Source organism: Battus philenor, unplaced genomic scaffold (genome assembly GCF_028537555.1).
Source record: "Battus philenor isolate CCGP_79_NKW_IND1 unplaced genomic scaffold, ilBatPhil1.0.hap1 SCAF_17, whole genome shotgun sequence".
In the NCBI taxonomy this organism is placed as follows: domain Eukaryota; kingdom Metazoa; phylum Arthropoda; class Insecta; order Lepidoptera; family Papilionidae; genus Battus; species Battus philenor.
Window position 1 is genome coordinate 12,922,794 of NW_027181679.1, and position 144,179 is coordinate 13,066,972.

General features: G+C 33.7%; 1 protein-coding gene across 1 annotated transcript; it reads left to right on the top strand.

The window, feature by feature from the left end:
- The first annotated feature begins 18,596 nt into the window (after positions 1 to 18,596).
- On the top strand, positions 18,597 to 84,566 carry LOC137920069 (hemicentin-2-like). The gene is made up of 16 exons (XM_068763301.1): positions 18,597 to 18,942; positions 55,332 to 55,455; positions 64,121 to 64,329; positions 65,458 to 65,571; positions 67,057 to 67,242; positions 68,036 to 68,184; positions 69,376 to 69,520; positions 70,800 to 70,936; positions 71,978 to 72,137; positions 75,443 to 75,600; positions 76,056 to 76,212; positions 76,752 to 76,918; positions 78,900 to 79,095; positions 79,402 to 79,582; positions 82,672 to 82,850; positions 84,481 to 84,566. The coding sequence occupies exons 1-16, from the start codon at positions 18,855 to 18,857 to the stop codon at positions 84,564 to 84,566; spliced, it is 2,436 nt and encodes an 811-aa protein (XP_068619402.1). The 5' UTR covers positions 18,597 to 18,854.
- Positions 84,567 to 144,179: the final 59,613 nt, after the last annotated feature.

The following is a 144,179-nucleotide window of genomic DNA, read 5'->3' on the forward strand; positions in this document are numbered from 1 at the left end:
GACCAAGATTCATAAAGTGTTGTAGCGCCAGAGGAAGAAGAAGTCAGGTCTTTAAATTTTCAGTTTGTGTTTTTATTTCGCTTATCTATATCTGATTAATTTACTTCTAATTGATTTAAGGCTTATTTTAAATAAAAATATTTATTAACTTTAAATCTCATATGCTCATTTCTTATCTATTCATGTTATACTGTCTTTTAGTTTCATATTTCTAATATATGAAGTTGTTAAGCGACTCCGTTCGAGTTGGAAGCGACCGGCGCTGCCGTTTCGCCAGGAAACCTGATGCTACCGTTACTGTCCAGTACATCCTTCATTACTTGATCTATGAAATCCAGAAGGGCAGTGTCAGTCTTTAAAAGAGATAAATGTGGCAATGTAGGTTTGAATAAAAAAAACTTACTTTCCCAGTAACATCAAAGTTATTCCAACCAAAAAGCTATAAATGTAACAGTGTTTACACCGTCAAATGTTATGATACATTTTTAATGGTAGTTATTTATTGAAGATGCCCAAGGCGGCGAGGTATGTAAACTTGTAAGCGATTTCAATATTTCGTATCTTTCCTACAATAAATATTTATTCACTGTGGTGTTTCTCGTAAAGTGTTATATGTACTTATACTTTACCGGCTTTGTTTTGACCGTGAGAACATCTAAGCAAATCACACATGTATTCTATACCTAATATCAACTGGTTATATTTTATATATACATATATATTTTTTTTTTCGGGTTATATATATATATATATATATATATATTACTTAGTCGTGAAACCAAATTTAACTTTTAATCATAAAGCATTTATAATATTTTTCCAGACATCTCCATTACTTTTTTAGAAAAACTTTTTAAACAATTTTTCTTCGTAATGTACGTCAACAAAAAAAATCCTAAAAATTTTAAAACGATACTTTAAAATTTGGAAGCGGGATAATTATTTGGAACTTGTTCTTTTGTTTATTGGATTACTACTACTACTACTGCTCATATTGTATTTGGAGATTCAGGTTCTAGGTGGCAGGGGGAAGAGGTTGCCTACCCTAAAACCTTTTTTAAGGTAGTAAGCTCGAAGGCTACCGGAGGACCCTCGGCTTTGACCACTACATACTTCTACCACGAATCATGGTTTTTCATTTATTTTAAAATTTTCATATTTATCACGTAAATGAATGAAATAACCGACGTAGCTTGGCTCTTTGGTGTGTTAAAGAAGCGGTTTTTGCATTTGATTTGTTTGAAGTTTTGCTGCTAGTCGATTTAGGCTTTGTAGAATTTCATCAAAATTGAATCTGCGGAAACGGGAGGTCCGCGGTCTGAAAATTGACGATTGGTGATCGTACCACAGTTACAACAAAGACGCACACACGTACTATAACCGTGTAGATGTATTGTGTATTGAATGAGGTGTACAGTAAGTTGTGCAAAGCGAGGACTACTCTGCGAATGGGAGTGACACCTTATCCAGATCGCACTCGCTTGAACGCGGGCTAGGCGGGCGCGGCCGCCGAGTCATGTGTATAAGAGTGATGGCTGTTTTCTACATCGAAACCGACGGGGCTCAATAAGAAGCGCATGTCCTGGACTCGAAACTGGGGCGGAGATTAGATTAGATAGAGATTAGATTTAAATTCCGCTTTAAGGGCGACGAGAAGCGCCGAATTTTCTGCGGTCCAGAGAATGCGTTCCGAAGGACCGGAGGCTTTGCAGAGTTCCGCGGCAAGTATGCAGACCTCATCGAGGTCTACATTGGCGAGGTTATGGGCGAAGGCTTTGAAGAGGCAGTGAGTACGGCAAATTGCACAGAATTGACGACCTTAAACCTTAAAGTTCTTAAGTTAAAATTACTTACGGGCGAAATTAGCGCAGGATGTCCACCCACAAGATGGATAAGTGACATTATTTTGGTCATCGGAAAAGACTGTTTGCAGGCAGTATGGTTGGAGGTTCTATAGTATTTTTAATCTTTTATATATAAAGAATTTGAAATCTGTCTTGCTTGATGTTACGCAATGACGAGGTCTACAATGATATATGCTTAAACTTAGGTATCTTTTATGAAGATTAAACACATTCAATTTAAGTTATGGTTGGCTGAAAAGGGATGGTTGTAACTCCATTATTTTTTATGAAACCACTATCGTTTCTTATATAAAGATTGTAGAATTTCAAAACTGAATCATACAAAGGATAATCATTCGCTAATTTTATACTTTGACCTGTAAATAAATTCTCTTTCAGTTCAACTTTAATAACAAATTACTGCGTCTAACATATACGTCTTAAAGTTAAAACGCCTTTACGTTTATTTCACAAACATGTACAAACATCTCATTAGGGATGAGATTTAAAAGTGAATACACGGTTGTCATCAACTCGGAATGAGACAAAATAAATCCTACGTCGTGAGTACCGTCTTCTTGTAGATGCAAACGAAAATGAACCTAATTACCTTGTGAATAAAATTAGAAATGATTAAGTTGTTTTGTCAATTATTACATTGCCGTTTGAAGTGATGTCCTTTGATCTAAGTGACATACTGTAGTTCAGGTGTGATCAACGCAAAAAATTTTGCGGGTCGCTTTGAAAACGATTGTTTTTTTATACTATAATGTTTATTAAGCTTATCTTTATTTCTAACGCTAATTTTATGTACGTCGCCGTATTTCTTATATATTTTTACTAGTAGAGTCTAAGTAAGAAAAGGACCAATATTTAGCAACTTCCGCACATGCAGTGGTAGTCGTGCAACAAATAAACCGCCCGCCAGCCCGCTGATATATGCGTATGCGGCAAACAATGCGAACTACACAACGGCCACCGCCAAATTACTCAACATGTGTTTCACCCCTCCACGGGGCATCTTCAGGAGTTATGTTACACCGATTAGTGCCAAACACAGAGTCTCCAAAATAATTTTTACTTTCCATATTTTAGTTTAAAAACCTAAGAAAGCAGGCCGCGTGAAAAAGCGGACCGTAAGCTAGCCAGCCCTGTCTATAATCCGTGTTGGTTAGTAATGACACCGATAGACGATGATATAGCACTCATTGTAGGGTTGGCTAATTATGGAATCGATTTTAGTAGCTAAGGTTAACGAAGTGTGGAAAGACGAGGGTTGTTATTTAAGAACATTTATTTGGGGGAGTGTGACAAATATTCGAATATGATAAATTGCCTTTTCTATTTAAAAATTATGATTTTGTAATAGAATTGCCGTGTCTATTTACTTACTGTGTATATATACTAAAACAATTTTTTAAACTTTTTGTTTGTCTGTCTATTTGTCCAGGAAAATCTTTGTAATGTCTGGACCGATTTTAACAGGACATATACTGGTAGACAGCTGATGTAATAAGCAATAACTTAGGTTAACTTATTTTAGAAAAATATTTCACCAAAAAAAAATATATTAACCTAAAAAGTTTTTTTCTTGAATTCCACGCGGACAAAGTTAACAGTGAGTAGGGAATATATTTAGAAATACAAAAATACAGTCTACAGCCCACAATTACAGCGTAGGGTAAATAAAGTTTGGTCTCGTAGGACAGTTCCTGCCCTTTGACAATGACACATGATTGATAAGCTAATAAATAAAACAAAATTTAATAGCCATTTATAGTTGAAACTGAATTTCAGTAATAATATACACACTTGCTCAAAAAATTACACACTTAAAACAAATACAAACAAAATTCTCACACATAAACACACCCACACATACATTAACATATAAATATTGTAAATGTAAAATGTGATCGGAATATTAATAATATTTTTATCTTTTTTTATTTATTACCTTAATACTTGTAAATATCCATTTAAATGTATCATTTAATTATATTTCATTGCATAAGAAGGACGATAAGGGTGCTAGATTCGACGTCAATAGCACACTGGCAGTAAATAAATATTAAGTTGTAAATAAACATGATCAAAGTGAAACAACGCGTATAATATTGTAGCTCAAATATAACCACACAGCATGTAGCAAAACGTCTACAAAAGCGCGGCGAACTCAATTCGTATGAAGTTAGACATCTTCGTTAATAACTAGATAATTTTTTTTATTTATTTTCCACATATATATCTAACTAAAACCTACGCCGCGTCTACTGGCACGTGGTCGCAAATCAAAAACCTTTTCTCTGTCTTTCACCGCTGAATGAGAGAAAATTTAATAAATATATATATATATATGTGTGTGTGTGTGTGTTTGCCGCATACGCATTTATCAGCGGGCTGGCGGGCGGTGCACTTTGTTGCACGACTGCCACTGCATGTGCGGAAGTGGCTAAATATTGGTCCTTTTTATACTTAAGATGGACTTCCGCAAGGTAACGCCTGATTTCATTATATATATATATATATATAATCTGTTAAATTTAACTTCTATAATTTTGTTTCTTTTTCTTTCTTGTCGATCAGAATGCATTTGAAATAAAAAAAATTTATTTAATTTTAAGGTTTGATTGTGCTATTCTAGAACTATTTTCAAATACTCTCTTTAGTAGATAATAATATGAATACATATATTAATATGTTTTCCGTGAATCGAATTGTTGACTTTTGTACAAACCGGATACCGACGCGGGAAATAGTTAATCGATTCAAATAGAACTAATCGTAAAAGCATGATTTATTCTTCCGACGAAGATCGTATATAATAAAATACTTTTGCATCCGAACGTAAATAGATAAACATTTTTAAGTATAATTTAAAATATTATGAAATTTGTACTTTTATTTATAACTCTGCTTCGCAAGGTTTTATAGTTGTGGGGTAGAAGCGGGAATAAACTCTCACTATATATATATATATAAAGTAATGTCGTTTCTATCGACGTATGTTACAGAAAAACCGATTGATTTGTACCGCTCTGGCATTGATTGTATACTAAATGGCAAGTGAATATATTGTTGATTAGAAATAAAAACTTGTTATAAATGTAGTCGTGTGAATTTAACTTAAGAAACAGAAAACAAATAGAAACAAAAACCTTTGAACATTCATTTTGTTTTCTTGGCTTTATGTATAATTTTGATTAACGCAATTTTATACTTTAATTTATTTTATATATTTATAATAAATATTATAATATAATTGATGTTGTTTACGTAATGTACTGTAAGTTGAAAATAAAATATTAATGTCTACTTAGATAAAGTGATTTGTAGAAGGAAAATTTGATATAGTTAATGGAAAAGTGATAATTAAGTGACTTTTGCCAACGAGTCGAGTTTTGTTTCGCTTATTTAAATAAAAATATTTTATAATTAACTTTTAATATGTATGTAGATATACGATGAAAGATTCAGTTTCGTGAATATCTATCGCATCAGCTACCACATGAACGCAATAAAAGTCACACGTGTCTTTAAACACATCCAAAGCGCCGCCATAATTACACATTTCTCTTGTCCTTCTTTACGATCCCATTTATAATGAGCCACCCATAAAGTTAAACATCTCACGTTTATTTTGAGTCAATGATGCCATCCCTTTTATTTACATAGTCTATTTCCTTTTTAAACGGTTTTATTTAGTTAGACCCGTACGGAATTTATTTGGATCAAAATTAGAAATTGAAATTTAAGCACCTTCCCGTTGTTAGATGATCTGAAATTTGGTACACACATTTAATTTAGATGACAGTACAATATAATAAAATCAATAACATTATAAATCTAAGATGGCCGCCGATACAAAATGGCGGATTAGATATTTTTCCTTAACCCCCTCAATATGGGTATCAAATGAAAGGGCTACACTAGTAAAGCGAGATGATTATGTCAAAATTTAAAATTCAAGATGGACGCCGTTCCAATATGGCGGACTAGGTACATATTTTTCCACAACCACCACAATATGGGTATTCACGATCTATCACGATTCTTAGAATGTCGGGGACGTGTATAAGTATGGCGTGTTCGGCGCCAAAGCAATTAGGATAAGAAATGATGACGAAGCCAAATGCTTCGCCAGTACATGTCACAGGAGTGAAATGGTATCGGTATCGTCGGATCTCAGTCCTTTTGTTGTACCATCTCGCATTAATTGTGCTATTTACTCATCGGAATTTTAATATTTATTTTATTTACACAAGTAAAATCATCGCTAGCATGTGTATGATGTAATAACATACACCCAAATTAAACCATTTGATTGACAATCTATTTAAAAACTCACGAAGACTGGATGACATATTTCGACTTGATGTTGCCAAATAAAACACTATCATTTAGACAAATATCGATTAATTTTAATAATTATATTCGTTTATAAAGAAAAAACTAAACAATTAATAGTTTTTTTTTCTATTAAAATCAAAATTGATCAAAATGAAATTTGAAGCGCAAAAGCGCTGCTTCGCAGTTTTCGAGATTTTTAAAAAAAATATAACTGAATTGTTAAACAATTATAATATCTTGTAAAAATAATTGGGTTAAATTTAAAAATGACATAAATAATTTAATCTCGTATCCCTAATTAAGTTTAAGCAGTTTACTTTGAAGATGGTATCTACCCTACAGAACGAGGAATCGAATAACACTCCCCCATATATCTCGTCAGGGGACTGGTTTCAACTTATCCGGGTGTTAAACTTAAGTTTTTTTGTGTAACTTATATTATTCACTTACGTTTGATAAGTTATTAATAATTGGTTATAATGTGTTATGTATCTGCTCTGATTCCTAGTTTGAGAGGGAGAATATAATAGAAGAATACAACATCGCCTTCTTATGGGTGACAAACATTTCTAGAACTCTAAAAAGAGTAGTATAAAATACTATAAAAAAGAATAAGACTCAGAAATAAGTTAAAGAGAGTCGAGAGTACAAGCTAGTCATGAATAAAGCAATATAGGTTTATTAAATAAGAAAATATAATAAAATAGCTAGAATTAAACGAAAATAAAACTAGAAATAAATGAGTCAAATCTGTGATAATGTAGCGCTCTGTGGTCTAGAAATAAGAAGAGAGAAGTAAGATAATGCACGGGACTCGATTTGAATGTGAAGAACGATAGAGATTGTGTAGAATGAAAGTAGAAAGTGAAATAAAAGAGAATGAAAAAATACTTTACATCAGTTGTAATGTCCTTGGCACATATGGCAGGGGGAACGATATACAGACAGATATATCATACAGATACTTAAAGCAAATATAATGTCAAAGCAGAAAAACCAAGATCAAAGACGCAGCTCGAAGATTTTTTTTTTAATGGCTCCCGCTATTGGAGGCCTCTCGTACCCCCTATCTAGTGTAGGACAGAGACTAGTTTACATTTATTTAATTGTTCACATACTTTTTTATTTTCATTATCTTCGTTCATACATAATATGATCTTTCGTTCTTACCATAATTCTTCTGTCTTTTTCTTTCGCTCTATGACCTTCCATTCCTCCCTCATTACTCATTTACATTTCTTTATTTTCTTTCTGTTTACCTTATTTAACATTAGTATTATTAATTTTATTGAACTTACTTAACTATTGTTTTTGTCAATTGCTTCGCTAATTATTATTCTACAGACTAAGGGGAAGTCTTCCTTTGTTGTTTCTTCTCTAATCAGGGAGGCTATTGATTCCTCCCTGATTTTTACACCAGACCGGCACTCGAAGTCGAACCGGAGTTTTCCGAATGCGGGACACTGGGCTACAAGATGGATCACGGTCTGGTCCACGCCCGGTTCACAGAAGCACGAGGGGACCTCCTTGAGCTTGAACCTGTGGAGGTACTCAGAGAACCCCCCGTGCCCCGTGGACCAAGACCGCGTCCACCTCAGCACGAAGAATTGCTCATCTGAAGTGGGCACATCGCTTGTGCTACCAGTGGCCAGGGGCCGAAAGGTTCTCAAGTGACGACAAGCTGGTAGACGCAGCGTGGGTAGACTCCCACAAAGTGGATGGACTACATAATTAATTCCGCTGGAATTTGCTGAAGGTAGCAGCATAGGATCAGTCATCCTGGATATATTCGGGAGTATATGTTGCAGTTGGCGTTAATAGGATAGATAGAAGAAGACGATATAAGAAACAAAGTAAGAAAAGGACCAATATTTAGCCATTTCCGCACATGCGCATTTCATGGTATTCGTGCAACAAAGTGCACCGCCCGCCAGCCCGCTGATAAATGAGACACAGTCACTAATTGGTCACTTGGCACTAATCGGTGTAACATAACTCCTGAAAATGCCCCGTGGAGGGGTGAAACATGTGTTGAGTGATTTGACAGTGGCAGTTGTGTAATTCGCATTGTTTGCTGCATACGCATTTATCAGCGGGCTGGCGGGCGGTGCACTTTGTTGCACGACTACCACTGCATGTGCAGAAGTGGCTAAATATTGGTCCTTTTCTTACTTAGGATGGACTTCCGCAAGGTAACCCCTGATTCCATTAAAGATATAAGAAACCGCTGAACGCGGGCGGCACAGGATCAGTCATGGTGGCCATCATTGGGGAAAGCTTATGCCTTGCAATGGAAATCCATCGGCTGAAGAGACGGAGAAGAATAATGTAGCGTAATATACTTTGAAATAGCATTTACAAAATTCATGTTTATACATATTAAAATTAATTATTGTTTACTACATCCCGTTGCAGATTGTACTACCAGCTGTTAGTCTATTTCATTTCGTTACATTTTTGCACATGTCGCACACATTGTATACATTCCTTTAAGTGTACCTACGATATCTAGAAATAAAATGAACTAGTTAATTTACACGTGATTATAAACACACAATAATATTTATTATAACAAATTTAAAGATAATTAATTAACAAATCATATTTTTAACACATGAATTGATTCACAAAGGCCGCTGATGAGTTCTGATAAATGCATACATTTTATCGGCCATGTAAATAGTACGTGAAAGCGCACAAAGCGAAATGAGACTAAATATACGTAATTAATTGCACCGGTAACGTTTTCTAGAGTTAATTAAACACAACAAGCCTCACTTCACTCGCATGAGAGCCTCCGAGGAGGGAGAGGAACAAAAATATTCACCAACGAACTAATAGTAGGAAACAGGGGAACTTTCATGCTTGGGCATGCATTTAGTTCTCTATATAATTATCCACTTTGAATTACTTACTTATATCTAAGTGGTCAGAACTATATGAAGAAAGAAGAATCAAATTGAGCTACTCTACCATAACATTGTAGAGTCATCATTTCATCACCGTTAGCGTGGCATCGAAAAAGGGAATTCCACAGAAATAAAATTGTTTATTTACGTCGGTATAAATATGGGAGAAGTTCGAATGCACACTCATTGATTATGATACTCTTTTACTTTGGAATCCGTGTTGTTATTACCTCAAGACATACCGGTACTAAGAAGAATCCTACAACATCATTCACTTCACTGCACGTTGTTATGTAGAGTTCTAAGAGAATTCCAATAGTGTTTTAATCTCGGAAGATCCCACAACGAACTCAGTTGGGTTTTCTATGATCATTTCAACAATCTCCCCTAGAGTCGTAATTCTTCTATAGGTAGCGCTTTCTGGACAAATTGTGGGTTTCCGCATTCTTCTACTATCAACTTCCACTCTCAGGTTTTAAAGACATTTTTTCAACGAGCCCGTTTCTGAGACTTAACATCACTTTTTTAGCAATATAACTTGACATTCTTGCCTCTTTCTTTTATTATTAAGGCTAAGGGAAAAAGGGTGTCAGATCTTACGACAGTCTCGAAGACGGATCGCAAGTCTAAGAATCACGTATGATTGCGTTGATTCGAAGGCCATGTAAGGTACACTTTCCTTCCACTGATGCAAGTAGCTCTGTATAGTACCATATTGGTAGCCGTGGTTGCAAGTCGAGCGGCTATCTCACCTTCCTCCAGACAGGAGAACTCCAAAAATGATCAGATGGGTGAGACAGTCTTGAGTAGCTAGCCGGAACCTCAAGGTGATGGTCTCCAACGTCTACCAGGAATGAGCTAGCTTTATTTTTAGGACCATTAAACTCATCTAGGCTACGATGACATTGAATCATTTTACCGCCAATGATCAGTCTCGCTGTTTCATGGCCTAACTTAGTTTGTCTTTTAACAGCCATTATCCTTTACATCCAGACATAGTATGACATGGTCCTATTAAACTCTTTTTACGACATCTAAAGAAGAGCGGGAATGGTGCTATTCTTAAAGTTGGATAAAATAATCTTTATATGTTTAAGCATTTTTTTACCAGGCCTTATTATCAATTTAAAATCTTTTATACAATCACAGAATGTCATAATGAGTTTTGGTACGAATTTATATAAGTAACTGACCAATCAGATACCAAGAACATAAATTTGTTGAAAGCCCTCATCGCTTGCGGAGAGTTCAGAAAATTTGTTCAAAAACTATCTATAGTCGCATACGGTTACCAGTCCGATTTCGCCTCGTATAACTGAATAGTCGACGTGGCTTGAAGAGTCGCGGGAAATCATGATCTTTGGGGAAGGCATATGCCTTACAGTGGGTATCCATCGGTTGAAAAGTAATAGAAGAATTCCATCAGGTCTCTGTGTTTGGCACTAATCGGTGTAACATAACTCCTGAGGATGCCCCGTGGAGGGGTGAAACACGTGTTGAGTGATTTGATGGTGGCGGTTGCGTGATTCGCATTGTTTGCCGCATACGCATTTATCAGCGGTCTGGCGGGCGGTGCACTTTGTTGCACGACTACCACTGCATGTGCGGACGTGGCTAAATATTGGTCCTTTTCTTACTTAGGATGGACTTCCGCAAGGTAACGCCTGATTCCATTAAACTCCATAACAGTTTTATGAATATTGTAAAGTTGATCACAATATACATGCAATTACGTGACGATCGTTTGTGTAAATTTACTTCATAAGTGACTCGTGTGAATCCTATAGAAGTCTTTGGTATTATATTACAAAAACAGTATTCTGAAATGTATGAAATAGAACGAAACGCATTTCACATAATTAAATAGAATTGAAGTGAAACGTTCTTGCATAATTCAGGCTTTTCAAATTCTAATTCGGGCGTAGATTCCAGTCTGGCGTTTCAGCTCAACAATTGTTTGCAGGATTGCCATCTAGTGACAAAGGACGACATAATTACTACAGTGGACGTGTCGTCGGCCGACGGGAATATGTAATTATGTAGTGGTAGAGTGTTTTGGTGCATGTTTTTAGTTCACCTAGTCTCAAATCCGTATCTCTTTATTATTTTTTATTTCAACACTCATTTGTTTATTAGACTCAAGATCATCCAGATAGCAATTGATAAGGCTAAAAGCCTGCACTATAGGACGGAATTAAGTGTGTGTGTGTGACTGTATATGTATCTTTGTGTCGCTCTCTCTTTCTCTCTCTCGAAGACGTTTAAAAATACGTTTACGTATTATGATATGGCGGTACTCCATATGACGGACTCGATCTAGGTGCCAATACCGACTAAAAACAATCCTTTTTCTTCAGTATCCCTGGCTGATTTCCACGGCATGGCTGCGAGACAGGCTTCCTCCGCTCTTGCACTATTTTCGTAAGAGTGTGCGCGCGCGCTAGTGTGTGTGTGTGTGTGAGTATATGTGTATGCACTTATAGATCACAGATTTCTGCAATCACTACTAGCACCACAACCAAAAATTTAAGGAATCAGAAACAAGGAGATCCGATAAGGAACCAGTTACTGACGTAAATTGAAGAGTTGCTCTTCTAAAGCAGCATTGGATGGGACATATTGCTCATGCAACTGTAGTTGGATCCGAAAGGTTTTAAAATGACGACTACAAGCCGATCATATACCGACTGGGCTATATAGTGGATCTATCTTCACCAAACTGTCTAAATGGTATAATGTTACTAATTTATTTCATTTTACGACATTTAGCCTTATTTATGACATCAAAATTAGACAGATATGAATAGTACTGTCAAAGATATTTTGCTCCAAGCCTATACATAACATTCGCTACCACATTGGATCACTTACAATATACGTTAATATACACCATGAAAATAATTTGAGAAGATCCTTATTTGAAAGTAGAATAAAATAGAGATATACAACAATAGTATCATTCAACTTAAAACACGTATTTAGGTAAAGTTCTAAGAGAGCTACAACAGCGTTTAGATTTGGTAAGAGACAACAACAAATACAAAGGAGTTTTTTTACGATCTTTTCATCAATCTGTAATAGCGTTTTGATCTTTATTAGCGATAGTCGTATTCAACAGACGCTTCCAGGAAGTGTTTTCTAGAGAAATTGTAGGTACTGGCTTTATGTCTTATAGATTGATGCTTTTGGGTAGAGATGCGGAAATTGAAAATATATTTGTTTTGCAAAAGGGAGCTTTCTTAGATCCATGAATCTCCTTGAGAAGTATGTTTAAAGAGATCAATATCCTAATAGTGACCTCACAAAATATTAAAATAATATTTTGTGCTTATACTATAAAAAAGGGACGTCCATAGGGTATTTCCAAAAAACTGACTGTACCAAAGTTTCGACTGCAAAAAGTCTCTAATTCATTTGTAATAAACGGAATGAGAATTTGTAATAATATTCCAAAAAACATTATTGAACTACCCTTTGAATATTCGAAAGGCATATTAAAAGTAAATTAACTGAAAAGGCTTATCATTAAATAAGCGAATATTTTAATGACAAAATCCTTGGTAGTGATGTTGCCTGATTATTTTGATTAGGCTATCTGGTAAAGTGTATATGAATAAATCTGTATTGTTAAACTTTATTAAAGGATATGTTGTTGTGGAGTTTCTTCCTGCTTCTTCTTCACAACTATAACACCATGAGAAGCAGAGTAGAGTCAAAAAAAGATTAAAAAGAAGTTGACGTTTAATAAGAGTTCTGTTAAATTTCCATTGTTGAATATAGAATTAAATCTTTACCTTTTATCTTTAACACGTTCGTTGCGTAATTTTTTTAAATAAAACTATGATCTTGTTGTTTGGAGAAGAATATCTTATAACTAAATTTTTATGAGACCATATAAGTGTCTAATATTTTTTGTTATGCCATAGGATCAAATTTAAGGAGGGAAGCAAATATTTATTTTTGGCTTAATCATACATAAGTAACTTTAAGCACGGCATGAATTTTGTTAGTAGCATAAAAAAAAAGTGAGGGGGTCTTTTAGATCTCGTAACACAATGAACGTGTGAAGTAACCAAAAATTCTATGATTTTTTTACTAAACAACTTGCAAGATTTTTGACAACGTCATGTCCTTAAAGACAATATAAACAAATAGTTTGGAATTTTACGTAAATTTTGATAATTGATGTATGTACATAACACCAATTAGTGGTACATTCCCATTTAAGAACATTAAATGGCCGTGGACAAAATTCATTAAATTTTAATTCGTTCATTAAACAAACTAAGGTTAATTAAATCGTTTGATTAAAATTTTCGAGGCGGAGGAAGCTGTGCATCCGTGGGGGAAGCCGGTTATTATTAGACGAGAGGAAACGTGACGCGCCCGAAATGTACGGGCTCCGGAGATAGGGTGTTTACACATTGGATTGATTAACATTTGAACTTTGGAGATGCTGTTTTTCTTACACAATTTAATATACCTTCATTCATTCATTCGTTCATCCATTCACACTCTAATTTATTTATCCATTAATTTATATACATGTCTGTTTGTTTCTTTATTTGTATATTCGAAGTTAAATAATAATTAATTGCTTTAATTATTGTACATAAAATAATAGATAAATAAAAATGAACCAAAGAAAGAGAGAGAAAGAAATAAAGACATCACGGTGGTACCCTGCAAGAAATTACCAATGAACTATTATCAGAAATACGTGGATATACTTAGCAAGTGAACAGATGACTATAATATTCAATTTAGACTGTTTAAGTATTTTAGTAAATAAACGTTACTTATTTATATATAAATATATAATACAGATATAAATGTATATATATTTATATACTCTCTTTCTATATGTATAGAAAGAGAGAGAGATATGTTATTATGTTCCGAGTTACGTTTGTGGGCATTTAAAAGGTTGATCGGTTTTTTTGGTGGATTTTCTGACAAAAATCGGTTGTTCCGGAAGTAATAAATAAAGTAATAATAATATAGTAAGAAAAAGCATTTCAGAAATTCGGATTATTAATTTAAAATATTGTTTATTATCTGTTTCTGTACACCGTGTATTGTCAGAAGTTATTTCCCTGTCGCATTCAGAAAGCAATATTTTTTATTTTAATATGATCATTTTATATAGAAAGATTGAAAATAAATATAAAAGCTTCAGAGCCTTTAGCTGCCAAATGAGCTATATATTTAACCCTTTAACATTTTTACACCAATTTAAAATCATTGTCTTTTCACCCAATACCATTGTGAGGCGTAGGCGCACCTCAAATATATATGTATATATATATATATATATATATATATATATATATATATCCTCATTATATATATATATATATATATAATATATAATGAGGGATATAGTATGATTACCACGTTTGGCCCATTTAAAACTACGACACTTAGAACTAATTATTCTGTGTAAATTAAAAATGTGGTTACTAGTTTTAAATCAATAACGCATCAATTTTGGTTTAATACAAAATAATATTGCTATTATATATTTAATTAATCTTCTATATGTGGCGTAGTGTGTACACAGCCTTATATGAGAAGTAAAGTAATTCAAATGTTGACAAAGTAACTTGGTTGGATTATGAAGTTAATCCGCTTAATAAATAATTATTTTATAAAGTACAAATATTGATTTTGTCATATTCTCCCCTTTGATGTTTTTCATATATAGGACTTTTTATTTATTTAGTATAGTACATCATCACATAAATCAAAACCACCCACAACTTGGTTGACTGATGTCATAGTTTTTTTTTTTTAATATGTCTCCCGTTATTGGGGCCTCTCGTAGTATCCTCTGTTTTAGGTATGCATGGACAATTTTTTAAATAATTTATTCATTTTCTAATTTTAGTTCGCCCTTCTCAATTTCTATCTCCCGTTTCTCTGTTACCCCTGATATAACCTTTCATTCATTTTCATTCTGTTACTGTTCGTTCATCACCTTTTTCTTTCATCATTTCCTTCTACCAAACTTATTCTCTAAGCTTAAATTGCTACTTAAAACTAGCAGTGTCTCGGTGCGTTGTTTCTTCTTCATCTTTTTCTTGGTGACTTCTTTTTAGTGGGCCCTCTTGCTTGAGCGTGTTCAGTCATTTTGAGGGTGACTTATTTGGGTGCCCTCCCTGGTTTTTCGGCAGGCGTCTTTTGATTCCTTTCGGGATTGGTGCATCATAGTATGACAACACGTGTCATGGCCTACCCCTTTTTACGGTAAGGTTCTTTTTTGGTATGTTATTGGCGCTTAATCCTCCAGGTGATTCGTGTGGTGTACATCCCTCCTCGACTACTATTTAACAATTTTAATTTTATTATTTTTTTTTATTTAATGGAATCAGGCGTTACCTTACGGAAGTCCATCCTAAGTAAGAAATGGACCAATATTTGGCCATTTCTGAACATGCAGTTTTTTTTGGAATACAATCTCTGAATCTATAGATTGTTCCTCCCTTTCTTTTTGTGTTAGATTCGGTGTTATGTTATATTTGGTACCCTTCTCCAGAAATGTTAACTCTTTGTTGGTTAGTTGTGCTGGTCATGTTTTTTACTCGTGGGTAGAAAACATGATCAGACTGCCCGTCACCATCAGCGGCGCTACCACCGTTACATCCCCGCCCTACTTCTCCATGTACACCACCATTTCTGCCACCATATTTACCACTCTGTTGAGCTAATGTTAACCTACGTAACTTTTGTGACTGAACTATGTATGCACTGCCCGTGAAGCGAAATCTCTTGCCTTGTGATCTGCATATGCGGACGTGGCTAAATATTGGTCATGTTCTTAATTATTTTGTTGATCTTAACGTCACAGGTACGGTCGCGGAAAGTCATTGGAAACGGACAGCGCATGCGCCGGTATTCGTGGCGATCTTTAGGGGGCAGACTCGCTCCATATATAGTTATATCTTTCAATGGGCGTGGCCTGATATCATAATGAAGATGATATATATAGTGTGATGATATACTACTTATAATAACAAACGCTATGGGCTTTTACAATTGAATTCCAATTGTTTAGAAACATTCAATAATAGATTTACAAAAATATTACAAAGAAGTTTTGTGTACTAAGGTTAGTAAAGTGTAAAATTCAAGGAAGAGAGCACACCTCGAAAGTACGTGTTAGTTCAGGTCATTAAACGGTTTTATTTAGTTCGACCCGTACGGAATTTATTTGTTTATTAATTTGGGTCAAAATTAGAAATTAAAATTTAAGCACCTTCCCGTTGTCAGATTGATCTGAAATTTGGTACACGCATTTAATTTAAATGACAATACAATATAATAAAATCAATAACATTATAAATTTAAGATGGCTGCCGATACAAAATGGCGGATTACATATTTTTCCTTAACCCCCTCAATATGGGTATCAAATGAAAGGGCTACACTAGTAAAACACGATGATTATGTCAAAATTTAAAATTCAAGATGGACGTCGTTCCAATATGGCGGACTAGGTACATATTTTTCCACAACCACCACAATATGGGTATCAAAAAACCGTTTAACTTAAATTTTTTTAAAGGTATTTATTTTAATATTAAATACATATCTAACTTCAAATACTTTCAAAGAGTATGTAGTGTCGCCGAGATTCCTTTGTCTGTTGTCTTCGATACTCACATATTACTTTTCTTAACATACAAAAGTTATTATGACATAAATAAACATTTTAACCGATCGTATGTCAATCAAAGAATATTTTTATTGAAATGACGTCATCATTGCAAGCTGCAAGGCATAAGCTTCACTTAAATATATCTATAAGTCATATACCATAATCTCTACGCTTGACGGGTGGGTTGAAGATTGCATTGTGGTATTTTTGTATGCAGAGGACGCTACTGTCCATCTTCTGGAAATTTATTTGGGAAGAGTGGCAATCCCATCCCAAAGTGTGAATTATATATAGCACATTATGATGTAGGTACATATCTATGGATAATAACTAGCTTCGTATTTTCTTTTATTCATCATCTTTCGTTCTTCACATTTATTTATTTACTTACACTTTTGTATATCATAGACTAAAAAAAGAAACAGTTTATTTACTGGTGCAAAAAGGCGGTCTTATCGCTCGAGGTGATCTCTACCAGACAACCTTTGGATGGTGATGAAAGACATAAAAGAGAAGGCAGTTAAGTGTGTTAATACATACAAATACTCACATTACTATACACACACATATGAAAAATAATACTTATATATACATTTATACATTTATACCTCTATAAAAGGTATTACATAAATAGATAAGAAACAATAAAAAGTACTACTTTACAATCTTTTTAAATGCTCACAGCGATTAAGCTCATCTTATTCGTTCTGGTAACTTATTCTATTTATTGTTTTCTAGGAATAGAACCTGCGATCTACTATTAAAAGTCGACTTCCGATTTGAATGTTCGCAAATAATGCAATACTGTATAAAGCTTTCTCCTCTCTTTATCTTTTTCCACTGCGTAAAAAGACTCTCTTTATTATAAATGAGATATAAGGTATAGAATAATAAAATTACTTTTTTAAACCTCAGCATTGACTCTAGTAAAAGAATATTATATTGAAATAAGTTTTTCTCGTATTTTAAAATTAAACTAAGAGTTTTCTAGTGTAGTCCTTGCCATTTGTATAGAAAGGCTTTCAATGGAGTTGAACAGTGAAGATATGGATTAATAAAATCAAGATTTGATCTTAATTTAAAATTGTTTATCAAAAAAATGATATTTTAGTAACACGGTAGATTACTTCCGCGTTATACGAAGACGCGTTATGAGAGCAATTGTGTATTAATGTTAAGATATTTACAGTTATCTTTGTATATGATAACGTTGTCAGATCTCAGTTTGATAGAAAATAGTTTGGCGGTTTTACCAGCAATCGAGAATTGATGCGTTTGAAAGAAAAAAAATCTTTAAAATGGTTTATTGAGCCAAATGATGTTCCAACTTTTAACAAGCAAACGCTTGTCAAATGACATAGACAGTCCTACTACACTATCAAAAAGTTCTTGATTCCCTGATGCCCGTAAGTTTTAATGAAAATTTCACTTAATTTTTTGATCACAGTAGTATAGTATGCCTTATAAATTCATCCTATATTTTCTTATTTTTTATATCAGATATATGACAATCTTTGTTGTACATCACCGTGCTCCATAAATATCCAGTAGGACCGGTCATAAGTGGCATGCGTCTAGTTTCTTCCGATGGCCTCAATGAGGTCATCTGCGACATTTGTAAGGGGGGTTGGGCGTTCTTCGCTGCAGCTGTTGGCCCATGGTCTCTTCTCCAAGATCATAATTCTCCAGGTCATTTGTTTTTCGTGCTATGTGGTCTACCTATTATCCATCCGACTTTTGTTTGTGTGTCTGTTTGATACGAATAATGATTTATATAAATCTAAATATATACATATTTACGATAAAATTTCCTCTTTCCAGATGTCCGCAAGTTTTTACTGCATAGAAAAAAAAAAATAAGAGAAGCTGGAGTGATTCCAAAATCGACGACACATTGGAAAGTGTAAATATAGATTCATATTTTCGGCGAGCCCGTGAGGAAATAGCACAAAATACGGCCGGAGTAAATGAGAATAATTCATCTGAAATAGAAGCAGACATCAATGTGTTCCAAATGGAATGAAATAATTCATACGAATGGAATCGATAGGACTGTTTTAACGGAGGCAGTTCGTCTGAACTGCTACAGAGATGGCCAGAGACATATACGTGTGCGTTTTGATAAAACTTATCGTGATCCAGAACCTCATTGGCATCAGCTTGGAGATCATCGAGTCAAGTAAGTAATACATTTTTATTCATTCATTCATTCATTTCAGCCAAAGGCTGCTCTTGTACATTTTGTATCAAGCAATTCTTGCAACCTTGAATTGCATAATCAATGTTGTTCACGACAATTTATGAAATTAATTGTACTAACAGTGGCGCCATCTATCTGAAATTGGTTACACTAATACAGAAACCTTCATAGGTTTATGCAAAACAACTTTGCTAAAGATTATCACATAATCAAACGTATGGTTTACGATTTTATAAGGTACATACAGACATCATTCCAAATTCAAATAATATTATCAAAGTAGTGTGAAACTATTTATCAGAAACAATAGCTCAACAATATTTCTATAACAAATTGTTTACCATTTACATTCCCCGATGCCGCGTCTTTCAACCAATGAACAATGGACGAATGAATCTAAAGCTATTTATAATTTCTTCCCACTCGAACACAATGGTGAAATGTATTTATGATGAATATATATAAAAATATACTATTGAAAACACAATAACATAACATGGTTTATTTAAACAATAAATATATATAAGGAAATTAATATAGAATGTCAGTTAGTTTGAATAAAGGTTTTAATACAATCTCACCGAATATTAAATATAATCTAATATGTAAAATTTCCAAGTCACAATGTTAGTTACCGTACTCCTCCGAAACGGCTTGACCGATTTTTACCAATTTTTATATGCGTATTCAGTAGGTCTGAGAATCGGCTACTATCTATTTTCTATACCCCTAAGTGATAAGGGTGGTCCACCCCTAAATTTTTTATTTTATTTTTTATAAAAATAAATTATTTTTTATTTTTTATGATACAGCATACAAAAATATTTTTTATTTGTTAATAAAAAAGTTTATTTTTTTGCTAAGCAACATTTGCGGGATCAGCTAGTATAGTTATAATATTTATCTTTAAGAAAACTTTATAACATATTTTCGTACAATATACCTCAGTGTTTTAATACGAAACTCTACGATGTGATCTTCTATTCTAAACTTCATCAGGAAGCTCCCAGTTCCTCAACGAGCACGAAGCGCATAGAAAAAGCTTACTCGGTATTTCTTTCACAAGATCAAAACACTTCAGAAAAAGGAAGCATCAAATAGAAAGTAAAAGAAAGACAAGAGTGAAATAGTAACAGAGGCTGTGAGATATTTTGATTTTCAAAAATAAAATGCTGTGATACCTTTGTAATGATAGTAATGGATGATGTCTGAAAGATATACAAAAAATATTAGAATTTGTAAATCAACTAATATGAAGAATAGAAGAAATCGTGTAGCATGGAAGTAGAAAATAAAATTAAAATTAAAAGTATAAACCTGAAAAAATTATCATATCTCTGTAAACCAAGTCCCCATGTTGAGGTGATGAATGACGGTTTTTTTTTCTTTTCTAATTAGACTTCGCAGCGAAACTTCGAGCATAGACCTCTCCGTTGCTCTGTGAGTGATCTAGAGCCTTATGAATATGAATTATGAAGCCCGTCGTAAGTGATCACGTCTCGGATCCGTATGTCATCACCGGCAACACACATTGGTCAAAGACCTTCGTCTTTAGACATTGCGGTATTTTAGACGAGACGGAATTCGGAGCAGCCTTCGGGAACGAAGGCTGCCCATCCGTGTTGAATTCAATGAGTGATATCTTTATCGAAGTTGGACTTAAATAGATGGACGGTTTGTCCGTCATATATATATACCCACACACATACATAACTTTCATGCATATATCTATGTATGAAAGTTTATTGTGTTACCGACAGTTTCCCACGGACAACGTAATTAAATTACCTTGATTATTAATACTCTGTGATCCAACCATAAAGGATCATTACATAAACTCATAAAGGATTATTACTAAAACAATAAATTTAAAACAAAAACTGTTTAAACATTGTTGCCAATTCATTGCACAAACATCGTATACAGGTTGATTGTTTATTGGTGTAATAGTTTTAAAGCGGTGAATTTATAGCTCATTCAATAGCAAAAATCTTTAAAGTTTTTACGCCGATTTGTAATCATCCTGTAGCGAATAGCCACATACTAAAGTAAATATTATTTAATATTTATAGCGGCAACATTAGGTTAAGAAAGGAACCGGGTGTGATAATTGGAAGGAAGGAGAAATTACAGATGGTCATGCAACAATGTCGAATAAATAAAACTATAAAAAGAAAAGAAATACATACCAAATTCATATAGTAAGAAGTTTGTAATATTTCACCAAGAGAGACGCTCACAACAAGTCTTGCACTCTTTTTCGAGTGATCATTGTCATGCACCGGTTGGTTCTATTTACTCAGACACTGCTCCCGATTCGAATCCAAAAGACGTAACCACGTGACCTTTATATACCTCCGTTCAACTTACTGGACCTCCTCTAGAAAAAATTTACGACAACATTTTTGACGAGTTGGCCCGGCACAATGTCCTAAACCTCATAGCATTTAACCATCTGTAGCGCTTGAGCAGCGATTTGAAATAAAATAATGTACCAACTAATATATAATTGAGAAAAACTTCTTAATTGTATTGTTAATATATATAAATTTTAGCTGTATTTACTCACAAGAGAAAACTGTATAAGAAATATTGTAAAAAACGATAAAACTCTGTCGTGCCTCGCAGCTGGGAGAAGAAAGATCCGTATCAAATAGCGGCAACCCTCTCCCAACTATCTGCGTTTAGTAGAAGCGAAAAAAAAAATTGTTAAAAAAATACTCGCGATACAAATTATTAAACTAAATGCCACCGCTGCTTTTACTATTTAGAATTACACTCAAATAATTTAAATATTTATAAAATCTAATTTTTATTACTATATTATCATTACGTAATTTATTATATCTGTGACCATATATTTTTTGACTAGATGTACTAGATTCACCCTTTGAAACTTTGACACCTAAAGCCTGCAAGGCGTGGGCGTCCTCCAAAGATATCTATAGAAAGATGTACTCTAATCGCCACGCTTGGTAGGCGGTTTTTTTTTATGAGGCCTCCGCTTTTGTGACCTCTCCTTCCCTTCCCCTATTTTGTTAGGAACAGGGTTTTTTATTTCTTAACTATTTTTCACATGATTTTTTTTATTTTCGTCCTCGTCATAGTTCAAAATATCTTTTTTTTCTTCCTTCTAACATTTTATAATTCCATCTTCTTTTCTCAATCATTCCATTCCTTTTATCCATTGGTAGGCGGTTTGGTGATCGTAGTGTGTACTTGGCAATCATATATAATTATTTCACAAATTTTGAATTATATGAGATTGGATCACGGGAGTCGTATCTGCGACATATGACCTTAAGTCTGAATCATCAACCTACCAATAGCCTTAAAACGATTATTATTTCTATATCATCATTATATTATTTATTTTAATTATTTTTGATAAGGTGTATGTTTAGTAATTGACAGTAAATGAGCTATAGATTCAAACTTTGAAGCATACATGTGGGAACGGAACGTAAGAGTGAACGAAGTGAGCGATTGATTGATGAATGAATGAAGAGTAGGAATGAATTATGGCATTCTCTGGGAAGATGGCGATGGGCCGGTTTGTATCAACTATGTAAGAAGTGAAAAAATACCTGAAAACATCTATTATTCGTCTGCGTGTTTCACTCCCACATATACGATCATTCTGTATAATTAAAGTTTATATTAAAAACACAATTTGACGAATCCACCTCGACTGTGATGTTCGATTTTTTGTCATCCTGGCTTGGGGCCAAATTGATTGGATTGATGCTAGTCGCTCCCGACACATGAGTCAGTCATACGTTTCATATATGACGGATAGTTTGATCAGAACTCTATGGAATAATGGTTTAGTTTCTGTTGACGAAAAATAGTTTAATAAAAAATAAAAAAACTTTTTTGCTACCTATGAAACGAGGTCAAGTTTGTAATGATTCTACTCGTGGTTTGTTTTTTTAAACCAATAAATTTTTAGATTGCCAGGTTTCTGCGATACTATGACTTTTTTTTTAAGACCCTCGCTATTGGGGGCCTCTCGTACCCCTCCCTATTTATGGTGGGACAGGGACTTTATTAGCATTTAATTTATTCACTTAATTATTTTATTTTCATTCTCTTCTCTTTCATTCTTCACACATAATCTTTCATTGTGTTCTTTTACACCACAATTCTGCTTTTTTTCCCTTTTGCTCGGTTTTACCATTCTTTCATCCTCTTTTCATTTTACATTTTCTTAATTTCTAGTTTTGTTGTATCACATTTTTATCTTTATCTTTATCACAGTTTAATATTATTTTGTTATATTTTTATTTTTACATATCTTTTTTGTTTTTGTTTGTTGATGCCTAACTTTTATTTTTTTCTATTGCATATTGTTTAATTCTTTTGCAATAACTGAGGAATTCTTTCTATGACTTTTGAAAATGTTCCTCCTCCATTAATATCCTTTAAGATTGAATATTTACGACATATCGACCTTGTACCGTACATGTCTACAGGGCCTTATGGACCCGGTGGTCATTTTTTTCTATTCGCTCTGTGCACTGTCACTTCAACGCGACAATTAGCTGTGCTATTTGCTACTTACTTTTTTTTAGGCCCCCGTTATTGGGAACCTCTCGTACCCCCTATCTAGTGTGGGAAAGGGACTTTTGTTTACATTTAATTAAATTTTCACAGTCTTTTTTATTTTCTTACTCTTCATTTATGCATCTTATGATCTTTTATTCGGTGTTCATTCCACATTTCTTCTTCCATTCTCTTTCGCTCTGTGACCTTTCATTCCTCTCTCGTTACACATTAGCGTTTTGTCATTTTATTTCTGTTTATTTACATTCTTGCTATTTACCCATGTACATGTGTTTCCACCTAAAAAAATCCCACAGTCGTATCGATAGCACGTTGTGTACGTCTGCTATATTGTGGTATGTACGAAGAATTTTTAGTCACAGCTCACTGTGTTAAACCAATCTAAAATAGCCAACTTGCAATGGTAACATGTTAAATTAAAAATATTGTGATTCATTGTTTATTAAATTATATGTATGAGAAGGCTGTTTTTTATGTAACCCTTTTTTACTGTTTTAAATTGGAAATTTTTAGGTTTCTCTACTACAACTTGTACTAGATAAGAATGTGAGATAAAGCCTTTTCGTGTGAATTAAAAACAACCTCTACGTATATATGTATTGAGAAATGGTAGCCCAGCGGTAGAACACTGAGACTTGCGAACATAAGTCGCGGGTTCAATTCAGGGGGTACAATCTTGTTTAACTCACACTAGATAAGTTAATTATATAGGACTGCTACTGCTCATAAATAAGATTCCAGAGGATGGGCACAAGTGTTTTCTGCATACCATAATACTATACTGCGACCTCCAACACGTCTGGGCATTTGCTCAGCAGTGGGCGACTATGGGCTTAAACAACCATTTATGTAATGAGAAAGGTGCGCTGATATCTTTTTAAATTAGTTTTTTTTTTTTTTAATAAACTTATTTAAAAAATAACTCGTATATAACTAGACATTAATAATTTTTAATATCTAACACATTTAACTACCAATAGAGATTATAATAATAAGCAATTGCTTAGTATATACAAGAACAATTTAATTTTAAATCCAATGAAATAAATAATGAGAGATATAAATAAGACAATGTTGGTACAATAGTCTTATAGTGGTACAATTACATTTGCGTATATATCACAAACGTAACATCTGGGGTTAATATGTGGCAATTAAACATACCCAGGGCTGCTGCGAAGCATGCATACTTTATTTATCCAGCGCAGGGTTGCCAGTATCATAAAATCTGGAACGCCATTTATCTTGAACATTAAAATACTATACGACTATTGGAAAATCCAGGCTCTGCTTAGCATATTTCAAACGATAAGTCCTAGATTACGGGGATATTTTAAATGATTTAATTGTTATTACGATTCGAATTTCAAATTCAAATATTTTGAAAATCTTATACATTTTCAACGGAACTATTTCATTATATTTTAACTTACCATTTGTAAATCATTAGTATGCTTATTTTAACTTAGATTTAGAATAGGATATAATGATATTAGTTATTTAATGGAATCAGGCGTTACCTCGCGGAAGTCCACCCTAAGTAAGAAAAGGACCAATATTTAGCCACTTCCGCACATGCAGTGGTAGTCGTGCAATGAAATGCACCGCCCGCCAGCCCGCTGATAAATGCGTATGCGGCAAACAATGCGAATCACACAACCGCCACCACCAAATTACTCTCGGCTCGGAGTAATTTGGTGGTGGCGTTCTTACTAATGATATTAGTTATAAATAAATAAGCGAGTTTTGTCGTGTTCGGGGCGAGTCAAACTGGAAGGGCTAAGTACACGTGTACTCAACAACTGACCTAGCAAACGTTATAAATAATCGTCATTTTTTCCCATAGATTCCCACCGCAAAGTATAGGCTTCCCCCAAATATACCAATGGGGGGAGTATACTACAATCATCACGCTTTGCAGCTGGGTTGATCGCAGTGTGGTATTATGGTAACTGATAACGAGGCCGCCCATCCTCAGCAAATTTGTTTGTGATCAGCGGTAATATTAATGCAAAAGTGTGAATTATATAATCGTATCCCGGGAATCAAACCTGCGACCTACAATCATGAGTTTTAGTCAGAATAATAATCAAAGTTTACTGTTACTATTATTATCCTTTCTGCGGTAGGAATCCCAATGCTGGACAAAGGACTCTTCCATATAATTCCAATAGGCACGTTCACATGTTCGACTACCAGTCTGTGGTCTCTACTTCAAATCTGTAATACGTTGTATACAAAAAGGCACTTAATTCTGATGTACCCAAAATCGCATTTTTTTCACACCGTATGTAAAAATCTACTACATCGACTTGATATTTTTAACGTAGAAAATATCTAGTACATCGACTAGATATTTTCAATGTACAAAATATCTACTACATCGACTAGATATTTTCATAGTACAAAATGTCTAATACATTGACTAGTTATTTTCAACGTAGAAAATATCTAGTACATCGACTAGACATTTTCATAGTACAAAATGTCTAGTACATCGACTATATATTTTCAATGTACAAAATATCTAATACATAGACTAGTTATTTTCAACGTAGAAAATATCTAGCACATCGACTAGACATTTTCATAGTACAAAATATCTAGCACATCGACTAGACATTTTCATAGTACGAAATATCTAGCACATCGACTAGACATTTTCATAGTACAAAATGTCTAGTACATCGACTATATATTTTCAATGTACAAAATGTCTACAACATCGACTAGATATTTTCAATGTACAAAATATCTAATACATCGACTAGTTATTTTCAACGTAGAAAATATCTAGTACATCGACTAGATATTTTTAATGTGCAAAATGTCTACAACATTGACTAGACATTTTCATAGTACAAAATGTCTAGTACATCGACTAGATATTTTCAACATACAAAATGTCTACTACATAGACATTTCCAACCTATAAAGTATCTTATATATTGGCTAGATATTTTCATATTCCAATAGCTTGACAAAATTAATTGTATATTAACATTTCTGATTATTTCTGTCTTGTATGATTAATTAAGATTTTGCTGACCACGGTTATACAGTTCATTTTTGTCAACTGATATATCGTAGTTAAAAAACGTATTAAAAAATCGTATAACTACATAATAATATTAATTATAGCTTATTACTGTTCCTTGCAAACTCGATACTGCAAGAAATTATTGGTATGTAACATTTTAACAGAAAAAAAATATTAAAATATTTTTAGTGTAATCACTTGATGCAAGTCGATTGGTGTATAAAATCTAAACACTTTGTGATATTAACTATATGTGCGATCATAATATATCATTGTGTTTATAGTTTATGAGTCATAAAACATAGTTTTGATGAAATTGTTCATATATACAACTGAAAAAATGCCGTTGAACGCCTTCAAAGTTCGACGTATTGAATTGCTAGGAGATGAATTGACGAAATATACAAATTTTACCGGGCGAAATGTGCCTCGTTGTCTACGAAAGCACGTACGGACTGCGGGCTAGGACGTGACCTCCTGTGGATACTGTTGTTTAGAAAATTGCTTCGAGAATTTTTTGCGATCCGACGTCACTGTTGCGTCTTTTTCGTGCTTTTGAAATGGCAAAACTACGATCATTTACCTTCACAAAATTGATAATAACATAGTTGCTTATTATTTTTGACATCATCAGGAAATTTTTTGTTACGTGTTTAGTATGTTGGATTTTTTTGGGTAAAATATTTTTTAGTATTTTGACCCTTTTCGTTCTTTATTTTACTTAGTCAAGCCTCATTATAAAGCGCTGCAAAACATTATTGAACTAACATTAACAACAAAATTCAAAATTGACAGCAAAAGCATATTATTAAATAAAAGAATATATTAAATGATAAAAATCCTTGGTTCTTCCTTGGCTATATCTGATAAAGTGTATATGTATGTATCTGTGTTAAACTTTATTAAAAGATGTATTAGAGCGGAATTTATACTTATTAAGAAAGGGACTAATATATAGCTACTTCCGCTATGCAGCAGTAGTCGTGCAATGAAGTGCACGGGCCGCCCGCTAATAAATGCGCGTGCGGTAAACAATGCGAAACACAAGTACCACCGTTAATCTACTCAACACGCGTTTCACCCCTCCACAGGCATCCTCAGGAGATATTAGACCGTCTAACGACGGTCATTGTTTACCGCACGTGCAATTGTCAGCAGGCTGGCGGGCGGTGCACTTTATTGCACGACTACTGCTGCATAGCGGATGTAGCTATATATTAGTCCCTTTCTTAGTTAGAATGGACTTCCGCGACTTAACGCCTGAATATATTAGAATTTATTCTTGCTTCTTCTCCATAATCACGATACTTTGCGAAGCAAAGAGACAAAAATAATATATATTAAAAAAATAAAGTTGAGATCAATAAGAGTTCTCTTAAAAGTTCCAATGTTGAATAATAGTATTTGCGGATTCACATAAAGCATCCATAATACATCTTTTAAAATTACGTTCTATTTTTAAATTCACTCTACCTTTAAAGATTTCGTGAGTTTGTGATGATCGCTGACATGGATTACGTATATCTCAATTCTTGACATATGTTTGATATATTAATTTGAAATTATGAACTACTTTTAGTACGAATCTGATTTGATTCGACCTATTTAGCAAATGTGAAAGTTTGATATGTTTATAAAGTTCTATTGCATAAAGCATCAATACCAAAATAACTTCACGTTAGTTTTTCTACAGTTTTCTTCCATTTTTCCCTTGGTCCAACTATTTTAGTAAGTCATTTTGGGATGATGGTAAAGTTTTGGTAAATAAACTATAGTTTTTTATATCTTTATTTTACTTTATCCTTTATAGCTATCGTGAGCGATAGCCCAGTGGCATAGGACTAAGACTTACGATCATAGGTCTCGGATTCAATTTGATACAATTTTATATGATTCCTATTTTTCATATTAATTGTAAAGTATTTTCACTATATACGAACAATTATAGCATTGCGATCAACCCGCCTCCCAAGCGTGGTGATTGTAGCATATCCCCCATAGATATCCTTTGGGGGAGGTCTATGCCTTGAGGTGTGCGTACATCGGATAGGATTGCCACTGCTCACAAAGAAATTTCCAGAGGATGAACAGCAGCATCCCCTGAGTACCATAAAACCACACTGCGATCAACCCGTATGCTAATCATGGTGATTATAGTATATCCCCCATAGATATCCTTTGGGGGAGTTCTATGCCTTGAGGTGTGCGTACATCGGATAGGATTGCCACTACTCACAAAGAAATTTCCTGATGAACAGCAGCGTCCTCTGCGTACCATAATACTGTACTGCGATCAACCCGCCTGCTAATCATGGTGATTATGATATATACAACATAGATATCCCTTGGGGGAGGTCTATGCCTTGAGGGGGGCGTTCATCAGATAGGATTGCCACTACTCACAAAGAAATTTCCAGAGAATGAACAGCGTCCTCTGAGTACCAAAATACCGTACTGCGATCAACCCGCCTGCTAACCATGGTGATTATGGTATATACAACATGTATATCCTTTGGGGGAGATCTATGCCTTGAGCAAGGCGTATCTCGGAAAGGATTGCCACAGCTCACAAAGAAATTTCCAGAGAATGAACAGCGTCCTCTGAGTACCAAAATACCGTACTGCGATCAACCCGCCTGCTAACCATGGTGATTATGGTATATACAACATATATATCCTTTCTTCTTCTTGAAGTGCCTCTCCAACTAGTGGAAGTTGGCTATCAGCTTCCTGCTCTCTTCCTTATTTTTGGTTCTGCGTAATAGCTCAGCAGCGCTGGCGATTCCGGTCCACTCTCTAATGTTACGAAGCCACGACTTCTTTCTCCTACCAACCTTTCTTTTACCAGCGACCTTTCCCATCATGATAAGTTGAAGGAGATTGTATCGTTGGTGTCGAACCGCCCGCTAATCATGGTGATTATGGTATATACAACATAGTTATCCTTTGGGCGAGGTCTATGCCTTGAGATGTGCGTACATCGGATAGGATTGCCACTGCTCATAAAGAAATTTCCAGAGGATGAGAAGCAGCGTCCTTTGAGCACCAAAATACCGTACTGCGATCAACCCGCCTGCTAATCATGGTGATTATGGTATATACAACATATATATCCTTTGGGGGAGATCTATGCCATGAGCAAGGCGTATCTCGGATAGGATTGCCACTGCTCACAAAGAAATTTCCAGATGATGAACAGCAGCGTCCTCTGAGTACCATAATACTATACTGCGATCAACCCGCCTGCTAATCGTGGTGATTATGGTATATACAACATAGATATCCTTTAGGCACGGTCTATGCCTTGAGGTGTGCGTACATGGGATAGAATTGCCACTGCTCACAACGAAATTTACAGAGGATGAGAAGCAGCGTCCTCTGAGGACCATCATACCATACTGAAATCATCCCGTTTGCTAATCATGGTGATTATGGTATATACAACATATATCCTTTAGGAGAGGTCTATGCCTTGAGGTGTGCGTACATCGGATAGGATTGCCACTGCTCACAATGAAATTTCCAGATGATGAACAGCAGCGTCCTCTGAGTACCATAATACCGTACTGCGATCAACCCGCCTGCTAATCATGGTGATTTTGGTATATACAACATAAATATCCTTAGGGGGAGGTGAATGCCTTGAGAGGGGCGTACATCGGATAGGATTGCCACTGCTCACAAAGAAATTTCCAGAGAATGAACAGCGTCCTCTGAGTACCAAAATACCGTACTGCGATCAACCCGCCTGCTAACCATGGTGATTATGGTATATACAACATAGTTATCCTTTGGGGGAAGTCTATGCCTTGAGGTGTGCGTACATCGGATGGAATTGCCACTGTTCGTAAAGAAATTTCCAGATGATGAACAACAGTGTCCTCTGAGTACCATAAAACCGTACTGCAATCAAACCGCCTGCTAATCATGGTGATTATGGTATATACAACATAGTTATCCTTAGGGCGAGGTCTATGCCTTGAGAGGGGCGTTCATCAGATAGGATTGCCAATGCTCACAAAGAAATTTCCTGATGAACAGCAGCGTCCTCTGAGTACCATAATACCATACTGCGCCAGTGCTACCCGCCTGCTTACCATGGTGATTATGGTATATACAACATATATATCCTTTGGGGGAGTTCAATGCCTTGCGGTGACCATTTATGGGATAGGGTTGCCACAGCTTACAAGATAGTTTCTCGTAACACCATATTACAACACTGCGATCGCAACCGGCTTGCTAAGAGTGGTGATTACGATATGCCCCCCCTTTAAATATATTTGGGGATAGCTTTTGTCTTGCAGTGTAACATATATGGGCTGAAATGACGGCGACTATCTATGTTTGCTATATTTGTCATCGTGATAACACACGTAGCCTCCTTGGTCGTATCGTCAATCCGGCTCGGCCCGCATACACGGAAAGTTACATATTCACATCATCTCAGACATCAGTATTCATTATGGTCAGAAATCACTTATGTACGTATTTGTTTCATCTTGATGGCGAGGGAAAGAAATAAAGATTTGATTGAGACTGATTGAAATACAAATCATGATTTTGATCCAAATACAAATCATGACTTTGATTCTAATACAAATCATGATTTTAATCCAAAGTCAATGGCAGCGACAATTTATCTGCTAGAGTTGGCATTCTACTCGCAAGGATATTTCAAATATAAATAGTATTCTGTCTGTAGTCGTGATACGACCCGTTCTCTCGTGAACGCTACAGTAGTACAATAATACTGTTACGTACTGTGGATTCTGACTCGAAATGAAACACCACTGTTTCACAAGGAGTCCTTTATTCACAAATCAGATGGTCATCCTACTTTAACACAGTACACTTTCGCATAGTCCAAACTACGCTTCCAAATCGCTTAAGAAATCACTGTGCAAATAACTTGCCAAATAGTCACTTTGTATCACTGATCGTAGATCTTAATCTTATAACTCGAAAAACAACACTAAACTGTCGTCATGGAGAATACACCTATTTATACTACGGATAAAGTTCTAGTAAGTTCGAGATAGTACTCGGTTAGAATTTCCGAGAACCGTACACAAATTATAAATAACTTCAAGGTCACGCGTGTTCTTGATCCTTGAGTCCATTGTTTATTATTTCTGTAACTCGTGCTTTGTAATAATACCTATGTATTCTTGTCTATGGTGAATTTTAGAGAGACATTTTGTTACATCAAGGTCGTCTGGTAAATGATTCAATCAAAATTCCAATGATCGCATGGGGAATTTTCCGGGGCACCGTAGATTTTTATTGTTTCAAAATCGTAGCCTTTTGCGGTATTTGCTTCGCTCCAAATTGGTTTTAGATCCGGCGTGGGCCCTCTAATATTGTAACTTTTTCAGCGAATATAACCCATTGGAAGCAATCTAAACTCTACGATGTCCATAAACCGTATCGTATTCCGTAAAACGGAATGAAGGGTTGACCGCATGATCGGTTTTCAATTTGTTTATTAATAAAATAAACACGCTTGGGTTGGGTGTTCTTAATTGTTTGAATTAGATTTGAATGTTTGGTAAATCTTTCTGTAAATATATGACGTATATATACATAGTATAAGGAGTTATATAAATTCAACTAACTTAGGTTACATAAGAAAAAGTATTTGTTATTTTTATGCAAATACGAGATTGTACAGAAACTAAACATAAAACTTTATAATAATGTTCAAACTATATTTTGTTTAGATAAAATTTAAATTTATAATTTTTTCTGCGATACCAAACAAAATATGTTATATGTTCGCTGTAAGAAACGAAAAGAGATATATGATAAAACAAAATGGCGCGTAAGACAATACATGTATTTATGTATTTACTTTCATTTGGGATTTTCGTTCAGAAATACTATATATTGTTGTATTTATTAAATATTATCAAAATATAAAAACTCTTTTGTCTTTATGAAAACGAAATCAAAGACCGTGCGTTTCTTGCGGTAGACAGTTGACCTAGATATAAAATAATGCCTAGAGCCGAGGCGAGCCAACTTTTGAACGAATACTACATTTATTTTACTCAACCATACTGCATTTTACATTATATGGTGTATATAAACAAAAATATCTCATTTATCATAATTTATATACACTGCTCTTTATAAATAATGAAAAATTGTGTTATTTAACGCATAAAGAATGCAAACGGAAAAACAGCGCATTTAAATTTAAGATTATTATTAGTTTTACACGGACCAGGGCGCGCATGGAATTCTCCTAGATTTACTGGAACTAATCTATTATAGGAGAGTTCACTCTTGACGTCGTTGTTGATAATCCTATGTTGTGTGAAAATCTACGGTTTAACGTGTTTATGTATTATTATTTTTAAACGGTTTTATTTAGTTCGACTCGTACGGAATTTATTTGGGTCAAAATTAGAAATTGAAATTTAAGCACCTTCCCTTTGTCAGATTGATCTGAAATTTTGTACACACATTTAATTTAAATGACAATACAATATAATAAAATCAATAACATTATAAATATAAGATGGCCGCCGATACAAAATGACGGATTACATATTTTTCCTTAACCCCCTCACTTCCCCCCTTAATGAAAGGGCTGCACTAGTAAAACACGATGATTATGTCAAAATTTAAAATTCAAGATGGACGCCGTTCCAATATGGCGGACTAGGTACATATTTTTCCACAACCACCACAATGTGGGTATCAAAAAACCGTTTAACCTAAAAGTTTTTTAAATGTATTTATTTTGCGTAATAACCAATGATATATATATCTGTTACAAACCGTGGTGAGATTTAAAACTAAGGCAGCGCAAAAGTTATGTCATAATGTGAATGTGATTTAACTTTTACAAATGGCGTCATATGTCATTGTAATTTGACATTTATAATGTGAATATATAGAGTATTAGTTTTCAATAACCTATCCAGCGATACATACATGTAGAATGTGGAATTATTGTTACAGCATTTAAAAAATATATCAGTCTGTTGTTTTAACGCAGCTTGTTTTATTCGTCGTCTTGTTCTATTGTTCTTCAAGAATGGACTTCTTTTTTAGCGTTATTTAAAATATAGCGTATACCGTAACAAACCACGCACCTTACTAGCCTTAAAAGCTAATATTGAAGATATCGCAATTATGCATCAACTCAGAAGGTGGCCACTTGTTTTTTAATTTAGTGGGAAAAAAACAGCACATATAATTTATTAAAATACTAAAAAACAAATTTAATTCTAACAAAGGCATATTATAGGTTTCCCTAATTAATTCACACTAAATTATTTACCGCTATAGATGTCGTATGTAACGGTTATCTACGTTCTTGTTGAGTTTTTATATTTCACGGAAATTTGTATGCGAATGCATGTGTACGTGCGTGTGTGGATGTGACTCTGCATGCGTATGTGTATATGCGCATGCGTCTACATGTGTGTGTGTAAATTATTACAAAGAATTCAATACTTAAACGTGAAACTAAAAAAAACAATCCTACCGAAGAGTACTTTATTTTCTGTAGTTAGTATACGAAAACATGTTCTGATAATAAAAAAATAGTTATTTTTTTTGGCCCCCAATAGCGGGGGCCTCTCGTATCTGTTGTGGGACAGGGACTTTTTGTGCAAATTTATTTAATTTTTCACAGATTTTTTTTATTTTCGTTCTCTTCTTTCGCACGTCACATTATCTTTCGGTCGTTTAGTTTAGTTTTTTTTATTACAGACTATTCCATGGAACAGATTTTACATATAATAAAATTTAAAGATATCAAAGCAGTGTAGCGAATTAGAAGTGTCGTAACAGGTGTGATTTCCTATAATAGACACCCTCGTAGGTCGATAGCCTCGATGAGCGAGACGGCAGACGTTGAACATATAACTAATTTGTCATTCTAGTATTTCGAAATGACATACATAAGTTTTATTTCTGTATGCCGATTTAAATACGCTTATCTTATTGAGTTTAAAAAATCATATCGAAGCAGAATCTTCTGTTTTATCAATTGAAATGTGCCTGTTTCTAGAAAGAGGATTTATGGTACTTTTGAAAATTTATAGGACAGGTATGTGTCCAACAATATTAGTGCGATATTAGCGTTATTATACATAAAAGTTAGTTCACAGTGACCACTCGATTGCGTCATAAGAATAATTCCAGAAGAGTACAATTTGAAATAAACCAGAATAAAATCGGACTCTCCTGTAATGGCTTCCGTCACCTTCGAGATATGAAGTTTCCAAAGGAGACCTGAACAAAGATACCATAAAAAACTTAAAACTGTGATCAAAAAATATATTTAATGGAATCAGGCGTTACCTTGCGTTGTTACGTGAGAGGGTCAACTCTGTGTTTGGCACTAATCGGTGTACCATGACTCCTGAAGATGCCCCGTGGAGGGGTGAAACACGTGTTGAGTGATTTGACGGTGGCAGTTGTGTAATTCGCATTGTTTGCCGCATACGCATTTATCAGCGGGCTGGCGGGCGGTGCATTTTGTTGCACGACTACCACTGCGTGTGGCTAAATATTGGTTCTTTTCTTAATCTAAAAGTATGGTTAATTTGTTTATAAAATGTAAATTCTATATTTATTCTTCCTCAAATCAATAGTATCCCATTCAAAGTAATCCTCTTTCAATAAAGCGTACTTTTGCCAACGCTTCTTTCAGTCCTCGAAACAGGCGGAATAGTCCTTTTTCCGTTACAGCCTTCAAGACCTTCGGACAGAGACAAAGAGAGAGAAAAGAGACAAGATTCGGTTTTTATCTCCTCAACCGTGTCAAAACCGCGTTCCCGCAGTAGCCTTTTGAGTTCTCTGAATATCCACAAATCATGTGCCAAATCAGATGAATACGATGGCTGTGGTCGCGAAGAACTAATGCAGTAAGACATTGACCAATCGAGACGAGGCGTTTACGTCACAAAACGTCCTTCAAATTTGTTTAGGGTTAGCCAAATATTCCAAATTTTGACTAAAAGACAATTTACGATTCACTTAAAACAGTTTTAGATAGATTAATTCTGAAGCTCTATTGCGACTAAAAATCCATGCACAAGCTCAGGTAGAAATATTACAAAAATGATACTCTTTTAAAGATCTCTGAGGTTATTAAGAAATGAAAAAAAAAATGCTTTTCGATAGAGAATAAACTAACACATACAAAATTGTAGCTTAAATATTCGTTCGTAAAAACAACCGTATTCCGTACACTCTATAATTAGATTACCAACGACCACTTCCTTTGAAGTATTCAACCTATTCTCGCTTCGGAAATAAGAAAGGAGATATGACGTGCGCGCGTCACTTAGAACTCCTCACGTCGTTTTTATCATTCCTATGTTTGGCAACTGGCATTTCGCCAGATGTTTAGTGAAATGTTTCCTTTTTGGACGTTAGAAATTTCTTAGACGATTGCCTTTTCTCACATACGCTAGGTATTTACCTCTATCGTTATATTACAAAGGTTTATCTTTTTTGTTTTTCACCTATAGCTGTCAACATATTCTTTTTATTAAAAAGAATTATATTCAGCGTGATTGCTAATGGATTTATATAGATAAAAATATGTAATTATATGAAATAATTTAGGACATTTTTTGCTGGTATTGATTTCCATACGCATACGCATTTATCAGCGGGCTGGCGGGCGGTGCACTTTGTTGCACGACTACCACTGCATGTGCGGAAGTGGCTAAATATTGGTCCCTTTCTTACGTTACCTCGTAACATAGCGTAGTTAGTTTGTATTAATTAGTTTTATTTTATGCATAAATCGATATTAAGAAACAAGTGTCTTTGCTGTATCGTCCTGTGAGTTTCTTTTGAGAGCTAATCCCAGGTGTCATGCGACAGTTCACTAAATATCAAAATTTTAGCGCCTATTTGGAATACGGTCGGAGGCAAAAAAATTATGACCATATTTATTATTTCTTAAAGCATTGATTTATTTATACCGCTTCCTTTATATTAAGTAATAGTAAATATGCTATAGATATAGTATTTTAAAGCTTTTACACTTGTATATAATTGACTTATGTGTCGACATAATTTGACATGACTTGAGAAAATCTTTAGGTCATATATAATTGCATTAATAATCCTATTTTGTATATATTATGTATCCAATGCGTCATTCACGTAAAGTTTTAACACTGGCACATAATAGTGTGATAATACTTAAAAAAAAACAGACTAAAAATATTAAAAACAGATCCGTCTAAGTTATAACTATCTACCTTAATGTTAGCTTCAATTCGAAACCACTTCACATCGATAGCACTTGATCGGACGAGAAATCGTTTCTCAGGCGACGATATTAAAAAATTTATTCTCCTTTAAGAATGATTCGTGTCGAAACTTTTATTAAATTCTTCTATTAGTTTTTGTTTTATGAATTTTAATATTAAAATTATTGAAATTTATTAATATACTGCCCCATTTTATTTATCAATAAATCAACTATAATTAATTGCAAATTATTTATATTCCAGCCTATCCATATAATGATAATGTATTATGAAAGAAACACTTGTCTGAACGAAAGGCCTCTAATAGCGGGGGCCTTAAAAAATAGTTTTAGAGGGATAAATAAATAGCGTCTTTTCAATTAATGTGAGACTAACCCAACTAAGTAGACCGAAGATATAAGGCCCGTCAGCGTGGTGATCTTTTGGTAGATCTACTGAATCAGATCTTTTAGTGTCAAAAGTCGTAAGCCAGATGTTTCCATACGTATGTCCACTTTTCATTTCAATATTTTTTTATTCAATGCGGTATCATCTTTCTACAAAATTATTCAATAAAGTGATATAACAGAACCATTATTTATACTGTAAATTTTAATGTAATTTTAATTTATATACACTACCGGTGTACCTAAATAAATAAAAGTCACGAAAAGTGAGCGATATTTATTGTTAAAATCGCGTTGGTGAAATATAAAGACATACAATATTTTTACAAAGCCACGTTTCGTTCATTACGTCATATAGAAAAACGTGCGGATAATAAATGATCGAGATGCTTCCTACGGCCATGTGCTACATTCGAATGTAAAATTATTTCATTATATCCGTTCTTTATCGGAAGGATAAATCATATTTTTACGATTCCTTCTTTTTTTAATATCTATGAAATATTTTCGGCATATGAATCCGAGTTCGTAGTCCAATACGCGGAAGACGAATTAATTTATCTAATCTAATTATTATTGCATATATGAAGCGGCAATGGATAGAGAACATCGCTCGTGTTACCGATAGTTACAACCGGGGTAGACTTACTATTTTCAGTGGTTTTCTATTCACTGACATGGTGATTAATATGGCGTGGGGATGATGAAGTTGTCACTTGAACCATAATTTGTAAAATCTGGACATTGTTAGGATGTCATTAAAAACTATAAAGGCACCTATGATATTAATAAAAAAGTAAGAAAAGGACCAATATTTAGCCACTTACTGATTAGTGCCAAACACAGAGTCGGTGTAACATAACTCCTGAAGATGCCCCGTGGAGGGGTGAAACACGTGTTGAGTGATTTGACGGTGGCGGTTGTGTGATTCGCATTGTTTGCCGCATACGCATTTATCAGCGGGCTGGCGGGCGGTGCATTTTATTGCACGACTACCACAGCATGTGCGAAAGTGGCTAAATATTGGTGCTTTTCTTACTTCGGATGGATTTCCGCGAGTTTATTATATTATTAATTGATTGGTTAATAAAAAAAAATAAAAAATCACAATAATAAGTTGACTTGAACTTAGTTTTAAATAGTTTATGATTCAAGTAAGTAGCATGTGAAAACATGAGCAACTTAAAATTCTTGGAAATATTAAATGTATGTAGAAACAAAGACACGGATGCAAAAGTTTGTAGAGTATAGATCCTAATAAAAAACACAATGACCCATGATGATACCATGAATTCCGCTTTCATATAAATTAGAACAGGACGCCGACGGCGCAAGACAGGTTATCCTGTAGATCCTTGGAGGAGGCCAATCGAGATCAAAGACGTCGTCGAGGATCTCAAGATGGCGGGCATTCCCATTCTAGATGTAATGCGCATGACGTCTTTGGCACTAAGCTCATGCCACTCATCATGGCAACCGTTAAACTTTCCTCTGAGGGAAAGAAAATCTTATTTATTTATTTATTTAACAGTTTATTGTACACAATAAAAACACTAAAGTAACAATACAAATATAACTGACACAACAGGCACTACTTATTTCTAACCAGAAATTTCTTCCAGTAGGCCTACGGAAGGAGATTCATAAAAGTAAGGCAGACACAACGTGCACAATAATTAAATTGAAATATTTACAATAGATACTTCGACCACAAAGAGGTCTGCTTCTTGTCAGTGGTCTTATTCGAGGCCCCTCACCGCAGAAGTATCGTCGGCTAGTGTCACAGCTGCCAGCTGTACGGCTACGCAGCCCGTGATTGCTTCTCCCGCCCCCGGTGCGTCAAGTGCCTAGGGGATCACGGGACTGCAGACTGTCTCCATCTTGCGGTTACAGAAACATCACCCACGTATGTCTTCTGTAAGACCGAAGGCTACCCCGCGAACTACAGGGGCTGTCTTAAGGCGCCTAAAAAACGCTTCGCAGGCCGCCCCTCGACCTCCGACCCCACGACCGCCTTCGCAAAGTCGCTACCCGACCAACCTCCTCCACTCCCGCGGTGAAAGCTTTGAAGACAACTTCGAAACCTCTTTTCTCCCTCCGCCCCCAGCCATTTCAGCCTTTGCGAAGCCACTCTAACCGAGAGGCAATCCCTCCACTCTCTCCTCCGCCCCGTCGGTGTCTCACGAGCAACCGAAACCCACCAAACCTCAAACCAGGTCCCCTTCGCCTGCCGAGGAACTTAAGGCCCTCGCGCTGTACCTTGCCAATGTAGACCTCTTTCTTTTTTTTATGGCCCCCGCTATTGGGGGCGTCTCGTACCCCTATCTTTGGTGGGACAGGGACTTTATTGGCAATTTAATTTTTTCACATAATTTTTTATTTTCTCTCTTCTTTCATACTTTACTTTCTCTTTCGGTCTATTATCTATCTTTCATGCTACATTTCTGCATTCTTTCCCTTTCTCTGTTCATCTATCATTCTTTCCCTTTTTCTTTTTACATTTTCAATTTACATTTTTATTTTACATTATTATTACTTATATCCTATAATTATTTTCTATCACAATTTTATGTATCATTTTGGTTCTATTTTGTCTTTTTTATCTATTTATTTACTGTGTTTGCTTTATTTTTATTTCTATGGCACTTTTTGCGATTTTTTTTTTGCAGAGGGATACGAATGACTGTTTATCTTTTCCGTCTATCAGGGAGGCCATTGACTCCTCTCTGATTTTAACGCCAGACCGGCACTCGAATTCGACCAATGTAGACCTCGACGAGGTCTGCATTCTCGCCGCGAAACTCCGCAAAGCCTCCAGTCCCTCGGAGCGCTTTCTCTGTATTGCAAGGCACTCGGCCATTCTCGCTGCCCTAAAAGCGGAATTTAAATAATATATTCACTCCCCCGTCTCAACGTCAGGATATACGCCTCGCATCGAGCCCTGGCTGTCTCGATGCACATGTCATGCACTACTCACTCACACATGACACGGCGGCCGCGTCCGCCTATCAATTTGTACTATATACTCTACACCTCACTCACTACAGTATACCACACGGGTATAATTCTTCTCGTGTAAAAGCATAAAAAAAGCTCAATTTCGATGAAGCTGCACAAAGCCTAGATCGGCTATCTTCTCGTAGATTCTCAAAGATTTTTATAGAGAAGTTTCCAGAAAGAACTGAAGCTGATACTTTTAAATATTTATTTGTTCTTGACAACAAATACGGATTGAATTTTAACAAGAGATTGTTCCTAGAAATCGAACTCTCTCGACTTTCAATTGTCACAATGTTTAATGAAATTTATTGTCGTATATTGTACAGTAAATTATTCAGTTTATTACAAGGGTTCCGCATAGATACTATTTTTGATATCATGCTCCAACTTTGGTATGGAGGTACTTTAGGTTGACTTTTTTTTTACTAGAGCCGAGGACAAAGTCTAATTTCATCGTGATCTCTGGCTTCTAGCCAGCACATGCCGATCCCTAAATATCTGTCACGTATTGCAGTGCCGTATTTAGGGCAGTTTTGATGGGGGAGATGTGTATATTTAGAATTCGTCTCTGTCAAAGTTGCACAAATAGATGGTTTGGTTTCATTTTAATTATTAATATTAAACGATAATTGTATTAGGGGAACTGGAAAGTAATGTCGTTTTTGTCGACATATTTGACAAAAATACCTATTGATTTTTACCGCTTCGACATTGAAAATTTGAACAGTAAATAGCAAAAGGTTGTTGATAAAGAAGGTGAATATAAAAACTGGTTAAAAATGTTGTAGTGTGAATATAAATTAAGAAAGCGGCAATACATAGTGTTAGTAACTAAACGAACTTCTCCGACTTCTCCGCCGACTGTGTTTTCGTATTGGATCTGAAATTAGTTCGTAAACTGTAAATATATATATATATATTTATATACATATGTATTAATAAATATGTGTATATAACCGGATAGTATATATATATATATATATATATATATATATATATATGCATGTGAGTGTGTGTGTGTATATAGGATTACAGGTAAAACAATTACAAAAACCATTTACAAAAATAAGTGACTACAAATTTTTTCTATTCAAAAATTTCGGAATAAATTATTGTTCACTATCTGTTAGCAAACTTTATACTACCAGAAGTTATTGGCCCTGTTGAATTCTAATAAAAAAGTTTATTATTAGATATTACATATATCAGAGTGATCATTTTATTCAGATTTATTAGAAATACAATCACCCATCTTAACCAATAACACCTGTTATCAATCACTCAAGATACAATTTTAATATTAGAGTTATGTTCAGGTAATTTAGTGCTCCAAAACCCGTCTTTAATCACTTCGATAAAGATTCCTTTGTCTCTGAACCCCTTTTCTATACGACGAATGTTTCAACTAGCAAACTAATGCAGTATTAATAATAACATATTCACTTCTAACGAATCTATCTCAGAATCAAACTGGAATTATAAATGTGATGTCCAGCCATACTTCATTTATACCCAAACTAACTGCTCTACCTCTATTTTGCGTGGCTCACGCAGCGTTTCTTAGGTAAGAAAAGGACCAATATTTAGCCACTTCCGCACATGCAGTGGTAGTAGTGCCAAACACAGAGTGATGCAGTGCACTAATCGGTGTAACATAACTCCTGAAGACGCCCCGTGGAGGGGTGAAACATGTGAGTGATTTAACGGTAGCAGTTGTGTATTTACATTGTTTGCCGCATACGCGTTTATCAGCGGGCTGGCGGGCGGTGCATTTTGTTGCACGACTACCACTGCATGTGCGATAGTGGTTAAATATTAGTCCTTTTCTTACTTAGGATGGACTTCCGCAAGATATTGCCTGATTTCATTAAATGTTTCTAAGATGTTTTTTTAAAAAAAAAACCGTTCTTTATATTTTTTGCATGCCGAAAAGCTTTATTTTTAATAGGTTTAAAACTTGCTTAGTTTTGAATGAACTACTCCTTAACAATTTTTATGGTTTGAATTTTTAAAAAATCGGTCTTAGCTTATATCTGCTTAGCAAAAGAATTTTTTTTACAAAATTTTAAGTCTAAATATTTTATAGTTTTAGAGATATCGTGATGAGTCTCTACATATATAGACAAGCTTTGTATTATCTAATACCTGTCTTATTTCGTGTTTATTTTATTAGCATTTAATTGTTTTATAACTAATTATAAGTCAGTTGGATTGACATCTTTGTAAATAAATAAAACTAAGTTGACCTAATTAGAAAAAAAATTTACTAGTATATCTACTATCAAGTTAAAATTCAGTGTTGTTCTAACGTCTTAACGATGTTTGAAACACAGAAAAAATCTTTAATGCAGATTATGTTGCGCATTTATATAAATTTATGATACAATGAAAATGTGCATGTGATACAAAAAAAATTCCCTTATATTTCTTCCATCAGACAACAAGACGCGATTCACGAAATCCACACACGGTTGAAATTCCTTCCACTCCCACTAAGAATTCGCTAACACTTTTATAGTACGAACAGCCAAGGATTAGAACAACCTACGGTGTTATTCCAGTCAATTATAACTTAGGAGTCTTTAAGACAAGTTTAAGTGTTAAGTAATAAGTTTCTTCTGGGCAAGCATGAGGTATCGTTGACCTCATCTACGCTTAACATCAGGTGAGACAGAGGTCAAATATTTCGCCTATAGAATAAAAAAAATATTTTTCTAGCTTGATGTCGTTAGTTCACAGTAAAACACGTCTATTGGTTATTTTAAAAACAATTCATTTTTGTATATTTCATGTATCATATTGCATATTTTTGTAGATAAAAGCGACGTAACTTCAAACACACTCCTATTACAGAAATTTCGGATAATATCTGAGATCAAAGATCTTCACAGCATCAATGAATATAAACAACTTCGACGCCTCCCAGACGACTTTATATTGACGTAAACATTGGTCAGGTGTAATGCGTCTATGGGAACAAAAAGATTCTAAAAAAGGTTCGTGTTTTAGAGGCTACATCAAAAGGATACGGTTTTGGTAGCGGTCAGTTAGATCCTATCTATTGTAGACGTGTTTATTTATTTATATTGAATGTCAACCAATGGCAGACGATGGCGCAAGATAGAGGAAAGTGGAAGTCTCTCGCTTCGGAGGCCAAGACCCTCTTTGGGTCACTGAGCTAGCGGAGTAGTAGTTATAGTATTATTCACTACGAATCATTTGTAGTGTGAACTTCGTATTTCATGAGTAAAATTCTCCTAATATGTTTTTAACACTTATTCCCATTTTATCACCAACTCGTCTGATGAAAAGCCATGATGTAGTCGAATATGAAGCATAGAGCCTCTGCAGGTACTTCATAGGTAGTATATTATTCTTCTTTTCAGCCAATTGTCGACTGCTGTAAGGTATATGCCTAAAATAAGCGAAATAAGGCAAAACGAAATCATTCGAGTTTTTGATAAAAAATTTCGGCTCATAAAAAAACCAATACAGTATGAAATCGAACATTCGAGAAGACGCGTTTGAGACATAAAAATAATCCTTTATAAATACATTTAAAAAACTTTTAAATTAAACGGTTTTTTGGTACCCATATTGTGGTGGTTGTAGAAAAATATGTACCTAGGCCGCCATATTGGAACGGCGTCCATCTTGAATTTTAAATTTTGACATAACCATCGTGTTTCACTAGTGTAGCCCTTTCATTTGATACCCATATTGAGGGGGTTAAGGAAAAATATGTAATCCGCCATTTATATCGGCGGCCATCTTAGATTTATAATGTTATTGATTCTATTATATTGTATTGTCATCTAAATTAAATGTGTGTACCAAATTTCAGATCAATCTGACAACGGCAATGTGCTTAAATTTCAATTTCTAATTTTGATCCAAATAAATTCCGTACGGGTCGAACTAAATAAAACCGTTTAAAAATCCTTTAAAATGGTTTGAGCTGATCCAAATGATATGCCAACTGTTGACAAATAGACGCTTGGCAAATATTATAAACAGTCTTACCAACTTCAGAAAAAAATACTTGATTTCCTAATGATCGGGAGTTTTAAATGACAATTTTACTAAAGTTTTTGATCATAGTATATGATAACGACTCTTTATATTTATTTCTGTTTTTGAAAACATTCCGATAGCTTTCTCATGTTTATGTTACATTATCCAAGCTCAATGTTTTCCAAAAGTTAAAATAAATACATTAATAAGAAAGTAACTAACATACTCTACCAGTCAAGTCAGAGTGGTACAGAGAAATATTATGAACATGTGTAGATACTCGTAGATATGGGGCAATACAATACTATATTTATTATTTTAGTTTAAAATTGCAAATATTTGAACCTGATAAACCTCTTCCTGCCATTATTTCAGCCCTAGTTCGTATAATGCTGAAAAAAGCTACAAAGGTTTTGACAAACACACTCGCACACGCAGACATACACTCACACACACACACACACACACGCACAAACGCACGCACGCATGCACATCCATACCCGCACATCCGCACATGCATATACGTAACACGTTCCACGCACGCATGCACCCGCACACACGCCCACATATGCTGAGGTAGTATATATATATATATATATATATATATATATATATATATATACTAGAAGAATATTTTAAGGTTTTAATTTTTTATTATGTACACCCTAACTGTCATTTTCATGTCTCATCTCCATCCAAACATTGTCTGGTAGAGATCGCCTCGAACGATAAGACAGCCTTTTGTACCACTATATAAATTGTTTTTTTTGTTACATTTTTTTTATTTATAGAGGTTTGGTGTGATGTAAATGTAAATAAACAAGAAGTGTCATACATTAATTGACATATGTGTTACAAATTCATCGTTTTAGAGCTTCAACAAATGCAACTATGTATATAGAGCATCTGTATGAAGTAATTTAGTATAAAAAACACATAAATGGAACGTATTTTTAGTTATGGGAGGTCGGTGAGATTTAAGTAAGGCGTTATTGGATCATGGAACGCGTGTCCGCCCATGTTTCATGTATGCGGCGTCCATCGAAATACAATCGCTACCCGATATTAGCTGGAGTTTTTTGGGCCCCTCGCAAATAAGAGATACGGTATTTCGACGCTCGCCCCTCTTTTAAAATGGTGAATGTATTTTGAATCACGTCACACGCCTAAGTTCTAACATATCTCCGCAATTGAGTACACACATAATATTATCTATCTCTTTTTTTATTAAAAAAAAATTCTAGGTGCACATGACAATCTTGTGACATTCGAATTAGATTGCTTCTTATTATAGTATACGTACCAGTTTAATCTACATATATCAGTAGCAATGTAAATCATGCCCGAAGAAAAGATCGTAAAATTTATGACAAAATCAGTTTTCAGGTACTAGCTTTTACCAGATATGCAATGAATGTTGTATTTCATGTGTTATTCCAAGAAAGACATGTGTTGTGCAGTTTGGTAGAGTTCGGTTTGCATATTTTATACTTATTTAAATACTTTTTCTTTGAAAAGACTCTGACTGATGCCAAAATGGCATTTGCAGATATCGCGGTTATTATGTGGCACGGCGCAGAGTGTCTAGCCTATGATCTTTTTTACAGTAGCGTAGCTCTAAGAGTCTCGAGGAAGCCTGGGTGCTACATACTACTATTTTACCAGCTTGAGAGGCTGCCGAGGTGTTAGATCGCTTCGGTGAAGCCTCCGTGGAGTGACAAAACTCATGGAACCCGAAGAGAGGACCACGGCTTGTGCTATCAATCGTTTATAATACCTGTTACTCATTACGACACAACCGCGCCCGAAAGGACTAAAATTCAGCTTGGTTGGCTTTTTTTTTGGCCACTGCTATAAAGGCCTCCACCTCTTGTACACTTAACTTATTTATGGGTTAGAGATTTTTATTTATTTTTAATAATTTTATCACTTATATTTTTATATTTGCGCTCTTCTTCTATGCGTCTTAATAACTTTAATTTTTTCCTTTCATTCTACATTTCATCTGTCTTGCACTTTTATTCCATTTTCTCCTCTTTTCCGATGCCTTTCATTCATCACCTCGTTTCTTAGTCTTTTACATTTTTAACATAATTTATTTATTAACAATATCTAATAGATTCAGGCGTTACTTTGCCGCAGTCCATCCTAAACAAGAAAGAGACTAATATATAGCTACTTCCGCTATGCAGCAGTAGTTGTGATGGAAAAGATATTGTGATGGAAATAAGGTAAGAATAAAAGAAATTGAGAAGTATGACAGTGAGTGAAGAATAAAGATGAAAAAGTAGGAAAAGGACCAATATTTAGCCACTTCCGCACATGCAGTGGTAGTCGTGCAATGAAATGCACCGCCCGCCAGCCCGCTGATAAATGCGCATGCGGCAAACAATGCGAATCACACAACCCCCACCGCCAAATTACTCCACACGTGTTTCACCGCTCCACGGGGCATCCTCAGGAGTAATGTTACACCGATTAGTGCCAAACACCAAGTCTTTGCTTACATTCGGCTTGGCTGGTTATTGCCTACATAAATAAAGAAAGCATCATACATAATTTACCAATTGCTCCATACGATTTAAATTGAACTGACAATCCGCAAGTAAAACTATATAAGACGTTTTAATGTCGAGAATGAAGTTTAAAACTTCGTCCCAATTAATTAATATTCTTATTTCTAGAACCTTCGTTCGGTAGTTTCACAAAACGCGCCGCGGTAACAGCTTTAACAAAATACATATCAAGTTTCACTGTTTCGTACGCCATTGTATATGCGAAATTCAACAGAACTCTATTCATTTTCAAGTTACAGAGACAATCCTCGCACTTAAATGCAAAGCAAATGTGTGCATATGTCATGCATGCGCGGATATTATATGCCGGCTGGAATTAGCTCGTTGCATATACGTTGACTACTTCATTCGAATTTCTATTTCTCATATTTTAAAATGTTTGCAGGTGCACTAAAACTCTTTGTACTTATTATAGGCGTGTTTTTAGTTAGGTAACTAAAGAGATTTCTTGTGGATTCATGCGTGTATTTAACAGAACTTGTAGTGCAGTGTTTATATAACGAACAGCTAAAATAACTAAGTCAATTTCATTATATCACATAACGCTTTTTTTAATGATTTACTTGGGAATTATTTCTCTGACAATTATAACGAAAAGAACAAGAAAAGCCTCTTCCTAGATGGATTGACAACATAGGTGGAAAATCAATGTTGATCTATCAGGGAGAGCTATGCCTTCCCGTTGGCGTCTATCAGCTGAAAAAAGTAAAAAAAAATACATGTACATCAACTTAAAGCTGGCAAATAAACACACTGTTATATGTAAGAAAAGGACCAATATTTAGCTACTTCCGCACATGCAGTGGTAGTCGTGCAACAAATGCACCGCCCGCCAGCCCGCTGATAAATGCGTATGCGGCAAACAATGCGAATCACACAACCGCCACCGCTAAATTACTCAACACGTGTTTCACCCCTCCACGGGGCATCTTCAGAAGCCATGTCACACCGATTAGTGCCAAACACAGAGTCAATGTCTGTTATATAACTACAGTTTCTCTGTGGACATCATCATTATTTTATCTGTAAGACTACCGCTGCTGGGCATAGAATTCAGCAGTGATTTCCAATAGTACCCATTTTAAGTACAACGTCTTCAGGACAACCTTTACAAGTAAAAATATATACAAAATTTAAGAAAAAAAATACTCTGAAACTGTGAAGTCCATACACATAGAAAATTAGGCAGAATAAGAGGCCCTCACAAACGGGGGTGGTAAAGACACTTTGGGGAGCATTAATCTTTAAAGCTTGGTATATCAGCAAAAAGTTGCCATTTTATCGGTATTCTACAGACTGCATTTTGGAGAGTGCGCAGAGAAATTACATCAAATAATTTCCCCACCTCCTTTCTTTCATCAGGCAACAAGGTGTACAGATTCTTGATATCCTTACACGTTTGAAAGTCCTTCCACCCGCACCAAATGTTTTGCTAATACTTTTACAGTACGCACAGCTCAGTGAAACAACCTGGTGTCATTGTTTCGTGATAAATATAACTTAAATATTTTATAGAATCATGCGTTATTTTGCGAAAGTCCATCGTAAGTAAGAAAAGGACCAATATTTAGCCAATTCCGCACATGCAGTGGTAGTCGTGCAACAAAGTGCACCACCCGCCAGCCCGCTGATAAATGCGCATGCGGCAAACTATGCGAATTACAGAATTACCACCATTAAATCACTCAACACGTGTTTCACCCATCCATAGGGCATCTTCAGAAGTTATGTTACACCGATTAGTGCCAAACACTGAGCACTTAGCAACTTCATGACAAGAATCATCATATACCTTGTTATCACTTAAAGATCAGGTGACACAGAGGTCTAATAAAAAATGTTACCCAAAGGATAATTGATAAATTGTATCAACTTTAAGAAACAAATACTGTGTAGTTTTGCTTGTGGCCAAAACTTTGCTAATTTTGATCATCATCGTTATTTCAACTATGAAACTTCCATAGTTGGACATGGATATGCTGTTTAGATTTATATCTAGTATAGGTTAACTGTGGTAATATAGCAAACTGTGATCTAGGAACCAAGGTTAGAAGAAGAAGAGAAGGTGATGCATGGGAGACGATTGATATGTGAAGAAAGGTTGAGATTGTAAAAGACCATGAGATCACTCTTGACTTGAATACGCGAGACAAGAGTGAATAGGTTTCTTCTAGGCAAGCATGTTCTATCATAGACTTTGTCATTGCTTAACATCAAGCGAGACAGAGGTTAAATAACAAAAGGACCAATATTTAGCCTCTTCCGCACATGCAGTAGTAGTCGTGCAATGAAATGCACCGCCCGCCAACCCGCTGATAAATGCGTATGTGGCAAACAATGCGAATCACACAACCGCCACCACCAAATTACTCAACACGTGTTTCAACCCACCACGGGGCATCTTCAGAGGTTAAATGTTTAGCCTATAAAAGATAAAAAATTAGTTAAGATTTTTTCGCCTCATTGTTTTTTGGTTAAATTGTAGAATAAATATAAATAATTATAAAAATAACCGTGGAACACACGCTGCTCATTGAGTTCTAGTATTCCAGAAACATAACATAGTTAACCCGGTAATGCCGAAGCGTAAATGTTTTGACAAACGTAATTCTTAGAAGCTATGACCCAGCTATCGTAACATCTGGGCAGCAGGCGCCAACCGGCGCTTTGTAGTCGACGAATATGTGTTTTATTAAATTAAACACATTTAAATTTCGAACATTTGTACGGAATCTATCTCTCTAAGTGCATATGTTAAATGTATCTATTGTTATATTTAGAATTAAATATATTTTGCTTCTGAATTGTAATCTTTAATCATTTTAAATGTATGGAGTTTTCTACTGGACATGGGTTTCTTTCATAGGTATTGTTCCAGATGACTTTAACAAAGTTATCTGACTGCTTATTGTGGGTGTTGAATGCTACGCCTGCCGATCCGTGATCTCCACTTCTTTTTAAACTGTTTTATTTAGTTTGACCCGTACGGAATTTATTTGTTTATTTATTTGGGTCAAAATTAGAAATTGAAATCTAAACACTTTCCCGTTGTCAGATTGATCTGAAATTTGGTACACACATTTAATTTAGATGACAATACAATATAATAGAATCAATAACATTATAAATCTAAGATGGCCGCCGATACAAAATGGCGCATTACGTATTTTTCCTTAACCCCCTCAATATGGGTATCAAATGAAAGGGCTACACTAGTACAACACGATGATTATGTCAAAATTTAAAGTTCAAGATGGACGCCGATCCAATATGGCGGACTAGGTAAAAATTTTTCCACAACCACGATATGGGATGTTGATGTTTTTATTTACACTTCTTTTGTCCGTCTCAATATCTTATTTTTACTTTTTATTACTTTACATTTCATGCATCGTATTCTTTCATTCATTATTTTCTACTAAAATGCTTTTTTGCAATTTTAAAATATGGTATTTTATCTGTATTTTTAACAATTCTTCGTAAAGCTTTTATTCCTATACTACAATATTTTCAACACAGATTTTTGTATCACAGTTACTTTTCATTACATTTCAAAGATTGTTATATTTTATTACCTTACAGATTAGTTTTCAGCAATATGCCAGAATGTTCTGGCGACTTTCTTCTTATTCCAATAATAGACCTATGTTTACCTCCTTTATTTCTCCTTCTAAAATGGGCAGTCGATGCGCCTTGATGCCATGTCTCCACTTCAGTACCTTCAGGATCCCACAGTCATGCTTCGTGGCCTGGCCACCGTCACCTCAACTTGCCAATTTGCAGGTCCAAGGCGGCTAATTTTATTCGTCTACGGATCTCCTGATTTATAACAATCGATTATTCTTCAAATGAAATTTTAATGAAGGAAATTACCTATTGTGCGTATGACAGGTTATTTATTCGTTGATTTATCAAACGGTGAAGCCTTTTAATTAAAGATTTGCTGATATGCTGGCAATCTATGAAGTAGGCTTATGTCTGATAGTAGATATTTTGCGGCTAAAATAACGATTATAATGAAAAGTATAAAAATCAACAATTCAGTCCTGAAAATGTAGATGAAGTATAGGCTAGCTGAAGAGGCATTGGGCAGGTGATAGATTGAATGGAACAGTTGGTTAATGAAGCCTTCAGGTCCTGGAGAACACGTGCTGGTAATTGCAGAGTTAAAATTCCGCCAAAGACGATGGAAGACTCTAGAAGCAGGATCCTTCCATCTGTTCCTAGTAGCAATCCCAGTGGGGAGCCCATGTTCAACCGTGATGATATGACTTTTAGTTGCCGAGTAAGTCCATGACAGCTAAGTTTTGACTCTGTGTTTGGCACTAATCGGTGTAACATAACTCCTGAAGATGCCCCGTGGAGGCGCGAAACACGTGTTGAGTAATTTGGCGGTGGCGGTTGTGTGATTCGCATTGTTTGCCGCTTACGCATTTATCAGCGGGCTGGCGAGCCGTGCACTTTATTGCACGACTACCACTGCATGTGCGGAAGTGGCTAAATATTAGTCCTTTTCTTACTTAGGATGGACTTCCGCGAGGTAACGCCTGATTCCATTAAACAGCTAAGTTTGTCCCACGTCTGGTTTAAATTCTAAAAATAAACGTGTGACAATTTTTTTTTGATTCGTCATCATTCTTTTTAAAGTCAACAAACGAATTTACAAAATTACTTTGTCATCAATTGAACAACTCCGTAGTCATTCTTCTTAGAAACTAGAAGTTTTAATTATTTAATAACTGCGTAAGAATCCTACTGCTAAGTTTTTTTCCTTGTTCAAAGCTAACCTTAGGTGTATTCGTGTTTTTGTTTAGACTAGATGTTCCCCGTGTGTTTTGCGTGTGCATTTGTTTAGTATATTCGAATTTCCATTCTCAAGATAGAATTAACTAAAATACGTTCTTATCTAGTCTTTACTCAAAAATAGAAATAAAGGCTAAAAATTATTATTATGCCTTCGCTTAGATAATGTACGTATAGTAAATAAATACGAGATAATCCTTTAAAAACTTTCTATTGCCTTACAGGAGTTACTATAATAATAGGTTTCGAATTATAGTACCGTCTTAGTCTCCAAGGCTGGAACTTTAATATAGCTGTTGGAAGGTCACATAAAATAAACCAGTTCCAACGATTTGCTCTCGTAACCGCAATGAAATAAAGAAAATAAGTATAACATATAAATAAATTATTTATTTCTTTTATTATTATGATGTAAATAAGAATACATAATTGAAGGTGTATTTTTAAAAAAACAGTTGTACGATTTGTCATGCATATGAAAAACTATTTTTTCTGTGGGATACGAGTGTGGATTGAATCTTGTTTGTATAACTATATCCAATTTTCTTCTTAAAACCAATCGATGCACAGTAGCGAACTGCATAGTTACATTGTGGGGCTCCATGCAACATTCATTTTTCCGCACTTAAGTAGAACATTTCTATGGAATGATGTCGAAACGGTGCATCGAATCGTTTTGTTTGAAACGGCTGTGTTTTGTTTGAAACTGCAGGGTTTTGTTTGAAACGGCAACGTTTTGTTCACGCTTGACGCTTGATGCTCTGCCCTACTATAAAAGAGTTTGAAAAGCCTCTCAATACAATACAAGGTTATTTGTTGTTCAAATAAAAAAGAAATAAGAAAAACTGAGCTCGCGCAAGGAAAGTTATTGACTCTTTTAATTGGAACGTTGTTTAACGTTTGATGGTTTAAATCCTTTGAACGTTTGATTGGAATTCAATTGAATATACATGTTGTTTGTCTATCTGTGTAAAAGGTTTAATGTGGTGAATCTACACCTCATTTAGCAAATAGATTTAAATCTTATATACCTAATTCCGATCACCTGTATAAAGTTAAACTGAAACACATAACAACATAATTTAAACAACACTACAGTGTTTATTTGATGGAATTAGGCGTCGTTTTGCGGAAGTCCGTCGTAAGTAAGAAAAGAACCAATATTTAGCCACTTCCGCAAATGCAGTGGCACTAATCGGTGTAACATAACTCCTGAAGATGCCCCGTGGAGGGGTGAAACACGTGTTGAGTGATTTAACGGTGGTAGTTATGTAATTCTTATTGTTTGTCGCATACGCATTTATCAGCGGGCTGGCGGGCGGTACACTTTGTTGTACGACTACCACTGCATGTGCGGAAGTGGCTAAATATTGGTCCTTTTCTTACTACAGTGTTTGCTTAAGTTTTACAGCCTAGTTTAAAGTTGTTATAATGTATTACAATAATTACAATTTTAACTGACTTTTTTTAGTCTCGAGTGCCGGTAGACGCGGCGTGGGAATGTTCCCACTAGGTGGACTCAAGACATTATTAAGGTCACTGGAAGTGACCATGCGAGCAGCACAGGACCCGTCATAGTTGCGATTTTTCGAGAAGGCATATGCCTTGTAGTCGCCCTATGTTTAAGATAACAAACAACACCTCGCTTTGGGTCGTTTCGTTTTACGTTTTTTTTCGAAGTTGTGTCGCTGCTTAATTAGTATTAATTTTCACAATGCGTCATTAGATTTTCGATTTGGGTTTGGGTTCGAGTCTTTAATTTTTTTTTTAAATTTTCTTTTTTTCCAAAAGATGGCAATACTTTTGTTTCTTATTGCGCCATGACATCAAAACTCGGGAATTCCCTAACTAAAAATCAACGAAATTTTAATACAGTTTTATTTTCACTTTGTTTTGCTAATTTTGGAGTTTAGTTTCAATTACGTAGTGTGTTGTAATGTAGTGTGTTGTGCTTTTTTTTAAAAGAGAATAATAAATTTACATAAATTTTTACGTGTTGTTTCTGGTTACGAAACGCAGAGTTATTTTATTTTTATTTTTTAAATGTTTACTTTGTTAAATTTTATTTTTAAAAAGTTATATTTTCGTAACCCTGGAACCTGTCTTCTCTCTCGGTTTGCTATAGAAAATCTTAATTCACTTTGCGGCGTTTCAATTTGCGTCGTGTTTTTTTGGAACGTAACCACGACGCAAAGTGAGGTATTGGTGTACATTGTCATGTATATTTTAAATATTATAATTGTAATATTATATTTACTGTTCATACGATAGTAATTACAATCAATTGTTTTAAACGTTCTTATTTTACAATTCACAAAAGAGCCCTTCGTATCTGTTTGAATTCGTTCGAGCGTTTTTATAAAATAACCGCGTCGTATGCGCAATGAATACGCATTGCTTTTGATTAAATTTTAATTGGTCATCACCATAATGTCTCTAGACGGTTTTTGTTTACGCACACCAGTTACGTCCGCGAATTAATTTGAGTTTTATAGCACTGTGCGGTTCTCGTGTTGCAATATGGATTATGCTATTAGAGTAATTATGTTCTGTACTTATACTTTATTAATGTGTCACAATGACGTCATGTTTCATCTAAACTTCTCGTTATTCAACAGCATGATTTAGAATGAGAATTTCACATAGACATAAATCAAATAAACAAACTATTTAACATTTCAGATAGCGTCTCGTAGATTTATAAAATATTTTAAGTAACACCTTTTATAAAATACTAGCTGATCCCGTAAACGTTGTTTTGCAAAAAAAAAAAAAATGAAGGGTTAATCGTAGAGGGATGAAAATTTAGGGTTGTAAGTATTTTTTAATGTCACATTATAAAAAAATAAATTTCGTCAAAAATTTAAAAAAAAATTAAGGGTGATCAACCCTTATCACTTAGGAGTATGGAAAATAGATAGTAGCCAATTCTCAGATTTACTGAATACGCATATAAAATTTGGTAAAATTCAGTCAAGCCGTTTCGGAGGAGTACGGTAACTAACATTGTGATATGGAAATTTTATGTATTAGATAAATTCATCATTTATCCTTGTTTTAGTCCACTTTTGCCATCGCTTTTTCAAGTCAGAATAGTCTTTTTACAGAATATCCTTTGAGATCCTAGATTCGATTTTTAAATCCGTACGACTTCTGGCTATTAAACAGTTTCACTTGTTTAATAGCCAGAAATCGCACGGAACTAAATCAGGCGAATACGGTGTTTTCAAAAGGATGTCAGTAGAATTTTTGGCAATGTCGCGAACAACCAATGCAGTATGACTTCGTTCGACTTGATGTGTTTGAGATACAAAACATTCCTCAAAATAGTTTGGGTAGAGCCAAGTGATATTCAATATTAAACTTCAGACAAATAGATGCTTGGAAAATGTTGTGGACAATCCTACTTGCAAAAAATATATTCTTGTCTAATAGTGCCCCGGGAGTATAAATAAAAATTTCACTTTACTTTTTGATCACAGATAATATTCAAAATATATACTGAACATTCAAATCATTCAGAAATTAAATAACCGTTGCTCTGTAAATATAATATTTTAATCATTTTCTTTAAAGCGTTTTTGTTAATGGTTTCACTGATTGAAATTTATAATTATTTTTGTTTGTACAAGTCAAAGTTGAAAGTAAAAAAGATTGGATTTATGTTGATTCTTGCTTCGGGCATTATCGTTTAAGGAAAATACATTTCAGGAGAAAATTTTCTTTTCAGATGTAATACAGGTGTGGTCAGCACCTGGGGGCACCACCCGTCTACCATGCGACCTTGCAGCACCGGCAAGGGACGTCGCTATGATGCTTTGGTTCAAGGACGGCGATCGGATGCCTATATACACGTGAGTTTCATTGTACACGGTCAAGTGTTATACAGGATGCTTGGTTATATATCCTTCAAACCAGAGTTCCCTAAACTTTTTTGTTTCGTAGACCCCTTGCCATGTTTTTCCGTGTTGGGTAGACCCCCTACTTACCTGATATTGATTACCTGTAAATATCTAACTGTAGTGAAGTTTAGTGTTAAAAACTTAAAGTAAAAACACATGTTAATTTATACATTTATTAATTGAATTTAAATTTAAACTACTCAAAATAAAATTTTGTATCTGTTATGTAAAATATACGTAACATATTAATAATTTTTTACTTCATAGGTACTTTTATAAATAATGTAAATGTTTTGATATTATAAGATAGTATGATGTAAGTAAATAGGTACTATCAGTGTATGTGTTGAGATCCACTATCGTGAACCCACATTTTCATTTCATGGCCCCCAAATTTTTTTTCGCTAACGTAGACCCTTTGCAGGTTGTCATAGACCCCTTGGGGTCGATATTGACCACTTTGGGAATCACTTCTTTAAACAGACGAATGTATAGCTCATTTACTGTCATTTTATATATAGTACACCCTAAATAATAATTAAGGGTTTCTGAAATAACAAACAACGTAAAGATAATTTAGAAAAAGCGTTTTCGAAAATCGAATAACTTCATATGTCACTAAATTATTGTTTACAATCTTTCCCTGTAGACTTTTAAATATCAAAAATTATAGAAATATCACAAAAAAATGTAACATGGCTATTGGAAGAGTACGTCAAACTTTTATTTTTTTTGTCACGTGTATTCTTTTTACTTTTTTAACTCGACGAAATAAAATTTTATAGATATAACTTTATTTGATGTTTTCTTATTTATATGACCCTTGTTATTAGGGACCTCTTGTTCGCCTCTGTCTTGGGAGGGACATAGTCTTTTTTACAGTTTAATATTTTTTTTTCAGAAATTTACATTTACCTTTTTCACATATTACATTATTTTCTTCTCTTTTCGTCTATCTTCCGTCATAGTGTCTTTCCCACTTTTATAATTCTTCTCTCCTTCCTTACATCACAACTCTCTCTTTCTCTTTTATTTCATTTTTATCACAGTTACAGCCTTCCCTTATTATATTTTCTTTGGTATTATTATCATATAAATATATTATATAAATTTATTTATCACATTTCTATCGTTTAACATTTTTTGGTATCTTTTAAATTGTTTTGTTCAATTAAAGTTCAGTTAAATATCCAATGTTGAATAAACGGATTTAATCATTTTTATCTTTACCATTTATAGAGTTATTAAAATTTCAAAATAGAATTGAAAACATTTTATCAAATAATAAAACTCGTCTGAAAACAATGGATGTTAATACCAAACGTAAACTTCAGCAATAATATTTTCTGTAATCTGATTGAAAAACAATTTATATTTTCGTGAAGCGATTATTTTAATTTAAGCTATTAATCTGCGCTATTTATAACGTTTTTCGCATTAACGTTAAATGCTAAAGCTGACGTTTAATATGTGAGTTTTATATAACGTGTTTTAATGTACCCAAACCCGTTTCGATCAACAAATAAACTATTGAATGCTATAATTGTTTAATAAAACACTTATTAATTTTACATTGGCTAAAATATGCTGTACACTAAAACACAAGAACATTTGTTAACTTTTTAATGACGAAATTTGTTTCTTTAGATCCTTTATTTTAAACGGATATTTGACCAATGATCGCGAGTAGTATTATAAATAAATACTCTACTGTAAAGAAGTTAAAATTTACCAGAATTGTTTTGATATAAAGGATGTTCTATTCTGAATAGAAATTACTGAACCTACAAATTTATAGGCACAGTGCAGTGTCCACGTATACACGAAGCCTTATCGCAGCTGAAATCAGTTAATAAGCCTATTGTTTCGTAGTAATTATTACGTGACAACGTAGCATGCACGTATATTGATCCGACTTGTCAATAAGGATCGAGTTCACCTGATAATGTCCTGATTAGTTTTAATAATATATACGAGTAATATAATGATTATCTTGTCTCTTTAATTATAGTGAAAGAGTGTATCATAATTCACTTTCGAAATAAAACAGGTGGAACAAAAGTAATTTCATAATACGAAAGCGACTAAAATATACTCTGTTGGTAATAATAAACTAATTCCCTGTAGAGCTGCATTATCAAGATTAAAACACAATAAGATTTATCAACATTTGTAAAAATTAAAGTACATTTACTTTGTGACATTACTTTTGCGTCACCTCACAATAAAAATACATTTTGCATCGACGACTGTATGTAATTTTTTTTTAAAAAAATATCAGATCTACAAAAAAAGTAGATGCCAGATGCCTCATTCTGCATGGTGCATGACTTGGTTTTATTCCTTCTTCATCTTTTCATTCAATAGACGCCAACTGCAACTGAGGCAACCTTTGAATGAAGACCCTTCATTCAAAGGTTGCCTCCATGTCCGGTTTTGCACTACCCGCATTCAGCGATTTCTCTTGATCTTGACGATCTTCGGTCTACTTATTACCGAATTAGTTAAGAGATTTCAACTATGTGTAAGAGCTACAATGCTTCATCATCAGCGGCGCATCAAACAGGGCATCCCCCACCGGAGCGCTTATATTTACGTCGAGCGCTCTACATATGTAGCCATGTGATTAGCTGACGGCTTTTATTGCTTGAATATTGTTTTCAAAATAAGCTTGATCATTATACATCAGAGTTCCCCAAACTTTTTTTGTCGTAGACCCCTTCCCTGATATTGATTTCCTGTAAATTTCTAACTCTATTGAAGTTTAGTGTTAAAAACTTAAAGTAAAAACACATGTTAATTTAAACATTTATTAATTGAATTTAAATTAAAACTACTCAAAATAAAATTTTGTATCTGTTATGTAAAATATATGTAACATTAAATGAACATAAAATAAACTATAAATAAAATAACATAAGCAATAAGTCAATATTTTTAGTGAGAAGAATGAACCTGATGACCTAATAAATTATCAACATTTAGCGTCAATTTTGTAAGGGTTTATCTTAAATCTCCTCGGCTAATGATGTTCATTCTGTTTCTTTTTTTCTTCATAGGTACTTTTATAAATAATGTAAATGTTTTGATATTATAAGATAGTATGATGTAAGTAAATAGGTACTATCAGTGTATGTGTTGAGATCCACTATCGTTTACCTCCATTTCCATTTCATGGACCCCCAAATTTTTTTTTGTTGACGCAGGTTGTCATAGACCCCTAGGGGTCGATATAGACCACTTTGGGAATCACTACTCCAGACCGTCGAGTAGTCCTCGCTTCGCTAACTTATACACCTACACGGTAATAGTCTTATTTGTGCAAACGCCTTCGTTGTAATTGGAATACGCTCTACCAAAATAATTTTTTTAGTTCACGAACCTCTTTTTTCGCGATTTAAATTTCGAAGCGGCTTCACACAGCCAAAATAGCTAGCACGGTACCTTCTTCGCGACTTCATGTTGTCATTACATCGAAGATATATCGGCTCTAAGAAAAATCCACTATAAATGTTCAAATTTTAAGAAGTAAAACTTAGATTGACCTTTTAGTTATAAAGAAACATCAAATAAATATTTTTTCTTATATCAGCCAATGTATTTTCCTTGTTCTGCAATGTCTTTTACATGTTAAAATATGTCCGTTCCTTTTTCAATTTTCGTTTTAAAGAACGCATTAAATTATTTAATTGTTTGGTTTTTAATTACACTTAACGTACAAGGTTATTGGTTTCAGATATAAAATCTTTAAATAGATGAAAATATCTTATTAAATGTCAATTTAAATAGAGTACATCCGAACCAAAAAAGCATGTTTTCAGAGATAATAAATAATGTAGTGATAATATAGTAATAAGAAGTATGTGTGAAAATTCGGAGTACTACATATTAAAATTATTTATTTTTTATCTGTCTCTGTGAATTTGTAATGCATAAAGTTATTACCTGGTCCCATTCTTAAACATAATATAAATTTAATGTAAAATATTTCAGAGTGATCACTTTATATAGGTTGATTAGAAAAATGCCTAAATGCTTCTATAGATGAACTGTGCATTTACATCTTTAATATTTTTAAACATATATACAATTACCCTGTAAGTTTATATTTATCTGAAACACTACGTTTTAGACTTAAACAAATATTTCTCTTTTGATTTACCGCTCGATGCCTGGAGGTCTTCCAAAAAGGATAACGGACGGAATCTTTTAGTGAATTCCTTCCTTCCTTTTACTTAGAGTTGTTTTAAAAATGTGAGAGTCAATTTAACGGAAGCTATTGCTATTTGCAACGACTTCCGGGAGGGAATAGCGATTTTAAACGACTGCGATATATTGTACGTATTTATTTACTGATACATTCGTCTGTTTTTTTAAAAAAATTAATCTGATCATCAAGTTGTATATTATCCTAAACATGACAATATATGCCCTCATCATTCCTATCTTTCGCTCGTGGGGTGGCGAGTGATACGGTTGAAAGAAATAAAACTATATAGAATAAGGAACTTAATAAACTCTGCACAAAATAAATTGTTAACTAATAATAAGAAATAGAAAAAGAAATGTGTATATGTAATGTGATAAAATAAATGTAAGATAAAATTAAAGAATAAAAATAAATAAAATGTATCCAGCCACCTTAGAGTAAAAAGATGATGGAAGAAAGGCGAGGAAAGAAAGAAGATATAAAAGAGCAAAACGAAAGATATCGTGAAGGACAAAAGTAAAGAATGAAAGATATTGTGATGCGTGAAAGAGAGTGATAAATAAAGAAAAGAGTGAAAAAAAATATTGAACAATAAAGTCCCTGATCCCAAAAAGTTAGGGGTACGAGAGGCCCCCAATAGCCCATATGCCCTCTGTGAACCATAGGCCACGCCCACGATACGGTCTTTCGCTTCACGATTGTAGCGGCAATCCCACACCTCGTGTACCAGTTCGTGGTTTTCACTTAAGAACCTTTCACCCCATCAGTTCCACTAACCGTTTGCACTGCCCACTCCCACAGACCAGAAATACTTCGAGCTATGATACATAAACACAACAGTTACAACTATCTGTCTGACAGCGTCATATTTCAAACATAGTAATAAAAATACTTAGCAATAATTTAAACCCGGCAAATTATCATTCATAATTAACGTTAATCTAATTTATAAACAATAGCACTAATTAAATTTATATTTGTTTGTTTAAAATATCATTTGTCTAGTAATGGAAAAAAATAAAAAGTGCGTGCCGTTACATTGTTAACTTGTATATATTTAATTCACATGTATATATTGTAACATATTGTAAGTAATTAGCAAGTAAGTTAAGTATATGTATTGTAAGTTTTAAGCGAGCCTTACAACTTAATCATCAATTTGAAGAGTCTGATAATGCATACGGACACTCAACTTAAAGATTGCTGTTATCTAAGACGGTAGAGACAAAATATACCTTTAATATTTAATGGAATCAGGCGTTACCTCGCGGAAGTCCATCCTAAGTAAGAAAAGGACCAATATTTAGCCACTTCCGCACATGCAGTGGTAGTCGTGCAATGAAATGCACCGCCCGCCAGTCTGCTGATAAATGCGTATGCGGCAAACAATGCGAATCACACAACCGCCACCATCAAATTACTCAACACGTGTGTCACCCCTCCACGAGGCATCTTCAGGAGTGCAGTGCATTTCATTCATCACTGCATGTGCGGAAGTGGCTAAATATTGGTTCTTTTCTTACAAAATATACCATTAATATGTACAGTACTCGGGCAGGGGTACTGTACGCATTGATACAACCTAACTGTTGGGATCTTTGTGGAGGCTATAATTAACAAATTTGGAATAGGAAGACCCAAGAAATAAGATGCGAAGCAACAGGTTCTTTGCCGTTGCTTATTGGCACAAAGGCAGTGGAGAGAGTCCACATATTAACTTACCTCGGTAGCGTAGTATCGGAATCAGGAGGGACCGAAGACGACATCGCTTCGAGAATCTCAAAGGTAAAGGCAGCCTTCACATGGTTCCGTTCTGTATGGGAATCACGAGAACTGACTAGGAGAGTTAAGCTCAAAATATTCTAGTCCAATGTAAAAACCGTGTTGGTATATGGATGCGAGACGTGGAAGGTCACCAAAGATATCTCGCGTCGGCTCCAAGTCTTCGTTAACAACTGTCTTCGACGTATTCTCGGTATTTCCTGGCCTGAGATAGTCTCCAACGTAGATCTCTGGAAACGTTGTGATGAAATGCCGATCAACCAGTAGATCAAACGCCGCAAGTGAAACTGGATAGGCCACACGCCCCGAAGGGATCCTGATCACTTACCGAGGCAAGCCTAAAGCAAACCTGGAGGCTGATCATTACAGAAGTGAAGGCAGTTGGAATGACGTGGAGCGAAGTAAAGCGCGAGGCTCAAGACTGCTCTGGATGGCGATATCGACGCCCTCTACCCTATCTTGGAGACATAGGGAAAAATTAGATGTCTTTTTTTTATTTACATATCTCGTTCAGTTAAAGAATACGATAGTGTATATATACACGTTGAACATTCCAGAAAAGTTGAATCGTGTTTTTAAATTTTACGAGACCTAATAACATTCAAAGTAATACAATACTGGAAACGAATATATAATAAGTGATATCTCACTTAACGTTAATTGAGAGAGCTCAGACAGCGTACGTCGATTCCGGGCGAAAATCATTCATCACGAACGTCAGACGTCTGACACGAACTGTCAAATGCAGCAGGAGGGGGAGCTATTAATAACATATTCGTGACGTTGTTGAATTTCTTAATCTTGTATATGAATATGTTAAATCATTAAAACGAAACGTTGTTTCTTAATTTGAATACGAAATTTACATTACAAATAGCATATGCTGGAAGGTTTCTGCCACATCTTACATGGGTTCTTCTCGACCTATTAATACCCCAGAAACCTTTCAAAATGATGATTAATAATGTTGAACAGCAGACAAGATGAGGCTGTATAACAGAGTCCATCATGCGGCGGTAGAAATGTCACACGAACTCAAAACTTTGAATACGAAATTTACATTGCTAACAAAATAGCATATGCTGGAAGGTTTCTGCCAGATCTTACATGGGTTCTTCTCGACCTATTAATACCCCAGAAACCTTTCAATACGATGATTAATAACGTTGAACAGCAAACAAGATCAGGCTGTGTAACACTGTGCATCATGCGGTGGTGGCAATATTCACACGAACTCATGCGTATATCACACGAGACTCAAGATACGATCGCAAGGTTCATCGATGTGAATACGGCAACAGTACAGACACTGGTGCACAACCTAAGGATGGTAATTTTAAAAACCGAACATTGTTAGGGCGTCGTTAAAATAGTTTAAAAGCCAGTAATTTTTTTAAATATAAAACATAAACATAAAAACGAAGGCACCGACGCTAATGTCTATGGAATATAGATCCTAGTAATCAAAAAGATAACAACCCAAGCCATGATTTCGTGGACCCTATGAGATTCTTTACTTCAAAGAGGTTTAAGCTAGTACTTTTAACACTATGTCACATTAAATACTACCTTTAGATACCATCAAGAAAATAATTTCTGTAATATGATAATAAAACAGTCTTTTAAATCAGAAATCAAAATATCAGTTAAATCCTTATAGACGTGAGTCTTATTTAGTTTATAATATATAAATAAATAGTTCTTTTTTATTATTATTACCATCATAGTTTTTTTTATGAGGCCTCCGCTATTGGGACCTCTCCTTCCACCCCTATTTTGTTGGGAACAGGGTTTTTTATTTCTTAACAATTTTTTCACATGAATTTTTTATTTTCGTCCTCGTTTTCCATAGTTCACAATATCTTTTTTTCTTCCTTCTATCATACCATAATTCCATCTTCCTTCCTCAATCATTCCATTCCTTTCATCCATCCTCAAACACTTCAGTTCTATTTTCTATTGCAGTATCACAGCTTTATGTAGTTTATTTATTTTTCTCATTTACATCAATTTGTTTCACAGATTTTTACATATTTTTTTTTAATTTCAATAAAAATATATAATAAGACTTACAATATTTTATGTTTAATTATGTTTTATTACTATTAATTACGTATTGTGCAACTTTCCTAAAGAATTTGAGGACGGACTCTCTTGCATCCTTTTCCGTTATAACGGAGGCGAGTGTAATAATGTCATCATCTTTATTTCACACTAAGGACATCTACTATTAGATTAATGCCTTCATATGTTTTCAATAAGACTTCCACCTGAGAAGCGACTCGCGGTCAGTTTTTTCCAACTACCTTGACAATATCATTTTTCCACATACGTTCTACGCCGCCCTTGCCAATCCATAGTCTTACTGAAGACTGTTAAGACCACAGTGGAATATTTGTTAAAAAAAGACAAAGGTCCGCTGAGCCAAAAGTACGCTTCCCCGATCCCACTCCACTTGAGATGTACCGTACCCCTTTTATTTGACTACGTGACATTTCTTTCGTTTATATTTTTTTTTGTTAAAATTTCAATATAGACATGGGACGCTAAAATGCATAGATAGATGTCGATTGACAAAAAACATTATGGATTTTGTAACTTAAGTGTTTTTATTTTAAATTCCAGTGTAGACTTCAGAAACGGATCTCCAGTTCACTGGGCAGTGGCTGGTGAGTTTGGTGCGAGAAGTCACTTCGTGCTTAACGAATCTGATCCATCGTCAGCGCATCTTGCCGTGGAGAAGGTGGCTCGGTACGACGAAGGAATATATCGATGCCGGATCGACTACGTTGATTCTCCAACCAGGAATTACAAGGTCAATTTGACCGTGATAGGTACGTCTTTGTAACATTATTTATTTTATAAATTAATTAGTGTTATATATATATATATATATATATATATTTTACAATGTGCAAAACTATAATTCATTAATATTTATATTTCAATGCATAGCTGATTTATAGGCATTTTTCATTTATAGGTATTTCCAAGGTGATCGCTCTGAAATTCTCTATTCTTCTCTCTATTACATTCATTTATTTTTTCTAATAAAACACAAAATAAAACAGATAGTAAACAATATTTTATTTTAATATGTAGTTATTTTTAACGCTTCTTCTTATGGTTTCATCATATTTTTAAATATTTTTTTTTAAAACTCTTAATTTTTTATCAGAGTTAACAATACATTAATAGGTAAGTAATAGGTGTATATATATATATACATGTATTTATGTATATGTATATATACATATATAAATGTAATGATGTATGTACAATAATTTTATCATTGTATTCTCAACCTATATATTATATCGTGAACCCAATTTGGCCTATATATTACATGTTAAATTTGTTTATTCATTGTAATATGGCATAAGATATTTGAATTCTGGGACTATAAAGTTCTTTATATGTATATGGGCATATATTAAAAATATATTTCCCATATAACTACCATGAAGAATTTTAAATATTATTTTAACATAAATAAAAAGTTTTTGTAGAAAAAAATTAAGTATGTACCGTTGAAGTATATTTTTCTATTGCATAAATATAAAATACAATAGATTTTTATATTTCTTTATTAAAATTAATAATTGCTGTGGTTTATCAATGCAAATACAAACTGTAACTCAACTTTTGTTGATATTTATTTAATACAAAATGATATTTTCTAAAATTAATGCCTTTAAAAACTATAAGCAGCATCTCTTGTACATTTGGACAAAAGAAAAAGGATGAAACCGGATTTCCTTTTACTAGTAAGTGATATCATAGTTGCGAATAATATGTTTACTTTGAAATCAAGGAACTTAATATCCTGTGGCGTTTCTTAGAAGCTTTGCACAGAAGTAAATTATCATTTCTCTGTTGTACTATATCAATTTCCTTTCTATATAACTATAGAACATTAACAAAAATTTTATTTTATTTTCTGAATTTTTATTTGTTCACAGTACCTCCGGAGTCGCCTCGTATTTATGACTCTGACGGTCAAGAAATCACAGGCTCAATTGCGGGTCCTTTTCGAGAGGGGTCCAACTTGCTGTTATCATGCCAAGCCGCTGGAGGTAATTGTTACATGACTTTTAATGTCAAAACTTTAAACTTTACTTAGTATTATAAACGTTTCGGTTCTAACGCCCATAAGTTACACGAGCAATATGTTTGATTTACATGGCGTGAAGGCCTCCCACTTTTTTTTGGGAGCCTCTCGTACCCCCTATCTAGTTAGGGACAGGGACTTTATTTACACATAATTTTTTTTAGAGTTTTATCTTTATTCGACACTCACTTTCACACTTCTCAATTTCTTTTATCCTTCACAATATCTTGCGATTTTTGTTCTTTCATTCCTTCTTGCTTTCGTCGCCTTCCTTTCCTCATCTTTTTACTCTTAGGTAGCTAGGTACATTTTTATTTTCCAATCTTTATCTTTATTTTTTTATATAAAAGATTTGTTTGGTTTTGAACTTTTTAATACATTGCTAGACTTGTCTTATATTCTATTATTATTTGATAAGTTCGTTTACACGTGCATTTATTTCGTTTTTGGTATAGTTTTTCTATTTGGTTTTGTTGGGACATAGTTAAGTTCACGGGACGTCGCCAGATGCAAGCAGCGCAAGACTGGTCATGACGATCTTGTGAGCAGTGTACAGTTACACAAAATATTCCCATGTCATTAATTATCAAGTAATATTTATGAATATTAATAGCGTAGATCACGGGTTCGATTGTCGGGATACAATCTTGTATAATTCAAACTTTGTACGTTAATTATATAGGATTGCCTCTGCTCACAAACAAGCTTCCAAAGGAGCTAGGAGAAACAGAAGCGTTTTCTGCATACTATAACACCACAGTGCGATCGTCACCCTGCTTGCCACAATGGTCCTCCCATAGATTTTTAGGGGAGGTCTATGCCTTGCAGTGGTCGACTACGGGCTTATTTAGAATCTAATTTTAGTCAACGCAATATATAAACACGTATATATATATATATATATATATATATCTATATATATGTGTGTGTGTGTGTATGTGTGCGAATATGTACATATATAAAATATAAATATGTGTTTCTAAATGTGTGTCTGTATAGTAATGCATGCATTTATATGTACGTACACCCTGAACTACCCTTTCCTTCATGTCTCTAATCTTCATTCAAAGGTTGTCTGGTAGAGATCCTCGAGCCATAAGACCGCCTCTTGTATTTCTATATTAATTGTTTTTTTTTTGAGTTATTATCTATGGTGTACAATAAAGTGTAAATAATTAAATATTATTTAATACATAAATTAGGATTATAAAATTACAGTATTTACAATATTCCTGTCATTTAAATCGATTATTAAAACACGTTAGCGATTTTTTAACAATATGAAATTCTTGCAACATACAAGTTCACACAACACATAACTTCATCTACACTTACTGCAGGATATAGACCCACATCTACATCACCACGATGACTGTTCATGCGCTGGCTGCATCTACCGATTTCTCGAGTGTTACGTTGTTTTGTTTTCATATACGAATTACATCCGCAGGAAAGCCGCCCCCGGACGTGTCGTGGTACAGAGGACAGGAGCGCTTAGCTCTGACAAAAGAGGGATCGGTGTGTCAGCTTCATCTGCAAAGGATTTCCAGGGAGCTTGCGGGCACAACCTTGCAGTGCAGAGTGGAACCGCCGCTGCTGAAAGCTCGCTACAGAGATGTCACTATAAAATTATTTTGTAAGCTTCTTTTTAACTTTTAATTAAGCTATTATTTATAAAACACCAGTTGAAATTATGTGGTTGTGTCTAACTTGATAATACAGTAAGTTACGTATACCAGACGTTTCTAATAATTAAAATAATAAAAAATACGTCTAAATAATTGTATCTAAATAAAGCACGCAATAAAATTCCCCGCAAAAACACTTTATTTGGCACAAAAGTACACATTTTTACAAAAGGCAAATAAATATGTAGCTGACACTGTGGTAAACTCTATTCTACTATAATTTGAGGTTACATATAGCACTACTTTGGTGATTTGTTACCGTACGAAATTCCAGGCACAGAGTGCCGCAACGCCATCTATAAAAAAAGCGAGAACTTATTCAAGGTCCTAATATAATTTGTTTAAAAACATGTAGTACCATTTTTAAAAGCACGTTAATGATATATAATATATACATATTAATATATACATATCTAGAGTATAGTAATTTAAAATTCATTGATAATTTTAACACATTTTTTAATCTTCGTGGTCTTACACTTCTGTTTGGTGCCTACTTGTTCCTTTTAATGGTGTCTCAAATAAACCTTGTGCAGTACTTTAGAAAGATCTTGTGACTCTCTTCGTTGTCCATAAGTGACGCGAGGTTTATTTCTTAGACCCCTTACTTCGACTGAAACTGGTAATCTGTTTTAGATCGCTAAATAATGTAGGCCTACATACTACAAAAACGTTGTGTATTTGTTTACATATCTTTCCATCTTTCCAAAGAATATTATTTATATTTATTTTTTGTTGTAGTAAAACCTCAATTTGTACGCATCACGGGAGCAGCGGCAACTAGGGCGGGCAAAGAGCGGTCCTTCGTCTGCACAACCAGAGGTTCAAAGCCTGCGCCGAACATAGATTGGTTCATTAATTCGCAACGCATCGATTCGTCTATGACTGAGGTTGGTCTACGGCGTAGCAAAATCCGTAGCACTACTACGCCAATTTAAATACTGTGAAATTTTTTCGTAGCACTACTCACGTCGATTTCAATACTATAAAAATTGTTCATATTTATATTTTTATAAATTGACATACACTATTTTAAAGGTGCTATATATGATTTATCATTTAAGCTTCAATTGACTTTCGAACAACCATATATCTATAATTTTAAACAAGTTTTTCGTTACGAAAATAGATGTTGAAAAGATTGAGGTACCAAACTGTAACAATTCATATTTAACGTAATATATTCAAATTTAATTTATGTTTCAATAAAATAGGAAAAACTATGTTATAATTTGTGCATAAATGGAAATAAAAAAAAAACAAAAAATTATTACGTTACATTAATATGAAGTAGATTTAAAGACTCGACTAAATAATGATACGTGCATCATTCCGGTATAGTTAGTTATACGAAAGAGATTCACCTAATAAACATACAACAATTAAGTTGACTTATGTCAAACCAAATAGGCTTTAAGAATAAGGTTTGACTTAATAATGTATTTGTTTCATTATTAAATTAAGAACTTTATATCGTCGTTGTATCAGCTCCTAGATATTCAAGGCATAAGTTTCCGTCAAAGATGTTTATATGGAGACTAGCTGTTCCCGCAAACGTTGTTTTGAAAAAAAAAATAGGGTTTTAATTAACAAAAAAAATAAGGGTTGGTCGTAGAGGGGTGAAAATTTTAGGTTGTATGTATTTTTGTATGTTGTATCATAATAAAATAAAAACCAAAAAAACTGTCTAAAAAATAAAAAAAATAATTTAGGGGTGGACCACTCTTATCACTAAGGGGTATGAAAAATAGATAGTAGCCGATTCTCAGATCTACTGAATATGCGTATAAAATTTTGTAAAAGTCGGTCAAGCCGTTGAGGAGGAGTTCAAGTTCGAACACCGTGACACGAGAATTTTATATATTAGATATACTATAATTGCTACGTTTAGTAGGCTGGTTGGCGATTGCAGTGTGGTATTATGGTATGCAGAGGGTGCTGCTGCCTATTTTTATGGAAACTTATTTGTATGCACTAAGTGTGATTTAGATAATGTTATAATGTAAATATAATGAAATTAAAAAATGTATAATTATGAAATAAGTACCAAAGTACATTGGCTTATTAAGTTATATATGTAGATGGATGTCGACGGCGAGGTGACCCGGAGTGTCCTGACCTGGAGGATACGAAGAGAAGACAGCGGAAGGCAACTAGTTTGTAGAGTATCCAACCCATGGTTTCCTGCCTACACCTTGGAGGACTCCGTGAACTTAGATGTATACTGTATGTACTCCATCACCTATACTCTATATATTTGCTATATTTTATTAATCTACAGTAATAAAATCGTTATAACATGGAGGTTTTTGGTAGAGAGTAAAAATTAAAAGAAAGTTGATTAAAAAATACCAAACAACTTTCAGTTCAGTTATGGAATTAATTTCAGATCCAATACCAACATTAAAGCCGTTTCGGAGAAGTTCGTTTAGTTACTAACACTATGACACTAGAAAAATATATATGAATATATATATATATATATATATATATATATATATATATATATATATATATATATATATATATGTGAGTGTGTGTGTGTATATATATAAATATATATATAATTCTCTTATTTATTATGTCATGTCGTTGTTGAGTCTTCTTTTTAATGTCACTTACTATATTCGATTGGTTCTGGACGCTGTTAGTCGTTTTGGCTTTTACAGCCTCTTCAGACCTAATAAATTCGAAAAAAAATTTGCATCAGATGCGTCGCTTGAGACATTGTATTGACTAATTGTTATGTTCTCGGTTTTTGTTCATGTTAGTTCTAACGCGCGGTGCCTCTTTCATACGTTTACTTACAACTAGCGCCATCTGTCGAACTCCTGTCGAAATTACAGAGTTCCGATATATATATAAATATATATAACACTGTATGTAATTAAAAATATAATAAGAATAATTGAAATTTCGTCTATCGTCCTTATGCTACGTTGATTTTGTACACTACATATTTGTACACATATTTACATAGATATGTTTTAGACGATCGGATTTTTTAAATTGATAGTGTTTTCTTCGATAAAGACTTTTTATAATTTTTTTCATACTATCTTTCCCTAGCTGTCTCCCATTCGGAAACATAATATACGAAACAGTTTAACAAAGAAAGAGAGCCACGTTTCTCATGCCGACTGGTCCGCGTGGGAACACAAAGACCACGCCCATCTAAACTTAGATCATCTTCATAGATTGGCTACTATCCTGTTAATAAAAGCTGTGTGTGAAATTTAAACCAGTTAAATGTAAATTTATCATCATTATATCAGCTGATAGACACACAGTGCTTCCTCCAAAGATTATTATGATGATCTAACGACGCTCTTTGTCGCTTGAGAACCTGTCAAACCCAACGACCATCGGTTCCACACGACCCCTGCCAATTTATACGAGCAATTCTTCTAGCTACTTCAGTGAACTTGCTTCTTCTGCAGACCTCACTTCTGACTCGATCTCGTAACGAAACTAAAAATTGTAAATAATAAATAATTTATTATAGATCCACCAGTTGCACAAATATCAGTAGTATCACCTAAGGAAAGGCATTTGCTTCGTGAAGATGAAGATGCAATGCTTCTTTGCTCATCAGATGCTTCACCACCGTCTACCAACTTCACCTTCTACAAAGGATTGCAGGTAACGCAGCGTTGTGAATATTTTAAAAATGTCTTTAATATTAAAATTCACTTATAATATCATCTATTAGAATAACAGAAAATATACATAAATGATTAACACTGGAATGCTTTCACACGATGATTTTAACTAATAAATCTTTAAAATATTTAAATTTTAGATATTTAGTATAAATTGTGATAGGTTTTTAACAATATACAGTCACGACGGGGCCTTTTTTGACTGGTAGTTGACTTCAGCCGGGTACAGGGCCGCTTTCACTTCGCTCCCAACGATACTTTCGTCTGTATCTTAAAAGATGTTCCACATCTGTTTAATTTCACAACTTATGTGTCGAACAACACATTAAAATTGAAGATTTTTAAAAATGATAATAAGAAATTTTATAAAGGTGAAATAATATAGTTAATATGAAAGAAATAAGGTAAGGACAAAAAACTGTAAATAAAAATCAACTGAAAAAAAAGTTTGATAGTACGTAAATATTTAAAGTTGAAAATTTTCACCTAAACTGCTTTCAATCGGTTCAATATTTTTGAGAATCGTTGAAGGTCATCTGGATCCAGGCCCTTTGATGTTCAAAACGAAGTTGCGATGAATCTTTGCACCAAGGAACGAATTAAATTTGAACTTGGTCCATTACTAATCTGTTCAATACCGAAGTTTGAACAAAATTGTAGACATAAAGATTAAAACTATTAAAAAATGCCTTGACACGTAATAATCACTATACCATTATAATTTGAAAATCCGCATGGGTAATGTTTCCAACAAAATCATTTTTATTTCACTTAATTTATTATTTTTTAAATAATTATATTTAAAAGCATAAATCTGCCACCAGACACCCTGCATACGACTTGCAGTTTTGATTGAAAATAGTTATTTTAGTGTGTTATAATATAAAGATAAACACACAAATGATTTCATAAATCAAATACTACATTGACAGGACTGTTTTGTAAGATTATAAAGCCTTATTTAAAAAGTAGAAAAGTAGAAAATATAAATGTGCAAGTTTTTATCAATTTGAAATTTCAGGATCACCTTATCCACGATGATCCAGTCGGAGGCATTGCTGTGGAAGGAAACAAACTAATATTAAAAGGTTTGAGGCGACATCACTCGGAGAGATATCGTTGTAGAGCAAGGAACTCAGAAGGCAGTGGATTAAGTGAACCGCTTACTTTAAATGTCCTGTGTAAGTATATTTTATTTATTTATTTAATATTCTTTATCGTACACGATAAGATACATAATATACAGATACAATAATATACAGAAAAGTACAATGTGCGGTCTTATCACACAAGGCAATCTCTTACAGACAACCATAGTAAGGAAAAGATAATAGTACTTATAAAGGGTAGTTCACGTGTATAAAAAAATACATATTCATAAACAAATGAACATAACATAAGTATCTTTTTTTTAATTTTAAATCTAGAAGTAATTTAGTATTTCTTAGATAATTTTTTTAATTCGAATGTCATTGCCTTTTCCTAGGCTAATACATAAATAAAGAATATATAATCTACTTCTGTCTTGCACACTGTAAGACGTATTATTAAATATACTAAAAATACAGAAAATTTATTTATAAAAAAGATCGTATTTTCAATTGTAAGCGTAGAGTTCAAATAAGATCGCTTCGTATTGCAGCCCATTATGGTCACAATTTTTTGTAATTTTTTTTCCAAATTAAAAAAAAAATGTGTGGCCAGTGGCCGGCAATACAAATCATTCTAGAATTTTCTTACGTGAATACATCAAATCATTCATTGTCTATTATAATTATTGTAGGAGTACATTAAATTAAGTTTTTTTTAATTTTATTGGCGTTATATATTTCACGTCGTTAGTAAAGGCTGTTTTGAATATGGCAGGCTTTGCTATTGACCAAACATGTTTGGTCGTGAAAACGTCTCAATTCGAAGGTTACTCCGAGGTATTTGAGTCCTTCTAATGTATAAGATTGTCTTAGAGAGAAAGGGTGTTCATCGCCGCGACGCTTTTGCTAGTGTGCGTGGGTTATCGTGTTGGTTTTGGTAAAAAAGTTCGCTCTTAACACGTTCACTGCGGCTTGAGGCCGATTCAGCCTCATGGTAGACTTTGCACTGGTGCGGCGCGTAAAACTCGTGTTTTTTCTCTAGTGCGGCGGCTGTTTACACTCAACCGAAACATGAGGCAGAAAAGGCCTCAACCGCACTACTAGGAAGTTCAGCTTGAGGCTGATTCGACCTCAGCGCACCAGCTGAAAGTTCTTCAAAATTGGGCCCGCAGTGAACGTGTTAAACCACTTGGACCCTTCCGCTGTCTAAACTTGTTTCAAGCGAAGGTGTAAAAGCCTCCGGGCTGACAGCATTAACATCAACAGAAATAATTTTTCAACAGTTTTAAGTGCGCAGTTATATACGTAGCAGTTTTTTGGCGATACAAATGTAAATGTTGTCAATGTTAAAGCCATAAAAGTGGAGCCTTATTTTCAAAATGATTTCTATACATTTCTCTATTCTTATTTTAAAATGTCACTAATATTTTTTAGCTGAATATAATTAATACTTTTAATAATGCCAACGCATACGATTGTTCACATTTATTCTTGGAAATTTTGTTTATTAAACAATTTATTGAAATTTCATATTATTCGTCGGTAATCAAATATCTTCTTAAATAATGAACATTAATTTTTCGAACGAGGGACCATCGTTTTTAATTACGATCTCCCATAAATACTTTTTTAATTTTAAATTTTAATAATCGTCTGAAGTATGCCTTTGCAAAAACTAAATTCGAGTGAAAATCGACTTATTTCTCGATATTAAAAATTTTAATTGTATGCGTCGTTCTCAAATATGTACCAGGCCTATAAGTCCTGTATGTAATGTGTGTTGACAGCTGAAAACACATAATGTCGTTACATTTACAGATAGCTAGCTAGACTAGATGTGCCCTCGACATCGTCCGTATTGAATAGCCTAAGTTACTCCGAATTACTTAAGCTACCTACCAGTATAAGTTCCGTATCGGTCCAGCCATTTCAGAGATTCGACGGAACAGACAGACTGCCATACAAAAATTTTAAAAATGTATTATAATTTTGGTATATGCACCGTATAAATATTCATACGAATGTAGTAAAATGCATTTTAATGTTACAAAAATACACTCCAATATTATTTGTATAAATAAGGTGCATTTTGAATTATAGTTTGTGCCTTTTTCACCTCTCTCCACTTATACCAGTTTTTGCAGACACTGCCAATAGCATCTGTGACCTCTTCCGTGACTGTTTTTGGTGTAATAGTGTCCTTTCTGGCTTGCAATTGTACCTGGAAACTTTGTCTTTGGAAATTTTGACCACTCAGAAGTCCCATGAAAATCACTTTCTGATTAAGTTGATTAAATTCTCTTTTAAAATAATTTTCTGAAACATTTATGATAGCTTTGGAGATACATCACGTAGTGTCCAATTTACGTACTGGCCATTTATAATCTTATCACTCTTTATTTCTATAGTCTTAATCATAGGCAAAAACCTTTCGCTTTCTTCTCCATACATCGTTTCATACGCTATTTCGCTTTATGGTATCACATCATCTGTCCTAACTATTGACACAAGAGGTCATGGCGTACTTAAATATGATATCAAGTGTGGTTCAGACCCAGAAATAATACCTTTGAAACAGTGATCATAAGTTTGTCAAAGTTACCGGATATTCTCTTGGCAATATTTTCAAGTTACCCGAAAATTGATGCTAGCTGCTTCCAATTAGTCCTATTGGAAATCGTTCGTGGAATCTTTTGTCCAGATGTGGACGTCTTAAAATTAAAATCATAATAACCTGGTATTGATTTTGAGTTGCTAAAGTAGTAGAGAAACGTATCTGTATTTTTTTAAAACACCATTGTAATGTACTATTTTTGATGACATTATTTATCTTAAAGAGAGCATGTTTTATATTGTTCATCATCGACCACTACCTTAAAAATATTACGTCTACTGCACTTGTCAGATGTTCATGAAACGTTATATTTCACATCCGTCAATTTTCGCGACAGAATACGATGGCATCTTTTACGAATTTTAAAGTGTCTCAAGAATAGAGACACCCTAAAATTCGTAAAAGGTGTTTCCTATTTTTAATGTCACAATTTACATTATATTTAGAAATATATTTACAGTAACTTATTTGTTAATGTATACAGATGAGTAAAGATTTTTAAGTGCCAATAAAGATTCAACATTAATATTATCAGGTCAGTCGATAGATGTCTATTGCAAGGTATAGGCTTTCATTGAAAATCACCACGCCAGCCTTCTGTTGCCCGCAACCTTAACTATGTTTTTAATCATCTCGGCCGATAGTTACACCAACAATGTGCTCCACTCTCTGCAGATTCAGATGAGAAATTTTTGGAGTTACATAGGCAACCATGGCCCTTCTGCGGTCTTCCACAAAAAATATGTAATATTAATAAAAATAACGAAAAAGCCTCTTTCAGCACGTCCTGAATGCTCAGCTGGTAGAATTGTTCAACAACTGGCAGGTGCGCCAGGAGGTGAGGTCCGAGCTAGATGTTCAGTCACTGCACCATCCTCTGGGGACGCAGGACCCCTGAGGTTTTATTGGACTTACAATGGTACTAAGGATGTTTTGCCGGTAAGTACAGTGGTATTCATTTTTAATAATGCGCCTACATTCTTATTTTCATTCTCCTTATTATTCTCGTTTCATTCGTTTTCTTTTCTATTTCATTTCTCAAACCCGGTCCTATTCTACTTTTCATTCTTATTATCGCTCTCGCTCTCAATCTTAAAAACTAGATCCATTCTTGTTCTTATTCCCATTCTCTTTATCGTTCCCGTTCTCAAATTCTGACTCATTCTTGTACTAATTGTTGTTCTCTTTAACGTTCCTATTTCAAACGCTGACTTATATTTGTTCTTATTATTGTTCTCTTTACCGTTCCCATTCCAATTTTCTAACCCTGTCTCATTTCACTTCTCATTTTATTTCCTATTCCTGTTTTCATTGTTATTATTATTCCCATTCTTATTCCAGTTTTTACCCACACTCTTATTCTCAAATTCATTTTCCTTTTTCGTTTTTGTCAGATACCAGCTTCCAACATAACGATAATGGGATCAAGCAGTACTGTAATACACGGATTACCAGATAATAGCGATGATGACCTGGGTTGGTTGGCTTGTTGGGCGAGCAATGATGTAGGAAATCAACGCGACCCTTGCCTTTTTCGGATTGTACCTGCCGGTATGTTGATTTCTCGTTGAGTTTTCATAAAAAAAATAGTTATTCATTAAGTAATTCGAAAACTGATTGTACATGGTACCGTAAAGTGCTGGAATAGTGATGATGAACAGGCACGTACAGAATAGAATGTCCACAGACAAGGAGGACAGATAACACTGACAAGATTGTCGAAATACGCTGAATCAAGGCCATTTGAAACTAGTCATTTTGGAAATCTACGCAAACGGCATATGTCGAGCCGTAGACGTCCGGCTGAAATAATGTTGATAATGAATTGAAAATCATAAATCAAAGATTTGATCACACGTCGTTCTTCTCGATAAAGGTTCAATAGCTGCCAGATTTGGGCTTCTCTGGAACACTATGAAGGCTCCAACCTGCAATTTTCGCGATTTCAAAGCCTGTTTTAATTGTGACAATCAGAAGTCTAGTTCTGTAAATTATTTTAACTAAAGAAATTCAATTTACTGATGCCTAGCCTAGTGAGATGAAAGAATCGAATGGAATCAATTAATTGACTGGGCTTTTAACAATTATAGCATTCCCGGAACCACCAAGCAACTGTGAAATTGAAGACGACATTCTTCGCTGTGACCCTGGTCATGATGGAGGTCTGCCGCAGCGGTTTATCTTGGAAGCGCTGGAGGTACGGCATCAGAGCGAACCACAACCAAGTGAGCTGGATGGTGACTCCATGAGCGATCAGGTGAGCGCGGCGAGATAGTATATTGCCGTGCCTGTTGTCTCCAAGTGTATGAATGTACTTTAACCAAAATTTCTCATTTTTTTTCAACACTAACTTTGTTTTTAGATCTAAATATAACATTTATTTAATATGAAGACTAAACAAATTTTTACATTGTTTTATCGACAACGGAGTTCGATATTTATTAATAAAGTATAATATTGCCAAAATGTTAATTTTATATTTGATTTATAAGAATGCAATTCATTCAATTCTCTTCTAAAATTCTCATTACAATACTCTACAAAATACAGTGGTGTTATCACATAATAGACAAAAAAATAATTTTTCGATATAATATTTGTTTTTATAAGTGTGTAGCGGTACATCACTAGCCGCTATACATTCACCACCGTCGTCTGAGACCGGGTATAGGCGCCCTTCCCCGCGCGTCGCCTCAAGCCCCTCTCTCGTCTAGCGAATAGTGATGTCCCTAACTGTAGCAGCTAGTGATATATATGATAACAAAGTTAAAGTTGAAAATTAAATCCCTACTATAATATATATATCAATTATAACCATCTATATCTAAAGTTTGGTCTAGAAATCAATACAAATTTACTAACAGTTCATTTAATAATAGTCTTGAACTAATTTTGTCACTGTATGTTTTTATGCGTTCGTATAAATAATCGCATCTTTATTTACATATGTATTATAAAATATGAATTATATACGAATGACATAATTATGTCATATAATCATACTTTTTCTTTCCCTGCATGGTGAATTCATGGAATGCTGAAAATAACGTCGACCTTTTTTCCTATCTCGATATTTACAAACTTGCCTACTGGTTGTACAAGGTTCCATTCCCGGGTTACAATCTCATATGTTACAATCTGTGCATTAATTATATAGGATTGCCACTGCTCACATATAAGTTTCTATAGGATGGACAGCAACGCTTTCTGCGTACTATAATATCACACTGTGACTGCGAACTCGCCTGCCAAGCGTGGCAATTTTGGTATATCCTTCATAGATTTCTTTAGTACAGGCTTATTTCTTGCAATGGGCGTGTAAAGGCCGACAAGTTCACTTTGTTTCACTAGTAGAAATTACTTATAAGGAATCGAGTCCGTCTTTTCTAAATGTATGTATGAAGTGTAAATAAACAAATTAATTTTAGTATATGTAGTCGTAGAACCATTGCATCGATAATGATTGAGAATTAAATATATAAACCATAGTCTTCGATCCCTGTTTAGTAATGTTTTTATTCTTATTTGTTTTTTCATTGTTTGACTATAAATCATTATATGTTCTCAGTGAGATAGTTATAAGGTCACAACTGTAACTAATTTTATAATTCTAAGTTTGTACTTTCTGGCTTTTGTTTCTCTCTATCTCCAATAAAGTAAATAAATAAATAAATGGAGTGTCTTCTCTCTCTTGCCTCTCTCTCGCGTTCACATAGCCCGAAACAAGTATGACGATTTCTCAAAAGTTTTAATCCAGCCCCTTGAGTTGATACGATCAAGTTCAAACCATGCTCGATATCACAGTAGATGGGGCAATACACATTGCCGAAGAACGGCACATACGGCGTAGATGGGGCCCGACGAATTTTCCAGTGAAGGTAACGATCCTCGATAGTGAAGGATACGAACTAAGGAGGAGTGAAAGTGCTTCATCAACTACAGGTCTGGTGATACGCCTTTAGCCGGTGAAGATGAATTAGCACCTGAGTACGAATCTATACAACCACATGATTAATGGTCGGTGGTGAAGAGTTGACCTTATAGTATTTATTACTCAAAATTAGCTCAAACGGAATGACAGCATTCACATCATTGATGGAGTCTAAATTAAAATCGATTTTCAAATTTGAATTCGAACGCAAAAGTATTATTTAAATCAAGAACAATTGTAGCCGTACTGGCCAGCGATACAAATCATTCTCACGTCAACCTTATATATTAGTCTTTCACAATTCCAGGGTATATCTGGTAGAGGCCTCACAGAAGCAGTATATAGAGCAAGTAATGACGTCACTCCTCAGTTCCCTCTTGACGCTTTAAGTCCAGGACGCTACACGTTTCTGGTTTATTCAGAAACACCACGCGGTAGATCACAGAAACCTGCCGCTTTGCATAGCATACCGATTCGCACAGCTGATGATCTGGATCGACCAGGTGAGACTTCATATGTTACTAAATGCTATGGTAACGCTTGTTATTGTATAAGAAATAGCTTCAATAGTGCTTTTTAAAAAACGTGTCCTAAGCTAAATGATGACGGTATATATAAATGAGGTCACAAATAAGGTTATATTCGAAATGTTTAGTCTAGTTACCACTAGATATATGCACGACGTAATAAGGCTTGATCATTGTGACGATCTCTGAGGAAGGCTATGTCTTAATATGTGAATCTATACGTTGATATGAATCAATTAACTTTCTATAGAGATAGGTTAATGATAAATATCATTTTAACAGGATCTCTACAAACGGTTACTCCTGGTCCACCGCCGCAGCCTCCACCGTCTGATAACAGCGTGGCTCTCCTCATAGGTGCAGCCTTAACACTTGTACTTCTGACTATATTGACAACCCTATGTGTTACGTTAGTGGTTATGTGTAAGAAAAAAAGTAGTCCACGTCGTGATCCAGAGGAAAGGTAATATATATATTTCTTTCGTAACTCGTTCGTTTAGTGATTAAAAATAGCAGCCAATATGTTAATAAATATCATTAATTGTACTCCAGATAATATATACATAGTTGGATAATAGTAAAGAAAAATGTATAATGGACAGTTTTATTGATGAGGCAATTTCTTCCAAATACGTGTAGATAACGTACAAATATAGAAAGAACTTCTATATGTATATACAAACATATATATATTATAAACAAAAACAACAAACTGACTTCAATCGCACTTGCTTCAGAAAGAATAAAGCAACAGAAAAAAATAAATGAATTCAAATAATCGATGGTCTAGTAAATATTTCTTAACCATTTTCTTAAAAATAGTAAGTGAGTCATCACGTCTTATATTCAGCGGTAAATCGTTCCATAATCGAACAGTTTGTGTGGTAAAAGATTTGGACATAAATAAAGAATGCGCCAGCATTTTTAATTTTAGAATCTCTGATGATCTCAAAGACCTTTCATGTATATCGCGAAGAAATTGAAATCTTTATTTGTGATAAGAGGGAGAGAGAGTGTTTGTAAAGAGTATTGCAGAGTAGATAAAGAATGTGATGGTTAAATATGGTTCTGTCATGTGTTCCCTTATAGGTGACACGATATTAAAAATTTACTTTATACAAAATAGCGGTAAGTGCAGTAATTGCACATTAAATAAATAAAAAAGATTGAAGAGAATAAAAAAGGAAAAATAAAAAAATGTTTTCAATAAAACGTATTATTACATTTAAAAGTCTATTTATAAACATCGTAGAGACCTACCTGAATATCAAAAATTCAGTTCTCTAAAAGGTTTTGTTTATGTAAATATTGAAAAGCCTTTCGATAGGAAGCTTTTAATTTATTATAAAAAATATAATACATTTTCGGTGAAAATATAAGAAACAATAGGGAAAATTTGATAGACAACAAATTGCTATTAAAAATCTATTGTTGTTTTTTAAATAACTCGAAGCCCTGTTTCATAACATATACAGGATGATTAGTTAAGGGTGTAAAAGATTTAAAGAGGTGAATGTAAAGCTCTATTCTTCTTCTTCTTCCTTCCCTTTTCCCTTTATTTGGGATCGGGTCTCCTTATCAATTTGCGCCAGGCCACTTTATCCTGGGTTGTCCCTGCATCAAGTTGAAGGGTTTCCAGTTCCTTTCTGATATTAGACCACCACGTAGCTTTTGGACGCCCTCTCCCTCTTGGGAATTCTGGGAGGCTTAAGGCAGTTTTTACCACGTGGTTATCTGGTTTCCGTTGAATGTGGCCATACCATCGTAATCTTTTTTCCTGTAATTTGCTGGGGATCGAAGCTACCTTAAACGAACCTCTGATATAATGTAAAGCTCTATTGCTGTCAATTTATATGTGGTACATCTTGTCCAAAAATGTCTATGATAGAATTATTTCAAAACGTAATGTTACTGCCAAATGACATTCGAATGGAATTTTAGATAAATCATTTTATACTAGATGATGGTAAATAAATGTAGAAAGTTTTAATACTTTCTACACATCCTCCTTTTAACATATTCCACGCTATGCGGGGCGTGTATGACCCCCGCTGCACTTTCCGTTCAGGCCATTTGCAGTTCTCGTTGAAACACAAAGGATTCTCAAAAAAATAAATCATAGTGTCTAATATAGGTAGATTCACATCACATATGCACGTACGTAATGCATATTAAATTTTATATCCTTTTCTCCCTCTAATTATAGCTTTGAAGTATTAAAAAGTGTAAAGCGTATGTCTTAAACGACTTTTTTAATTCCTTTATTAGGCCTGTAATGTCTTTACACCTGTAACCAATTATCCTGTAATTAACAAATCACTAAAAAGCTGTCAATTAATATACCACACACACACACACACGCACACGCATTCGCACACGCACACGCGCACGCGCACGCACACGCGCACGCGCACACACACACACACATGTGTGTGTATATGTGTGTGTGTTTGATTGAATTACTCTCTGACTCTACATTGCAATTGCTGCAATAAATGTTGCATTTCGTATTACAATACAAAAAATATAGCAGATTTTAGTTATCAATTTATAACAGTTGATTAGAAATAGGCGTAAAAGGTATGAAGCTTTTTGTTAACAAAAAGCTGCATATCACCCTTTTTAAACCTTAATATAACCAATCATCCTGTATATATAAACGTTTTAACATCGTGAAATGAACACCTGAATATCTAAAATTCAGATTACTTTAAAGTTTCACTTATTTACATAATAAATAGCCTTTTATTATATAGCTTTTAATGTATTATAAGAATAACTGGCAATGAACAATTTGTATGTACCCATTGGCCCTGTTAAATATATTATTTTTACATAACGTATTAGCATTGTTTGAATAGAGAATATCTTTTCATATATATATGCATGTATATACACATAAGTGGCACATCTCTGATGTGTTTTAGAGTGGTAATAAAGGCAACTTTCGAATTTTAAAACTTTTTCATTTTAATTAAAGTTGAGTGCAATAAAACTTAAGATTTTTGGAGTGGATTGGTGAATTCCAGCGCTGGGCTTCCGTCGAGGTTGACAGACGAACTTATTAAATTTGTTGCATGCATTCCGCTTCCATTCTGTCCTATTGGAAATCCTTATAGAAACTAGCTGATCCCGCAAACGTTGTTTTGCAAAAAAAATTATTAACAAATAAAAAATAAGGGTTTATCGTAGAGGGGTAAAAATTTAGAGTTGTATGTATTTTTGTTTGCTGTATCGTAAAGAAATAAAAACAAAAAAAAATCGTCAAAAAATAAAAAAAAATTTTAAGGGTGAACAACACTTATCACTTAGGGGTATGGAAAATAGATAGTAGCTGATTCTCAGACCTACTGAATACGCATATAAAATTTGGTAAAAATCGGTAGAGCCGTTTCAGAGGAGTTCAAGTTCGAACACCGTGACTCGAGAATTTTACATATTAGATTAAAATGATGAATGTTTTTGAATTGTCTTCAATAATTGACAATTCTTAAAACATAATAAAAAGTAATTATACTTTAATAGAATCAATTAAAAAATCTCATCTTTCAGTACAATACTGCGGCGAAGTGTCGGCGTATCGATGTATGGAGGTTCGTCAATGACGCAAAGTGTTATGCCCACGGTTGTGGTACGTGGTCACAGAGGCTCCAGGGTACTGGCAGCAAGGTGGTCGGGAGTATTAGATGATACTCCTGTAGCAGTGCTAGCTCTGGATACAAGAGCTCATGGTGAGTTTTCTTATATAAACTATTTAAAATTATAATAATTATTATTGTTTTCCAAGAAGGAGAAAAGGAAATCTTTTTCAAAATTTTCTTAAATTCGCTTCCACGTAGAGAGAATTCAACAAAGATTTCTACAGATTTATGTTCACAAAATAATAGTAAATTAAAAAAATTGGGGACTTCCATAGTATATATACTTACAAGGCACCGTGAAATATCTCGTAATTCATTTCAAATAAACGATATCAGCTTTTCAATAAAATTCCACCAAACATTATTAAAATACCAACATATATATATTAACAAACACATATTTCAAGTAATGTTACAAAGCACGAGTTACAGAACCCTCTAAACAATAAACGCTGAACCCTAGGATCAAAAAGTGCTGTAAACACGCATGACTTTAAAGTTATTTATAAATTTTTGTGTACGGTTCTCGGAAATTCTAACCGAGTACTATCTCGAACTTACTAGAACTTTATCCGTAATATAAATAGGTGTACTCCCAAAAACGACGGTTCAGTCGTCGAGTTATAAGATTAAGATCTATGATCAGTGATAGAAAGTAACTATTGGGTAAGTTATTTGGACAGTGATTTCTAGGGCGATTTGAAAGCGTAGTTTGGACTATGCGAAAGTATACTTTGTGTTAAAGTAGGGTGACCATCTGATGCGAATAAAGGACTCTTCGTGGACCAGTGGTGTTTCATTTCGAGTCAGAGCCCACAGTACGTAACAGTAATTTAACGAAAAGGTATATTATTCAATAAAAGAATATTGTTAATGACGTGTCTTAATTGTTTTGTTTTTTATTGTAGCTACTAACTTTTGTAAAAGATGTATTATTGTGGAGTTTATTCTTGATTCTTGTCCACAATTATAACATCTTGCTATGCAGAGAAGAAAATAAAATAGATTATAAATAAATAAATAATAAGATGACAATCAATAACAGTTCTATTAAAAGTTCCAATGATAAATATTTTAACAAAGTTTAACAAAACAGATTTATACTATTCATATATGTAAATAAAGAAAGAGTATATTTTGTAAGGGTAGCAAGTAGACAGGCTTTTGTAAATAATAGTAATAATTAAAGAAAATGCTATACATAAAAAGTTATTATTTTATATGAAGGATATATAAAATATCGCTGGAATACGAAACACACATTTATTTCTCCGCAACTTCCTGTCTAAGCAAACAGCGGGGACTCACCTCAAATATATATATATATAAAACACACATTTAAAATTCTTTATTATCACGTACAGCGTATGTGCGTGAAACGTCACATAATGGCGCGCGTGCGCATTGGAATGTCTGTTATAGACAAAGGTCCACAGAGATGTAGCACGCTTACATAATCCCACGCCACTTGAGATGTACCGTGTCCTTTCAAGTGTTTAAATATTTTAATAAATTACAAATTATTTGACATATCTTCTTTATACGTTTTTATTGTTAAAATTTTAATTCACACATATGGAACACTAACATGCAAGATTACAAAGTAACATTTTGAGGACTAAGTTAATTACAATAACTGGATCACTTTCTTATATATTTGCCATGCGTTGTTCGATTTCTTAACATATAGATATTTAAACATTTAAATTTAAAATTTCAGGCGATATAGATTCCAGTCACAGCGAAGATCAGGAGACAGAACTTAACAGTAATGTAGGTGATATGGAAACGCAAACAGATAATTGAATCATATCTAACTTACTGCTTATTTGTACTGTAAACAATTGTTATAAGTGGCATTTGTTTTTCTAATTTTAGAATTTATTTTAATACTAGATATACATGCATGCTGTGAGGAAAGTGTAAATATTTAATGGAATCAGGCGTTATTTTGCGGAAGTCCATCCTGTGTAAGAAAAGGACCAATATTTTGCCACTTCCACACATGCAGTGGGATAGTATGTGTTTGGCACTAATCGATGTAACATAACTTCTGAGGATGCCTCGTGGAGGAGTGAAACACGTGTTGAGTGATTTAACGGCGGCAATTGTGTAATTCGCATGCGCATTTATCAGCGAAGAATTTATCAACAAAGTCAGCCCGCTGACGGGCGGTGTACTTTGTTGCACAACTACCACTGCATGTGCGGAAGTGGCTAAATATTGGTCCTTATCTTACTTAGAAAGTGTAAATGTGTTTGTAAAACTTTGGATTCTAAAAAAATCAATTTAGAGGAAACAGGAAAGTAATGTCGTTTCTGTTGACATATTTTACAGAAAAACCGATTGATTTTTACTGCTCCGGCATTGAATGTATACTAGATGACAAAAAGTTGTTCTTAACGAAGGTGAGTATTGTTGATTAGAAATAAAAACTTGTTATAAATGCAGTCGTTTGAATTTAACTTAAGAAAGCGACATTACTTTCCTGTCCTTCTAATAACAAAAATCTTTGAACACACATTTTGGCTTTTTCGGCTTTATTTAAAAAAAAATTCTCGCAATTTTTACTATAATTTATTTTATAAATTTATAATTAGTATTTCTTAATTGATAATGTTTAAGTAATGTAACTTAAGTAGGAAATAAAATAGTAATACAAAGTGAGATGAAGTCATTTGTAGAAGGACAGAAGCATGAAAACAGTATTATGGTGTTATTGTTAAGTGTAGATATTATTCTAAGAACTTTGCAAGCGTTATAAGTATCCTTAATACCACTTGATTATATTGTGTTATGTATTATATACAGGATGATTAAATAAAGGTGTAAAAGCTTTAAAGTGGTTAAACTATGAAGAACTTATAGCTATATATATATACCTCGCTTTGCGTCGTTTTGTTTTGTGTTTTTTTCGAAGCTGCGTCGCTGCTTAATTAGTACTTCACTGTGCGACGTTTGATTTTCTAAAAGATGGCAACACTTTCGTTTTTAACTGCGCCATGCAATCAAAACTCGGGGATTCCCTTTCTGATGAAAAACGCAATTTTAAAACAGTTTTATTTTCACTTTGTTTTGCTAATTTTGGAATTCAGTTTCAATTATGTAGTGTCTTGTAGTGTAGTGTGTTGTGCTTTTTTTTAAAGAGAATAATAAATTTATATACATTTTTACGTGTTGTCTCTGGTAAAAAAAAGGTAAATATTATTCTAATTTATTTATTGGCAGAGCTACATTACTTTTGTTTTTTTTTAATGTTTACTTTGCTCAATTTTCTTTTTAAAAAGTAGTATTTTCGTAACACTGGAACCTATCTTCGATGTTTTTATGGTTTGTTATAGAAAATCCTAATTCACTTTGCGGCGTTTCAATTTACGTCGTGTTTTTTTGAAACGTAACCACGACGTAAGGTGAGGTATTGGTGTATATATATATACACATATAAACCTATGTAAAATGATCGCAATGAAATAGGTTACATTAATAAAAGTCCAAGAACCGGTATTAATTTCGATCGTTGAATCCTTTTATTAGCCGTGCAAGGCTTTTACAATTTCTACTACTTAAAACTGCTTGCGTCTTCTGGTGCGTTGGTACACTACGTAGTACTTGGTGCATTACCGTTATCCCTGCCGCCGCTCTCCGTTGTTTCTCTCGTTGTCTGTCCTCCTGGTGGCTTCTTTCCGATGGACTCTCTTGCTTGGGCGTATCGAGTCACTTTTCGCGTGACTTTTTTGGAAATCACCCGGGATTTTTTTCGGAGGCGTCCTTTGATACCTTTTTGGATTGGTGCATCTTCGTTCGGTAATGCGAGACGTGGCCTATGCTTTTCTACTGTCAGATTGTTTTCTGGTATATACCTGGCCGCTTAGACCACCAGATGGTTGGGAGGTCGATGTTTCTCTGGTAGTGCTTCGGCTGCTTTCCGGGTGAAGCGGTTCTAGATCACTTGCAGGTGATTCAATTTTCCCTCGATGATGAGGGCGAAGGTGACGCTCGCGTAAGACATTATTGACATTACAAGACTTATACAGGTTTTGTGATACAGCGCTAGTTTGTTGGAGGTACAGATGAGTGGGTGTAATCTACCCAGAACGAACGTGACCTTGTTCCTCACGATCTTAATGTGGGATGTGAAATTTGGTTGGGAGTCGAGGGTGACACCTAAGTATTTGACAGATTTCTTCCATGATATTAGTCAGTCGAAGAGTGTGACCACGGGCCGGTGTAGACGGTGTCGATAGCTCCCCCCCCTAAGGGGAACCGATGACATAGTTAAGGTCACGGGGAGTCAGGATGCGAGCAGCGCTGACAGCCATCGTGGCGATCTTTGGGGAAGAAGCCTCGCATTGAGCTTCTATGGGTGAAAAAGAAAGATAATTTATTTTTTCTATTGGACATCAGAGCATTAACATGTGGCAATACAAACTCGGGGATAGATACTAGGCAATTATTTTTATGAAGTAATCGGAATTTTAAAAATAATTTTTATTATTATATCTGTAACCATTGAGTTATTAGCTATACATTCACCCTTTAAAGGTTTGACATCTACAATAAATCATCCTGTAGATAAAAGTCTTATGTATTTAGAGATGCATTTTGAATTCATTTAACGTTTGTATAGTCTTGATAAATTTATTTAACCATTGATTTTTAAATAGACTTTACATTTATTGACAGCAAATGAGAACTAGACATACATACATCTCTTTATAATTTTTACACTAATAACAAATCAAATTGAATATACAAAAAATTGTTTTAATTGAAAACTAAAAGAGAATTTTATTTAAAAGATCTTTCATTTGATAGTACAATATATTTTATATAACTATTAAAAGTCATTTCTTTTAATAATTTATTGAAAGTATTTTTATTTTTGTTTACTACTAGTGTATAAAAGCATCTTGTCGACAAGAGCATAGCTCCTAATTTCGTAAAAGAAAGATAGAGATAAGTAGATGTAAATATGAATAAGTAGAGTGAAATAGAGTGATATAGGTAGAGAAAGAAAGAGAGAAAGAGAATAAAAAGTGATAGATAACGGTATATGTAATTTTAAAATTGTTGAGAACATTTTTAAGACTAAGTGTAGAACAATATGAAATAAGTAGAAATCTGATTTAAATTAAAATAAATTGTAATTTAAAATCTAGATAGATTGTGGTCCCAATGTCTGTCGTGAAATAGTTATAGAACTACTAATAATTTTTAAGTCTAGGCTAGTGAAAACTCTAGATAATGTTGCATTACATTTTCACGTACCATAAACCATGTTAGAATAAAAACATGTATATTTTGATAATACGGGTATTATGTTTACATGATGTATTTATTCCAAGATAGTGAATATTTTAGATACAGAGTTGTTTATCTCACCGAAGAAAGCTTTATACAGGTGTCTCAAAAGAAAGTTTATGTACAATAGATTGAAATATTGTAAGTTGTAGTGTCGGATGTTCATTCACAACGTGGACAAATGAAATGAACCTTTGCTATTAACCTATGGGGAAATTCTATGCCCAACAGTGGACTAATTATGGTCATTCAATTAAGAACTTTTTATACAATAATATTTTTCTCTTTTTTTCTAAAAATAGATTTGATTCAAAAGTCGTCAAAGTGTTAAAAATAATCTATGATTTAAACTTTATTTTGAGACACTTTAGTTTTGTAGCTTATAATTTGAAATGGCATTATAAATAATAATATTTATTTTGGGAATTCTGTGGAGAAGAATCTACTTCTGTGTTCATTGATCAAACACGTTGGTTTATTAAAAATATGTATGGAAAGTACATATGTTTGACTCCGTTTTTAAAATAAATAAAAAATATTTTCTGTCATGCGTTAATTATTAAGAAAAATATTATTCGATCAAGTTTTGCGAATAAAAATGTTACAGGTGTTCCGGTAAGTTTTTTTTACAGTTTATCAATCTTGTCTAGTTTAAATTTAAATGTCACAGTTCTTATTTTATTGGAAGGCAAAGGTATCAATTGTAGTACCGGATTCTACGCGTTGTAGGAAGAAGTTCTGGATACGGTACTTCACCTTCTCCAGCAAAATTCTTCTCCTTTAACCAAATCTTAAATCATTCTATCAATGCTGATATAAAAACCCGCTCCAGAGCAGGCTTTCAGCGGGTGATACCTATATCCCTTCCTATTATTTTGCTAATCAAAAATTATTTAAGATTTTTCTCATGTTACAATAAAATTTGTTAAAGTCGAGTTTATTTCCTATGTCATTTCAAATGTATACGTTTTAGTATAACATTGTACTGTTCAATAAATGTCATTTATATTTGTAAAATTATTGTTTTATTTTTTTAATTAAAAAACTAAAATAATTGATTAAAAATTTCTATATCATTATCATTCATATGTCCATTGTTGGACATAAGCATGCATATCCTATAGATTTCTAATAGTATCGAATGAAAGCGCTCTGTTTTCAGTGAAGGTATAGTGTGTTCCCTCTTTCAATGTAGAGAAGTGGATGAAGGCTTCGTCCGAAACGTGGTCGCTTACGACGGACCTGATACAAAGGCTCAAGGTCACCTAAAGACGGCTATGCTTGGAGTTTCAATGTCAAATCGAATCATATATGAGATCAGCAAAAAAACCAAGGTCACCTATATAGCTCTAAGAATTTCTCGTCCAAAGCTTGATGTTTAAAACTGTAACCAGGGAATTGAATCCGCAACGTACGATCGCAAATCTCAATACTCTACTGCTTGACCAACACTGCGCAATACACTCTATGTATCTCGTATTGTTTCGAAAGAAGTTAATGCTGTTAGATCTAAGGCTTTTACAGCTTCATCGGATAAGACTTCACGGAGCATAAGGGTCTGTGAACTCTTAAATCTATCTCTCAAAAAACAAGGCATCGTATTTCAGAGTCTACATACGACACTCCAACGAGATGATACACAAAACAGTGAGTAGTAATAAGACCTAGCCTACCTCATACAATAATACAAGATAATTTAAGCGAGTAGTATTAGTCAAATATTATTATATAGCGGCATTGAACAAGTTTAAGAAAATAGTGTAAGAGTACAATTGTAAAAATAAAGAAAAGACTTAAACATAATCAAAATGTAAATTAGCATAGCTGTAATATTAAGAACTGAGGCGAAGAATGAGAGAAGACGGAAGAAAGGAATGTAATAAATGATAAAGAGTGGAAGACATTGTGATGTGTGGCAGTAGAGAGAATGAATGATAATGTGACGTATGATAGAATAAATAAATTAAGCGTGTGAATAACTTATTGTAAATATTAAAAACTTTACTTTACCATGTTAGGGGAACACGAGAGGCCTCCAATAAAAGGGGGCAAAAAAAAAAAAACGAGATGATACAAGGCTTACCTGTTTGTCTCTCTGTAAAGTGTAATAAATGTAGAGTACATATTGGAGGGTAGAGACCACTCGGAAATCTAAGGAAGTTCACTGGTTCTACTTCGAATCGCCCACGTGATTGCAAAGACGAGATCAGGCGGCCGTGTCTGTGTACCTTTCGGTCGGTGGACAGTGTGGTGTTTGACTTTTGTGCATCGCAAGCGTTGTTTCGTACTGTGAAAGGACATCAGTGGAAACTACACAAATCAATATTTGATCCTTATGTAACTGCTAGCGTTCAAACTATAGCGCTATGTAAAATACATCTAGCGCCATCTATTACCAAATTAAGGAACTTCATATGTCTAAGTGCTAATGTTTTTTGATAGTGCCTTTCATCGATTCTACTTAGGTCTGAGAGAGGCGTAAAAAACATATGTAACCATTCATATGTTTAGTGAAGAACTTTTCAATTTGAATATCGAATAAATAATATATAAAACAAAAAGTATATACTGTCGTGTAGATATAAAAAATTACGTAGCAATAAATAATTGATATCAAATCATCGATATTTCAAAGAGCATCTCATTGTTCCGAACTGATTGGACCGCTCTGAATTATATCAGAAACAATGACATTACCAATTGGGCCAAGGAACAATGGCCGACGCACTAGACACGTTCTTAATAATGTTAAAAGAGTAACAATTCGCAACGAGAACCAGATGAATAGAGCGTATCAATTACAATTATTGTACGAATCTCTCTTAAATTATTATTTGTTTTATCGACTCATAAAATTATTTTACTATCGTTACGGTTTTGGTGTATACACAATCTGACATCGTGTAGTTTTAAAACTAAATGTTTATTTTATTTAAAAAAGTGATATTTAATAGAATCAGACATGATTTTGCGGAAGTCTATCCTAAGTAAAAAAAGGACCAATATATAGCCACTTCCACACATGCAGTAGTCGTCATGCAATAAAGTGCACCGCCCACCAGCCCGCTGATAAATGCGTATGCGGCAAACAATACGAATTACATAACTACCACCGATTAGTGCCAAACAAAGACTCTGTGTTTGGCACTAATCGCTGTAACATAACTCCTGAAGATGCCCCGTGGAGGGGTGAAACACGTGTTAAGTGATTTAGCGGTGGTAGTGTGTCGGTGCACTTTATTGCACGACTACTACTGTTTGAGCGGAAGTGGCTATATATTGGTCCTTTTCTTAAAAAAATGAATAATTTAAAACGTATTCAAAATGTTAACAAATTAATCATGATATTGGTGTACGCATAGATAATAATCCTAGGCTCGTCTGTGATCCATGCTGCCGTTCCAAGCTGCATACACAACATTAACACTACGTAGCTCTACTCGGGTAGAGCGGTTTACTACGTGCGAACAACACCTGTTTTATTTTTAAGTTCACGGGCTCTTTACCTCCGTGAACTTAGTCCCGATAAAGCTGTAAAAGTCCCCGGGCTAACAGCATCAAATTCAAATGAAACCAAATAAATATAATAAAGTTCCACGAGATATCTTAAGCTTTACGTTTACTTTTAAATCTAAACTTAATGTATGTCCTTTATAAAATCGTCATCTATTCATTAAGTCATGTAACAATCTTTAGTAAATTTGTTGCGCATGAGACCTCGAAGGTTTCTAAATTAATATGACCAATTTTGGACAGATGTCGCCACTGTCATTTCAATTAATTTCATATATTGCCGTGACTGTTCGTGATGATTTGAATTGAAACGAAAACAGTGAAGTAAAAAATGACTTTTCGAGTTAGGGGTGCGGACGTCGAATTAAAACGAAACGCTGCAATGTCACAATTTTTTAAATAATTTTTTCGAAATGAAAAAATCAATAAAATTACTCAAAATGAACTGATTATTTGCGTAATGTTTGTCTTTCCAATTCATTTGTCTTGGTGGCTACATATTTTTTGCTATATATGTATTTATATATGTATATATATATATATATATATTTATATATATGTATATATATATATATCTTCGTACCTTCACGCTAAATGTCAGTTACGAGTATATATATAAGTAAGGAGTATATATATATGGAAGGCTTATAAAATAAAAATGGGTAGGATCATCACTTACGACAGCATCGCTTCCCTTTTGGAAGGAGTAGAGAGCCTCTTCACTTCCTTGCGGTTTTGTTACATACTTATAAGCGATATAATAAAGCCTTACGAAACCGTGCAAGGAGAAAAAATTGTAACATTTTGAGTTATCTATAATATTGAGTGTAAATTTGTCTAATATAGAAAATGAGAAAGTTATAAATATTGTATAAATTAATACAAAATAGATAAATTGATGTAAATAAAAATAAAAATAGTCAATAGGAAATGGAAATATAAATATTTGGAATTTCAAGAAATATGGCGAAGGATATGAGAATTGTATGAGAATGATAGAACATGTTAAGGATAAAAAAAGGAAGAAGAAAGAAAGAGAAAAGTTGTGAAGGATGAGAGAGAGAGAGGGTAAAAATAGAAAAACTTGTGGAAAAATCGTTGTAAAATGTATTCCTGTACTAAAAACGAGATAGAAGAACAGTAATGGAAGCCAATAAAAATATCATCCGTATCGCAATAACAATATTGCCCACAAAACTTAAATTTAATTTACTAATATTAATTTTAATAATGTACTTCATAGATATTCAATGGAATATTCAAAAGCTTTCAAAGCTATTACTGCAAATAATTTTAATAATCGAACACCACAAAAAGCTCAGAGGCGACCTGAAATTTAATAGATGGTTCAAATAGAACTGCAGAGCGAGTTAATTGGGTCCGCGTTTTGAATATGCATGAGCCGTATCGATTGCAGTCATCAACATACGAAAATATATTTATTTTTTATTTTTACAAGTATACCTTATGTAGATCACAGTGTCATATAACATAAATCTGTCTAAATAGACAAGTAATTTAAATAAAATATTCACCCTTAATAAGACATCAACACGACATAATACAGATAATATATATATTGAGATAGCTGTTTTTAAAATAAAACTAACGAATCTGCGATGAAAATATCCGTATATGAAAGAAATTAGCAGAAATAGCACAGCGAATTGACAAATCGAAATTGCAGTCGACAAGCTATATATAGCTCGTAAATATAGCTGCTACGAGAGACGAAGAACTATAAATATCTTCGGAAGATGTCATGTCAGGGTTCATGTTGGTTTTTATTTTGTGTTATATAAATTGCATATTTTATGGAATCAGGCGTTACCTTGCGGAAGTCCATCCTAAGTAAAAAAAGGACCAATATTTAGCCACTTTCGCACATGCTTTGGTAGTCGTGCAACAAAGTACACCGCCCGCCAGACCGCTGATAAATGCGTATGCGGCAAACAATGCGAATCACACAACCGCCACCGCCAAATTACTCAACACGTGTTTCACCCCTCCACGGGGCATCTTCAGGAGTTATGCTACACCGATTAGTGCCAAACATAGAGTCACACACTGCTTTTGCGGAAGTGGCTAAATATTGGTCCTTTTCTTACATATAAATTGCATTTTGAAGAGTTTGCGTCGGAGTTACATCGATTCAATCTCCCATTTCCTTTCTTCTATAGCGCAACAAAATGCACAGATTCAAGACGACCGTACAAGGTTGAAATCCATTCCACTATCACTAAGTATTTTTATAATATGTTTAGAGTAGAAACAGCTAAGGTATGTAACAGTATACTGGTGTCGTTATTTTAAGCTAATAACTTAGGAGTCTTTAAGTCGAGAGTGAATAGGTTTCTTCTTGGCAAGCATCATAAACCTTGTCACCTAACAGTCGATAAATTTCCACCAGTGGACGTAAAAGTAGAAATGATAATGAGAGAACATGAATATTAGTAATACAAAATGGGAAAGATCATTACTTACGACAGCATCTCTTCCCTTTTGGAAGAAGTATAGAGCTTCGTCATTTCCCTGCGGTTTTGTTACATACTTATAAGCGATATAAAAAAGCCTCACGAAACCGTGTAAGGAGAAAAAATTGTAACATTTTGAGTTATCTATAATATTGAGTGTAAATTTTTCTAATATAGAAAGTTATAAATCTAATATATAAAATTCTCGTGTCACGGTGTTCGAACTTGAACTCCTAAACGGCTTGACCGAATTTTACCAAATTTTATATGCGTATTCAGTAGATCTAGGAATCGGCTACTATCTATTTTTCATACCCCTAAGTTATAAGGATGGTCCACCCCTAAATTATTTTTTTAATTTTTTAGACAATTTTTTGGGTTTTTATTTTATTATGATACAGCATACAAAAATACATACAACCTTAAATTTTCACCCCTTTACGATCAACCCTTATTTTTTTTGTTAATTAAAACCCTATGTTTTTTTCCCAAAACAACGTTTGCGGGAACAGCTAGTATTGTATAAAATAATACAAAATAGATAAATTGAAGGAAATAAAAATAAAAATAGTTAATTGGAAATGAAAATGTAAATAATTGGAATTTCAAGAAATATGGCGAAGGATAGGAGGCGAGGCGTGAATGTAATGTAAATGAATGGTATGTGAATGATAGAACTTGTTAAGGATAAAAGAAGGAAGAAGGAAAAAAGAGAGAAGTGAAGAACATGAATATTAGTAATTGATATTTTTAATTAAAACTAATTTTAGTGAAAAATCGTTAGTGAAAATTTTCTTACAATTTAAAAAACGATAGAAATGAAGTCATTTTCCATAGCTCTATCATTCCCGAGGATAGGATGACGTTGAAATATGAAGGGAGACCACAATCCAGCGGTCATTTTTATATGTCATTGCTACATCCAATTTGGCAAATGTCCGAGCCTGAGAGAGATATGTTTCAATGTGTTCACATGTTTTTTTTTATAAGATCACCTCTATATGAGCATTACAGTTTAAACCAGAGTTCCCCAAACTTTTTTGTGTCATAGACCCCTTGGTTTTTCGTGTTGGGTAGACCCCCTGCTTACCTGATATTGATTTCCTGTAAATTTCTAACTGTAGTGAAGTTTAGTGTTAAAAACTTAAAGCAAAAACACATGTTAATTTATACATTTATTAATTGATTTAAATAAAAACTACTCAAAATAAAATTTTGTATCTGTTATGTAAAATATAAATAACATTAAATAAACATAAAATAAACTATAAATAAAATAACAAGCAATAAGTCAATATTTTTAGTGCGAAGGATGAACCTGATGCTTTAATAATAAATTACTAAGAAATAAATAGCACTATCGTGGACCCCCATTTTCATTTCATGGACCCCCAATTTTTTTTCGCTGATGTAAACCCCTTGCAGGTTGTCATAGACCCCTTGGGGTCGACATAGACCACTTTGGGAATCACTGGTTTAAACGATTAAAAATTTTCTGTTTGAATCAAAAATAAATGTAATAAAATGGTAATACAATAACACTCACTCTTTTCTTTTCACTACGAAAGTATTGACAAAGTCTCAATAAGCATACCCGTATATATAATATTGTAGAGGAATACGCCTGAGATTTCTTTGTGTGTTATTAAATCAAGATTGTGAAGATACGTAAAATAAAGTGGTTCAAATGGCCTAGCGAATTGCAATGTTTTTTAGTGGCAAAAATTGTATAAGAATAATTAAGTAAATAGATAGGAGATATATAACTAAATACAAGAATTATATTATACTGTGATATAAAAGGATATCAACTGTGATATTTAATTATTTATTTATTTATTTATACTTTTTTTGTACACCATAGGTAGTACTTAAAAATGAAACGAAGAGAGATGAGAGACATGAAGGAGAGGGCAGTTTAGGGTGTACATACAAATAAATGCATGCATATATATATACGTATATATGTATATATATGTATATAAATATATGTATATAAGAGGAAAATATATTACATAAATACGAACACGTAACAGATGCTACACAATATCTTATTTACGAGGCCAAAGAAATGCTCTTTTACCATCTTTTTAAATACTGACAGAGATTTATCACATTTAATTGGTTCTGGTAACTTATTTCATAGCCTAACAGAGACAACAGCGAAAGATATAGTAATAGAAAAAGAGAATAAGAGAGATGTAGCAATAATAGAAGGTGATGTATAGTAGAAGACAAGTGCCAGAGGAATGTGAGATCTTGTGAAGAAAAAAAGAGAATGTATGACTCAGATTGTGACGGAGAAAAGGAGTAACAAAGTATAAATAGAAGTGTAAACGTTATTGAATTGTAAATAGGTTGCCAATAATGGGGACCTCTAAATAGTTGAAGTAGGTTGGCCACATGTAATACGGAACAAATATATACTAAGGTCTGAAGGTGCCACCTCTTACTTCCCCTGCCTTGGATACACAGAGATATTATAACAATAACAATTTCTTCAATTATATTATTTACATCCTCATTTTTCTTCAATCAATACGTCAATTATTCTTTCGTCTTTTACTCCTCAAAAATTTTTTTTATTCATTTTCATTCATTGCTCCATTCATACCGTCGTCGCCTTTCCTCGCCGAATGTTATAGGTATTATATTTTCTGTATTGCTTTGTTTTTGCCTTCTTACTTTCTTATAAATTATGCATTTATTTTTAAATTTTAGGCAAGAAAAGGACCAATATTTAGCCACTTCCGCACATGCAGTGGTAGTCGTGCAAACACAGAGTTCATCGGTGAACACGGCTCTAATCGGTGTAACATAACTCCTGAATATGCCCCGTGGAAGGGTGAACACGTGTTGAGTGATATAACGGTGGCAGTTGTGTAATTCGCAATTTTTTATCAGTGGACCGGCGGGCGGTGCACTTTGTTGCACGACTACCACTGTATGTGCGGAAGTGGCTAAATATTGGTCCTTTTCTTACTAAGGATGGACTTCCGCAAAATAACGCCTGATTCCATTAAATAAATTATAGGCTGTTATTACTATATAGTACTATATCGCAGATATATACAGATTTATTTTGTTTGCTTATCTCACCTGCTTGTTTTTCTTTCTTCTTCCTTCCTGTAATGCTTCAGGAAGGTCCGAATATCTAGACTGTTCACCAACGAGACGATGGAGTCTTCTATCCTGCAACCAAAACTGTTATTCTACCTTCAGCGTGCTAAGAACCGAACAGCCGGTGGATAGGTGCAACGAGGAAGATTTGTGGGCTGGAGAATACTCATATCTTTATTCTCCTTAAACTCGACTATCAACAAACATTTACATTAAAACTTTAAATTGCTATGGCCATGATATACGAAGAAATAACAACGCCATGGAAGTCATTCCTGACACATATAGGTAATAATACAATAATAGGCATTCCGATACTTTCATATGTAGCGACGAACTTGAGAGTAGTGATCTTTTAAAAAAATTCGTGCATGTAATCTACCGCTTTACAATTTTAAATTGTGATACAGATAAATATCTAGAAGTTATTTTACAAATAAAACCAAGATGGCGGTGTGAAAGGGTGGAAATAAAACGATACACTTGTTTGTTACAAAGATATTTATGCAGACTTATGTAATTTGCGGTCCACGAGTGCACAATAAATTGTGGTTCGGTCGTGCGACGGTAAACTGTAACAATATATACCGTATTATCATAGAAAATATTTTCTTTTTAACATCTGTTGTAGACATATTATAGATTTTTAATATACAATATATACAGGTTGTATTACTTCTCTGGTGGTAAGGAAATTTATAGGCATGTGTGATTTATTGTAGTGTAGTATATATGAAGATACTATTTATAATTTTGACAATAATCTGAATATAAAGTCTCTCAAAGAGTAATGGAGAGGGCTATGCTCTCGGAGTTTCGCTGTAAAAATGATATCACCGAACTAGCTAAGGATTTCTTGTCTTAAATGGCAGTAGTCAGGATTACGATCTGGTAGACGGGGTGTGGGTAGTCTGCCCACTAGTTGGACCAACAACTTAAGATCACGGGAAGTCGTTCTATACGGGCAGAGCAGGATCCATTACCGTGACGATCATTGGTGGAAGCCTATACCATTCAATGGGCGTCCGTCAGCTAAAAGGAAGAAGAAGAATGACAGCTAATACATAACTGATGGCTTCTGAATTCAAATCGATGTTCGAATTTTAATTTGAACACGCAAGAATAATTTAAAATTAAACTGTTGTAGCCATAGTGGCCAGTAACAAAGATTTAAATGTTTCTGTAGAAGAACTGCCTAGTTATGAATTTAATGGACAAATTTATAATGATGAACATCTCAGCAGTACGTTAACAGCTGGACATAGACTGGTTACAATAACAATAAGAGTCGTGATGAACTCAACAAGGTCGAGTCTACCTTGTAAATACAAATCTTACGTTACGCTAGCTTATCCGTGATCTTCCAACTGTTCTGCAAACTATGTGACTTATATTTATATGAAATATTATGCAAATAGAAATACCTATTCTGTTATGTTCTATTAAAAATCAAAATCTAAATATTTTTTTTATTAAAATAGGATATTACACTTTCGAATCGTCGATAAATATAAAATGTCGGCGTTGTTTCAACACGAAGCTAACGTATAGAGTAAAAAGATATTTCTAATCGTAATTATTTAGACTTTACTAATTTGTGATATAATAAAATAGTTTCGTATGTGTATATTATCTGTGTATAAGAAAACTTATAAGGTTTGTTGAGTGACTTGCAGGTCGCTTTTATTCGATTTTATTGTAAATATTTAAGGAAGCAAGCACTTTTTATGTATAAACACGTAGTTTTTGAAAAGTACATTTAGTTAAACTTTAACAGAATTAAAAATTGAGCATTTAAGAAAATGGTAAAAGAACACTTCTTTGGCTTCTAAAATAGGATATTGTTTAGCGTTTGTTTTTTATTCGTATTAATGTAATAAATAACTTTTCATCGTATGTATATATATAGATATGTATATAAGTATTTTTATAAATATGTATGTATGTATAGTAATGTATGCATTTGTATGTATGTACCTTCGTGTCTCTCATCTCCATCCAAAGGTTGTCTGTATAAATTGCCACGAGCGATAAGGTCGCCTCTTGTACCTTTATACTAAAAGAGTTATAGCTAATGTCTGTCTGTTCAATAACTAATAAGTTTGATAGTTGGATGAGAAAGAACAAAAAATAAAGTTCACTATTAAAAAGTTTAATTTAGAATTTAGCATAGCACAGATAGAAGATAGAAACTAATTTTAGCCAGAGAGAAAAACATTGAATATCAGAAATACAAATTGACGACAAAACGAAAAAATAAAATGTAAGGCTTATTACGTTGCAAATGAGTTAGCAAAAATCGCAGCAACAAGAAGCGTGCGTTCAGCGTCCGAGCGTAGCTAACAATGACGAGCGGCGGCCGGAGATAGCCGAAGTTGACCGATGCGCCGGCGCATGCAATAAACGCTCGCGTAATGTAGGTGCGATCTTTTCGTTACTAAAGGTACGATCATTTAGTGTGCTTCTTTTTGGGTCGCCACAGTTTATTTTTTTAAAGTTTTGATCTTTAGTGTACAAAAAAATGTAAATAAATAAATAACAAATTGTCTTTTATATAAAACTCAAATAAATGCTTTCTTTACGTCTTGTAAATTTCTATTGTTACATCCTAAGGAACACGAGTAAATCAAATCAATTTATAAATTTGACGTCAATGTACCGATATCTATATGAAAGGTGTTTTTAGCAGCTTTCTATTGTAACATAATAAATGCTTTTACTGTATTCTCGTCTTTACTCTTACGTTACTTTAACAATTTTGATATCAATAACTTGAAATGAACAGTGATTTCAGTTATAAAACTTCATTAACCGCCTTCGAACTTGCTATGTATAGTAGTAGAATAAATAGGACTATACGGGATGATTTGTTTTATGTATTAGTACAGCTTTTAATGGATGAACGTGTAACGAATTGATCAGCTTTTATACTTATTTCCAATCATAATTTATTTTTATTTGTACATATTAAGAAAACTCAAATTCTGGTTACACAATAATGGCCTACATGACATAAATAACAAGGGATTTTTGTATATACGTATGTATGTATTTGTATAGCTGTATGTGTATATTTGTATATATATTTATAAGTATGTTTTATATATGTATGTGTGTATGTATGCACAATGTAGTAATGTATGTATTTGTATGTATGCACACCCTAAACTGCCTTCTCCTTCATGTCTCTTATCTCCATCCTAAGTTCTGGTAGAGATCGCCTCGAGCGATTAGACCGCCTCTTTTCTTTTTTTTATGGCCTTCGCCATTGAGGGTTGTTTTTTTTAATTTTTTTTCCACTTTCTTTTCTTTTTATTTCCATTCTCTTCAGTCATTCTCCACATGATTTATCTTTCTTCTACTTACATTCTACAATTTTTATTCGTCATTCATCGCCTCGTTCATTAATATCACAGGTTGTATTTATCACATTATTTTACTTTATCTTATATTCTATTTTACCATTTATCATAGTTTACATAGTTATTGTTTTAATCATTTATAATTTTTCTTCATTGTTTTAGGTACTGTATGAGTTACTTTTGTTTATATTCATTACATATTTTGATATAAGAAAAGGACCAATATTTAGCCACTTTCGCACATGCAGTGGTAGTCGTGCAACAAAGTGCACCGCCCGCCAGTCCGCTGATAAATGCGTATAGGGCAATCAATGCGAAGCATACAACTGCCACCGCCAAATCACTCAACACGTCACTCTTCCACGGGACATCTTCAGGAGTTACGTTACACCGATTAGTGCCAAACACAGAGTCATTTATGACTCTATATTTTAATATATTTATAAAATAATAAAGAAACACTCGTCTGTCGGATTTTTTTTCCATTAGGGAGGCGATGATATCCTCACTTATATTTCCATTTAACCTGCTTTCGGAATCGTACCAAATTCCTCCAAATGCGGTTCACAGAAACACGTGGGGTTCTCCCTGAGCTTAAACTGGTGAACTAAGTCGATCGAATCTTACCGTAGATGTACGTAGTGGTAGTTGAATGCCTCGTACGGTCTATTGTAGAGTGGAGTCAGAGGTGCTCAAACTGTATGGTTACGTACGAAAACGTGTGTATATTCATTTTACCTTCGCCCAATTTTATACCGATGCATATAAAGAATAATATTTCTATGGGATTCCCCTTTTCGATGCGACGCTGTCGATTATGTACTGTTGCTTCTACGTCACTCACCCAAAAGCTTAAGCGTACGGATGGCTTCACGGTACTTCCAGTTCTCGCTACGTGAGGTTACTTCGCTGTATGTTAAGGTTCTTCTTCCTTGTAGGCGGGCTTTAGTCGATCGAATGAATATACATGTAGTTTAGTGATAGCTTGATCTTGAAGAACTTGTCATGACGCTGTAGTGCCTGGTATGGTCTGTTGTATAGTGGCGTCAGAGGAGTTTGAAGTATATCGTTACGTTCGAAAACGTGTGTATATTCATTCTATCCTCGCCTATAATTATACTGATTTATATGATATATATTAAAGAACGAGGCGATGAATGATGAATAGAAATTGTTGAATGTAAGTAAAAGAAAGATAAATCATGTGAAGAATTACTACAGAATTTGGAAATAAAAAAGAAAAAAAGGCGATAAAAAATAAAAAAAACATCCTGTCCCATAAATTAGGAGACGTGAGGTCCGCAATGGCGGAGGCCTTAAAAAAAGAGGCGGTCTATCGCTCGAGGCGATCTCTACCAGACAACCTTTGGAAGAAGATGGGAGACATGAAGTAGAGGGTGATTTAGGGTGTACATGCATACAAATTCATACATTACTGTATACACATACACACACACACACACACACACACATATATATATATGTGTGTATGTGTATAAAGAACTATATTTCTATGGAATTCCCCTTTTAAATGCGCCACTGACGATGACTCCACTACAAGTAAGTTCAAATCAAAAACACAGATTTGATTGCTTCATCAAAACATTTTGATACAATACCACCCCAATCATCGTGGAAGAGATGACAGAGCTGTTTCGCAAATTAGAAGGGGTCTCAATACAGACGGAACTTAATTACCTCTGGTGTTAGGGTGAGAAGTGAATTCAAGTGTCATTTAAAGCAATTTCGATGGCGTTGTGATATATACATGGATCATACATACAAGATGCACTAAGTGTTTACAGGAGTATCATTTGCACCCCATCAATGATGTACTCTATGAAAATTAATTAGTAAATCAATTAAATTATAATATGTAAAGATACGAGTACTGATATCCCAGTGGTAGACGGACACTTGCTGGCATATGTCGAGGGTTCTATTATCTGGATACAATCTTATATAACTGACATTTTGTTCAATAATAATATAAGATTGTCATTGTTCCAAAACAAGTTTCCAGAGGATAGAGAACATCGTTCTCTGCGTACTTTATTATAACACTGCAATCGCTAACTAATTTTCTAAGCCTAGCGATCATGTAATATCCTATTATAGATATACAAGAATAGGCTTATTCCTTACGAACAAGGACTAATCACTACATATATATCATTAAAATATGTACACTATTATACAAAAACAATAAATACATGTATATATATATACATCATCATGGATTTTTTTGGACAACATTGGAAATTTTAACACAACTTTTCTAGATTTTCAATTTATTATCTATTTTCTTTTCAATCTATTTTATATCTGCTTCTATTCTGTTTCACATGGTGTTATAGTTGTGGAGAAGAAGCAGGAAGAAAATCCACAACAACACAACTTTTAATAAAGTTTAATACAGATTTATAAATATACACATTATAAGATATAGCCTAAATGAAATCAAAATAATCAAGCGACATCACTGCCAAGGATTCTTGTCGTTTAAATATGATCATTGTTTTCTTAAATAATATAAATATTGTTTTGTGATGTGTTGTGCATAATGGTTGATATTTATTTGTTATAGTAGAGACACATAGAAGGAGTATCATAAAAAGAACATCTAAAGACACTGGATTTAGATTCTTATAAGTCCTACATGTTTTATTAGAAACCCACGGTGTACTATGTTCAGCAGTGGGCATTCTACAGCTGAAATAACGGTAATAATGAAAACATTTATCCTATGGCTTGGCTTCCATTTGAACTTTATTTACAAATATCGTATAATTCATTTTCTTTCGAATTCCTAACAAAGAGTTTAATAAATATATCGTTTATGCTTCTATATGTAACTCTAAAATCAACTGTAAAAAAGCTTGTTATATATTTATATATCGTCGTCGTTTCTGCCTATATACGCCTACAAGGCATATTACTCTCCCAAGGACATCTATAGAAGATATTCCATAATCGCCACGCTTGGCGAATTGGCGATCGCTGCATTATGATAAGCTGCTGCCCATCCTCTGGAAACCTGTTTGTGAACAGTGACAGTTGAAAATCTAGAAGAGTTCTATTCAAAATTTCCAATGTTGTCCAAAAACATCCACGATGATGTGTATATATACATGTATATATTACTATATATATATATATATATATATATATATATATATATATATATATATATATATAGTAATTAGTCCTTTTTCGTAAGGAATAAGCCTCTACCTTTATATATATGGTAGGATATTACATGATCGCTATGCTTGGAAAATTAGTTGGCGATTGCAGTGTTGTAATAAAGTACGCAGAGGAAAACGTTTTCCACGTTTTCCTCTGGAAACTTGTTTTTGAACAGTGACAATCCTATTTAATTAATGCACAGTGTGAATTATATATACGATAAAATCCTCGGAATTGAACCTGCAAGTACAATATATATATACATATACATATATATATATATATATATATATATATATATATATATATATATATATATATATATAAAATTCTCGTGTCACGGTTTTCGAACTCCCCCGAAACGGCTTGACCGATTTTTTCCAAATTTCATATGCGTATTTAGTAGGTCTGAGAATCGGCTACTATATATTTTCCATACCCCTTAGTGATAAGGGTGGTCAACCCCTAAATATTTTTTTAAATTTCTTGACGAAATTTTTTTATGATACAGCATTCAAAAACACATACAACCCTAAATTTTCACCCCTCTATGATCATCCCTTATTTTTTATTTGTAAATTAAAAACATTATTTCTTTGCAAAACAACGTTTGCGGGATCAGCTAGTATATATATATATATATATATATATATATATATATATCGCCTTCCTTCCATCATCTTATTACTCTTAGGTGGCTAAGTACATTTTTTTATTATATTATTTACATATTCTATTTTTTTTTTCGCAGTTTTCTTTAGGTTGTGCTTTCTTAATACATTACTAACCTTTTCTTATTCTATTTTTTCTATTATTAATTGACTAGTTATTTTATGTGCAGGTTATTAGGTACCTAGCCATTGTATATATGAATAAGTGTATAGTATATATATTTATATATAAATAAATATAAATGTATCACTAGAAATTTATTTGAAGTGACGGTAGGAGAATCAATAAAGCACATCTCGGGCATGTGCCGCATTCTCTATAAAATAAGACATTCGCCGTAGCCGACATGTGCTAAGGAGGAAATTGCCTTTCAGAGATCGAGCGCCATATTGTGGTGTGGTTACGAATTGCGACCTCGTCAACCCGACATACCTCGACTGTTTAATATCTTTCTATATATATATATAACAAATGTATATATATATATATAAATATATGTACTATATACTTATTAATATATACAATGGCTAGGTACCTAATAAACTGCGCATAAAATAACTAGTCAATTAATAATAGGAAAATTAGAATAAGAAAAGTGTAGTAATGTATTAAGAAAGCACAACCCCAAAGAAAACTGCGATAAAAAATAGTATATGTAAATAATAAAATAAAGAATAAAAAAATGTACCTAGCCACCTAAGAGTAATAAGATGAAGGAAGGAAGGCGATCAAAGCAAGAAGGAATGAAAGATATTGTGGGGGAAATAAGGTAAGAATAAAAGAAATTGAGAAGTATGACAGTGAGTGAAGAATAAAGATGAAAAACCAGAAAAATTTATTTGTAAACAAAGACCCTGATCCCAACTAATTAGGGGTTAGAGAGGCCTCGAATAGCGGGGGCCACAAAAAAAATATATACAATGAACTAGTTGATCCAAATATGGTTTAGCCTAGATATGAATAATATACTTGCGTTGTCTGGCCATAAATAATATTATAATTTAAAAAAAAATAAAAACATTTGATTTTCGAATCTTTCAATGAGCTTTATTCATTTTCGCGACAATGTTTTATAAAATTGAATGATTGCATTATTTAAAGTAGGTACGGTGACGAATAAAAATAAATTAATCTTTACACATGATATTAGTCAAGTACAAACGAAACCTTCTCTGTTTGTAACAGAAAAAGCACTGGCCGTCCACATAGTGTTCGAACGAAAAAGCCGATCAAAGCGGTAAGAGAAAGAATTCGAAGAAATAATGTCTGAAAGCAAAAGATTTTATCTCGGAAGTTAAAGATAGAACTGACAACCAGGTCGCGTATTTTAAAAGATGACTTAGAACTTGCAGCATATAAGAGTCACGCTGGTTATTTCTTAACTGGTAATTTAAAAAGGGATAGGAATGTTTTAAATTCATATTTTAAACTAACACACTGTAATAAAAGTTACGAACAATAAAAAATGTTGTTATACTTTTTAACATAATTTATGAAAAGGATAAGTAATTAATATATGAATAAATAAACAAAAGAGTTTTATAAAAAATAAAGTGTTTATTGTAATACTTTTTTTATTAAAAAGTATCTTTTATTCTTTATTCTGGTACTACAATAGATAATGATTTCCTAAATAAACATCTTTTTGAAAAAACGTAACAAATAGATATACAATTAAATATAAAAATTAAATTCATATTTTAAACTAACATACTGTAATAAAAGTTACGTACAATAACAAATGTTGTTATTCTTTGTAAAAATATTTATGACAAGGATAAGTATTTAATATAATATATATTGCATATATATGGAATATGTGGATAAAATATTAAAGAACGCTGTGATATCTATATAAATGCTTTCCTGAAAAGTATTCTACACATAACATTTCAGAGGTCATTTAAATATTTTCTAATTTTTAAACGTATATCATACAATGCCTTTAAAAGGTCAAATAAAAAGTATTAAAAATACCCAAACGTAAAAATGTATTTAAGCGGTAGTACAACTTTAACAGTAATTGTTCCAAATACTGGTGATCTTTAGATTTAGCCATATTATATCACTCCGCCATAGATGACAAATCTCCATAGTGTAGTATATACTTTTGCATTCACACATACATTCAATACTATAGGGGTCATAGTGTATTTAAAAGGCACCGTGAAAAAAAGTCCGTACCAAAGTTTCGACTGCAAAATGTCTTTGATTCATTTATAATAAACGAAATGAGATTTTTAAATTTCGCAAAACATTATCAGATCGCCATTTATAAAATTGAAATCGCATAATTAAAGTTAACGGGAAAAGCTTATTATATTGTCGCTTGATTGTTTTGATTTCATTTAGGCTATATATGGTAAAGTGTGTTTGTAAAAATTTGTATTATAAAACTTTAATAATATATGTATTGTTGTAGAGTTTCTTCATGCTTCTTCTCAAGAACTAAAATACCTTGCAAAGTAGAGTAAAGACGATGGCTGGCGATGAATAAGAGATATTTTATAAGTTTCAATATTGGATAAATGAATTTTATATTTATCATGCATACATATATACATTAGATACAATATATTTGTTATTATTTTATTTATTTTAATCAACTAAATCTGCACAAAAGGAAATATGTCACAAAACGCACTGCATTGCCTCTTGCAATCGTTGCCCTAGTCCGTGGTATGTCCAAAGTTGTTGTCATATGTCCACATTGTCAAATAATTTATAAACATATGTACATTCATATATACATATATACAGGATGATGTGTAGCTTATTTTTTGTCAAAACATGTATCATACATAAAGATATTAATGTAATAAAATACATTTTCTAAATTTTAATTATTATATATTTTATTAAAATTAATCATCAACTATTTGTACTTGTTTTATTTGAAAAAATAAATTAATGTAACATATTTTGTAGTAATTAGTAACATAGGTTGATTAGTTACAGGTGGAAAACATTTTGTTGATAAACTAAATAAAGCTATACTTTCAGCCAGATAAAAGTTTTACCTGATATACATTATAAAATTTGAATAAAAAAAGTAATGCAGTGTTATAAATTAATACAGAAATGTTCGATAATTTCCTGTAGAGGTTGAACGTGCGTTAATAAACAGGATCGTATACAATTAACTGTAGCGCTCGATGTCCTGGAGTTAAACAGGAAGGCTTCGCGTAGTGCGCCGCTTCCGTTCCTCCTGCAGTGCTATTGAACGAATTGTCATTTCTGGATCGCTGCCAGTGCGGAGGCGGCAGTATGGCGATATATCAACATCTACGTACTAATAACCGGACTGCGCGCTACGATAAAGCCTACGCCGCTGCAATCGTAGACCCTTGTGATTTTAATTAAAGGATTCGTTTTTTTAAATTACTTCATTCATATCCACTTTGAATCATTTATATTGATCACTTTAATTCATGAGAAGTATATTTTAGTAGACGCGGCTCGAGTAGGTCCACCTGTTCCAGGAAGTCGCTGTATACGGGCAGTGCTATCGACAGATAGCTAGTGTAATGAGAAGTTACTTAGGCTACTTTTATTTTACAAAAACTCTTAAACGAAAATTAAAAGTAACTAAACAGAATTTTATTGTTAAATTCTACACGGATAAAGTCGGGGGCACAGATATTGTATAATATTAGGTATCCGATAGCAGAATTACAATTTTAAGTTAAAATAAATAATAATTACGATTAATAAATATATATCATAACTAAATATTTGGAAGAAAAATTATGTGGATTTTAAAACTTAAAATTACGTTGAGTTTATGTTAAACATTACGTCGGGCCACCTTTTGCTGTAAACTATAAAATTTGTAAAATTCCAAAACTATACCAAAAGCCTACTTTACTTAAAGTAATCCAAAAGTCTATCAAAACTACCAAAACTCAAATAGAAATCTTCCAAACCTACACTAATAGGCCCCCATAAGTCAACTTTTGGTAGACTTTACCAAGGTCGATTTCTAAAAAACTTCTGGTAGGTTAAAATGTAATTAAATGTGATTCGAGTATAGAAATATCCATCCAAAGTCATCTAGACTTTCTACGAAAAATCACACAGTTATCAATAACAATTAAACAATATTTATTTTATTTATTATTATATTTATAGACATGTCACATAGTACAACCAGATAAATGCTCTTTGATTATATATATCGTTTCTACCCTTTGCATTTTATATGTTTCCTCCTGAGTTAAAAATAGGCTCGATTGACATTAAAGAAACTTTGACTCGAGCCGTCATGTTATTTATTTCACAAGTTTATATTTCAGTAACTTATTCAGGTTGTATTTCACAAGTGTTAAAAAATACAAAAATGATTTCTCCTTCTCCCGTCCCAATCCGTTCTATATTCATGACACAGTAAAACTTAAATAACATTCCCTGAAGTAGAAGTCTTATAAATTGCCCGAATTCTTCGCTGCGGAACTGGCGCAAGGCCAGCTATAACAATTTCCCCAATAACAGGATGGAAAGGTTTTAAACTGGATCCTTATAAATTAGCGAATGGTATGAAAGATTCAAGCAATTTATCATTTAATTTGTTCTTCGAATCGGCGACTTCGTTATGACTACCTTACTTTAAGGATATTTGATGTTGTTTTGACAACAATTTCCTTGTTATTTTAATTATTGAATTTATTACGAATTATTTCGGTGAATAGGTTTTTTATATTTTTTTCTAAGTAAACAGGAATTTCTTTTAAATCTCCACTTTCTTTTTTACCCAACATTCCTTAGACTATAGAACGTAAATGTAAATAATTGTGACAGTTTACACTATGTATGAATACATATTTAAAACTAATCGTACCAACCACTAGATACTTATTTCCACAACATCAGGTCAAATGACTCGACTTTTTTGTGTTTGTATGTATGAAATATTTAATGGAATCAGGCGTTATCTTGCGGAAGTCCACCCTAAATAAGAAAAGAATCAATATTTAGCCACTTCCGCACATGCAGTGGTAGTCGTGCAACGAGAGTCTAGACTCTGTGTTTGGCACTAATCGGTGTAACATAACTCCTAAAGATGCCCCGTGGAGGGGTGAAACACGTGTTGAGTAATTTGGCGGTGGCGGTTGTGTGATTTCCAGTGTTTGCCGCATACGCATTTATCAGCGGGCTGGTGGGCGGTGCACTTTGTTGCACGACTACCACTGCATGTGCGGAAGTGGCTAAATATTGGTCCTTTTCTTACTTTGTATGGAATATGGTTGTTAGGAAGGAAATAAAAAGTAAAAATAGTATAATACCTAAAGAAGTAAAAAAAAATCATTAAATCGTTCTAAAGCAATAAGATAATACTGTTACAAAGCACGAGTTATAGAACACTCTAAGTACTCGTATTAAACACTGAACCCTAGGATCAATAATACGCGTGACCTTGAAGCTATTTATAGTTTTGGGTACGGTTCTCGAAAATTCTAACCGAGTACTATAGCGAACTTACTAGAACTTTCTACCTAGTGTAAATAGATGTACTCCCCATGTCGACAGTTCAGTGTCGTTTTTCGAGTTATAAGATTAATATCTACGATCAGTGATACAAAATTATGATTTGGTAAAATATTTAGACAGTGATTTCTTGAGCGATTTGGAAGCGAAGTTTGGACTAAGCAAAAGTATACTTTGTCTAAGTAGGGTGACCATATTGGTGAATAAAGTACTCCTTGTGAACCAGTGGTGTTTCATTTCGAGTCAGAACCCACAGTACGTTCATTTTCAATGCAAAAGTTCAAAATGGGTCATTTCACCCGTTATGTTACGTTTATTGTTAAATTTACGTTACAATAACGTATTGACTTATCAAAGTTGCTTAGCAAAAACTATTTTTTCAAGATGAATTTACTCCACAGACATTAACGTCCGTATGTTTGTTTTTATAATTACAATTAATATATACAATTTTTTTTTATTCACGTTTTTGCACATTACAACGTTTACTATTTCCAAAATTATGTCGGAAACTATTTAAAACGAAATAAAAATATAGTAATGAATCATTTAAATTATTGGCGTCTTGTTTATTTTTAACGACGCCTTAAAAATGTCCCATTTAAAAATTACAGTTTGTGCGAACACTTAATCTGTACCAGTGATTCCCAAAGTGGTCTATATCGACTCCTAGTAATCTATGACAACCTGCAAGGGGTCTACGTCAGCAAAAAAATTTGGGAGTCCATGAAATGAAAATGTGGGTCCACGATAGTGGATCTCAACACATACATTGATAGTTCCTATTTACTTACATCATACTATCTTATAATATCAAAACATTTACATTATTTATTAAAGTACTTATGAAGTAAAAAAAATATTATATATGTTTATAAAATTGTGTAAGTTGTAGGATGTTGGTATTCGCTTTGTGGTCGCAATATGTTTTTAAACCTTACAAAATTTACGCCAAATATTGATAATTTATTATTAAAGCATCAGGTTCATCTTTCTCACTAAAAATATTGACTTATTGCTTATGTTATTTTATTTACAGTTTATTTAATGCTACGTACATTTTACATAATAGATACAAAATTTTATTTTAAGTAGTTTTAATTTAAATTCAATTTATAAATGTATAAATTAACATGTGTTTTTACTTTAAGTTTATAACACTAAACTTCACTACAGTTAGAAATTTACAGGAAATCAGTATCAGGTAAGTAGGGGGTCTACCCATGGCAAAAACATAGCAAGGGGTCTACGACACAAAAAAGTTTGGAGAACTCTGATCTGTCTAATATCAAATAACAAAACCTATTATAAAGAAATAATCAAACGAACGTTTCACGAAGTAATGTAGTCAAATCGTATTTAGAGAGTATATTTAGAAACGTCTATTACAAATAGCATTGGCATTAGCACATTTCTGTTTGATTTCAATCAATACCGCATCTGTGTCGTGTTGGGTTAACCACATTAGAGTATCAAGCGAACGAACTGACCTATCCCGCTCTGAGCTCAACTGAAAACGTTCCATTTTGCATCGACTGCAACCTCTTATTATGTTTTATGACATTTATATAAATAGTAAACCTCTCTTGTAAATGCCACATCCAAAGGTTACCTATTTCTGCTCCAAGTTATTATTAGTTTGTAAGTAAAAATATCATAAATCTTTAATGGAATCAGGCGTTACCTTGCCGAAGTCCATCCTAAATAAAAAAGGATCCAATATTTAGCCACTTCCGCACATGCAGTGGTAGTCGTGCAACAAAGTGCACCGCCCGCCAGCACCAGTGCCTAATTGTTGTAACATAACTCGTGAAGATGCCTCGTGGAGGGGTGAAACACGTGTTGAGTGATTTGACGGTGGCAGTTGTGTAATTTGCATTGTTTGCCGCATGCGTATTTGTCAGCGGGCTGGCGGGCGGTGCACTTTGTTGCACGACTACCACTGCATGTGCGGAAGTGGCTAAATATTGTTCCTTTTCTTACATATCATAAATCATCATCATTTCAATTTAGGTTTTTGATAGAATTGGTTTTCTTTCATGACAGCCCCGATTTTGGGTCCTATCATTCAACCTCTATCATGGGTCAACAATATTTATTCAAGTCGAAATTTTTCAAATAATGTAAATTTTTCTATTCATCTTTAGTCCTCCTCGATGTCTTTCATTATTTCTTCTAATTTACTATACATTTCGCCCAGAGTTTTTCAATTTTTCGTTTATTTTTTTAATATTTGTTTAACAATTTATTTCTTATTATTTACTTTGCACTTAATTTACATTTCTAATATCGCAGTTATTTTATTGCTCATGTGTATTATTTTTATAATTCTTGTTCTCTTTTTTGTTTTTACTATTGCCTCCAAAAAGGTCTGGCTATACTCCTGTTCACTCACCAGTGAGGCGATGTTCTCCTACTCTATTCTCTTTGCTTACGGAGACTGGTATTCTGCTCTTTCTGGGCCAAACACGTGATAGTCGGTGATTAGGTGCATCACGGTCTGTTCCACATTCGAATCAAACATGCACTAGGGACTCTCCCTGAATTTGAACCTGAACATGGTACTTGAGGAACCTCCGAGCCGTTGATTTATATTTTTATATTGGAATGCCAAAGATCTATAATTTTCGACAAAACAATGATAAACAATAATTGATTTTAATAAAAGATAACCAATTTATATATTATATTAGATTACATCAATATTACGTTATAATTTCTGACACAATGGGAGATACAATACATTAATTGGCAGCAAATTAGCAATACAGTCACTATATAAAGGATGATTAGATAACTCATAGTTTTAACTGCAGTGTCGTTGCATTAAAAAGGGGAATCCCACATATATATATATATATATATATATATATATTTATATACTTCGAGCGAAAGAGGGCGCTCTACAGTACCTCTTGACTTGTGATTAGTTGACGATTTTATTAGTTTAAATTTAGTTTTAAATCTGTATAAATATGGGCTAAGCTTGAATGAATACACACTTATGCTTCGGACTCATTGTTATCATTAACTTCAAAATCTAGGAATAATCTCACAATAGTTACATAAATAAACTACTACTTTAACTGTACGGTAAGGATTACATCTAGAAATAATTACATCGATCCCGCAAAATCCTCTCACGTACCACGTTCACGTATGCCTTCGAAATCCCTGCTTAGACACAAAGTGGAATCATGTTCCGATTTAATGTCAGAGATCAGAAAACCATTAGAAAAGTGCTTAACTTCGATCTGACATTCCATATCTGTTATGCTTTAGATGGAATCTTTGTTTCAGGATGTAATAAAAATTCATAATGAATTTTCTAAACAAAATATTTACCTTTGATTTGTTTACTAGTTTATTTATATATACTATACACTTCGTATAATTTACAGTGGTTACGCTCGGAGCTTTTATAGCTCCGAAGCTTGAACTTGGTCGTCTGAAGTGAAGAGACACATTGCTACAACCGAAAGCTGTTGAAGCCGAAGGGTTCTCCGAGCCCACTAGGTCTACCGATGGTATTGTTGAAGTCTCAGGAAGTAGATGGATATGGGTAGCGTAGTCTTTAGGAGATTATTCCTTGCAGTGGATGCTTATCAGCTGATAGGATAAATAAGTGATCACTTGACAAAAATTTCATCATAGCCCAATTTAATCGATGTGTATGGAACCGAACTAGCGACTTATGATCGCGACACCGTTCTCTGCTCCTGTGGTACCACCACTACCAATCTGATCTTATATACGTCGTTGTTTTTCATATGCACATAGAAAAGACATTAAATATAATGAAAAAAAAAATTTATTCAACATTGGAACTATTAACAGAATTAATTATCATCACCTTATTTTTTAAATCTGTGTAATTTTGATTCTACTCTGATCCGTATGGTGTTATAACTGTGAAGAAGAAGCAGGAAGAAATTTCATCAGAATAGAAACTAGATCCAGAATGAGCTCTATTTCTAATCGCATCTGCTAGACACTCGACAAAAAGCTTCATTTTCCACCGTGAAAAAGTATTGGAAAACGTGACATAACATAATGAAGACGAAGTAAGCTCTATGTCCAGGAGATCACGACTTTAATTATGGCATTTTATTTATTTCTATATATATATATATTTAGCGCAGACCAAGGTAGGCTACTTTTTAAGTTCAGGGAAGACAGAAAGACAATTTTTGGGATGAATAATTATTTATTTCGAGGACGTGGAAGCATACAGAGTAGTTTCAACGAGAGCAAAACGTCGATAAAACACTACTACGTCTATAATGCTTATCGACTAGCGCCATCTAGTAGGTTTTTAGAGAATTATGATAAAACAGTTTTATGTATTTAGCCATTAGGATCATTTAAAATATGCCACATGAGAAGCATTTCAACTAAAAATTAGTGATACTATGAAAGTACTATGTTTTGTACTAGTATTATTTATAATAAATAAATATATATTTTATTGACCTTTTATACAAACGATTCCTGTAAATTGTGCATTACTTTTGCATTCATAGATATAGCAAAATAAGATGACCAGTTGAGTCGGATGCCTTTATAGCAGTATCCAAAAGATAGCGCGATGTAAAAAACAATTAGCGCCATCTATTACGTAATATAGAAACTTGATATATCTTGTGTTGACATTCTTTGTAAGAATTACTTTTTTTAAGTAAATATTAAGATATTATTAACTAATGATCGCCTTCGAGAGATGAATTTTCTTGAATTCAAAGAGAAGTTTCGAGAACTATTCGTGAAAGAACCACTATAATTTTCTTTAATAACGAATGTGTATATATTTCGACTTTGAGTGGTAGTGGGGGGAGGTAGCATATAAATGGCAGAGCGGTGACGGACTGAGCTCACTCGTTCTTTGGCACTGGTCGGTCTAACATCTCCTGAGGATGCCCATTGAGGGTTGAAAGACGTGTAGAGATTAACGGTGGTGGCTGTGTTTCGCATTGTTTACCGCACGCGCATTTATCAGCGGGCTGGCGGGCGGTGCACTTGATTGCACAACTACTGCTGCATAGCGGAAGTAACTATTTATTAGTTCCTTTCTTGTTTAATTTGTTTATATATTATATCCCGCTGTTTAAGTATATGTTTATAAGTGACTATATAATAAGTGTTATATTTACCATGTATATTTAACATATGCTCATATAACTAAGTTTCAACATTTAGACAGCTGTTCATTAATTATCTCTACACAAGCTTTGGCTGAGTAGTGTAGAATACCTAAAGGTTTTAATTCCATTATAACACAAATTTTAATAGGCTTTATAAATGTTTAAAAATATAATTTTAAATTTACAAAAAAAAATTCTGCCGATTTTATTTCATCTTTTGGATTTAGGTTTGACGCATTTATTATCCGAAGGTATGTAGACTCATTATGACGTCAATAAGAGATTTATGTATCTGTATTTTGAATTTAAAAAATATTGTATTTGAAAAGTGTGGAATCTAAATTGAGAATTGCGATTCAATGCAACAGACTCAAGTATCGAAAACGGAATTAGAATAGAGGCGATGGAAAAAGTTTGAATGTTAATAGGCGCCCGAATCATTGACGGAATGATAGCCTCCGCCGATATGGGTCATGAATATTCAAATCTGGAATGCAATTAGCTTGGCTGATAGCTTTCGATGACGTCATAAATTATTTTTAAAATCAATCTTAACGTGCCAGGATTGAGAATCGAATTGTATAAAAGTGAGCTACGAATAAGCAATCCGTAATTAGTTTTTACTACAATTTGCAATTAAATACCTGCCTATATTTTATTAGTTGTAGAGATTAATTTTAATTAAGTTGATTAAAAAGTTTTCTTGGTCAAAATTTCAAATATTTTTTTGGAATCTTACTGCATAACAATAAATATATAATCATAATAATAAACTATGATATAAAATTATATTTCGTACAAAGCAAGAAGTAATCATGATATGCTTTTAAATGTAATTTACCTTATAACGGGATTTATAACAAAAAAATGTTAATTATATTTTCTTGTATTATCTTGTTCCGATCTGTTATGGTCAATTTTTTCAATCAAATTATTTTTTTTTAATTTAAATGGAATCAGGCGTTATCTTGTTTAAGTCCATCCTAAGTAAGAAAAGGACCAATATTTAGCTACTTGCAGATGCAGTGGTAATCACTTTGAGTGATTTGACGGTAGCAGTTGTGTAGTTCGCATTGTTCGCCGCATGCGCATTTGTCAGCGGGCTGGCAGGCGGTGCACTTTGTTGCACCACTACCACTGCATGTGCGGAAGTGGCTAAATATTGTTTTTTTCTTACAATCAAATTATATTTAATATTTAGTGAACTTTAGCATGACACGTGGAGTTAGCTCTGAAAAGAAACTCGCAGGACGATATTAAACTTTCATATATACACTAAAACTAATTAAAATAAACTAACTACGTTATGTTACAAGGTACCGTATCTAAGTTTTATCTAGATGGACCTGCGCTGGTGGGAGAGATCGCCATCTGGTCATTTCGACGAATCTCTCTCACGCGGGACGTTGATTGGGGTTTCACATATGCAAGTAATAAAAAGAGGCTTGTAAATTCAGATTACTGCATATTAAAGTTCATTATTGATTACCATCTATCTATGTGTCTATATATATATATATATATATATATATATATATATCTGTGTGAGAGAGAGTGCGCGTGGGCACGGTACACGGGTCTCTACTTTTATCTACTCTGGCTTGCCTTAGTGGGAGAGATAGCCACCATAAAACCATAGAAATACCGTCATAGAAATTATATCTTTATTTAGCATTAAGCAAGCTATAACAAAGTCAACAACTTTCCTATTATTATGTTACTCATATTGTTCAACAACCACCGTATTCGTCTAATTTGGCTCCGTGTGTTTGTTGAATGTTTTGGATATTTATCAAACTCAAAATTCCAATGAGGGGACGCCATTTTGACACGATTGAGGAAATAAAAACAGATTGCAAGAAGGTCTTGAATATATAGCCTTCCGGTATAGCCGAAAAATGTCTGTTCCGACTGTTTATAGGACTAGAAAAAGCGTTGGTAATAGTGTGTTTCATCGAAAGTTACTTTGAAGGGAATGAAAAACTTTTGATATATATAAGTAATTTATTTTTAATTTTGAAAGAATAAATAATTTTTCCATTTAATATCCTTTATTGTGCACGTAAGGATACGTTTAAATAGTTTCACAAAAAAGTACAAAGGGCGGTCTTATCACACAAGGCAATCTCTTACAGACAACCATAGTATGGAAAAGGTAGAAGTACTAATAATGGGTAGTTGACGTTTACAAAACATATATATTTACAAACAAACATACATACATATGTAGATAACATGTATGTATATAATAAATAAGATCACAGTATGTTTTTGTAGAGCATTTTGTACAAGTAATATCTTTGTTATTCAGTCTTTAAATAAGATTTTTATAAGAAGTAAAAAAGAGCAACGTTTTTCATGTCACCGAGTGTAATCTCATTGACACGGGCCGCATCTATTTGACCGCCAAGTGACCTCAACGCGATAGTACAGTGCACTAGAAACCGCAACGAATCTCGAACTGAACCGAAGCGAAGTTTTTCATTGCAAACTTTCAAGTCGACTTCTAATATATTACAGCCATAAAGTGAGATATGTTAAACACTTTTCACTTTTTCTTATTAAATTGTTTTTATTTTAAAATAGAACTCTTTCTAAACCATTTTGAAAATATTAATATAATTTATATAAAAAAATAATTAAAACAATTTTTAATTTATACTTGATAGAAAAATAATTTCGTTAGTTCATAAAAAAGAAAATATATTTAAACTTTTAATTTTTTTTTTAATTTAAAAATTTACATTATTAAATATCATCAAAATAATTAATTTATTGCATTTAATCAAGTAAGATGTTTATTAGAGTAATAGAGCTTTTAATAGAACTCTTGTTGATTGTTATTTTTTTTATTTATTTTATTTTTTGACTCTACTCTGCTTTCCATGGTGTCATAGTTGTGAAGAAGCAGGAAGACACCCCACAGCAATACATATTTTAATAGTTTAACACCACATATTTATAAATATACACTTTATCAGATATAGCCTAAGTAAAATCAAAATAATCAAATGACAACACTCGAATTTTGTTTATCTCCATTACAACGCATTAAAGTAACATGAACATTTTAATAATAATATGTGAAAACGAGTTAGTTTCTAGAAACTTCTCAGGCGAGTAGCGCGCCTGTCAATTCTATTGGATCCATTTTAAGGAATACGTTGCGGAACTTCTTGACTCTCTCTCTCTCGACTCCCACCATCCCCGGAGGATGGAAAGTTCGGCCCAGTACAACACTTATACGATGGAACTCTCTTTGAGGCGTAAAAGAAGAAAAGAAATTGCCAGAGATACACTTAGTATCTCTGGCAATTTCTTTTCTTCTTTTTTTCAGCCAATGGACTCCCACTGCAAGACGTAGGCCACTGTCAAATATTGCCACAGTGACCCTGCTTTGTCTGTATTCAGCGATCTCCCGTGACCGTAACTATTTCGCTTGCCCACCTTGTGGGGGGCCTGCCCACGTCGCGTCTGCCGGCTTGTGGTCGCCGCTCGTGAACCTTTTGGCCACGTTACTTCAGACGAGCAATTCTCCGAGCTACGTTGGTGTTCAAGGTTTTCTGATTTGATCTCACAGTGAAACCCCGAGCACAGCCTTCTCCGTCGCTCTCTGAGTAACCTTGAGCCTTTTTATGACGCCCAGCGTAAGTGACCACGTCTCAGATCTATGTTATCGCCGACAACACACAATATATATATATATATATATATATATATGATAATAATAAAGATATCTTTTTTTAATAGACAATGATTTTATAATATTTTTACAATAATTTATAAAATTTTAATTAGATTACATCATCTTGAAATCAAGACCCTTTTATGATTAACTCCTGTCATATGCTAGTATTCCAATATAATGTATATTTTAATCGTAGAAATCTCTGCATTAAAACAATAACTGCATGCAGTATTTATTCCGACGAATAAAAATTAAGTAACAATGAAGTCTCCACAATTTTCATTGTTCCGATGTAAAATAATATTTTAATCACATAGAATGGAAGCTCGATTCGTTAAAATTTATGTTTTTAGTTTGAGTGTATTACACCTTTGTAAATACGTAAACACTATTTTATTAATCGTTTTTATCGTTCTGTATTTGCTAAATTTTTCTGGGAATAGAAACGAGAGTGTAATACATTTTGTACACGATATGTAAGTACAGTCACAACAAGTACAGTCCGATACACAATTGCATTTGACAAGTATCATCTTATATATTTTGTTAACAGGTAGATGCAAGGGCGGGGCGTAGGCTTTCATCAAAGATCGCGTCAATGACCGATCCTGCGCTGCTTGCATCCAGATTTCTCATGAACTAACTATGTCGTCGTCCACAAAAGCCTTCGGTTGCACAAGTTATGTGCCCAATTTACTGAAATTCAGACGACTTCTTTCTTCTGTGTATCTTTTCATTTATGATTCGACCTCGCAGCGAAACTCCGCGACGTCTCCCTGATAGGAGATATTGGATGCTGTCACAGATTGTTACTGGAAGGAGGTCGTAAAGAAAGCCATGTCTAACAAAACATAACATCGTGTAGTAATAAATAGCTGTGATATAGTAGAAATAATACTAATTTTAATAGCTTGGACAAATGTGATAATAAACAATACAAGACCACAATGTAAATAAGTTATAGAGTGAAAGATATTTTGAAGGAAGGAAGAAGAGAATGCTAGATTATATGATGCATACCTCACAGAAGAAAAATTAAGAAAAAATTCTGAAAAAAATATTTATGTCAACCAAGTTCCTGTCTATATATATATATATATATATGTTTTAATGCGTTTATTTTCCTACACAATTTGATTTCACTTTTTTATTTTATTTTTCGTGTTTTATGATATTAACTTGTTTCATCTACCTTTATTACGTTATCTCTGCACCGCCCAAACGGATCCTGCAGAATGCTTTTAACATTAAGTTCGCCATTGTACATAAAATTTATAAAAAGTGATTAAATAACTATATAAAAAAATTGAGTTTTACCCTCACCTGTTTTCTGGATGAGAATGGGTCTTATTATATCGTAGGTCACCGCTGACAACGAAAAAAATTTTAAAACATTTACACCTCTTTGAAGTCACCCTGTATAAAGCGATCACTCTGAAATATGTTACATTAACTTTTTTTAAAGGAATGCGACAGCCCAATAGCTTCTGGTAGGTCAACACTATTATTCAATACTTAAAAAAATATTAAGGTCTTGTATAAAACGTAAAATAATAACATAGTATTTTCAATTTTCACACTGCTCTCCAATATACATATAATACAAACAAGACGTTACATACATGTGTTAATAAAATTAGACATTTGATAGCATTGATTTTTTTTTGTGGCCCTTGCTATTGGGAGCCTTTCGTACCCCTTTTTTGTTTGGTACACGGACTTTATTTACAAATAATTTTTTCAGGGTGTTATCTTTATTCTACACTCACTTTCATTCTTCTCAATTTCTTTTATTCTATCCTTTTATCTTGCAATTTTATTTGATAGCATCGATTAAAATACATTCAGATTAACAATTTACCTATTTATTAATTAGAAATTCAAATTTCTGTAATCGGACTAGAGATTGGAACTGGAGAGTCTTGACATAGAAGCTGAAGCTAATAGTTAGCAAAGCCAATATTACTTCGAAACGTTAGTTGGTCCGATAGTTTTAAATGCACTCAGATGGAGTTAGTTAATTTCACCTTTGAAGGATTAAGTTTAAATTTCATTTATGTTTGATAATAATAAATTATTTACGAATGAAGCGGTCAATATTTGACGTAATTTAATTTTTTAGACGGTTTTGTTTAGTTCGACCCGTACGGAATTTGTTTGGGTCAAAATTAGAAATTGAAATTTAAGCACCTTCCCGTTGTCAGGTACACACATTTAATTTAGATGACAATACAATATTATAAAATCAATAACATTATATATCTAAGATGGCCGCCGATACAAAATGGCGGATTACATATTTTTCCTTAACCCCCTCAATATGGGCATCAAATGAAAGGGCTTCACTAGTAAAACACGATGATTATGTCAAAATTTAAAATTCAAGATGGACGCCATTCCAATATGGCGGACTAGGTACATATTTTTCCACAACCACCACAATATGGGTATCAAATGAAACCGTTTAAAAACCGTTTCACTTAAAAGTTTTTTAAATGTATTTTATCGCATAGCAAATTTATTTGTGATATTTCAGCAGTTATATTGGAGTATTATACACATGTAATAACTAGTTATAAATAAAGCAAATAGCGTATTTCTTTGACTTCTCTTTGACGGGAAAGCAGTCTATGAGATTGTATAAACATTCGACATCATTTCCGAGAAAAACTACTAAACAATGTATGGAACATCGGATGGTAATAGAGGCAGTTCTGGATTAGGCTTTAAAGGAATCGCTTCTCACTGAACACTAGATCAGACTCACAGAGTCCACAAATCGACTCTTAATAAGTTAAACAAGTTAGCATAGAAATGACGTTAAGTATAACTTTTTTTTTAAATAAATCTCCTGTCAATAAATCTTGACTAACTAGTTTAGTAGTGGTATAAATACGAGGCCACTAATAAATCTGTATAAAAAAATTACCTATGAAACGCAAGACAGAAAACATATTAATTCCAAATTTAAAATTCTCGCTTTTTATCGTCATTACGAAATAAGCGTTTGTTATAAAAACGTTAAGTACATTTTTATGTAAAGGTTTTTATGAATAAGTTCAACATGAAACCTGATAAAAGTCTTAATTGAATTTAATTAGCAAAATAATGCGATATAAAGACACACCCTTGAGCATCGTCCTCGACTTGCCAGCTTATTAGTTTTTTTAAAGATACTCTTTGGAGAGTGCTCGAAGGCTCTTTTCGAACTGATTAAGCCATCTCCATTACTTCACCGAAATACTAGGCGCAGATAAATTCATCCATACGTTGTTGATGTACCCAAATAGTCGAACTAAACGGTTTGACAGCTCGTTTTTGGTGAGAGTCGCCAAGATTTAGAACGAACTGTCTGGGTCTATTTTTACTTATAAATTGAACTCTATAACCTTCAAGAGTAGAGTGAACAGGTTTCTTTTGTATGGGCGTGTACCACCTTCGTCTTCATTTACACTTTCCATCAAGTGAGATGGAAGACAATCGCCTATTCCATTATATTATTAAAAAAAATTAGTTAGTAGTTGGTTAAATTTGAGAAATAAAGAAAGAATTAGTTTTTCTTCATTCTTCTTCTTTTTAGGCAATGGACACCCACTAGTCTACTTAGTGGGAGGACTACTCACGTCTACCTCTACATGTTCATGATCGCTACTCGTGAACCTTCAGGACACAACAGTTGGCCCTGGTCACTGCCAATTCAGAGGAGCTATTTTTCGAACTATGTCGGTGAACTTGTTTCTTGTGAGGATCTCCTCATTTCTCTTTCGATCTCGCATCGAAACTTCGAGAATAATGCTCTCCATTGCTCTTTTGGTGACCTCGAGCCTTCGTATGAGGTCATAAGTGACCACAACTTGGATCCGTATGTCATCACCTATCACAAAATGTGCCAAAAACGGCACATCTCACACAGCTGATTCAATAGAATTGTCGCATGGTACTGTTAAGTTTTCATTATCATTCAATGCTATAACATTAAAGTTTATATTAAAAGGACAAATATTTGCCCACAAAATAGTTACTTTATTTATGGCATCTATAAATTGGTATAAAATGCACATCTTTTTATGTGTTATTTTTCTAAGATTTAAAGTATGATTGTTCAAGAAAAACCACGGTTGAAGAAATAGGGAGACAAGGGGAAGAACGAACTAGTAAAAAACACCACCAATAAAAACAGAGAAGGAGTGATAAGAGTAATGTATGATATTTTTGTTGAAGATAGAGAAAGGAGTTGTGACTGAAATGCCACGGGTACATTAAGCAAGGATGTACAGGTTGATTTTAATATGCAGTAAAACCTTTAAAATGATATATATAGCTCATTTACTGACAAGTAATAGGCCAATAACTTCTTGCAGTACAAAGTCTGCAGGGATAATTCTTCTCCATGATTCGTGCACTTCTATCGGAGTGGTTGTGGTCAATGCTGCAGTAGGTTTTGATGCTATGGTGCTCCTGCTAAGTGTCTACGAGAAGTATGGTGTTCCGCAGTTTTGATGATGTTTGTCCATCTCGTTGGAAAGTGTTCACGAGATCGCTTACCTTCCACTTTTCCTTGCACTATTAAATATTCCATTGAGTCATCATTACGAGTGATATGTTCAAACAACTTGAGGATTCGTATTTACACAGTCGACGATAATCTCTCTTTTATGTTGAATTCTTTTAGGATAGAAGCCTTCGTTAGGTGCTCCATCCACGGGATTAAAACATTAATTTTAATATGTAGTTACCTCAATTTTATTATTTGTGAAACGTAATTTTTGGACCGTAGCATGGAGGTGTCCAGTTCCAGCTCTTGACGGGACGCGGGGTGTTCTCTGAGTACCTTCATAGGTTTGAACTCAAAAAGGATCCCTCGTGCTTCTGTGAACCGGGCGTGGATCAGACCGTGATCTACCTGGTATAATGTCCCGTATTTGGAGGGCTCCGTTTCGAAACCTAATGCCGAAAAGGAAAAAGGATAGAGTAAGCCAAATTCACCCTAATTTTTGCTGAAAAAGAAGAAAGTCCTTCCTCAGATTCTGCAGGGTTGTGGCAAAAATTGCAATAAATAGAAACAAGGTATAAACAGGCAGACAAATAGTGCAAATAAAAATGTAAAATAAATCAGCATTATACAAGGAATAAATTAAAACGTAATTAAATTAATTGCGATGTATTAAAACTTTTTTTGTATTGTTTTATGTATTAAAATTGTGATAAATATACATGTAAGAGAATTCATAAACAAAAGTCTGTAATAAAAGACCATACTACAGTGATGAGGATGGATAAATGTGATGAAATATAAGAGAAAGATAGAAACAATTGCAGAGTAAAAGAACGAAAAGATAGATAATATGATGCATGGAAGAAAAGTATGGTAATAAAAAATGAAATGTATGGTAATAAAAAAAAAGGTGAAAGGAGAGGTCCCCAATAGCGAGGACTAATAGGAGTTACAGAAAGGGAGTAATAAAGGAATAAACAATATTTGTGACGTCATTAAAGTTAAGAATGTGTAGCCATGGATAAATTGTCCAAGAATACACAGACATATAGAATTTAAAATAACGAAGTTGAAATCTAAAACAATAAACGTCAATAGTACATTGCGAAGGCAAATTAAGGCGCTAGCCGGACTCGATCCTGCGAGGGGTTTTGCTCCGCAAGTTGGAAGCAAGCCAACTCGCCTCTTTGTATGACCTAGCATAGAGATAGCGTAGAGCTTTGTCTAGGCTAGAACCTAGAATCGCACGCTTATCTTAAACTAATTAAGAGACGTTTTTACGGAACCGGCTTGGATTTGAATCTAGCTTTTGTTACTTTTATATCTAAGTGAGCGAAAATAAGTCGGTAAGTTATACTATTGTAGGGGCAACATCAAGTCATCGTCATAAAAGTTGCTGTCTCTGTCCTTCACTACCTATGTGACGTTTTGTCAGTCGTTGTATTTTGTGCGACAGAGATAACGCTCTACGAAGCTACTGTTACCTAATTTTGTAAAATTATAACTAAAGAACTATTATGTCTATACTGTCCACACGCTCTTCAACAATACACACACAATGATATACATGCTTGGATTTTTTTATATATATATTTATATATACTAGCTGATCCGCAAACGTTGCTTTGCAAAAAAAAAGTTTTTAATTAACAAATAAAAAGTAAGGGTTGATCGTAGAGAGGTGAAAATTTAAGGTTGAATGTATTTTTATGTGCTGTATCATAAAAAAATAAACACAAAACATTTTGTATAAAAAATAATACAAAAAATTTAGGGGTGGACCACCTTTATCACTTAGGGGTATGGAAAATAGATAGTAGCCGATTCTCAAACCTACTGAATACGCATATAAAATTTGGTAAAAATCAGTCGAGCCGTTTCAGAGGAGTTCAAGTTCGAACACTGTGACACGAGAATTTTATATATTAGATATATTTCAGTGTTTTTGTACACTCCGACTATCTTCTAATATCGTCATAAAAATATGGCACACATGACTTTATTGCGATTTTAAAAATAATAAAATTTAAGACAGTTAACACGAGCGTTTTATGATACGTATCATTAAAAGATTTTTTATCACTACAAACACTATTGTGATAAAAATCCTTATACTGGATTTAACTAGAAATGTATACTGATTACATAGTTTCGATTTACTTTATAAATTCTTTATATATGGTTCGTTTTTTCAGCCCGTAGATGACCATTAAAAGGCTTTCCTCTCTTAAAGACATCATTGTGATAACATAATCGCCTTTTTTGTTGGCCCATGCATAAAGTGGGAAATATATAAAACTGTATTCCGGGAATCGAACCCGTGATCTATGATCGTAAATTTCTATCCTCTATGACGTAAGTGTCATCTAATATATAAAATTCTCGTGTCACGGTGTTCGAACTTGAACTCCTCTGAAACGGCTAGACCGATTTTTACCAAATTTTATATGCGTATTTAGTAGGTCTGAGAATCGGCTACTATCTATTTTTCATACCCCTAAGTGATAAGGGTTGTTCACCCTTAAAAATTTTTTTTATTTTTTTGACGAAATTTTATGATACAACATACAAAAATACATACTACCCTAAATTTTCACCCCTCTACGATCAACCCTTATTTTTAAATTGAAAATTAAAAATATTTTTTTGCAAAACAACGTTTGCGGGATCAGCTAGTTACATAATGAATTTAATTTTTATAGTATTACTTGTATAAACTTAAGTCTATTTCTCTACCAATTATTCGATCAATTTGATAGTTGGCAATAGTTTAACTGGCAAATTAACTCAACAAACAGTACGTTTCATGATTTTGCATCTATTAGTTAAATAAGGAGTGTGCGTCTGTTTGTACTACGTACAACTAGCTGATGCTACATAAAGCAATTATCTATTGTTATATGTAGTCGCCATTTACACACTTACTTTTCTCTGCGGTTTTGCTTAATACATTATAATTGAACATAGAACTGTAAATTATTGTACTTCTGTGCAGTTTAGTAATATTATTTTTGCCGGTACCCATATTTTCCATCTTCACCATTTCCTCAATTTTCTCCAATTTCTTTGTACTCCCCAATCTTCCTAATATTTCCATACTCTCTACCCTGTCCGTCTTATTTACTCCCTCTATCTTCACCATCACCTTGATCCTTTCCATTAACTTGATCTCCTAAATCCTCCCGATCCTCTGCTTCCTCTCCATCCTCTTTGTTTACAACATCCTCTTCATCTTTTCCATTCATTCCATTTTTACTTGGTATTTTATGTTATATTTTTACCACGTAACTATTTTTAGCGCATTACTTCTTGTTGTTACTAATATACTTTGCTCAGCCTTTTGAATTATTTCGTCTCATGCCGATCACAAATGTGGTAAAAAATAATTTGCATTTCAAAAAGACGTGATAATTTAAAAGTTTGTTTTGTCTTTATACCATTTTTTGGTAAGTAATATCACACAATTGAATTACCTTCTAAAATAAATCATGCAGATAATGCGAATTAGTAAATAATTGCTATTATTTTTCTACAGGCGCTAATGTAATCAAATTAAATTTATATACCAAAAACTTATTAAGAAGGAAATCAAAGTGATTGTTGTCCTTGTTGCAATGAACTTTTCTTTAAATTTGTATTTTTAAAGGATCAACATTCATTTATAAATAAATAAAACCATTACGTGTTTTCTTTTATGAATATGATTTCATTTATTTTTATGTATGAAATTGGAATATAGAAATATAACTAGTATTAAATATAGTACATTACTTTTTACTTTTTTTTTCTTTCACTCTGTGTTTGGCACTAATCAGTGTAACATAACTCTTGAAGATGCCCGTTTAGAGGGGTGAAATACGTGTTGAGTGATTTAACGGTGGTAGTTGTGTAATTCGCATTGTTTGCCGCATGCGCATTTATCAGCGGGCTGGCGGGCGGTGCACTTTGTTGCACGACTACCACTGCAAGTGCGGAAGTGGCTAAATATTGGTCCTTTTCTTACTACAATAGTATTACTTTAGGATTAAAAATAGTACATTGCTTTATAATATGCAATACACATTAGTGATCGTAGGTCACGGGTTGGATTCCCGGGATACAATTTTATATAATTTACAATTTGTACATTAATTATATATGATTGCCACTGGTCACAAAAAAGTTTCCAGAGGATGGATAACAATGTTCTCTGCTTCCATAACACCACACTGCGATCGCCAAACTGCCTGGAAAGCGTGGCGATTATGGTATATCCCCCATAGATATCTTTAAAGGAGGCCTATGCCGTAATACACCCTCGGGATGTACAACGGTGTCCATCATGCGGTGGTAGCAATATCACGTCACACGAACTCTTACGTGTATTGCACGAGACTCAAGATGCGATCGCGAGGTTCATCGATGTAGCGAATACAGTAACTGCAGCAAATATACTGGCGCAAAAACCTGAGCATGGCGATATGGAGTAATGATGAGGAAGTGGTAGCTTGGACCGTAATTTTAAAAACTGGATATTGATGGGGCATTTTTAAAATAGATTAAGAGATTTAGTTACCATTGTAACATGCAAATACGTGAGCAATACAAAAATTCGGAAATATTAAAGGTAATTGTAAAAACATAGGCACGTGCGCTAATGTCTGTGGACTATAGATACTAATAATAATAAAAAATTAAGAAAGGGATCAATATTTAGCCACTTCCGCACACGCAGTGGTAGTCGTGCAACAAAGTGCACCGCCCGCTGGTTGCACGACTACCACTGCATGTGCGGAAGTGGCTAAATATTGATCCTTTTCTTACTTAGGATGGATTTCCGCAAAATAACGCCTGATTCCATGAAATAAATAAAAAAATGTTCTTATCTTATTTTAGATAGTCTTATCTATTTCTTTGTACATTTAAAAGCCCCATTTAAAATTTCAGCCATATTTGGAGTAAGTATAGTTACTTGTACTCATGAGAATAATGGGTTAAATTTGATAAAAAATAAAATCAGATTTAGTTCTTCGACGATGGCATTATTTGATTTAATGCTCCTTTACTTCCTAATGCACTCTAGTCTGAGAAGAGTCCACAAAACGCTCGGACGAATTTTTGTTTTTGATCGCTTTCATATTATCTAAAGAGATTTACTGTCAACCTGTATTATTACAAAAATTCAAGCAGTAATATTAATTTACATTTGTTTATATAATTTAACAGCTTAAAATTCATTATCGTTTCGGACATAGGACGTTCACTACTGGGTTACTTCTTCTAATCTTCTTTTTTTTATAAATGGTCCCTCTTTCATGACCTCTCGTTCCTCCTTGTCATATGAGGAAGGTGCGTTACAAATAGGATAAAGTATTTTTTTATTCCATACTTTTATTTCACTTTCTCCTTTCATCTTCATCCTTCACAACCTCTATCGTTCTTAACATTCAAATCGTCTTCCGTGCATCACCTTCCTATAGCACAGTTTGTTACATTATCACAGTTTAACAAATTATTTCTAGTTTTATTTTCATACAACTTTATATTTTTAAACTTAACTTAATTTTATTAAACCTATATTGCTTTATTCATGACTAGCTTGGGATTTTTTTCGACCCTTAACTTACTTTTGAGTCTTATTATTCTCGATTGTATATTGTACTACCTTTTTGGAGAATTCTAGAAATATAAGGCGTTGGTCATCGCTTACAAGGAGGTGATACAGCCTTTTTCGATCCTCTTCCCCATCTCTACCTCAGAATCGAAGTGAAGTCCCAATAGGACCGGTTTGTAGTTACTTGCATCTTCCATCTTCCAACGAAATACGATGGGCTTAGCAATCTTTTTCATGAGACTTGCGATCGTAGGTCCCAGATACGATTTTCAGGACACAATCTCATACAATTCACACTTCGTGCATTAACGATATAGGATTTCCATTTCAACAAGCTTTCAGAGTATAGCCACCACACTGAGATAGCCATCTCGCCTGATAAGCGTGACAATTTTTGTATATTCCTCCCTAGATATGTTCGGGCATGGTCTATGATATACAGTGGAGACCTATGAGCTGAAACGACCAGATGGGAGCATCTTGTAGTATAAACAGTTGCTTACATTTGTTACTAACTGTATTAAGTTTATAAAAAGTTATAAAAAGCTTGTTTTTATTGCTTTTTTATAGTACCCCGCTATTGGAGGCTTCTCGTACCCCGAATTAGTTGGGATCAGGGTCTTTGTTTACTATTAAGTATTTCAGATTTTTCATCTTTATTCTTCATTCACTGTCATTATTCTTAATTTCTTTTATTCTTACCTTATTTCCATCACAATATCTTTCATTCCTTCCTATTTTTATTACTAGAACCATATCTAAAAGAACACAGTGAGAAGGATAAGCTATTGTAAAATGTAGGTAAGTGTTTGTTGTAAAGAATTAGTGTCTATTCTACTGCGTCATTATTATAGACTGTACTTTATCCAATTAGTCTACGAACGATGTTTAGTTTACACGAACGTCAATCAATCCACTTACTCTCTGTCACATACTAAGCGATCAATTTGTTACACAGTTTGATTGCAAGTATAACATCACTGAACATGTAAGCTATATGGTCAAATTACTTTTAAAAATTTCCGTAATTAAAATTTTTTCTAATCTAATATATAAAATTCTCATGTCACGGTGTTCGAACTTGAACTCCTCCGAAACGGCTTGACCGATTTTTACCAAATTTCATATGCGTATTCAGTAAGTCTGAGAATCGGCTACTATCTATTTTTCATACCCCTTACTGATAAGGGTAGTCCACCCCTAAATTTTTTTTTTAAATATTTAGACAAAATTTTTTGTTTTTATTTTTTTTATGATACAACATACAAAAATACACACAACCTTAAATTTTTACCCCTCTACGATCAACCCTTATTTTTAATGTGTTAATTAAAAACTTTAGTTTTTGTTTCCAAAACAACGTTTGCGGGATCAGCTAGTATTTATTCATAAGAAATCTTTCGGAAAAGCCAACGCCTAGTAGTGGATGTTCTTCTACTTTATTTACTTCTTTTCAGCTGGTAGATATATTTTTATATTCTCATACGTCCGTTATAGTTATTTAATTTGAAATAATAACAATGTATACTTTGTTATTCTTGTAGCGTATCCATTAATGTTTCATCATCATTATTCCAATGTCCCCAAGATGGGGCAGAGGGCGTCCACAGTACGTCGTCATCCCGAGCGGTCTTGAACCTTGCGCTATACTTCGCTCCACGTCATTCCAACTGCCGTCACTTCTTCTGTGATCTTCCACCGCCAGATTTGGTTTGGGCGGCCACGTCTTAGTTTTCCTTGAGGATTCCATTCCAGGGCTTGCCTCGGTATATGATCAGGATCCCTTCGGAGCGTATGGTCTATCCAGTTCCACTTGCGGCGTTTGATCTGCTGGTCGATCGGCATCTCACCGCAGCGTTTCCAGAAGTCTATGTTGGAGACTTTCTCAGGCCAGTATATACCGAGAATACGTCGAAGACGGTTGTTAACGAAGACTTGGAGCTAACGCGAGATATCTTTGATGACTTTCCACGTCTCGTATTCATATAACAACACGATTTCAACATTGGACCGGAATATTTTGAGCTTAACTCTCCTAGTCAGCTTCCGTGATTGCAATACAGAACGGAGCCGTGTGATGGATGCCTTTATCTTTGAGAATCTCGAAGCGGTGTCCTCTTTGGTCCCTCCTGATTCCGATACTACGCTACCGAGGTAAGTAAATATGTGCACTCTCTCTACTGCCTTTGTGCCAGTTAGCAACGGCAAGGAAGCTGTTGCTCCGCAACTCATTTCTTAGGTAAATTCTTTCGCACAAAGCTGCTTTTCTCTTGGAAATTCTCGAGCCGGTGTCCATCTCATAATATTTAGAATATGTTATTAGTGAATTGTAGAAGACCCCAGATCACTTAGCACGAAGAATTGCTCATCTGAAATGGCAGGTGGCCACATTGTTAGTTCCACCGATGGCTATCTTAAAGGTTTTTGAGTGGAAACCACAAGCTGGTAGATGTGGCATCGATAACCCCACCACTAGATGGATGGACTACATAATTATATCCACTGGAAGTCGTTGAAGGTAGCAGCACAGTACTGGTCATCGTGGGCATCTTTGGAGGAGGTTTATATATTGCAATTTGAGTTTATAGGCTAAATCAGCGATTCCCAAAGTGGTCTATATCGACCCCTAGGTGTCTATGACAACCTGCAAGGGGTCTACGTCAGCGAAAAAAAATTTGGGGGTCCATGAAATGAAAATGGGGATCCGATAGTGGATCTCAACACATACACTGATTGTACCTATTTACTTAAATCATACTATGTTATAATATCAAAACATTTACATTATTTATAAAAGTACCTATGAAGTAAAAAAATTATTGCTTATGTTATTTTATTTAATGTTACCTATATTTTACATAACAGATACAAAATTTAATTTTGAGTAGTTTTTTAATTTAAATTAAATTAAGAAATGTATAAATTAACATGTGTTTTTACTTTAAGTTTTCAACACTAAACTTCACTACAATTAGAAATTTACAGGAAATCAAAATCAGGTAATTAGGGGGTCTACCCATGGCAAAAACATGGCAAGGGGTCTACGACACAAAAAAGTTTGGGGAACTCTGGGCTAGATAGAAGAAGACGATGTATGAAAACTCTACTTAGTTTAATTTTAACGCGTTATACGGGGTCATTTGAAATAAAATTTATAACGTTAAGTAATTCAGAGACAGTAGTGCATTAGAATAACTCAATTTAGTAAGCAACAACACTTGTTTCCCGGCTGATGGATGGTGATAAAGTCTGTTGGAACACAGCCAAGCTATCCTTTTCGTATTAACCGGTGATAAACTGCCTTGTCGCGACCTCGCGCAGTATTAAACATGCAGCTAGCGGGCATTGCGAATAATATAAAGAAAAATTACATTTAAACATGATAAATTTAATAATCAACATTGATTATTAAATCACAATCTCAATATAATATCATGTTTTAACTATGTACCATAAATTATAACTTTAAATAAATTGACGCATATATTGTTTATTAATATACTTTTTAATATGCTGCATAGATACATGTTAAAACTCATATTAAGTCGTGGACACTTATATTTATCTAAGGAGTTTTTATATGATTATTTTCCTTCTTAATTTTGATTTTACTTTTTTATTTTTATTTTTCGTTTCATCTAACTTTATTAATTTACCTCTGTACCGCCTAGTGGTTAATTGTTAGAGAATGAATTGGGCATTAAGTTGGATTAATTAATAAAAACAAAATCGATATGAAAAACGCTAGGGATTTATTTACAAAATAGAATCAGAATAAAATTTAATTCTAGAATAAAAGTAACGAATTTAACCCAGTTAATTGTCAAATCGAACTGACGGTGTGTGGTCTTGTTTATCATGAGTATTTAGGAATGCCAATTTAGATCAGCTTGGCCAAACTAGATTTACCCCTAAACACTAGGACCCCTGACGATGTGTGGTCACAGCGCACAGAACAAATGACCATTGGAGCCTTTAAGTTCTGAATTGACCACGGAACGTCAAGCGCGAAGAACGGCGCCGGGAGATGCTTCAGACAACTTCCAGTTTATTTTGAAAATCGAATGAAGGCCAATGGCCAGCTGTGGAAATCTTACACATATTGATGGGTGTACCCCATAATATTAGTATGTACATGGTCTTGTAAAATCTCGTCTAGACTTATAGAAGTTGTAGATCTAGAAGGAATAGAACGCTTTAGTTCTTGATCCAGCATGTACTGCATTGATGATCTATACAATCTAAATAATAAACTACTCAAAACAAAATAGGGCCCACCGCAACTTTGTCTCTAATCGTGTTTATAAATAACTCATATACTAATCATTAAAAAAATGAAGCACGACCACTTCTAGCACACATGTTTATTAGTTCATAATGATGTTTTAAAAGTTAACTTTTTTGTTGATTTCAAGTGGGTAGACAAAAAAGTAAAGTGCTTAAATTTATCCATTTCTTAAATTTTCAATCGTTTGTATTCTCAGTCTTGCTTTAAGCGCAATACTTTGATCACACTTTGTTTAGCTGTGTTTTTTTTCGTTTCGGCATTATTCCCGATTACAATGCCAGGTTCTCGTCGTCATATGGATGTGGAAACTTCGACAAGGACAGTTCTTTTGCTTCAAGAGGGAGAATCGCGAAGATCGGTTGCATCTCCTCTAAAATAATATAGTATAGATAGTTGATTTATAATTGCGTGTTTAATGATATAAAACTATTTTGATAATGCAATAAATTTGTATGTATAGTTTTATCTATAATGTACCTTCTTGAGGTGCTCAATATAAATTATTATCTAATTTTAGACTCTAAGAATGTCTAGACTGCGGTTTTTGAGCTTTATCGGGCGAAACGTGCAAAGTAATTGCTTAATAAACATTAAGTGAAAGTAATTTCGGTGGTATGTTAAGGTAAGAAATACTTAGCACTTAGATTTTGGTTAGCATTTATCTATACATAAGTTAATCTGCTTCTCTATAGTGTGAACATAAATTTTATTTTTCAAGGGAATGATTTTAAGTTATTATTAAATATATGTTATAAGACAATGTTTATCTTAAATCTAAGTAGACACATAACGCATTGTGTATAAATTAAATATTATATCTTTTTTTATATATCAGATGATCGGGCTTGCGTTTTACCCTTGGCTGCCATTAGAGGACCTATAGGACCAAACGGCCATTGGATGCACCAGCGATGTGTATTGCCAACTGCCACTTTAGATGAACAAGAGCTACCTCGGTGACTTGGTTCATCTGCAGATTTCATTTCTGCATCAATCTCGCAACGAAACTCCCTCTCCATTACTCTCTAGGTGACCTTGAAGTATATATATATATATGTATATATATATATATATTTATATATATATATATATTATTAATTTAAAAATCAATGTTTTTTAGAAATAATAAAGTAATGATAAAGTAAGAAAAATCGTTTTAAAAATTCAAATAAAAAATTTAAAATTTCATAAAAGCATCAACATATCGTATGAATGTAAAACAACACCAAAAGTATAGTCAGTGTAGTTCTTAGAAAAATAAAATCGATAATTATGTCGATAATATTAAAACATTTTATATATAATCATCACGTAGAGATTCATGTAAATGCGTAATTAAAATGGTAATACGAAACTTTTTAATACATTTTAATATGATTTAAATAACATATTAAATACTAATTTCACTATGTTAAAAGTAATTAAAAAAAATTAAAAAAAACCTCTCAATTCCGCCCATAGACGCCCACTGGCAGTCATAGACTTCCACCAAAAGATATCTATAGGGAATATGCCATGGTTGGCAATAGCAGTGTGGTATTATAGAACGCAGAAGACGCTGTTGCCTATCCTCAGGACACATGTTTACAAGCAGTCGCAATCCTATATAATTAACACGTTCACTGCGGCTTGAGGTCGATTCAGCCTCATGGTAGACTTTGCACTGGTGCGGCGCGTAAAACTCGTGTTTTCTCTCTAGTGCGGCGGCTGTTTACACTCAACCGTATGAGGTATGACAAAGACAAATATAGCTTTCTTTATGTCTGCGAAGCATTGACTCAATATTGTAAAAAATATTGATGAACATGAGGCAGAAAAGGCCTCAACCGCACTACTAGGAAGTTCAGCTTGAGGCTGATTCGACCTCAGCTGCACCAGCTGAAAGTTCTTCAAAAGTGGACCCGCAGTGAACGTGTTAATGCAAAATTTATGAATTATATAAGATTGCGCGCCGGGAATTGAACCCGCGACCTATGATTGCAAGATTAGGTCTTCTACCGCTTGCTTTAAATTAAAAAGGCAATACTGAACAAAATAAAACAAATTTTAATCTAGATAAATTAATTTTTAATATTTAAAGCCTTGAATATACAATACCAAATTGTATAGAAGACTTTTCGATCGAAAGTTTTTCGACTAAACACAATTTTCGATAAAAATGATGAAATATAACTTAATTAAATACATTTTATTATTTAAAATACAAATTTAAGAATACATTTTATTAATTGAAATACAAATTTAAAAATTCGCATTCTTAATTCGAGTTAACAATACAATTTTTTTGTTTATCAACTCTTATTATTTTTCTGGAAACTTCCTCAATTAGCTATGTTTGACGTAACAATAATTCAGGGAGCGTCAGGTGGAAGAATAATTGAAGTAATTGAAACAGCAGTCGCGGCACAGTCGCCTGTTTAAGGTACCCCCGTTAGTCAAGTTAAACCAATTACAAATTTGAATTGATTTAGCAACTAAACTAAACTTTCCGAATGGTCCCAAACTTAATCTCGTCAGCAAACTGTGATTTATTAAGACAGGCTTCCACTTTGTTTATTTTTTATCACAATAATAACTAGTAAAAGAAAGTGTCTTTAAAAATTTACATTCGCATAGCTTACTCAGAAAATGTTTGACACAATACTCTTATCAAAGAATAAGATGTATTTGTTTATCAATTACTTCTTCAAAGTAATCAATCTCCGATTAAATGCACTTTTTCCAATACTTTTTCCAGTCCTTGAAACTGTCGAAAAGTAGCTGAAGTTTCAAAGCAACGGCGGCTTTCAGCTTCTGAGAAGATCGTAGTATACAAACCGATCAATTTAGAAAAGCATGCATGCATATGTTTTTCAACCGAAACTGGTGCAAGGGATCATAATTAAAATTGTGATTCTTCTGAAGGCTTTAAGGTTTTGAAATAGAGACCGTAGATCAGAAAACGTAGCATAAAACGCCCTCAAGGTAGATAAGCATCTTAAATCAGATCCTTGAAAAACATTGTCGTCCGCTTCTAACCGTTCCTAAATCTAAGATCTAAGATGGAGACCTGTGATCATCAGTATATCAAAATCTAAGATGGAGACTTGTGATCATCAGTGTACTTCATAAGAATAAATTGATGATAATGAATAAAACGAATAATCTGAACGCGACTGTACCTATTCTTGAACTATTTCGCACTCAACTGCAGGATCTCCTAGAACTGATAGTTACGTATGTTGACACTAGCGGATTGCGCACGCCGCCAAACTTGGCGACACGCCAAATCCATGGCGACAGTTTTGCCAATACGTCAGCATCCATGGTTATTGTACCTTACGCGGAACTCGATAAAAGACATTATTTCAACTCACGGAATTGTCGATGTGCGATATTCGGTGCAGATGTCCTTGATATAATCTTATTATTTTATGCATTACTTGTAAACTTTGTTACAACTCTCAGCGTCGTTCTCATTAAAATTATTAAATGATCTAGTGCTCTCATACGATAACTTATACGAGTTAAACTTCTTAAAGGAACGAAATTGCGTGTATGTAATGATGCTCTTTACAACAATTTACATAATTGTGGTGTTAAGCTTCAGTAATGATCGCGATACTTGAGTCAAGTAGAACTCTATCGAATTCAGGGACAGAATTAGCTTTCTTTACACTTCTAACTTCACCTACATCTGTAATTTAAATAACATAGTACCGCATGTGATGAGTTTGAAACACCACGGAATCTACAATGATATATGAACCAAACGACCTAAGTATAGAAAAGCATAAAAAATGATAGCAAAATAGTTGGTTCTATAGTTTTTATAATCCACATGAAAAGTATTTGATATGACATCATGAAAATTGGCAGCCAAAACACACAAAATATCGATGTATGGAAAAATCATATCTGGTTGAAACCAATGTGCCGTTCATTTATTTCAATTATTAATTTGATTTGTAAACTCAACCGTTCTAATTGATTGGGGCAATTTATTAATAAATATTTTAGGGAATGCATTTCATATTTTAACATCAATACTTTTTCTGTTGATTTTAGATAGATGTTTTTGTTGATTGGAATAAACAGTTAATTTCCTTCCATCTCTTTACTACCTTCACTTTTTTAGCACAGCGCTTGGATGTACTAGCAGTGCAGCATTTGCTAAAGATGCTTTCCTCATGTTGAAAGCTTCCTGTTGTTCTTGAGTAAAGATAACTAGGTGACTGTTTTAGATTTTGTGACCTGCAGAATGTATTTCAGCGGTGTTTGCGTTGTTGCTGCGTTTGATAGGTGCGATATTTTTAAACGGTTTTATTTTGTTCGACCCGTACGGAATTTATTTGTTTGTTTATTTGGGTCAAAATTAGAAATTAAAATTTAAGCATCTTCCCGTTGTCAGATTGATCTGAAATTTGGTACACACATTCATGACATTTATGATGACAAAACAATATAATAAAATCAATAACATTATAAATCTAAGATGGCCGCCGATACAAAATGGCGGATTACATATTTTTCCTTAACCCCTTCAATATGGGTATCAAATGAAAGGGCTACACTAGTAAAACACGATGATTATGTCAAAATTTAAAATTTAAGATGGACGCCGTTCCAATATGGCGGACAAGGTACATATTTTTTCACAACCACCACAATATGGGTATCAAAAAGCCGTTTAACTTGAAAGTTTTTTAAATGTATTTATTTATACTAAAGATCATCATAAAATAAAATATAGTATATCAGATAATGAAGAATCAGTGTTTTGTATTCTCCCACAATTGCATCGCAATGGTACTTGTATAAAACAAGGAATTTATTTTTAATTTGATAAGGTTATACAAGGCGATTGGTTACAGATAAACAACTATAAAAGCGTGAATTTATAGTTCATTTGCAGCCAATTAATCTTTGTGTTCTATCCAAAAATCAATGGTTTCAGAAATAATAAATAGCGTTATGATAATAAGGCTTTACAGTAGGCATCTATCACCCGATATTTTGAAGATGATATAGTAAAATAATGGTATTCCAAATTTAAATTATTGTATAATATAATAAAATTAATTATTTTTTACTATCCCTCCAAACGTTGTTTTGTTAGAAGTTGTTTGCTTATCGCATTCAAATTGAGTTTCAGAGTGATAATTTTATATAGGGTGTTTGGAAATAGGTGTAAAGGCTTCAAAGATTTCTGCCATCAAATCAGCTATATATTCACCCTATAAACTTTTTAGACCTATAATCGATCATTCTGTTTTAAAATAAGAAACAAGACTGTTTCTACTTATATACTTTACTATTGTAAAATGTAGCGTAGAAAACACGGCGGTGTAACTTCAGAATAATTTATAACGCTTGTTAAAGTTTCATTTGCAGATATTTATACTGTGTAATAATAAATCGTGTTGTACGGTAGTGTTCATCGCACCCTAGAGTATAAGAGAACGAATTGCTGAACACCGCTGGCTTTAAATTTTCAATATATTTATAGACAATAGAAATTGCATTGTCTTAGAATGTGATCAAGTAAATATTTTATGTTACGGTGACAGGAAGTCGCTGAATGCGAGCAGTGTTAGATCGGTTATGGTAGCCTCCCCTAGAAGGGAGAAAATATAGTAATATATTCGACAACGTATCCTCTTCGTCGTTTCAGTCTAGATACCCACTCAAAGGCATATGTCTCCCACCAAAATATATAGGGGGGATATATGTTATGTATGGTGAGCAAACAAATCATATTAGAGATAATAAATCTCTATCTCTCTCTTTTTTCAGCCAATAAGCGAACACTGCAAGGCATTTCTTCATGAAAAATATCTATGGAAGGTTATACAATGATCGCCACGATTGGTTGGCGGCTTGGCTATCGTAGTGTGGTATTATGGTACGCAAAGCACGATACTGCCCATCCTCTGTAAGCATGTTTGTTATTTGTTTGTGAAGATAAAGTGTAGCCAATATTGATTTATATATGTAAATAAAAAAGATTATTGAATAATCTTGTATACATAAATGAAAAATAATACAAAAAACTACATAAAGGTACACCGACTTACCTGTGGTATCTAAACTAGACCTATCTTAGGGAACAAAAATTGTACTAGAACAAATATATATATATATATATATCTATATCTATATATATATGTACATATATACATGCACACACGCATATACATATAAATGTGTGTATCTTTTTGTGTGTTGTGTCATATATATATTTATATATACACACACATATATATAACATCTTGGATTGCTATGGCATACTATTATATCTAGATTTACTATTCGCCTTTTAATATTTCTGTAGTTTTATTATACTCTAACGAAACTGTATATACTTACCTGTGTAAGTACAAACACACACAAAGGTACACAAACACATATATATGTACATATGTGTATGCATGTGTGTGTACCTTAGCAATAAAGAGAGGACAATTAATTTTAATTTTTGTCCATACACGAAACATTTCTAGCAGTACCCGGGCCTTTGACGGCATGGAATTTAACAAATAAAAATGCTTTATCGATTTTTTCGATAAAGATTTTTTTTTCTAAAATAAAAGTACCCTAAGTTACTCCTAATTATATCAGCTACCCGCCAGTATAAGTCTCGTCACAATAGTTCCAGCCATTTAAGAGACAACCGTGCGTCACCAACAGACAAAGATTTTTTATAACATGCTATTTTAGTATATATACAGTAAACATATTCATTTTCATTAAGTAAAAAGCGATTATTTTAATATCACAAACGGATACTCTAATTTTATATCTAATATATAAAATTCTCGTGTGACGGTGTTCGAACTTGAACTCCTCCGAAACGGCTTGACCGATTTTTACCAAATTTTACATGCGTATTCAGTATGTCTGAGAATCGGCTACTATCTATTTTCCATACCCCTAAGTGATAAGGGTGGTCCACCCCTAAATTTTATTTTTAATTTTTTCGACAATTTTTTTGGTTTTTATTTTATTATGATACAGCATACAAAAATACATACAAACCTAAATTTTCACCCCTCTACGATCAACCCTTATCTTACATTTGTTAATTAAAAACTTTAATTTTTTTTTGCAAAACAACGTTTGCGGGATCAGCTAGTTTTTATATAGATTACAAATTTACCATCTTACATATACATACTTAATATAATATGATTCAATGTTATTTCTTGATTACGTCTAAATATAGAAAACCTCTTGAATGTGGTAATTTATATTTGGTTATTTATTTAATAAAGTAGCTAATTAGCGAGCAAACATTCTCATGTATCTACAGGGTGTATAAATTGTTTTCTGTAATATAAGACGTTGTTTTAACGGAGTGTTCGAGATACTGAGAAATTCAGCTTCACTTAAAGCATATCCTTAATATTAAGGAGTAATTATAATAATTTAGTACTTAGAATGTAATTGAGGTAATATATCAATATAAATTTATTATTCATATACTGTAATTGAGTTGTTGGTTCACTATGGAAAATAAATCTAATATATAAAATTCTCGTGTCACGGTGTTCGAACTTGAACTCCTCTGAAACGGCTTGACTGATTTTTACCAAATTTAATATGCGTATTCAGTAGGTCTGAGAATCGGCTACTATCTATTTTCTATACCCCTAAGTGATAAAGGTTGTTCACACTTAAAATTTTTTTTTTAAAGAAATTTTTTGTTTTTATTTTTTATGACAGCATACAAGGATACATACAACCATTAATTTTCACCCCTCTACGATCAACCCTTATTTTTTATTTGTAAATTAAAATATCAATTTTTTTTGCAAAACAATGTTTGCGGGATCAGTTAGTTTCAATATAAAATATTATATGTGTATACATATACACAATTATTTTTGTATGTATATATTTGTATGTACGTACATCTAAAACCACCCTCTCCTTCATGATTCTCATCTCCATCCAAAGGTTATCTAGTAGAGATCGCCTCGAGCGATAACACCGTCTCTTGTACCATATGAATTTTTTTTGTTATTTCCTATTATTTATTGTCTGTGGCGTAAAAAAATGCAAATAAATAAAACCTAAAATAGAATTATGAGAATCCTCCGAAAATAGTTGATTTATTTTATAATAAATTCAATAAATAAAAACAAACTTGTAGCTTCTTCATTTCGTTTTAAAAAGTCAACAAATACTTCACGGGCCTGAGTGCATGCATATAAAGTTAAATTCCGCAAGATATTTTAGACCTGCCCTTTTTTAATAAATAAATCTTATTATAGCATTCATGAGTTTTTAATTGATCTAAATGTGTGGAATCATTGAATTGAAAATTAAGAATTGACTCATATGATTGTTAATATGTACACATATTTTTTTTTTGATTTAATATAAAAGAACAATTGTTGAGTTTCTAGCCGGCTCTTCTCAACAGATCAGCGTTGCAAGCCGGTGGTAGCTTATTGCTTATAATGTTAAAATAATCGACGACTCAAAAAGGCATGTAAATGTCTACTTGACACGGAAATGTTATATACAACCTTACACACAAAAGTTGAGATGAATTTTTATTAAACTGGTATGTTTTGTTTAATGGAATCAGGCGTTACATTGCGGAAGTCCATCATCCACATTAGACTGGCACTAATCGGTGTAACATAACTCCTGAAGATGACCCGTGGAGGGGTGAAACACGTGTTGAGTATATTAACGGTGGCAGTTGTGTAATTCGCATTGTTTGCCGCATACGCATTTATGAGCGGGCTGGCGGGCGGCGCATTTTGATGCACGACAACCACTGCATGTGCGGAAGTGGCTAAATATTGGTCCTTTTCTTACTCGGTACGTTTTGGTACTCTTACAACTTCCGTAAATCGATTGGAACTGTCCAAAGTGGTGTGAAACATGGCTAAAAGGTATCGGTGTATAATAAAAAAAATCGTACTAATTTTTTACTTTAAACTACTATTCTGTTACCATCGCAATATGTAAAGTGACGATATATTATAAAGTAAAACAACTTGAAAGAATACAAAACATTTTCAGTGATACCAGAATGAACCCAACGCCAAATGCAGTGTTGCAAATGTTCAAAAAAGATACGAAGTAAAAGTATCCAGAATAGATATACACGTACCTTATAGTGTTGCAAAAAACTTGGCGGAGCTCCAGTTACAACAGGAATTCTAAGATTTCTAACCTAAGTACTGCAACTACATTGTAACGTTTTATTTTAAACTAGTGCTCGACTTTCGAGTTTGTCCCGGAATAAACTTAAATTTACAGTGGATTTCTGGTATTGTAAAATTGCAGAAGTAAAAGACCTTTAATATTTGTTAAGCTACAATTGTTATCGTTCGTGCAACTAATGATCTTTAGGGCAAAACAGTGGCGTAGCTAGGGGGTGGCGAGCTGGGCGGCCATACCAGGCACCACAAGCAGGGGGGGCACCAAAGTTAAAAATAATTTTTTTGAATGATGAACAATGAAATGTTAAAAGAAAAATGAAAACCATAATTTAAAGTAAATAACATTAAAACAATATCGAATTTTACTATTTTTGTTACGTTTTTTTTTTGTAAGTTGTTAAATAATATGATTATTAAAAAAAAAAGTAAATGGTTACAAATTATAATATACACAGTGTTTAAGCCTTTTAATTCGCAAAACACATAAAGTGTTTTTTTAAAGGGCCTTAAATCACAAAAACACATATCTGTGTTTCAAACTAGTTGACACTATTGATTTTGAAAATGTAATTAATGACTTTGCAGGCCAAAAAGCGACTTTTTAGGGGGGGGGGGGGCACCAAGCCCCTATCTGCCCCAGGCCCCAAATACCATAGCTACACCACTCGGGCAAAATGTTCTCAAGTGGCATCCACGAGGTGAACACTTGGTGAATCGACAACATAGTTATAGTTGAAGGAAGTAACAGGATACGAGCGGCATAGTACCTTGCAGTGTCCGTCCATTGGTTGAAAAGAAAGAAAATAGTCTGGTTTGCGATCAGGCCAGACCTTCCGAATAAAAATCAATAACTAAATTTAAAACAAATGTGAACACAGCTTTCTAATTTTAATGATCACAACAACTTCTATCTATGACATCTGTGAATGACGAAGAAATTTTTTTTAACTCTAATCTATTGTATTTAGCTGTAAAAAGTCATATTACGAAACCAGGAAAATCGACCTACTTAGGCGCTCTTTTGTTGGAATGCTAAGTGAGTATGTTCCCTAGAGTCAGCCAAACCTATCTGAAAGCTCGGTGGCTTCTCAATCCGGTGAATATCTCCTGAAAGCCTGCCGTATTAGACCTACGGAACCTGAAAGTCATGTCCAAAAAGAAAATCGAATCTCACAGCATGGTAAAGTTAAAAACGTTTTCAATTACGAATCATTTTGTTTATTGTTTTAATTAATTTCTCCAATACAGTGCATTATATTTATAACTAATCTTGCAATAAAGAACTTAAATTCTTCGTTAAAACGAAGCATCATTAGAAGGAGGTTTATAGAGTTGAATTAAAATTGAAATACAACAATCGAATGTGTTACATTTCCATTTAAGCCTTTACCCGGCAAGCTGAGAGAATAGCTAGCTCTAAAGTTGCTTGGAGTAATGCCAGAACCAGTTAATACGGGAAAAGGTAAGTTTCGACGCAAAGGCCTTGAATATGGCGCCCACTTTAAACTTATTAAAGGCTATGAAACTATTCGTTAGGACAAAAAAATACTTACAATTGACACTTACAAAGATTTCAATATAAAATAAAACATGGAAATATATATCATGATATTTATTTATGTGTTTGCTTTTTAACACGTTCACTGCGGCTTGAGGTCGATTCAGCCTCATGGTAGACTTTGCACTGGTGCGGCGCGTAAAACTCGTGTTTTCTCTCTAGTGCGGCGGCTGTTTACACTCAACCGTATGAGGTATGACAAAGACAAATATAGCTTTCTTTATGTCTGCGAAGTATTGACTCAATATTGTAAAAAAATATTGATGAATATGAGGCAAAAAAGGCCTCAACCGCACTACTAGGAAGTTCAGCTTGAGGCTGATTCGACCTCAGCCGCACCAGCTGAAAGTTCTTCAAAATTGGGCCCGCAGTGAACGTGT

What these genes read in the sequence shown, in the direction of transcription:
- LOC137920069 (XM_068763301.1), top strand. Translation starts at nt 18,855, where the DNA reads ATGGCCAGAGACATATACGTGTGCGTTTTGATAAAACTTATCGTGATC. An exon ending in TGTCACTATAAAATTATTTT is followed by an intron (nt 67,243 to 68,035) that starts GTAAGCTTCTTT and finishes TTTTTGTTGTAG; the next exon opens with TAAAACCTCAATTTGTACGC. An exon ending in TTTTCGGATTGTACCTGCCG is followed by an intron (nt 76,213 to 76,751) that starts GTATGTTGATTT and finishes TAACAATTATAG; the next exon opens with CATTCCCGGAACCACCAAGC.